Source organism: Sciurus carolinensis, chromosome 6 (genome assembly GCF_902686445.1).
Source record: "Sciurus carolinensis chromosome 6, mSciCar1.2, whole genome shotgun sequence".
Classification (NCBI taxonomy): Eukaryota; Metazoa; Chordata; class Mammalia; order Rodentia; family Sciuridae; genus Sciurus; species Sciurus carolinensis.
This window is the reverse complement of record NC_062218.1, coordinates 143,570,128-143,714,306: the sequence shown is the minus strand read 5'-3', so window position 1 is coordinate 143,714,306 and position 144,179 is coordinate 143,570,128. Positions and strand designations below refer to the sequence as shown.

Genomic DNA, 144,179 nt, shown 5'->3' with positions numbered 1-144,179 from the left:
TCCAGCCCTGGAATGAATCCCACTTGATCATGGTGAATGATCTTTTTAATGTGCTGTTGGATTTGAATTGCTTCTTCACTACAGACTTGCACATGCTGACCCTCTTACTCTATTCAGGTCTCTGCTCAAACATCACCCCTCAAAGAGCCCTCCCCTGACCTCTCCACTAACAAGGCCGTCCTCTCTCACTCTCCATCTCGTTACATTGTACTGTTTTTCTTTATAGTACCTGTCACTTCCTACTTGACATTTTGTGTCTACTTCTCCTCTGCCTTCTTCACTGAAATGTATGCACCATAGGGGCAGGAAATTTGTCTCTCTTGTTCACTGCTGTATCCCTAGGACCTAGAACAGTGCCTGACTTTGGAGGTACTGGATAAATACCTTTTTAATCAATCAATCAATAAATAAGGATAAATGAATAGGGATACAGATGTAGATGATATAGAGATAGAAAGATATGACATGTAGATATAGAGAGATGGAGAGAAATATGGAATTGCCAAAAAGCCACACTGACTTTACCTATGACTCCTTCCCTGGATGACAAGAAAAGTATTAAAACCTCCATGTGCATAATGAAGCTTGTCTCACTACAGAAAACTCAGTCTTTTTGCATAAGGCTTGCCTCCCTATTGAGATGGAAACTTCTACCAGGTAAGAAGTAACATTTTCACAAAATGCTAGGAATGAGGCATATGAAGTCTAAGTTCCCAGTGGGGAAACTGAGCCAAGAGAGGGGATGAGGTCATGCCCACCATAACAACTGGTACCTGCAAAGGACTTTTTATTTTACGAAACATCTGTACATCCTTTTTTCTCATTTAATCTTCATGATAATTCTGCTAGGCAAGTGATGGTGATATTCATATTATTATAATTATATTTAGATATAATTATTAGTCTACTGAACTTGTACACTTAAAAAGAGTCAAGATTTTAAAATTTTGGTTATGTGTATTTTATCACAATTCAAAATTTTTAGTTAACACAAAGGAAGTCAGAAAACAATAAAAATAAGTTTTTAAAGTGCTTAAAGAAAAAATACTTTTCAACTTTGAAATCTATCATTACCATAAAAACTATATTTCAAAGATGAAAGCAAAATACTTTTTCATACAACAAATATATATATATATGCATATATATATAATTATTAGTCATAACTCCATTTTACACATGAACCAAGTAAAGCTCAGAGAGGTTGTGACTTGTAAAAGTCACACAGCTGGCAACTGTGTGATTCAATATCAGAATCTCCCAGTCCTGCCCTGCATCTCCTTCACAAAGGAAAGGAGCCTTCACTGCATAAACAACTCCACAACATGCCAAGAACCAACGGGGAGCCAGAACAGTGCCCTGGGTTCTCCAAGGAGCCTTCCAATATGCTAATGCAGCACAGCTGGTCATGAAATTTGGCCACAGAGGCCTGCTTCCTCTACAATACCATGCCCAGGGGTGTCTGATTCAATGGACAACAGTTCAGCACAGGCAGTGTGTCACTGACTCATTTCGTGACAATTAATTTGCTTGGTGACCAAGAGTGCTCAATGGTTACATTAGCATGCAAAATAGAATTAAACATTTATGCATCCTTTATCTCTTCATTTCTGGAGGGATAAGTACTGTCAGTGTGCAAAAGATATTTTCATTGACATTATTTATCTGCTTCACTTGACTCGAAATTGCACTTGAGAAACAAGAACACACCACAGTATTTTTATACAGTTGTGGTAAATAAAAGGGACTCAATATTAAAGGGAAATAAGTAGCCTGAGATTCTAGTGCCACATAAATGCCGTGTAATAAGACATGAAGAATCAGACCTGAATGTGGAAGCACTCAATAGAGACTTCTTAGAAGAACCCATCCAAGCTTCCCGAGTGTCTATTTAATATACCACATTGTGCTGGGCACGACGGGGTTTCACCCCTCCGCCAGCTTTGTTTTAATGTCCAAATTACTGTGGCGAGATAGAATCTGGGACCTGATTATCAGAGCTCCAGTCATAGCATGGAGCCAATTTAGATCATGCTTCTGCCTTTTTCATATGGGTTGCCTGGTCTGAATTCGGTGTCAGGCTTCTTAGGTAGTGTGAGACCGCTGGAATCGGAGACCTGCATTTGAATCTTGGCTCCTTCGCTTACCTTACCTTAGAAAAATTACCTAACCTTAATGATCCTCTTTACTCAAACAAACAAAAGGACAATAATATCACCTCCCTTATAGGACTACTGTGTGAGCTGAATGAAATAATATATGCAAATCACTGAGCACAGTATATGAGGGCATTAAGAGCTAAATAAATGGTATGTATATATAGGCTATATGGATGCCTAGCACTGTACTAATAACAGTACACTTTGTAAATATTTATCAGCAATTATCTGAGGGCCATGAGAATAAGTGATCTGGGTTTTTTTGTTTGTTTGTTTTTTTGTTTTTTTTGCTATATTTTATTCATTACTAGCTTGTATTTATTGAGCACATATGATGTGCTAGACCCCATTCCAAGTGTTGCACATGTACCAACTCATGGAATCGTCATACAGTCCTTGGACTCCACTGGTAGGGAGCAGGACTGTGTGCCAGGGTCCTATAGGGGCTCAGACCCTGGGAAACAGATTTGGGATCTTGGCAGGGGTAAGAAGATGCAAGGCACATTTGAGATAGTAAACATGCTTTATTCAGCTGTGGCAGCAGCCCTCCACCCTGAGTCTTTCTCTAGGACTGTTTTATATGCAGGCCAGACAAAGAAGCCCCAGTGACAGCAGGTTACATAAGTAAGGATGTGCACAAGCAGATATTTATGACCTTGAGTACATACGCTGAATCAGGGCGTTCATGACCTTGACTATATACTAAGTCATAGCCTTGGGACTGGGGTTGTGGTTCAGTGGTAGAGCACTCACCTAGCATGTGTGAGGCACTGGGTTCGATTCTCAGCACCACATATAAATAAAAATAAAGGTCCCTCAACGACTAAAATAAAATATTTTTTTTAAAAAGTAGCCTACCAGAAACCTCCACAAGAGAGCCTGACTATGTCCCTCTTATGCCTGCTCTACAGCCCGTAGTCTAGGTCCCACATACCTGTCCTTTTGACAACCATATTCACCAAGGATAGGTGTTGTCATTGCTTTGCAATCAGAAAAGCAAAGTGCTATTTTAAAAACAATTTAAGATTTTAAATGCATACCCATTGAATATGTCAGTTCCCAACCAAATCTCTGAGAACCCAAATACTGAGCCCCTGACATGTCCTTTAATTCTTACAGAGGGCAGAAGGGTATGGCATTGGCCAAGATGCTATGGGAAACAAATGTCTTCTCCTGGGGACCTATAGAGGTGTAAAGTGATTATCGACCGTCATTTCTACTTACCATTTGCCCAGTCACTGTGCCGAAAGCTTTACCTATAGCAAACCCACGAGAAAGGCACAATTCACATCCCCGTTGTGTAAAGAAAGAAACCAAAGCCTTCCAGGGTTAATGATTGGCTTGGGTTTCCAAGTAGGAAAACCTGTGTAGGCTGAGTACCCTGTGGCTGCTGCAGGCCATGATTCCATCTTCCTTTTCCCCACTGGCCTGGAAAGCAGGATGTTGGAAATATTCCTGGTCCAGCGAATACCAACTTCTTAATACACTCCCCTCACTAAATACCAGACACTAAACTTTAAATGCAGATACTTACAGAGCTAGTGAGTTCTAAAGAATTCCACTCTCCGAATTTATGGATCCTTTCTTCCACCTTCCACCAGCACCTCTTTTCCACCTTCAGCATTTGGAGATGGGCCTGAGATGGAGAGGAACCGATCTCCCTGCTCTCCTTGCTAATTCTCAATTTCAAGATTTTCTATTACACCTGATTTATGGCCTGACAGGGCTCATTCTAGTCCACAACCTTGAGCTGGGGAAATGCACAGGGGAAAATCGTCTAACAATGAGCTTGTCTTAATGCACTGCAGGGAATTTTTTAAGTGAAAAGGCTCAAGGAGCGGGGACATCTCAAACAGCCAATTATGAATAACCGTCATTGATGGCCAAGCGCAGTAGATCTTCCAGCTCATTCGGTTTTCATCTAATTAAATCTCTCATTTCCACAGGCAGCATGCCGTACAAGCTTGTGTTTGCTTTTGTGGGCTGGAGATAATCAATAGGCAAAATGTGGATGCATTTCAGCATTTATTAGCAGCTCAATTGGAAGTTGTTTTATGTTAATAACATCTTTGCTTTTGTTGTGTTCAGAGTAAATCGACAGCTTTGAAGAATAATAGACGATAGAAAACTAGTTTATATTATCCCATTAGGAGTAAAGATATCAGAGAATGGAAAGGGAGCTCAGAGAGAAATTGAAAAACACTTTAAAACTGCATTTTCTTTGTTACAAAAAAGGGAAAAACAAACCAAATGCCTTCCATTCACTCTAAAGATTGTCAAAACTCTTTGATTTTCACTAGATAGATATACCTTCCCTCCCAAATGACAATAAACTCCCTTTTTCCATCACTTTTGTTTGCAGTTCATATTTAGTTATTCTTCATTAATTTCTACTAAGCAACAACATGGATTAGAAAGGAGAGAAGCAGGAGCAAAGTGCTCACCAGAAGGGAACCCAATGCCTCAACATCCACCTCCTCCAAGAGTGAGCAGGCTGGTAGGAATAGGAACCTCTAGGAACAAACATGGAGCCAGGCACAGTGCAGCACACCTGTAATCCCAGCAATTCGGGAGGCTGAGACAAGAGGATCGCAAGTTCAAGACTAGCCTCAACAACTTAGCCAGACCTTAAGCAATTTAGGGAGAACACGTCTCAAAAAATTAAAAAGCACTGGGAATGTAGCTCAGTGGTAAAGCATCCCTGGGTTCCATCCCTGAACCAAAAAACAAACAAACAAACAAGGTAGGTCCACCATGATAAATTATCCATAGAGGGCTTGCTGCACCCTGGCAACAGGAGGATTCAAACTGAGCAGGAGGCCTCTTCTTAAATCCAGACTAGTGCACTAACCCTGATGGGACCTCCGTGAGGCTTCTGAAGCAGCCAAACTCATAAAACAGAATGCTGAGTAGAGACTAGGGAAGGGGAGGGGACGTCAGTGTTTAATGGGTCCAGAGTGTCTGCAGGAAAGAAGACAAAGTTCTGGAGATGGATGATAATCATGATTATGCAACCAATACAAATGAGCTATACACTCAGAAAGAGTCAAAATGTTAAGTCTACTATTACATATATGTTACCATACTTTAAAAATCCAAAGACTTGAATCCCTAAGTTCATTTGTCCTCCGATAGTTCACATCTGAGCATCCTGCATAACCATTCTCCTAGTGCTCAAGCCAGGTATCTGTGCCCTGATTCTTCCCTTCTCCCCAGCACCCCAAGTTCATTCTACTGCCTAAATGAACACCCAGTCTGTCTACTTCTGGTCATCTCCTGCTAGTGACCTTCATCTCTTACCTGAATTCTTAAATGAACTCCTCCCTGGTTTTCCTGCATCTGCTCAGGTCCTGCTCCCCAGAGGCTCCTTCCCCACCAGGCTGAACTTTTACAGATATAAACCAGGTGCTGCCAATTCCTGGCCTTGAAGTTTCCCATTGCACTTGGAATGAAATCCATACACCCTAGACTTTCTTTAGTTTCTGAAATGAACTAAATTGCATGCTCATTCAGGTCTTTTGCCCATAGCCCAACCTTGGCCTGAAACATTCTCCCCTCAACAGTACCCAGCTAAGCCCTCCTTTGACTTCAGGCCTCAGTAGAAAAGGCACTTTCTCAAAGTGTCCTTCAGGGATGCCACATTGCTCTCTCTGCTATCCTTCCAAGCTCTTCTTTTTTTCCTATAATACTTTTATGCTTTCATGTTAATATATTCCTTCCTACCCAACAGACTATCAGATCCTGAGGTCAGCAACCCTGTCTGCCTTGATTAACGTTCCCATCATACGACATCTGGTACATAGTAGATACTTAATAAACATCTGTTGCATGGATGAATAAAGAAAAGAATGCATATTCTGGGCTGGGGTTGTGGCTCAGTGGTAGAGAGCTTGCCTAGCATGTGTGAGGCACTGGGTGTGATTCTCAGCACCACATATAAATAAATGAATAAAATAAAGGTCTATCAACATCTAACAAAAAAAATTTTTTTTTAAAAAGAATGCCTCTTCTTTTAGGCCACCCCAAAAGAAAATCAGAAAACCTGCCTTTAGCAGCCTCTACCTTTTCCTTTCTTCAGTACCCACAGACCTCTGTAAGTCATCTGAAACTGCTCCGGGGACACTGTTCCACATCCTGCTCATAACCTCCTGATGTTGGAGACACACACTCAAAGGCCTTCTTGCAAAGGGCCTAGCCTTTCTTGAGGTGGGGGTCAGAGCGATACTCGTCAAATACAAGGTAATTGCTTGAGTTGTTTCCTGCCACAATATAAATCCATCAACAAGTGCCACACAGCTCTCCATTCCCTTGATTTTCAATGGCATGCTGGCTTCTGTATTAGTGAACAAATTCCTCGAAACCACATGAGATCAGCAATAGAGATGGAATATACAATGAGGTCTGTGGTCACCAAGCACCGAAGCAGACCCTCCGCCTTGCTCAGCAGAAGCAGCAGCGAGGAAGCCACCGGCTGCCTGGCAGTTGCTCTCCTTTCGCAGGCGATCTTCCCCTAGGTAACGCTCCAGCAAGCAGTACTCGGGTAATGACCGACGCTACAGCGGTTATTATTGTTATTATGGACTCTATTTTATTTTCATTTAATTAGTAATTATTTTAAATGACATGGCTGAAGAGCTGCTACAATGAGTATTTCCTGGCAGTCAGTGGCTCGTTTTCCATCAGTGCAGAAATATGGGCCATTCTGAGTTCAGCCATGAGAGGCTGTGGCGATGAACACCTCCCAGTGCCATATGGTGCATTCTAAACCTCGTGTCTTTTCACAACAATAGTTTCACTTCTGTTACCATTAAAGAGAAATATGTAAAAGCTCTCTTCCCTCCAGACAGAGCCCCCACACTGGCAGGCCCTTACAGCGACTGAGAGGAGGAAGTCCAGCAATCCTGCAATGTGGATCATCAGATCCTCATTGGTTCCTTGCAGTGACCCATCTCAAGGATGCTCAGGTTCCCAGGTAACACTTACTTGGCTATAAAAGGCACATCTCCTCTTTGGGGGCTGATACTTAACAAATCTGGTAACAAATGGGGTGAAGTCTCAAAACAGGCGCAGGAATGAAGGTAGGCCCAAGACGCAAACTGAGTAATTTACTCTGTTTTTGCATTTTAAACAGTTAGGGGTAGTCTTGTTTTATACATAAGTATGCTCTATTCAGATCGTTGAACCCAGAGTGAAAATAACATGAGCCTGGAGCACCTTCGGTGTCATAAAGTTGTGATGGGCTGACAGATCTGGCTCCATGAGAATGTTATAGGCCAGACTCTAAGGGAAATGACTAAACAGACTCCATTTTGCTCTGAGACTCCATGTTATGTAGGAAATAAGCTTCTCCTATGGGAACACCTCGCCTCTGTGCCCATCGTCAGTTACTTGGTGTGACATGTTTAATAATATACAATGGCAACTCCTATGTAGTAAAGAATTGCTCTCTTTTGATTCCTATTGCTCCTAAACAATGTACCATGTGAACAGTGATTGTATGGATGTTAGTAACCATTCTTTAGTTTGTACCTAGGTAAGGGTCATTTTGACCCACTTCCCCCTCTGTTGATGATCTCATGATGTTAATGTGTAATTTCAACAGACACTTATGATTAATGTGATTTTTGGTATAAGAACCCGTACAACCCTGTGATCAGGGCTGTTCTCCCAATAGCCATTTTTGGGGGCATTGTGTGAGACAGTCAGCCGGACGGCTTAATAAAGACTCTCAAATTTGGACTTCTCAGTGGTGATCGGTCTGTTCTTAAGTTGCGCCCCATAACAAAGTAAGGAAGTGCTCAAACAATCATGGAGGGATGTTAAGAGGACACAGGAATCTGGGCATGGTTGGCACACACTGGCTTGTAATCCCAGTGACTCAGGAGCCTGAGGCAGGAGAATTACAAATGCGAGGCTAGTCTCAGCAACTTGCCAGACCCTCAGCAATTTAGCAAGACCTCGTCTGAAAATACAAAATAAAAAGAGCGAGGAGGTAGTTTAGTGGTAAAGTGACCTGGGTTCAATCCCTGGTACCAAAAAAAAAAAAAAAAAAAAAAAAAAAAAAAGACAAGAATCACCTTGAAGTGCCTCCCACTGGGAAAACTGGGAAATTTTGATCATTAAAATAAATAATGACAGTAGCACATTAAAATCTATTGAATACAATAAGCACTCATAAGCACTCATGAATTCATACTGTTAGAAATAAATGGCAAAGAGAAAGTGCTTTATAGTACAAAGACAACGACTAGATGCAGAAGAAATGACCTTGACACTACACTAAAAAAAAAATCAGCATTCAGCAACCACAATAGTAGTTAATTCAGTAGAGAAACATCAGTAGACGCTGAGACTCCAGCGAGCGAAAGATTGGTGAGGAAAGAGAGATGTACTGTCTCAAAGATATTTATTTTTACAAAGAGAATAAAGAGTAACTTCACAGTAGAGACACCTGCCAGCTGCCAGCCTCGTAAGTGATCAAAGATAAAATACTAGGAGCTCAATGAAATAAGCCAGTCACAAAAGGGCAAATTTGGTTGATCGCATTTACATGAGATAGCTGGAGGAGTCAAATTCATAGACAGGATGAGAAAGGTAGCTTCCAGGGACTCCAGGGAGGGGGATTGGAGAGTTATTATTTAATGGGTACAGAGTCTTAGAAGGGAAAAGCTAAATTCTAAAGGCAAGTGGTAGTAATAGTTGTATAACAAAGTAAACATATTTAATATGGGAGAATCATACTTTTTTTTTTCCTCCCTCATGGAGCTGGGGATCAAACCCACAGACTTGTGCTTGTGAGGTAAGCACGCTACCATTGAGCTATCCCCCCAGCCCTGAATCATACATTTTAAAAAGGCTAATAGTCATTTTTTTCTATATTTTCACAAAATTTTTAAAAGAAAAGTCAGGCTTTAGAGTTAAACCTGTATTCCTATTCCAACTCTGCCACTTAGCTGTGTGAGCCCAGGCAAATCACTTCATTTCTTTGAACCCCAAGTTTCTCACGGAGACAACAACCAAGACTTCAACAGGATGCCGGGAGGAGCGAGATCATACGTTTAGCACAGTGTCTGGCACATAGTAGAGAGTTGATAATATTGACAACATTATAAATGCCCAGAACCATAAAACAGGGTGCTAAGCATTCAGAGGACTAGGCTAGTGTGGTACGGCTGTCGTGTGTGGTGATGCTGGACGCTGCTAGAATGAAAAGCAGGTCTTTATGTGCCAGGGTGCAGAGTGTCCACTTTGTCCCGAAGCCTGTGGAAGGCCACTGGCATGACATAAACGGTGCAGTGAAATATTAGAGAGCAGAGAGGGAAGTAAAAACTAGCCTAAGGTTTTAGGGGTACAGACCAGCGTCCATCTCACTCAGTCCCGGACTTCTCTGTTCCATGAACACAGTTAACATAGCTTAACAGGGAGACGACTCACCAAGGGAAATGTCACATCTGACACTCTTGTTTCACACCAACCGCCTCTCACAAGGAACTCGGACACAGAGAAGCACCTAGCTGCACAGAAGTGCCCTGAGCCACCAGCTGGACCGCCACCAAGCCCACCGTCTCCTAACCTCCCACGTAAATCCCCGTCGAAGGCGGAGGACTTTCCCTCGCCTCTGTGACTTGGCCCAGGCTCCCTGCTGTGTTCTCCGTCTGTCCTCTGCCCGGGGCCAGGCCTTCTCTGGACCTTAACATCTGTGATGAGCAAGGCTGGGTCAGAAGACAGTTTTGTCCAAGTTACGATCTGTACATCCAAGGGTGGAGGGTCTCACGGTCCCATCCTATTTCAACGTTCTAATGCGGCCACATTTTCACCAACACCCGCTCAAGGTCCTTTAATCAATTGCTGTCCACCAATTTTTCTCTCCACCTGTTTAAACCTATAAGGTTTAATGTGAAAACTCGGAGTAATGAGAAGAGCCCAAAGCCCTTGCTTCTTCTGGGTTAGCTGCCTTCTACCTTTGGTTCACTATCCTTAAAATGAGACTTATTTTTTTTATTTGTTCTAATTGGCTATACATGACAGTAGAATGCATTTTGACACATTGTACACAAATGGGGCATAACTTCTCATTCCTCTGGCTGTACATGGTGCTGAGTCACATCAGTAGTGTAATTGTACATGTATATAGAGTAATAATGTCTGTCTCATTCTACAGTCCTTCCCATCCCACCACCCCTACCCTTCCCTCCCCTCACTCCCCTACAGACAATCCAGAGTTCCTTCATTATTCCCTACTCTGCTCCCCACTGCCCAACTATGGATCAGCATCTGCTTATCAGAGAAAACATTTGGACTTTGGTTTTTTTAAGACTGGCTTATTTCACTTAGCATGGTATTCCCTAGTTCCATCCATTTACCTGCAAATGCCATAATTTCATTCTTCTTTAAGATTGAGTAATATTCCATTGTGTATTCTTTATCCATTCTTTATCCATTCATCTGTTGAAGGGAATCTAGACTGGTTCCATAGTTTAGCTATAAACATTGATGTGGCTGCGAATGCTGATTTTAAGCCCTTTGGATATAAACCGAGGAGTGGGACAGCTGGGTCAAATGGTGGTTCCTTTCCAAGTTTTCTAAGGAATCACCGAACTGCTTTCCTGAGTGGTTGCACCAATCTGCAGTCCCACCAGCAATGTATGAGTGTATCTTTTTCCCCACATCCTCACCAACACTTATTATTGCTTATATTTTATAATTGCCATTCTGACAGGAGTGAGATGAAATCTTAGAGTACTTTTGATTTGCATTTCTCTAATTGCTAGAGATGATGAACATTTTTTTTTATATGTTTGTATATCAATTACATTTCTTCTTCTGTGAAGTACCTGTTTGGTTCCTTAGCCCATTTATTGATTAGGTTATTTTGATTTTTGGTGTTAAGTGTTTTGTGTTCTTTATATGTCCTGGAGATTAGCACTCTTTCTGAGGTGCATGTGGTAAGATTTTCTCCCATTCCATAGGTTCTCTTTTCATGTTACTGATTGTTTCCTTTACTGTGAAGAAGCTTCTTAGTTTGAATCCACCCCACTTATTGATTCTTAATTTTACTTCTTGTGCTTTAGGAGACTTTCTAAGGAAGTCCTAAGCCAACATGATGAAGATTTGGGCCTACTTGTATTAGGCACAGGGTCTCTGTTCTAGTGCCTAAGTCATTGATCCACTTCAGATGATTTTTGTGCAGGGCGAGAGATGGGGGTTTAATTTCATTTTGTTACATGTGGCTTTCCAGTTTTCCCAGCACCATTTGTTGACTAGGTTATCTTTTCTCCAGTGAATGTTTTTGGCACCTTTGTCTAGTATGAGACAATCATATTTATGTGGGTTTATCTCTATGTTTTCTATTTTGTACCATTGGTCTACATGTCTATTTTGGTGCCAATACCTTGCCATTTTTATTACTATTGCTCTGTAGTATAGTTTAAGGTCTGGTATTGTGATACCTCCTGCTTCACTATTCTTGCTAAGGATTGCTTTGGCTATTTTAGTTCTCTTATTTTTCCAAATGAATTTCATGATTGCCGTTTCTAGTTCTATGAAGAATGTCATTGGGATTTAAATAGGAATTGCATTGAATCTGTATAACACTTGTGGTAGTATGGCCATTTTGGCAATATTGATTCTGCCTGTCCAAAAGCATGGTAGATCTTTCCATCTTCTAAGGTCTTCTTAAATTTCTTTCTTTGGTGTTCTGTAGTTTTCATCATAGAGGTCTCTCTTCTCTTTTGTTAGTTTGAATCCCAAGTATTTTATTTTATTTTATTTTATTTTATTTTTGAGGCTACTGTGAGTGGGGTAGTTTTCCTAATTTCCTGGATTCATCACTGATGTACAGGAATGCATTTGATTTATGGGTATTGACTTTATATCCTGCTGCTTTGCTGAATTCATTTGTGAATTCTATAAGTTTTCTGGTGGAATTTTTGGATCTTCTAGATATAGAACATGTCATCAGCAAATAGTGATAGTTTGAGTTCTTTTCCTATTTGTATCCTTAATTTCTCTCATCTGTCTGATTGCTCTGGCTAGAGTTTACAGGACTGTGTTCAACAGAAGTGGTGAAAGAAGGCATCTCTATTTCTTTCAGTTTTTAGAGGGAATGCTTTCAATTTTCTCCATTTAGAATGATGTTGGCCGTGGGTTTAGCATAGATAGCCTTTACAATGTTGAGGTATGTTCCTTCTATCCCTATTTTTTCTAGTGTTTTGGACATGAAGCATTTCATCAAATGCTTTTTCTGCATCTATTGAGATAATCATATGATTCTTGCCATTAAGCTTGTTGATATGATGTATGTCATTTATTGATTTCTGTATGTTGAACCAAACTTGCATCCCTGGGATGAGCCCCATTTGATCACAGCGTACTATCTTTTAAATATGTTTTTGTATTTAATTTGCCAGAATTTTATTGAGAATGTTTGCATCTATGTTCATCAGGGATATTGGTCTGAAGTTCTCTTTCCTTGATGTGTCTTTGTCTGGTTTTGGTATCAGGGTGATAGTAGCCTCTTAGAATGAGTTTGGAAGGGTTACCTCCTTTTCTATTTCATGAAATAATTTGAGGACTGTTGGTGTTAATTCTTGTTTGAAGGTCTTGTAGAATTCTGCTGAGAATCCAACTGGTCCTGGGCTTTTCTTGGTGGGTAGGCTTTTGATGGTGTCTTCTATTTCATTGCTTGAAATTGAACTTTTTAAATTGTGTATATCCTCCTGCTTCTGTTTGGGAGGATCATATGTCTCTAAAAATTTGTCAATGTCTTCAAGATTTTCTATTTTATTTGAGTATAAATTTTCAAAATAGTTTCTAATTATCTTCTCTATTTCAGTAGTGTTCATCATGGTATTCCTTTTTCATCATGAATTTTAGTAATTTGAGTTTTCTCTCTCTCTTCAATTTTATTTATTTTTTCAAATAACCAATTTTTTGTTTTGTCAATTTTTTCAATTGTTTCTTTTGTTTTAATTTCATTGATTTCACCTCTGATTTTAATTATTTCCTGTCTTCTGCTTTTGGTGTTGATTCATTCTTTTTCTAGGGCATTGAGATGTAATGTCAGGTCATTTATTTGTTGACTTTTTATTCTTTTAATGACTGAGCTTAATGCAGTGAACTTTCCTCTTAGCACTCCGCATTCATAGTTTCCCAGAGAGCTTGATATGTTGTATCAGTGTTCTCATTTACCTCTAAGTATTTTTTTATTTCCTCCCTCATTTCTTCTGCTATCGATTCATCATTCAATAGCATATTATTTAGTCTCCAGGTGTTCAAGTAGCTTCTATTTTTATTTTTTCATTGATTTCTAGTTTCATTCCTTTATGATCTGATAGAATGCAGGGTAGTATTTCTGTTTTTTTGTATTTGCTGAGAGTTGCTTTGTGGCATAACATATGGTCTATTTTAGAGAAGGACCCATGTGCTGCTGAGGAAAAAGTATATTCATTTGATGATGGATGCTCCATTGTTTGATGCATATATATTTACAATTGCTATGTCTTGTTGGTGTATGATTTCACTATGAAATAACCTTATTTATCCCTTCTGACTAACTTTGACTTGAGATCCACTTTGTCTGATATTATAATGGAAACCCCTGCCTGTTTACACAGTCCATGTGAGTGATGTGTTTTTCCCCATCCTTTCACCTTCAGTCTGTGGGTGTCTTTTCCTAGGTGGTGAGTCTCTTGAAGACAGAATATTGCTGGGTATTTTTTAATCCAACTGCCAGTCTGTGTCTTTTGATTGATGAGTTTAGGCCATTAACATTCAGAGTTATTATTGAGATATGATTTGTATTCCCAGTCATTTTGGTTTATTTTTTATTTTTAACTTGACTTAGTTCCTCCTTAGATTGGTCTTTCCTTTAGTAATTCCTCCCTTTGCTGGTTTTCATTTTTTTTCCCCTTTTCCTCCTCATGGAATATTTTGTTGAGAATGTTCTGTAGTGCAGGCTTTCTAGTTGTGAATTCTTTTAAATTTTTGTTTATCATGGAAGGTTTTTATTTCATCTTCAAATCTGAAGCTTAATTTTGCTGGATATAAAATTCTCAGTTTGCATTCATTTTCTTTCAGAGCTGGATATATGTTATTCCAGGACCTCCTGGAGTTGAGGGTCTGGATTGAGAAATCAGTTGAAATATGAATTGGCTTCCCCCTACATGTAATTTGATTTTTTTTTTCTCTTTCTGCCTTTAAAATTCTATCCTTATTGTGTATGTTAGTCATTCTCATTATAATGTGCCTTGGTGTGGGTTTGCTGTAATTTTGTACCTTTGGATCCTGTAAACCTCTTATTGTTGATTTTCCATTTCATTCTTTAGATTTGGGAAGTTTTCTGATATTATGTCATTGAAAAGACTGTGCATTCCTTTGGTTTGTATCTCCATGCCTTCCTCTATTCCAATAAATCTTAAATTTGTTCTTTTCATGTTATTCCATATTTCTTGAAAGTTCTGTTCATGGTTTCTTACCATCTTCTCTGTGTGATCAACTTTATTTTCAAGAGTATATATTTTGTCTTCATTGTCTGAGGTTCTGTCTTCTAAGTGGTCTAGTCTGGTGATATTTTCTATTGAATTTTAAATTTGGTTTATTGTTTACTTCATTTGGATTTCTGCTTGATTCCTTTTTATGGTCTCTGCCTCTTTATTAAAATGATCTTTCACTTCCTGTATTCTCTCTCCAATACCATTCTTTATTTCAAAGATCAATCTATGTATTTTCTAAACTCCTTCTCTGACATTTCTTCTATGGTGTTGTCTATGGATTCTATTGTTGAAACATCTTGGTTTATTTGAGGTGCTTTGTTCACTTGTTTTTTCATGTTGTTTTTGTGTCTTTCCATCTAGCAGTATGAATCTGAGGCAGTACAGTTTCTACCCTATAGTCTAATAGTGTCCCTGAAGGCGTCCAGTACCTCACTTTTAAGGGGGAGACCAATATTAACAGCACCTAATGCAAACAATGTACAACCTTAAACCAAATGGCTCCTATTAAGGTGTCTACAGTTTTGTCACAATAAATAGAAATGATGTGTTCAATTATTGTCTACAACATAAACAGTAAGTTTACTAAAAGGGTTTTCCATTTCAAATGATGGACAATGAGGGAACAGAAGTAGTGTAAGATGTGATGTTCATGAGGGAAAAGGAGAGAAGATAGAGGTAAAACTTTACAGTAAGAGCAAAGAAGCAATTAATAGAGGTTGGCTGTTAGTATGAGAGAAGTGAGAAAGAGAATCTAGGGAGACAGGTAGGTGAGAGAAAAAATATGTACAGATGTTTTTAAATAAAAATATTAAAAATACAAGAATATACAACAAAACTGTGATGTACTATTCATACATCCCATTCCTCCATAAATTGATGCATGAAAAATAATAGGATTTAAAGATGCTACCAAAGATGTGAGAGAGGGCAGAGAGAAAAAGAAGGAAAATCTCAATGGAAAATTGAATGATTGCTTCTGTTGGCTTTCAAAAACTTTCTCAGTTTCCCATCTCCACCAATAGGTGGGGTTTTCTGAAGTTTGATGTTAGCTCCAGTCTGGTAGGTGCTAGACCAGTTGGGTAGGCAAGTCAATAACAAGATGTCCTCACCATCTTGCAGTCTTCCCATCCCATTGTAGCCAGTGCCTTCCATCCCCATGCACTTCAGAACTCAGTGAGCTGGAGAGAGTCCCGTTTTCTCCAGTTTTAACCTGTGGCCTCCCCCCAGGGAATTGCCCCTAGTCTCAGGCTTTCCAAAGACTTGCCAGATCCAGTCTGGCCCACACAAACCCAGCTGCAATCTGATGGACCTGGGCTTCAGATTCCCCAGGCTCTGCCTTGCTGCATTTCCAAGATCTCAATCCTCTCTCAACTTGCAGACAGATCACCAGGGGGATATGCTCACACAAAGAGTGACCCTACAGAGGCGGCCAGATGGCAGCCACTAGCACACCCAGCAAAAGGGCCTCAGGTGCAACCAGACCTGCAGGTACCCCAATGTTTCCCCAGGTGTCCTCAGACTGGGTTGAGGGGACCATGCCCCAAGATGGCGGCAGTGGTGGCAGCCAAGATGGTGGTAGCCCCATGAAACCAAACTTGTGGGTGCTGTGACAATGGACTTCCAGGCAACAGTGGGTAGCCAGCAGTGGGCAATCCACTGGTGGTCAGCAGGTTATCAGTGGATGATTGGTGGGTGGAAGTCCAGCAGCAGGCCATGCGTAGGTGAAAGGCAAGAGGTGGGCAAACAGGCAAATGGTGGATGATAGATGGCGGTCAGGGAGTAATCTGCATTCAAAAGATGGGCTATGCTGGCAGATGGTGGGTGACTGCTGGGGACAAATGGGGGGTAAACAACAGGAGATCAATGGGCAGCCACGGCTGCCTTGCAGAGAAATAGTATTTCCTCTGCTCGAATTCCAAGTCACTGAGCGACAAGGAATACAGCTTTCCTGTAGCCCGCCATTTTGGATCTCAAAATGAGACTTATTTTTAATTTTATAATTTTTTTTTCCAATTACCTAGATGATATATATTCCACCTAGAAAATGTTTAAAAAAAAAAAAAACACACAAAGTAAAATTAAGAGTTGCCCATAATCCTATTATCTATATATAGCTTGTTATACTCTTAAAATACCCATCTTTTCCTTCATGACTTCTGCCTTTGCAGTATAAAATGGCTTTCTCCATCCCGGGGCCAATAGATTTCAGAAATATTTATTCTTTTTTATTAAACATCTCATATCTGCAACCTAGATTCTTTTAAACTGGCCTTGATTTTTTAAAGTTTACAGTCATCCAGGAGTGGAGGCTGAGGCAGGAGGATCACAAGTTTGAAGCCAGACTGGGTAACTTATTGAGACCCTGTCTCAAAAAAAATTTTTTTAAAGGATGGTTGTAAGTTCAGTGGTAGGATGCTTGCCTAGCATGTACCAAGCCCTAAGGTCAATCCCCAGCACTACCCCACGCCCCAAAGAAAGTTCAGAGTGTGTTAACTTTTGCTAAATCATGTGACTGCTTTAGCTGTAAGAACATTGTAGGGATTGAAAACTTGATTTAGGCCTAATAGCCTAAATTCCTCTGTATGTAAAATGCAGGAAATTATAACTGGACCCCAAATTTTCCTGTCATGTTTCTTGTGTGTGGTACCAAGGATTGAACCCAGGAGTGCTCTCTCTCTAAGTTACACCCCCCCATCCCTTTTTGCCCAGGCTGGCCTCAGACTCGCAATCTTCCTGCTTCAGCCTCCCGAGTAGCTGGGATTACAGATGTGCACCACACCTGTACATTTTTTTTTTTGTTATAAAGATATGTCTCATACACAGAAGGCTGCACAGTGTGATGAATAATCTCAAAATGTCCACATAACTACTGTTCACATTCTAGAAAGGAAGGAGATCAGGAGGGAGGGAAGGCGGTGGGGGTTTCCGTGGGGGCTTTGGTGGGTCCTCTCTCAAGGATGCATTCCCTCTACCTCTTGGCAATCTATACTGTTAAGCTCTTCTCTTCTTTCTTTGCTTTATGCTTTTATGTCCTACACATTCATCACCTATATTTTCTGCTTGCTTCTAAGTTTTTTTTTATCGTTTTTTTCATTCATATCTATGATTCATTTAGAATTTATCTTATGAGAGGAATTGAAAAAATTTTTTATTCCAAATGGTTCACCAATTATTTCAGCATTATTCAGAATGTTCTTAAAAGTTAAGGTTCTTAATATATGATTCACATAGAGAAAAATTTGTCCTTTGTAAGAGTATTGAATTTTTGATCTACATAGTTTACAGTCACAAGCACAATCAAGATATAGACATAATATTTCCATCATCCCAAAAGTTCCCTGTGTCCTTCCAGAGTTGATTCCCAGTCCACCCCTGCCCCCCTTTCCCTGCCAACCTCTGATCAGCTCTCTGCCCTATAGTTTTGCCTTTTCCCAAATATTAGCATAGATGATCCTCTTGAGTCCGGCTTCTTTCATGTAGCATGATGCTTCTGAGATTCATGCATGTTGCTGAGTGCATCAGTAGTTCACCCTTTTTGTTGCTGACTAGTATTCCCTTGCATGGATGTACCACAATTTAGATTCAATCTTTAAGTGCTAAGCCTGATGCTATCTGTAGGTTTTTAGTAGGTGCCCTTTATAAGAGTGAGAAGTTATAGTTGGCTGAGTTTTTACTATAAAAGGATGCTCACTTGTATCAAATGCTTTTCATGCATCTTCTAAGCTTTGCATCCTTATCAATCTGCCCTGGAAGACTTTGCCATCCAAGAGACCTGAGGCCTTAGTTTACTGTCCAGAGAAAACTGTCCCAAGAGTGAGGTTTTGTGCCTCTTCTGTACCCACTGACCTCTCCGAGTTCTGTGGGAGAGTGAGTTTGCAACCTTACCCCCAGTGGCTTAAGGATTTTGATTCCTCTGAGGGAAGAATCCAGGAAAATATATGGCATTTTGTGTTCCCAACAAGCATTAAGTGCCACCTACCTGCTAGCACCAGGGATGTGGTTGGAGTGAGCACCCTGTGGAAATCTTGGGGAGAGTTTGCAGCTGAATGCTACCTCAGCTACTCCACACTGACACACTGACCCGCACGTGGATTTGGGCAGCTTTGGACACTCAGGCTGGTTTCTTCTCACCCATGTGCGTCACGGTAGCCCCTCTTCTCGTGCTCTGCCAGGCTAGAAGTTTGCATAGCCCCTCTGTCCCTGGAGGAGCTTGTCTCTTTTGAACTAGGTTATGTGGCTGCCTCACAAACTCATCTATCTCGTGAGCTCAACAAAAGTAATGATTTTATTGTTTGTCGTTTTCTTGTAGATGGGGTGGGAGTGGTGTGTCCCACAACTGTCTATATCCTAAGCAGAAGTGTAAGTACATTTAAATTCTGCCTTTATCTTATACCACTTGTATACATGTAAGCCTTTCTTGGGGCTATTTTTATTCTTACCCCCAAATTATGCTACTTTATAATAAATCTTCCCTTCTAGTAGTGTAAGTCACCCCTCAACCTTCCAAAATTCCTTCATCCTTCTGGGATGACCTTAGAATTATGCTGTCTAGCCGGGTATGGTGGCACACACCTGTAATTCCGGCAGACTGGGAAAACTGATGCAGGAGGATCACAAGTTTGAGACCAGCCTCAGCAACTTAGTGAGTCCCTATCTCAAAATTTAAAAAACTAAAAAGGGCTGGGGATGTGACTCCGTGGTTAAGCACTCCTGGGTTCAATCCCTGGTACCAAAAAAATAAAAATAAAAATAAATATAAATATATATATACATACATATATGTATATACATATACATATATACAGAGGTTTTTATTACAATTGAAATGACGTCATTACTGAGTTATGTCACCCATAAATGCTATATGCCCTACCATTTATTCAAGCTTTCCTTCAAGTCCCCCAATAAGATTTTACAGTTTTATTTATATGGACCTTCCCTAATGTTAGTTTACTCCTAGATATTTTCGTCTTATATTTTTAATGCCTTCTTAAAATTGTGCTTTCTGATGGTTGTTTATTTTAAAAGATAAGCATTGATTTCTGCACAGATTTTATACTAATTGTCCTACTGAATTCTCCTTCTAATAATTTTTCTGTTGATTTTCTTGGGTTGCTAGGTAGATAATTATATGCAAGTAAAAACTTGTCTCTTCTTCTTCCAAATTTTTTTTTCTTATTTCATTTGCTTTACTCCTTTGACTGAACTTTCAGAAAACATGAAATGATCATGGATAGTGGGCACACTGTGCCTGACTTCACCATAAATGTGATGAGACTTGCAGCAGATAGGATACATCAGCTTATTCACCAAGCCCCTTCTAGACCGTACCTAAGAAAGAAAAGTACAGATCTTGACATGTGGTTTACCCAGCCACAGGACACGTAGTTCTCTGCTGGACGTGAACCATCTCACACTTAGCTCAAGCCAGGTTACTCTGAGATCATGGAAAGAGATGAAAGCAAATCTACACAATTTTGCTTAAGTGCAGACAAAAATAAGGTCACTGTGCTATCCATAAAATACCAAACATTCCTTTATCGTGGTTAAAATGAGGGACTATTACTTCTCTACCAATTAATACTTTTTTTTCTCACTCTAGTCTGCTCTCAATTTGAGATGTAATAGATTTGCCCCCCTTTTGACAGCATTCAATCTAGAATGAACTCCTGCTTCCTTAGACCCTCCACAAATCACCCAATTGAAGCCCAAATCTTGGTTCTGATGCGAGACACCCCAACATCCTCATGGTGTATATTCTCCCTCACCACAAAAACAATAAACCAAACTTGTTCAACTACATAGTATTCATGCAGGAGGATATCCCTGGCTGGAGGATACTGGCATGCTAATAAGACTAAAAAACTGGGGCCAAGATGGTGGACTAGAGGGCGGCTGCATTTCACGCTGCTCCAGGACGCAAGATTCAAAAGAGGAGATAGTGAGAGACTTGGGACCAACTCAAAGCTGCCGGGTGAGTCTCTCCTGTTGGGGAGGCGTCCCGGATGGGGCAGTAGCCCCGGAACGCAGGGAATTTGTGAAGTGGAGTTGCTCGGTGAGACGCCCCTCCCCCCACTGGAGCGGTAAACATGGACAACTGGGATCATCGTAGAGGAGGCGGCTCAGCATAGCGCTTGGACTCGAGCAGCCGCTGGGGCTCCGGGCGGCTGCCTGGGGAGGAGCTGCATGGCGAGCTGTTTGGACCCAGAGTGACCGCTTCTGAACACCGGGGGGTTGCCCGGAGGAGGAGGAGAGGCCCAGCGGGTTGCTTGGGTCTAGGAGTGACTGCATCAGAGCCACGGGCGGTTGCCAGAGGAGGAGCTGTGTGGTGAGCTGTTTGAACTCAGAGTGGGCGCTCCTGAGCGCCGGGGGACTGCCCAGAGGAAGAGGAGGAGCACGGCGGGACGCTTGGTCTGGGAGTGACTGCATCAGAACCACAGGCGGTTGCCAGAGGAGGAGCTGCGTGGTGAACTGTTTGAACTCAGAGCGAGCGTCCTGAGTGCCGGGAGGTTGCCCGGAGGAGGAGGAGGAGCATGGCTTGTTGCTTGACCTGGGAGTGGCTGCATCAGAGCTGCGGGCGGTTGCCGAAGGAGGAGCTGTGTGACGAGCTGTTTGAACTCGGAGCAGCTGCTCCAGAACACTGGTGGCCTGCCTGGAGGAGGAGAGCGGTGGGACGCTTAGTCTGGGAGTGACTGCATCAGAACCACAGGCGGTTGCCAGAGGAGGAGGCGAGTGGTGAGCTGATTGGACTAAAAGCAACCGCTCCTGAACACCGGTGGCCTGCCTGGAGGAGGAGCGTGGTGAGTCACCTGGTCTCGGAGCCACCGCTCCTGAACACCCGGGGGGCTACCCCAAGGAGGAGGAGGAGGAACAGGGCGGGTCACTTGGACTTGGAGTGACTGCCTAGGGCTACGGGTGGTTGGCTGGAGGAGGAGACCCGAAGTGAGTTGTTTGGACTCCTAGTGACTGCGTGGGAAACCGGGCGGCTGTCCGGAGGAGGAGGTGTGTGGCGGGTCTCTGGGTCTCGGAGCTATTGTACGGGGCTCCAGGTGGTGGCTCAGAGGAGGGGCCGCATAGCCAGGCGATTGGTGCAGAGCAGGGTCCCAGGAGCTAGGTGGCTTCTTGCTGGAAGAGCCGCACAGAGACACGCCTAGGGGCGGAGCGAAGTTTCCAGGGCGGCGGGCAGATTCTCTGGGAGAGGCAGCTTAAGGAGACTCGCCTGCGAAGGGTGAGGCTCCCAGGCCCAGGACGTAGGTCCGGGCCCCTGGGATCGTTGCAGAAGAAGACAGCCCAGCCCAGGTGGTAGTTGTAGATTGAGGGGAACCTCTAGGAGGGTAACTGACTAGCGAGACGTCCCCACCGAGTGACTCTTCCCGGCCGGGGGAGGTTTTCCCACAGGGACGGTAATGCCAGAGACATAGGCACAAACAGGCCTTGCCTCAGCCCACAGTCTACTTCCCCATTGGATGACCATTGGTCAACAAGTGGAGGCACCTCTGCCCACTAGCAGGGAATATACGCCACCTGAGGGTTACCACACCTAGAGAGGCAGCTTCTTCGTGGAGCTCTGCATTATCAACCTCCTCCAAGACTTCAGGCTACTGAAGGATAAGAGGGGATATACTAGCAATCTTCAGGGACATTATAAGTTGATAGAGGAAATCTGCAATATCTTAATGACCCACTGATCCCTGAACAATATGAGAAAACAAGGGAAGAAAATGCCCCAAACAAATCTAGATGTTACATCAATAAAATCCAACGACAGCATGGCAGAAGAAATGACAGAAAGGGAGTTCAGAATGTACATAATTAAAATGATTAGGGAAGCAAACGATGAGATGAAAGAGCAAATGCAGGCATTGAACGATCGCACCAATCGACAGTTATCAGAGCAAATTCAGGAAGCAAAAGATCATTTCAATAAAGAGTTAGAGATATTGAAAAAAAAACCAAACAGAAATCCTTGAAATGAAGGAAACAATAAACCAAATTAAGAACTCCATAGAAAGCATAACCAATAGGATAGAACAGCTGGAAGACAGAACTTCAGATATTGAAGACAAAATATTTAACCTCGAAAACAAAGTTGAACAAACAGAGAAGATGGTGAGAAATCATGAACAGAATCTCCAAGAACTATGGGATATCATGAAAAGGCCAAATTTGAGAATTATTGGGATTGAGGAAGGCTTAGAGAAACAAATCAAAGGAATGAACAATCTATTTGAAGAAATAATATCAGAAAATTTCCCAAATCTGAAGAATGAAAAGGAAAATCAAGTCCAAGAGGCTTATAGGACTCCAAATACACAAAATTACAACAGACCCACACCAAGGCACATTATAATGAAAATACCTAACATACAAAATAAAGACAGAATTTTAAAGGCTGTGAGAGAAAAGAACCAAATTACATTCAGGGGGAAGCCAATATGGATATCAGCAGATTTTTCAATCCAGACCCTAAAAGCTAGAAGGGCCTGGAACAACATTTTTCAAGCTCTGAAAGAAAATGGATGCCAACCAAGAATCTTATACCCAGCAAAACTTACCTTCAAATTTGACGATGAAATAAGATCATTCCATGATAAACAAAAGCTAAAAGAATTTACAAAAAGAAAGCCAGCATTACAGAACATTCTCAGCAAAATATTTCATGAGGAAGAGATAAAAAACAAAGAAGCAAATCAGCAAAGGGAGGAATTATCCTAAAGGAACTGTCAAATAAAGGAGGAACCAATATGTGTCAAAAATTTTAAATATGAACCAAATGACTGGGAATACAAATCATATCTCAATAAAACCCTGAATGTTAATGGCCTGAATTCATCAATCAAAAGACATAGACTGGCAGATTGGATTAAAAAGAAAGATCCAACAATATGTTGCCTGCAAGAGACTCACCTCATAGAAAGAGATACCCATAGACTAAAGGTGAAAGGATGGGGAAAAACATACCATGCACATGGGCTCAGCAAAAAAGCTGGAGTATCCATCCTCATTTCAGATAATGTGGACTTCAAGCCAATGTTAGTTAGAAGGGATAAAGAAGGACATTTCATACTGCTTAAGGGAAGCATAAATCAGCAAGATATAACAATCATAAACATCTATGCCCCAAACAGTGGCTCATCCATGTATGTCAAACAAATCCTTCTCAATTTTAGAAACCAAATAGACCATAACACAATAATACTAGGTGATTTTAACACGCCTCTCTCACCACTGGACAGATCTTCCAAACAAAAATTGAACAAAGAAACCATAGATCTCAATAACACAATCAATAATTTAGACTTAACAGACATTTATAGAATATACCATCCAACCAAGAGCGAATACACTTTCTTCTCAGCAGCACATGGATCCTTCTCTAAAATAGACCATATATTATGCCACAAAGCTAATGTCAGCAAATACAAGAAGATAGAGACACTACCTTGTATTCTATCAGATCATAATGGATTGAAGTTACAAATTAATGAAAGAGTAAAAAACAGAAACTACTCCAACACCTGGAGATTAAACAATATGCTACTATATGATGAATGGATAACAGAAGATATTAGGAAGGAAATTAAAAAATTCTTAGAGGTAAACGAGAACAAAGAAACAACATATCAAAATCTCTGGGACACTATGAAAGCGGTACTTAGAGGAAGATTCATTTCATGGAGCGCATTTAATAAAAGAAGTAAAACTCAAAAAATAAATGACCTAACACTACAGCTCAAAGCCCTAGAAAAAGAAGAACAGACCAACACCAAAAGTAGTAGAAGACAGGAAATAGTTAAACTGAGAGCTGAAATCAACGAAATTGAAACGAAAGAAACAATACAAAAAATTGACAAAATAAATAGTTGGTTCTTCGAAAAAATAAACAAAATTGATAAACCTTTAGCCACACTAACAAAGAGAAGACGAGAGAAAACCCAGATCACTAAAATTCGGAATGAACAAGGAAATATCACAACAGACACGACTGAAATACAAAACATAATTAGAAGCTATTTTGAAAATCTATACTCCAACAAAATAGAAAATTTCGAAGACATCAACAGGTTTCTAGAGACATATGAATTGCCTAAACTGAACGAGGAGGACATACACAATTTAAATAGACCAATTTCAAGTAATGAAATAGAAGAAGTCATCAAAAGCCTTCCAACAAAGAAAAGTCCAGGACCAGATGGGTTCTCAGCCGAGTTCTACAAAACTTTTAAAGAAGAACTCATTCCAATACTTCTCAAAGTATTCCAGAAAATAGAAGAGGAGGGAACTCTCCCAAACTCATTCTATGAAGCCAATATTACCCTGATTCCTAAACCAGACAGAGACACATCGAGGAAAGAAAATTTCAGACCAATATCCTTAATGAACATCGACGCAAAAATTCTAAACAAAATTTTAGCAAATCGCATACAAAAACATATTAAAAAGATAGTGCACCATGATCAAGTGGGTTTCATCCCAGGGATGCAAGGTTGGTTCAACAACAGAAAATCAGTAAATGTCATTCACCATATCAATAGACTTAAAGTCAAGAATCACATGATTATTTCGATAGATGCAGAAAAAGCATTTGATAAAATACAGCACCCCTTCATGCTCAAAACACTAGAAAAAATAGGGATAGTGGGAACATTCCTTAACATTGTAAAGGCCATCTACGCTAAACCCATTGCTAATATCATTCTAAATGGTGAAAAACTGAAAGCATTCCCTCTAAAAACTGGAACAAGGCAGGGATGCCCTCTTTCACCACTTCTATTCAATATCGTCCTTGAAACTCTAGCCAGAGCAATTAGACAGACCAAAAAAATTAAAGGGATACGAATAGGAAAAGAAGAACTCAAACTATCCCTATTTGCTGATGATATGATGGTATACTTAGAGGAACCAGGAAATTCCACCAGAAAACTTTTAGATCTCATAAGTGAATTCAGTAAAGTAGCGGGATATAAGATCAATGCACATAAATCGAAGGCATTTTTATATATAAGCGATGAATCTTCAGAAAGAGAAATTAGGAAAACTACCCCATTCACAATAGCTTCGAAAAAAATAAAGTATTTGGGAATCAATCTCACAAAAGAGGTGAAAGACCTCTACAATGAGAACTACAGAACACTAAAGAAAGAAATTCAAGAAAACCTTAGAAGATGGAAAGATCTCCCATGTTCTTGGATAGGAAGAATTAATATTGTCAAAATGGCCATACTACCTAAAGTGCTATACAGATTCAATGCAATTCCAATTAAAATCCCAATGATGTACCTTACAGAAATAGAGCAAGCAATTATGAAATTCATCTGGAAGAATAAAAAACCCAGAATAGCTAAAGCAATCCTTGGCAGAAAGAGTGAAGCAGGGGGTATCGCAATACCAGATCTTCAACTCTACTACAAAGCAATAGTAACAAAAACGGCATGGTATTGGTACCAAAATAGAAAGGTGGATCAATGGTACAGAATAGAGGACACGGACACAAACCCAAATAAATACAATTTTCTCATACTAGACAAAGGGGCCAAAAATATGCAATGGAGAAAAGATAGCCTCTTCAACAAATGGTGCTGGGAGAATTGGAAATCCATATGCAACAGAATGAAACTAAACCCATATCTCTCACCATGCACGAAACTAAACTCAAAATGGATTAAGGATCTCGGAATCAGACCAGAGACCTTGCATCTTATAGAAGAAAAAGTAGGTCCAGAGCTTCAACATGTCGGCTTAGGACCAGACTTCCTCAACAGGACTCCCATAGCACAAGAAATAAAAGCAAGAATTAATAACTGGGATAGATTCAAACTAAAAAGCTTTCTCTCAGCAAAGGAAACTATCAGCAATGCAAAGAAAGAGCCTACAGAGTGGGAGAAAATCTTTGCCAATCATACTTCAGATAGAGCGCTAATCTCCAGAATCTATAAAGAACTCAAAAAACTCTACACCAAGAATGTAAATAATCCAATTGACAAATGGGCTAAGGAAATGAATAGACATTTCACAGAAGAAGATATACAAGCAATCAACAAACATATGGAAAAATGTTCAACATCTCTAGTAATAAGAGAAATGCAAATCAAAACCACCCTAAGATTCCATCTCACCCCAATTAGAATGGCAATTATCAAGAATACAACCAACAACAGGTGTTGGCGAGGATGTGGGGAGAAAGGTACACTCTTACATTGCTGGTGGGGCTGCAAATTAGTGCAGCCACTCTGGAAAGCAGTGTGGAGATTCCTTAGAAAACTTGGAATGGAAACACCATTTGACCCAGCTATCCCACTCCTTGGCCTATACCCAAAGGACTTAAAATCAGCATATTACAGAGATACAGCCACATCAATGTTCATAGCTGCTCAGTTCACAATATCCAGATTGTGGAACCAACCTAGATGTCCTTCAATTGATGAATGGATAAAGAAAATGTGGTATATATATACAATGGAATATTACTCAGCCATAAAGAACGATAAAATTATGGCATTTGCAGGCAAATGGAGGAAACTGGAGAATATCATGCTAAGTGAGATAAGCCAATCTCAAAAAACCAAAGGAAGAATGATATCACTAATAAGTGGATGATGACACATAATGGGGGGTGGGAAGGGTTAGTGTTGGGGTTGGAGTTGGGTTTAGGGAGGGGGGCAGGAATGGAAGAAGGAAGGACTGTATAGATGGAGGGGAAGGGTGGGAGGGGAGGGGGGGAAGGGAAAAATGGCAGAATGAATCAAACAACATTACCCTATGTAAATTTATGATTACACAAATGGTATGCCTTTACGCCATGTACAGACAGAGAAACAACATGGATCCCATTTGTTTACAATAAAAAGAAAAAAAAAAAAAAAAAAAAGACTAAAAAACTAAAATGTATGTTACCAGACACCCTTACAGCTAAGGTTCAGTCACAGGTGAACTGTGACTGAAAAATTCAAACATGGGAAGAGAACAACATGAGGTCATCACAGACTAGGAGACAATGAATTCCAGTAAGACAATGCCTGGGTCCCTTTGGTGCAGCTATGGTGGAATCCTGGTATCAAGTCCATAGCATCCCAGGTGATCTTTTCACTAGAACTGTCCTGTTGTGAGGAGGGAGGGTTTTTTCCTGGCTAAGTCTTCAAGTTCTTGGACCCACTTACCAATTCTTTGAGCTATTTTATTCTTCTTTATCAATTCCCTTTAGCTTAGATTACTCTTATAAGATGTTGGAATGGAATGCTATAGCATTCCTAAAGCAAAGGTGGACAGTGTAACACCACGTCCCTGAATGCCCCTTTCTGTTCCCCAAAACCAAGCCAAGTTAAGAGAACAATGAGAGCAAGCCTGTGCTGAAGTCCAGATACATATAATGTTAAAAGGACAATGGCTTTCTCTTTTCTTATATTGGGAACTAGGGCAAGTTCATGTTATCTGTAGGAAGGTAGTTTCTTAGTCCTTGGAAGTTGATCAAAAAAGCAAACTGATGGGTAAGAAGGGGGTACCATGTACCTAGTGATCCCACCCTATCTTCCATTACTTTAACAATGCGATCCTCAGTGGGCTTTTACACTCATCACAGACTGAATCATCAGCTCAATTTATCTTTAGTTTTCTTGGGTATGGAAATACATACATACACATACATATGTGTATACACATATATGTATGTGTGCGTATATAGATAGATATCCTATATTTGCATATCTAAGTAGATTCTAAGTGTTTGAATGTAGACATTGATATTATGGGTTGGGATTAATGGGAGAGTTGATAAAGTCTATAAGAAGAAACTCTGGGGCTGCCGATCAAGCTAAGCCAAAGAAACCTTGGGAGAGAATAAAAATATAAAAATAAAATAAAAAGCAAACTGAGCAAGCTAATGCTGATGTCACTGCTTCTGTGGCCTAAGGTATAAAACTCCTGCGTGGGGACGGTTGTGAAACTGAGGGCACTGTGGAAAGGACATGTGATACTCTTCCAGTCAGCCGCCAGTGGACAGAACACCATGGGGGGGAGGCAGCACTGCCTGGCAAAGCTCTGCGGGGGCCGAGATGCTGCCGGCCTCAGTCTCTTCCTGAGCAGTAGCTCATCTCTTGTAAGCATTCCCCAATAAACCGTGACTCCCGTGGTGACTCTGGGCACTTTCTTTGGCTTGTCTGCAACCCACCCCACTGCCCTGGCATAACTGGGCAGTGGACGATACAGACACTTGGCTGCCTTGGTGTGTCTTTGAGGCACCACTATCGTAGACAGCAGGATGCCAAAATGACAGCAAGAGCGTGGCTTCCAACTACCCGACATATTCCAGTTCATCTTTTGGCCAATTCTAATCCAAAACCAAATAGGAAAGGGGATTCTGGGAATGTATCCAGGTCAACCAAGTTAACAATGATCCAGCACATTCCAACGTAAGATTCTTAATCTTCTCTGTAGCCTTTTTCCCTGCACCTAATTTTTTTCATTTGTATTTCTTGATTGGCTTCACAGGATCTGTCCATTTCAATTTTTCCCCAAAGAACAAGAGTAAGGAGTGTTCTATTATCCAGTTGCTCAAATAATGTTTAAGCATTATTAAAACAACACATTTCTAATTTTAGGACAATATGAATTTTAAAAGTTGACTACCTAATTTGGAAGACACTTGTGTGATAAGCTTAGAATCAATTTTATAAACTGTTACAGTCATTTAAAAAGGATAGACAATTTCTATAGGGTACAAACTTTGAAATATTTATCAGTTATTACTGTTTAACAAAACACTTCATATCTCTGCAGCTTAAACCATAAGATGTTGTTATTGTTCTTGAGTCTATAGGTCAGTGTGGGGGTGGCTTTCCAGTCTCATTTGGGATTTTCAAGTTTCTGTAGTCAATTCTGGTCCCATAGGCTGGGTTCTCTCCCATTGAGAAGCTGGCTGGCTGTCAGCCAGGGCCCACTGCTCCCTTCCATGTGATCTCCCGGCCTCTAGCAGTGCAGCTTGGGATACTTAGACAGCAGCAGCAGTGGCTCAAGAAGGAAAGAGGAAGCAAGCAAGGTCTCTTAAGCCAAGGCTTACAACTGGAAACAGCCACTCTTAACACAAAGCCAAAGTCGTCCCGAAGCCAGCCCAGATTCAAAGACTCTAGTCTTAATGAGAGCAGCTGCAAAGTCAGCACAAAAAGCAAGGATATAGGTAGGGGGAAAGTGAAGAACTATGGCTAGTCACACTTAAATTATTAAAATCACAATTTTTTTTTTTTTAAACTGTAGGGTCCACTATGGGCACCTGGAATTTATAGATGATCTTTAGGAGGTTTAGAGGTTTCCTCAAATAGACTCCAGAATATGTTCCTCCACATTTCACATTAAACAACACTTTCAATTCATTTATGTTTTTCTTTAAATTCTCCATGTTGCCATCCCTTGCTTTCCAAAGTGGAATAACAATGATTCATTCATTCAAGTCTCTAATGGAAAAACATTAAAAAAAAAATTTAGTGGACAAGTAAAATTCATCTACCGATATTTCCTCTTTTACTCAAAGTATTTATAATAGATAAATCCTAAAATTATACTTTTTTCCCTCTGCAGGACTGGAGATTGATTTCAGGACCTCCCACACTAACACTGAACTATATGCCAAGTGCTTGCTTCTTTTCATTTTTTGAGACAAGTTCTATGTTACCTAGACTAGCCTAGAAATTGCAATTCTCCTGCCTCAGTAGCTGAGATTACAGGTGTGCACCATTGCACCTGACTGTAAGTTATACATTAAGAGAATTCACACTAGGTTGGTTTAATTTAAGAATAAAGCATAGACCTTTCAAATAGAAATCTGATCCTGGACAGTTATACCAGGAACAGAGGCTTAAGAGGTGCCAGTTCTCTTAAGGTCAGGTCACCTGTGCTCTTTCTCTTGCTTTGGAATCTGTCTGGATGCTCACATGCTCCAAAAACATTTCATTTTAAAACCACACATGTGATTGAGCCCCCTGTAAACAACTAAAACTGTTACTGCAAACTGTTAAAACAAAATGCATGGGAAAAAATCTAATTACTCTTCATCACTTTCAGAGAAACACGTTCATTTTATTTGCAATGTTTGTGGTACATTTCACCTGACTTTCTCTGGGACTTAGCTAGAGCCTTATAAAGTTTGCTGAATCCAAGTCAGCTGCAAAGATAGTATGTATACCATACTGTATCCTACACAGATATCGTGGAGGGATGAAGTGATCCTAATGTTCATACTCTTAACAGCAAAACCCTTTGAGTCAATAGAACTCTTCACTGATCCACACATTTGCTGTTTTTACCCTTGCCTCTCATTGCCTCTCTACAAGGAAATAAACTTAAAAATAAAACAAAACAAAAAACTTGTTTTCCAGATCTCTGGTGGAATCTGCTTCTCTAGTCTCTGATCCCTTTGTGTCTGTATGCAGCAGAGCAAACACTTGCTCTGACTGATTTGGAATCTCTTTCCCATTGCAGTACGAGCTCCATTGGGCAGTGGTCATATTTACTCTGTTCACTGGCTATACCTCAGCACAAGGCATATAATGATATTTCAATGAATTATGCCAAGTTGGGAAAAAAAAAAAAGAGCTGACAACTCAAATATATATATATATATGCCAGAGGTCAGAAAAATGGTTGGTTACCTTTGGGGAGCAGAGAGTGGGTAGTGCCTAGAAGGGAGCATGAAGTGTACCAGGGTTGCTGTGAATGCTCTATTTCTGACCTAATGGGGGTTACCTGGGCACCTTCCTTCACCAGCTGATCAGTGATTGAGCTGCATGCTCGTGGGATTCGTGTGCTTCTGAATATAATCCACTCCAATGACAAAAGTTTAAGTCTGTCAAAATTCTTTGAAAAAGAAAGAAAATTACAAGGATTCAGGGACCGGCATTAATCAGGAATACTGGGCATCAGTTCTGAAAACTAAAATCAAGCTTCAACTGGGGACCACAGTGCTCTTTTATGTTAGAAAGTACATTCTCAGCTGTGGAGACTCACAAGATGTTCTCCACATCACAGTCACAATGGGAAAAATCCATGAGACCATATATATAAGATGCGTAAAATGGTACCACATACACAGTAAATGCTACATATTGGCTATTAATACTTTATCACACACCATGATAGTTCCAAATGAAGGCTTAACCTTAGATCACAAGCACATTTTCATTTTCTTAGATCACAAGAAAAGCAAGTGAAATCAGGACAAGTTTCTCATGACATTCTATTCAGGGTGAGGGGTCTGGGGGTGAAGCTCAGGGGTACAGCATATGCTTATCATGCAATCCCCAGCACCCAAAAAAAAAAAAACCTCAATTTTTCCCTTACCCTTTTCAAAATAGCTTTCATAGCCTGACTGAGGCAGTGTGCTTATTTACATAATTTACAGTCATGGCATGGCATTCATGTCACCACTAGGTTTATCTGAGTCGCATCTGAGGAACTCTGAACTCTAAAGCTAAGAATCACGGAGCACCTGTGCTAAAATAGAACACGGAGATCCTCTGGCCTGGTGATTCTCCAACAAGCAAATCACGGAAGCAGGGGTTCCCTGGTCTCCCACACCAGAAATTCAGACTTACTTATTTTGAGTAGAACCCAGGAATTTGCCTTTTTTAACAAATTCTTCAAGTGATTCCTCAGAGAACACCAAGCTCATTTTATAGATGAGTAAAATAGAGGCCAGAAGGGAAAGGATGTGTCAAGAGTCTTCTTTGTAGGTAAGGAACACACAATGACCGGAATGAATATTGGCCTTTACATACCAGTGTTATTTCCATGACTCTATACAGCTTAGGATTCAAAAGGAATCTGTCCCAAACTTTGATTTCTTCCATTGAGCCCTGATGCCTTTTTACCCATGAAGTACTTTTAACTGGAGAGAGTCAAAAACCCAGTTTTTGTTAGGAATGCAGAGCCAGGTTCTTTGGAAACCTAATTTAAGTCACAGCACCAATATTTACATACTGTGTGACTCTGTGATCGTTATTTGAATTTTGTATGATTTGGTTTTTTCCTTTGTAAAGTGGCAAAACAATTTTTAGGTTCGCAGGATGTTGTGAAGAGTTACATACAATACTAGCACAGAGCTTGGCAAATAACAGGGTCCCAGTAATTAGTGGTTATTACTGATGCCATATAAAAACATGGCACTAAACCACATTCTTCATTCTCTACAGTAGTGTTCTCAGAGTGGAACTAGCCCCTCCACAAGACCTAATGAATCAGAATCAATGGGGTAGGGCTAGGGCCCAGATGTTTACATTAACAAGCATGCACCTCTGATCCTTCCTTTGCCTACAAAAGTGTGAGACACATTATCCACATAGCTATGGACAAAGAGTGATTCCTGTCAATGAAAACATGTGTATTAAAGGAAACCAGGTAGTGCTGAACACTTTAACCTGACAGGATCGATTTTCTGCTAACAAGAGGTGAGGTAGTGCCACCTACTGTCTTGTTTTAGAATGCAATGCTAAGGTTGACTCAAGTCCTCTCTCAGCAATTGAATTCACCTTGAAAAAATGAATAGGTCTTGAACAAGATATCCAAAGCACTGTTGGTAGGAGAGGAAAACAGGCTTTAGCTTGACCAGAGGAAAAGCCAGAAATTTGAAGGGCTTACCAAGTTTTTGATTAGAATACTTAACTCCTCTAATTTCAAGTTACTGCTGAAACAGTAAAGGAATATATAATCCTTCACACACTGGCCTGTGCCAAGGGTGAAAGGAAAATCAGAACTGCTGAAAATGCCCTAAAATACTGCAATGAAGCAACATGCAGCCACACTTACTTCCCACTGCACCCTCCCCTGGTCCCAAGAGAAAATCAAGTGAAATCAGGACAAGCTTCTCCTGACATTCTATTCAAGCCCTGTACCAAAGCTGCCATCTGCAGGACACCAGTTGAAAAGCTAATATTTCCTTCAAAGGACACTCCAAAACCCTTCTGAAATATAGTGTGTTACTGAGGTTTAAGCTGATTTCCCCTTCCAGCTTGCAAATGCATATGAACATACCCAGAGGCTCAAGAGAGATGGCAAAACCTTATAAATATTCATATGAAACTTGCAGTGATACACCATGTTTCAATAATTCAATGACAAATCATAAAAAGCAGTTGTATTTTTTTATTTTTAAAAAATAAATGGCAAAATATATACACTGTGGAGTCCGAATTCCCCCATCACAGAGTATGAATGATGGTCCGGTTGCGAAGCTCCTGGATGTACTCCTTGGCATGGGCGACTGCTGTCTTCGGTGCCTCGGGTGGAGGGGGTGGTCCTTCCACCAGCTTCACAAAATAATGGCAATAAACCTTCTCCATGATCCCACAGCGACCTCTGCCGTGGTAACGGATGCGTTTCAGGCACTGGCCTCGCCCTGAGGTGGACTGAGCTGCAAGGGAGGAAAGAGAGAGTTACAGGAAATGGCTGCTACCCACAAGACCACAGCTTGAGCAGTGGAGGACTCCTGTCCTTTCCTACCTAGATCCTAGCATTCATTACATGAGCTCACCGGCTGGCTGAAGCAGGTTCATCTCAAAACAAGTATTTCCTGAGCACAAAGGGTCAAGCGCTATCCTAGGAGCTGAACACACAGGAGTGAACAGGACTGGCAAGGCTGCTAATTCCACACAGTTTACACTCTGGAGGGAGAAAACACAGTAATACTGGTTGATGGCAAGTGCTATGAATTAATTAAATCAGAGATGTGACAGAGATTAATGTGGTAACTTCATACCAAGGATGTCAAGAGGCATCCCTGAGGAAGATCTAAGGTGAGAATGAGTCATCCGAGCAAATGTCTAGAGAGAAGGTATTCCAGGCAGAGGGAACATTGGGAGGGAATGTACGTGGTTTGTTTTAGGAAGAAAAAAAGAGCAGCATGCTAAAGTATGCTTAGCCAGGGAAAGTGTGGTACAAAAAAGAGAAAGGAATCAGAGATGATGATGGGAGACAGATTACATAGGGCCCTGGAGGCTAAGGTAAAGAATTCTAATTTTATTCTTCTACCTGTTATGACCAGCCATGGGAACCAGGGGTTCCCAAATCTGCCTCTAAGACCAGCTACACCAGACTAACCTAGGGGCACATTTAAAATATGATACTGATACCCCACCTCTGGGGATTCTAATTTAGTATATTTAGGGTGAGCCCTCAAAATTAAATCCTTAGCAAATACTCGCATCTGAAATTCTGATTCACAGTCAGTTTTAGGAACTTGGACAGCACATCTTCACCCTCAGCTCCCTTCTGTCATGTGGTCTATCAAAATCTATCCTTATCAAAGTCTAAATTTGGAAGAAATCATTTAAATAGTACATAAAAACTGATCACTTGTTCACTCATAGTAGTAGCCACCTTCTACTATCTTCTAAATGTATTTAGTCCTTACTTTTTGAGTTAATAAACCTTTTAAGAAAGTAAATTCTGCAGAATTTATATCAACCCCATCCATTTCAACACTTGGTATTCCTACATTTGTATTATAACGTAACTTTATAAATACAGGGACAGTATCTAAGTAATATGGGACAACCCCTAATCACAATATCCTGTCGTGGAGGGCGTTCCAGCAGTATTCTCCTAGCCCTTGCTAAGGATGAAAGTGATTAAGAAAGCTGCCTGAGGTCTCGGTGAAGTAAGTAAAGTGCCACTGCCTTTACGCCAAGTCCAAGTCCAAGTCTACTCAGCACTCAAGGCACTGGTAAGAATTTCCAAGAAGAAAGCAGCTTACACACTTTGAGGGCACCACTGAGTTCCCTGGATTAACCTGCCTGGAGAAAACCTACAAATAAGAATGGTGAGACAGAAGTGAGTAGGAAACTTCTAAAAAGCATTTCACAAACAAGATGGCTGCTTCTATCCAAAACTGCTATTGCACCCAATTTGAGCACCAATCTCCAAACACCCTGAAGACAAGGAACACAATACCAGTGAAAGAAGCATTAAAACTAGCTAACTGCACACAGTATATAATCAATCAAAACACAATGATCAACCCTAATGGGGTCTGTTTAAATTCCCATTTTCCTTCCATCTCCCCAGAAGCACAAAATTCAGAGATCTGCCCAAGAACAGAAGCACAATACCTGCTAAACGCCAGTCATGATTCCATCACAAAGCCATGAAAGGTCATCTACCCTTCTTTCAGTACATAATGCCATCATATCTTTGTGTCAAAACAAAAGCATTCATTGTTCTGAAATGCCAATGCTCTTTATTATACAGGAACAGAAATGCCTCAGACAGCCACTGCTACGGCTTAGATCTGGAATGTCCCCCAAAGGCCAAGTTTAAGAATTCTGGTGCTGTTGGGAGGTGACAGAAACTTTAGGGAGGTTTTCTGGTCACTGGGGGAATGCCCTTTAAGGTGCTATAGGAACCTCTCTTTCTCTCTTCTCACCTCCCAGCCATGAGGTAAATGGCTTCACTGCACACTCCTACCATGATGTGCTACCTTGCAAGTGGCCCAAAAGCAACAGAGCCAGTCAGTCATGGCCTAAAACCTCCAAAACTGTGGGCCAAAATAAAACTTTTCTCCTTTAAAACTGACTGGTCTCAGGTATTTCTTACAAAAATGAAACCTGGGGCTCGGGAGATGGCTCAGTTGGTAGAGTGCTTGCCTCGTAAGCACAAAGCCCTGGGTCCAATTCCCAGCACCGCAAAAAAAAAAAAAAAAAAAAAAATGAAAAACTGACTAACATAGTGCCACCCAGAGTTCCCAGTGAAATCAGGACTTAGTAGAGCTTTCAAACAGGTTTCTGGTCTCCTGTCCTCCAATCTCTCCTTCATAATCCTGTATGTTAGGGGTTTCGAACTGCCTTATTATGGAACCACTGCAACTAAAATGATATAATATGCGGGCACCCAATATATAAAGCACTGTCATGTGAATCTGTTCTCACTGAAACACAGGCAGAAAAGACCCACAATGCTGCCACTCCCTCACTGGACAAATATTTCTTGAGTACCTACCAGGTACCAGGCTCTGTAATGGGTTCCAAGGGTGTAACAAGACCAAGATATCCCAGAGGCCCCTCAGAGCACAATTTCAAAACTACCGCTTATAGTTAATAATCTCAGAGAATTTCCTTAATAACATAAATCTCTTGCTCCAAAACTTTCTGTGGTTCCTCTTCAAAACAGCTTGAAGCAAATGCCACCACCTGCCATGTTCAGCCCCCTAGGACCTAGGCCTAACCTACTCTTCCAATTCTATCTACTGCACCTCTTTCACTTTATTCTGCTCATTGTATCACACGATTTCTGCTCACTCCAGTCTATGTGCCTTTGCTTAAGTGGTTACCCACTTTAAAAAATATCTGCTCTTCTCCTAGACCCTACTCCAGATTCCCAAAAACCCACCCACAAAGCCAAACTTTTTCTGGAAAATCTCCATGACTACTCTAATCCATACTGATAGTATATATCTGTATTACTCTTTTTGCTCCCAAATCATACACTACCTTTTATAAATGCTTATGTTTCATCTGTAGAAATCACTTGCTCAACCACTTACATTCCTTTTGTACTACCCCCAAAACATCCACAAAGAACAAAAATTATTGTGAAAACCATCCTCTGCTAATTAATAACATTCTTAATTAGATGTATCTTTGGAAATTTACTACAATTCTGAAACAAGTTTCAAAGTTTCCAAATACATACAATGTTAATGATATACATGGCTTTGCTCCAACTTAGAACAATTTATGTATTCTTCCAAAGGATTTTTACTGTCAAAGAACAAAATTACATGTGCTAGATGCTTTAAACTGATATATAAGGTATATCATTGCCAATTATGTAGGTGGTATGCACAGTTTAGATATTCAAATAATTTTTAAATGAAAGAAAACATGAAAAGTCACAAAAATGGGAATGGCCTAGGCTCTTCTAAAGATAATGCCCAATGGATATCATATATTTAAAATATTGTCAATGTTTTCAATTATTATTATTTAGGTAACTGCAATTCTTCACATTTTAACATCAGAAGTCCTCCCAACTCCCACTTCATCACTTTAATCCTAGAAGATTGATGTACAAAGTCAGCTGATCACTTTCCCTATAGTGAATCATTTTAAATGCCATGAATCACTACACAGTGACTTTAGCTCATGTCCACTTGTTAAGATCTGTTCACAATGTCATTAGTCATCATTATAAGTTTGAAAATGAAATGAACTTTCTAAATCTGTTGTTATACAACACCAGATATTAGCTTTAGACCAATGACAGGCATTTGAAGGAATTACCTTATAATGAGAACACAAGCTACAAAAAAAATTTTCCTTTAAATAAGTACACTTATTTCAGGGCCCTGAAAGAGCCATTAATGAACCAAAATGGTCATCAATAAGTAATTAGTCTTTCAAAATTCTAAGAGAAGTCTATGAAATGCAATAACTAGGCCTTTCCAAGAACGAAAGGAGATTATCAGTTTCCCACATTTTATAAGAATCACTAGGGTACCTATTAAAGTTTCCCAGGTCTGTCCCCTAGGGTTTCTGCTTCAGTAGGTCTGTGGTAAGGTTTGAGTACATAAAAACCTCATAGGATTCTTATTAAGAAATTTGGCAAATATAGGGATGAAATGTCCAACATGGCATGATAATAAGATATTTCATCTGCCTGAGGATACTCATCTCTTGATTATGAATTTAGGCATCAAAATATTTAATAAATTTTTAAAAATTTAAGACAAGTCCAAACTTTTCAATCCTATTTAAGAAAAATGATTTGTACACAAAACTCTATAGACTGTAGATAGGGCAGAGATTTTTCATCAGAATTAAAGGCCCATCTGCATAGGACTGGTTAAGTATATTTTTGCTTAATGGCAACACTGAACTTTGCTCCTTCATGTAGGATGTCAGGACTAAGCTCCTCAGCCCCCCCCACCTCAGGACTAAGCTCCTCAGCCTCCCCCCCACACACCATAATTATTGAGCCTCTCTCTCTTTAGTATAATTATTGAAAAGGATTTAAAGACAGTTTGTGAAAAAGATTTAAAGACAAACCCAATTTCATTTGTATCTGAATCTATTATGAAGTCTAACTGCTTAGGATCTCATATCCCTATGAAATTGAATAAAATTAATTAAATTTGACTTGATATTCAGAATCCTAGAGCAGGAAAGGTCAGCAACAGGCTTTAAGCAAATGGGCTGGCTCCCTATCCATTTCATCCGTCTAGTGATTCTGGGTTCTTCCCTGTATTCATGCATGCTGCTCCCAGAAGAGAATGCTCATGATTTTGAACTACTGTGGCCCTCCATCTTCTGAGTTGCCAATTTGATTTCCCTCTACATTTGTGCATGTACCAGAATAAAATTAGTTATAAAGAAGTCAGCTTTAAAGGAAGATATTTCAATTGAAAACCATAAATAATCTGAATTTAAGGAGGAGGTATGGTTGTTGGTATAAATTCCAGGCAAGCTGAGATGAGGTTTTTTTGTTGTTGTCGTTTGTTATTTCGTGGTGCTGGGGATTGAACCCAGGGCTGTGTATGTGCAATGTAAGCATTCTACCAACTGAGCTATATTCCCAGTCTGAGATGAAATTTTTTAACTTAAGCAGAATAAATATCGTCAGTAGGGCAGAGATTAGGTGACAAAGCAGTTAGATATCAAAGACGGTCATTAGAGAATAAGGCATCAGCACTGAAAGATATTTTTTAATGCTAAGAATATTAAAAATCTTACCTATATATAAATTGGATCTGAATTCCACATTGTGGTCTCTCACTGCCATATCTTGTGCTTCTAAAAGAACCTTAAACAAGGAAAAAAAAGGCATCTTCATATGGTTAATCCTGAACTAGAACACGACTAAATTTCTCAACGCTTGTTATCTCTGTACTACAACTGCTAAGTATGGGTCTCCATTTTATAGTCAATTTTAAAAGAGAAAAACAAATGACAAAAGTACTAAGGATAAGAAATACAGTGAGCTTTCCCTCCTCAGACACAACAGTTAGTGCCCGAATGCCATCTATTCTGCTGGATTTTAAGTGGCAGATGTAAGCTGTAAAGGAACACGGCAGTGCTTATAAGCAGGGCCCCTGGCAAGGAACATGATGCCTTTCAGTCAGGAACTCGTCAAAAAGTTCAAGAAATTCAAGAGCTACATCTTACTGAAAATTCTAAACTCTGGATCCAAAGTAACTATTACCATCAGTTCACAAAATCATACTTGAGAAATGCCTTTAAGAAGCTAATTTTTCTAAAAAAGAAGCCAAAATTATACATTGATACTCCAGAGATATTTTCAATTAAGTTAACTTCCTTGAATGAAGGAACTTTGGATGATGTAGAGGAAAATGGGGCAGGAGGGTGTAGGAAGGAAAGATAATAGACTTAGATAGTATTACCCTATGTATATGTATGATTACATGAATGGTGAATCTACATTGTGTACAACCACAGAAATGAAGTCGTATCCCATTTTTGTACAATAAAAAAAAAGAAAAAAAAGTTAACTTCCTTGAGAACACATTTTTTAAAAATAGGACAACTTGTCAGAAATAATAGAAACCAGATCTTTTACTCCTTTAAAGAATGAAGTTCAATGCTGAGTATACAATAGACACCTAGTGCATGCATTTTGAACTGGTTTAAGCAAGACCAAGCTTTACATGGGAACCTTTGAAGCCAGAATCTACCAATCTTAACTATTCAACTACAAACTGAAAAGTAAGAACTGACTTCAAGTGAGAATTAACTGAAGAAAGAATAATGCTGAAATCCCTGTAATAGTGAACACAGTTTTTTGAAAAAGGGATATCCATAGGCCTAGAACGAGTAAGCAAAATTACCACTAGCACACTTGTACCTAATGAATCAGCTACTCTAGGAGTTGGAATGATCTTTAGAAACCACCACATCCAATTCCACCTAGTGTACAGATGCAAAACAGAACTGGACAGGTTAAATGTCTTGTCCAAGGTCACAAGAAAAATATCAGAGAAAGGACGAGATTCCAATTCATGGTTCCATTCCACTGTTCCTTCCATTCAGCTAGTTACAAAATCATAAGCTGTCTTTTAGAATTGATCTCCCCCCCCAAACAATCTTCTAAAAATTACACCAAGCCCCAAATCATTAAAAATAAGATTAATCACTTCATAGATTAAAAAATAAAAAAATGTGTAGTGCAAATAAAAGTATCTCAGGGGGAAAAATGCTTAAAGCATACTGCATTCCTGAGAAATAAAATTAATAAAACTGAGTACTTTAAATCTAAATCTATATTATATACAGTGTATACTTACACCAGAAGATTCAGGAAATTCAGGGCTTGGGCTAAGTGTACTAACACCTAAAAGATAGCTGCATGTCCTTATCTCCTCCACTCCCAGCCAGACAAGCTTACCTCTTTAATTATTTGGGCCCCTTTTTTATCACTAAATTCCAACTGAGCCAAAGCCTGGTCAATGGACATTCCTCGTATCTAGAATTAAAGGGTGACAGACCAGAGAGAATAAATAAATTAGTTTACACAACCAATGTTCCCTTTTCAGTGAAAAGCAAAAGGCTTACAATAATCTAAATAACTTCTAGAAACAGTGACTTAAACCTACATAACAAGAAAACAAGTGTGAAGAGGGATACCACCCATCTTTAAATCAAAATTGAATTTAAACACCATAAAGCCTAGAATGTAATAGTTTTAAGTACATTAAAAGAGAACAGCATGACAAGAGAGATCACAGACTGGCAACAAATGCGATTAGCATTAAATGCATCTCTTTCACCTGCAGGATAAATGACAACTATTTGCTGCTTTTCTCTCATTTATAAATTTCATGTCTTGGGGAAAAACTTAAAAATCAACAGTATTAAAGTAAGTCTAATCAACTTTTAAAGAGAAGTAAGCTAGCTTCCTGGATGCTCTTGGTTACAGCTCAGACTCCTGTTGCCTCTACTGTGAATATCTATCCAATGTGATTTAGTTTCTCAGAAGAAAGATTAAAACAAGCAAAAATCATACTTCTCTGAACAATCATTTTTTACATTATCTTCTGATTATCCGAACATGTAGCTATATTCCTCACTGGGAAAATCAGGACAGATATGTATGTACTGTTCAAATAATGGGGGTGGAGGGGATTCATGGTTTTTTTCTTAAGCATCATATAGTAATAGTTATTTTAGCTTACCAATTTTGCCAAATACCACATCTTGTCTTTGCTGTATTTTATTTGTCTTCGACAGTGGTAGACTTCCTTACAAATAGGGGGGAAAAAAAAACTGTATTAAGTTTATCAAAATGACAATGACATACACTGTTCAAGTTTCTGCTTTTTATACCCAATAAAAATGCTGCTGTAAAAAATAAAACATATTAAAGATTTGGAGATTCTTTCTCCCTACACAAAGTTGGATTTTTCTTAATTCACACTATGTTAAAAGATTACTAAATAACACTGGGGAGATAGCTCAGTTGGTAGCATGGTTGCCTCACAAGCATAAGGCCCTGGGTTCAATCCCCAGCACCGCAAAAAAAAAAAAAAAAGATTCCTAAAGAAGCCAGGCATGATGGTACACACCTATAATCCTAGCAACTCAAGAGACTGAGGCAGGAGGATGGCAAGTTCAAAGCCAGCCTCAGCAACTTAGCAAAGCCTAAGCAACTCAATGAGACCTTGTCTCTAAATAAAAAAAAAAATAAAAAGGGCTGGGGATGTGGCCCAGTGGTTAAGCACCCTGGGTTCAATCTCCAGCATCCCAAATTTTTTTTTAAAAAATTACTAAAGAATAAATAGAAACTATAAAAAATGGTTAGTGTGTGCTAACATTTGCAACATCTCTGTTCAGAAGAACAGTAAAAGGTTTGGATGAAAGTATCTTGAAAACATTTTGCTGGTCAGCTTTTATTATCTTTATTTCAAGTAATGGACATATTCTGTTTCTTTCCTTTTAATTAATCACCTGTTAAACAATTTATAGTTCATAAAGCACTTTTCAGACCCAGTATTTCATTTAGTCTAACTCTATGACGTGGGAAAGGAAACATTTTATAATCCTTTCATAAACTGAAAATTTGAGAACTCAAATGACTTGCCCAAGACCACAAAATTTGTAAGAGAAAAACTGGAAGTCAAAGAACAAGGCAGTAACTCAAGGTCTAGCATGTATACCTTCCAAAGTTTCCTCTCTGACTCTAAAATCCACTTTCTTTCCTTTTTATCGCTACTTGCATTTTTTTTTTTTTTAATCAGAAAACATTCAAGGCACAAGAGAGTAAGGAGATCTCAAAACTTTCTAACATTCTGACTCCTGTTGGAAATTTTCAAATACCTTAGGAAACAGCAGTTTTCTAAAGTGGTCATCTTTTAATATTGTGGTGGGTTTAGATATTAGGTATCCCCTAAAAGCTCATGTGTGAGACAATGCAAAAAGGTTTAAAGGAGAAATGACTGGGTTAGGAGAGCCTGAACCCAATCAGTGAATTAATCCCCTCGTGGGATTAGCTGAGTGGTAACTGGAGGAGGGTAGGGTGTGGCTGGCAAGTGCATCATTGGGGGGAGTACCTTTGGGGTATACATTTTGTTAATCTAGCAAGTGAAGTCTCTTTCTCTGCTTTCTGATCATCATGTGAGCTACTTCCTACTTCCCTCTACCACACTATTCCACCATGATGTTCAGCCTCACCACAAGCCCTGAGAAATGGAGCTGGCTGTCTATGGATTGAGACCTCTAAAACTTGAGCCCCAAAATAAACTTTTCCTCCTCTAAAATTGTTCTTGTCAGGTCTTTTAGTCAAAGAAGCAAAAAAGCTAACTAAAACAAATACATTGCAAATTTCATTTCAGTTGCAATAGAAGCTGACAAGCTGAAAACTATACCAGTAGCCTAATTACATTTTCAGCAATAAAGTATCCTAGAGAGCAAGCAAGGGAAGAAGTGTCGTGACTGATACTAATGTGCAAAAATTAATCCACTTGATAAAATCTTTTCTATAAAAGCTTTTCAATTATGGATTCCTAAGATGGGATATCTTTAAACCTGAATTGTATGTGATTATCCTTAAATTGTAAAAATATAATAATAATACACACACGTGTGTTTAAAACTAATCTAAATATGTCTTATTTTCAACTACATATTTTTTAAATCAATTATCAATAATTAGTTTAAAACTAATCTAAATATGTAGATAGTAATCCTGGCAAGAGCACAGGAAAAAAAAAAAGGAATGGACTGCTTACAATAAAGGGGAAAGTTACTCAAGCATCCTCTTCTAAACTAAAGGCTCTACATGTACTTTGTAAAGGTGAAATGATTAACACTCCCCACTCCTTTTTTTGGTGCTGGTGAGATTGGACCCAAGATCTCAGACATGCTAAACATTCAACCTCTCAACTACACCCCCAGCCTGAAGAACTTCCTAAATATAAACAAAGCAAATTCACAATATATAAATCTATAAGCAAACAAAGAAAGTGGCAAGGTTGAAGATCAGAAGACACAGTTATATGTCGCTGCTGTTAACTGTGTATAACAGCATATACACTATATACTAGATAAATATAGTATACATATATACTAGATAAAGTTGGGTGAGGACAAAATGCACAAAATAGTTATTCAAATTGAGTAAAAGAAATTCTAAACTATAAACTATCTAAACCAATAACTTTTTTAAAAATAAATTTATTTATTTGTTTGTTTGTGTGTGTGTGTATGTGTGTGTCTTGCCAAGAATGAAACTCAGGACTTCATGTATGCTAGGTATTCTACTACTGAGCTATACTGTACCCACGACCCCCAAATCAATTTATTGTTTAAATGCATATAACTCAAATGAAGAAAAGCATCACATAGTCCTTACTAAAAAGCTTTATGGGATCCGTACAGGTGGCTTATTATCAGTATACCGATTAATCCGTACATTAAAAGCATGACTCTTATAGAAATGGTTATACAGTTTTGATATACTCTCACTATAATTTATTTCACATGGATCTTTTCAAAGATTCTGCAAAAGAAAACTCAAACACAAGTAATGAACAAAGCCCTTTTAATTTCTCTCTTATTTTCTTTACCATAATGAAGTCACATCTAAGTCTAAATAGGAATCTGTTTAGAAATTGGTACTAGCCACATTAGGAATAGTCATCTTAAAAATATTGAGTGGCCTAAAACATGTCTACACAGGTGACATTCATTTAATTAACTGCTAGAGTTTATTTACTACCTCTACTTATCAGTTAATAACTAAGTATTCCAAAGCGGAATATCAGAATTAAGTAGAATAGTAAATATTATCTCTTTTAAACTGGAGATAAAATTAATTTTTAAAATGTTTACAGCAAGGTGCAATGGCACGTGTTTGTAATCCCAGCTACTCAAGAGGCTGAGGCAGGAGGATCACAAACTCAAATCCATCCTAAGCAATTCAGCATGACCCTATCTCAAAATAAAATAAAAGGAGCTGGGGATGCAGTTCGGTGGTAGAAGACTTGCCTAGCACACAAGGGACCCTGGGTCAAATCCCCATAACAGAAAAAAATTTTGAAGTTTTCAACTAGCAGATAAGCAAGTCAAGGGAACACTGTACATAATGATACAGTATTATAAAATATGTAGCTGGGTGAGTAAATTACTCCTTGTAAGTAAGCTAGGTATTAACAAAAGATATTAATATGTTCAGTCATAACAAACATAATTTATGAACAAGTTTAACTGGTGCACCAATATCAATTTACCAAACTTTATTTTCCTAAAGTCATAATTTGTCTCCAAAAGGATTATGAAATCAAATCAAATATGTTTGACACTTAAATAAAGAATGTGTGGTATACGTGTGCATGTGAGCGTGTGTGGCAAAAAAGTTAACTGAAATAGTTTAAAAAAATACAACTGACTAGACTGACATTGTTCTTCACTTCCTCGAGTTAAATAGGTTAAATACTATCAATTATCTGAATTTTGACATTTGGGATACATGCCAAAGCATTATTTTTTAGTATCTAAAATGATTGGCACTGCACAATACAAAATTTTGCTCAGATTCCAAACCTGACAGAGACTATCATGACATATTTCCAATTAATGTCTAAGTTCAAAGAACTCAAGGTAAGAAGTAAAGAAAGTACATTAATCATACAAAATAATATTTTATGTACAGTCTGTGCAAATATGTAACTTTTTCTAAATTTTGGCTAATTATAAAATGGAATCAATATTTTATAGCTCAGGTTCTGTGACAAATCCAACCGTCAAATTCTGCTGCCATGATAAAATATGAAAGTTTAAAAGTTATTTGTTTAAACTCTTAACATCTCTTTTTCTTATTTCTTAACCAAGTGGGAGCTCTTTAAAAAATCAATAAAGTAACTCCACCAGATTAAAATACATAAAGCTGTACTAATTCAGACCAACATTTAGCAACTCAATCGTTCTTTATTAAACATATGCTTTCAAAAGTTGGGTGCACTAGCACACACCTGTAATTCCAGCAACTCAGGAGCTGTTGGATCACAATTTCCAGGCCAGCCTGGGCAACTTAGTGAGATCCTGTCTCAAAATAAAAAATGAAAGGCCTGGGGATGTAGCCCAGTGATCCCTAGGTTCAATTTCCATTACCAATAAATGAATAAAATTATACATATGTTATCAAATTCATATAAAAACTAAGCAAATGACATGGTTGTTATCATAACTCAGATATCTACTAAACTGAATAATCTATAATTAACAGCAATTCCATTTCTGAAGTACTTATCATACTTTAAGGATTTAAAGGTTCTCATCCTGTTTATGGTATTACTTTCTTAAACTTTTTAGCAGATGTGTATGTACACCACAGTAAATTCACATTAAACTAGAAGTTGGTGTTTTATCTCAAACTAGAATAATCTCTAGCAGTTTGGAGAGGGTAAAATTATTCTGAACAGCTAAAGATAAGATAAATCTCTGGTAGGAATCCAGTGATTAATTCAACATTAAGTTCAAAGGTTTGTGTACTACAAAAAGGAAAAAAAACATGTCTATTCAAATATAAAACACTGGAAAGCCATATATATTTAAACATTGGCCACTGGTTTAAGTCATTCTTGCCAACTCCTCATGCTCCATTAAGAATTCATCAGCAAGCCTCCTGGAGTACGTCTTAAAACTTTCTGCTTGGTTTTAGAGCTAAGGGTCTATCAAGAGGTTTATTAAAGGAAAACAAGTAAAGCAGTGACAACCTTTCTAAACTAAGAGAGATAAATCTGGTATATTAAAATATCATGCAAACGGTTGTATAATTTTTTCTTGTCAGGGAATAATAAATCATTGCTAGTTACATAAGACTGAAAGCATTTTATCAAAATTAAGATATTAGTTCTACCCACAAACTTACTGCTGGTCTCCGGGGTTCTCCAGGCAGCTGTGGAGGATAAACTATTTTATTCTTCTTCTCCCATTTTCTAGAAATGTCAAGTGAAGCACTTGTGTGGACATATGGCTGGGGTAACACACTGTGAGATGAAAACAGCCTGTAAAATAAGAGAAACCTAGAACCTTTCTGCAGAGTTCATGCATCTTCTGAACCACATTAGCTCCATTTTGTTGAAAACAATTTAAGAATCACAAATGGAAACATTCTAGAAGTATTCACTAATAGAGACCACTTTTACAAAAAACATCATAAAGGGCTGGTTTGTGGGAGGCTACTTTTCTCTTTCCCTATTCCTTTAAATTTTTACTTCTATTTTTTTTTCCTTGTTCATAACCAACAGATCCTGTGTCATCATTACATTTGCTCTATTCACCCTGTGAAATTGCAAACACTTTTCTATCCTCCTACCTCTTCATTCCTCTTAATCAACTCTATCCTTAACACCTCTTAACACTAATTGGTTTATATAATGCCAGTCCCCACCACGGATGCTACAGCAATAATTAATATGGCAGAAATCATATATAACACCTACTGTTTGATTTTATGCCAGACATAATTTATGATTATTTATTGTTTTTACTGATGGAAATTGCTGATTCTACCATTTCTGCTTATTGTGCCAATTAACACTGTAGACATCAAAACAGGAGCAAAGTACCTAGGCTACTTCTATATATTGTTTGCACAGGTTGTTGCTATTATTGGGCTCAACCCTAATTCAAGAGGTACTAGAAACCTATAGAGATACTATAAGCTTGTAGAATAGAAATTCCACTGCTTCAGATCCATCCAGATAGATGAGTTGACACACAAACAATGTACAAAAGCAAGGGAACAGACCATCACAACACAGAATACTTCAACAACAGACTCCACTGACACCATAGTGGAGGAAATGTCAGAGATGGAATTTAGAAAGTTTATGGTTAAAGTGATCTATGAGGTAAAAGATGTAAGGAGTGAAACCGGAGAGAAAATACAAGATGTGAAAGGGTCAGGAGATAAGAGATTCTGAAGAAGAATCTATTGGAAATCCTTGAAATGAAGGAATCAATAAACCAAATTAAAAATTCAATAAATCAAATTAAAAACCAAATTTAAAAAGCATCACCAATAGACTAGACCATTTGGAAGACAGAGTTTCTGGCAATGAAGACGAAACATGTAATCTTAAAAATAAAGTTTGAACATGGAGAAAAGAGGTTAAAAGACCATGAACAAGAATTTTCAAGAAATGTGGGATAATAAGAAAAGGCCAAATTTGAGATTTATTGGGATAGATGAAGGCTCTGAAATACAAACTAAAGGAATGCACAATCTTATCAATGAAATAATATCAGAAAATTCCCCACACTGTAAGAATGAAATGGAAAGCCAAATACAGGAAGCATACAGGACTCCAAATATACAAAATTACAACAGAGTCATTCCAAGACACATTACTATGAAAATGCCTAACATACAGAATCAGGATAGAATTTTAAAAGAAATTAGAAAAAAATTACTGGTCAAATTTAGAAGGAAACCAATTCAGATCTCAGCTGATTTTTCACCCAGGACCCTAAAAGCTAAGAGGTCTTGGAATAATACATACCAAGGTCTAAAAAAAAATGGATGCTAGCCAAGAATACTATATCCAGCAAAATTAAGTTTCAAATTTGAAGATGAAGTAAAAACCTTCCATGACAAAGAACAGTTAAAAGAATTCACAACTAGAAAGCCAGCACTACAAAACACACAGTGAAATATTTCATTAAGAAGAAATGGATGACTATACAATATGTAAATCAGAAAAATGAGAAATTATACTCCATTTATGTATGATTTATCAAAATGCATAAATGCATTCTACTGTCATGTATAACTAGTTAGAACAAATAAAAAATAAACTTTTAAATGAAAAAAAGAGAAGAATGGAGAATAAAATGAAAACCAGCAGAGGGTGAAACTACACTAGAAGAACAGTCAATCAAAGGAGATTCTAATTCAACCAGAAAACTAGAAATAAATCAAAATGAGAGGAAATAAAAAGTATTTCTAAGTAATAACCTTGAATGTAAATGGTCTAAACTCATCAATCAAACGACACAGGATTGCAGATTGGATTAAAAATAAGACCCAACAATATGCTGTTGTCTCCAAGCGACTTGCCTCAGAGGCAAAGACATCTGCAGACTAAAGGTGAAAGGATGAGAAAAAACATATCACCAGTATGGACTGTGTAAATAAGCAGGGGTTTCCATCCTCATATCATATAAAGTGAACTTCAAGCCAAAGTTAATCAGAATGGACAAAGAAGGTCATTTCACAGTGTTTACAAGAAGAAATAACAGTCATAAATATTTTATGCCCCAAATAATGGAGCATCTACATACATCAAACAAATCCTCCTCAATATCAAAAATCAAATAGATCACAACACAATAATACTGGGTAACGTTAACACTCCTCAACACTAGATAATGCATCCAAACAAAAACTAAAGAAGCTACAGAACTAAAAAATACAATAATCTAAAATTAACAGACATATATAGAATAAGTCATCTATCAATGACTGAATACACCTTCTTCTGAGCAGCACTTGGAACATTTTCTAAAATAGGCCATATTTTAGGCCACAAGCAATTCTCAGCAAATGCAAAAAGCGAGAGAGAGAAAGAGAGAGAGAGAAAGAGAATACCCTGCATTCTGTCAGAAATCAATGATAAGACAAAAAAGTAGAAACTAAGACCTGGAGACTAAATAATTCACTATTGAGTGATGAATGGATAGCAGAATAAATTAGGGGTGAAATAAAAAAATACTTAGAAGGAAATGAGAATAGTAATACACATTCCAAAATCTATGGGACACTATGAAGACAATTCTAAGAGGAAAGATCATAGCATTAAGCTCATTCACTAAAAGAATAGAAAGGTACCAAATAAATATCTAACATTACATCTTAAGAACCTAGAAAAAGAACAAATCAACACCAAAATCAATAGAAGACAGAAAATAATTAAAATCAGAGCCAAACTCAATGAAATGTAATTATAATGAAATATTATATATACATCACTTAAAGATAAGAACCATATGATTATCTCAATAGATGCAGAAAAAGAATTTGAGAAAATTCAATATCCATTCATGTTTAGAATAGTAGAAAAAAATAAGATTAGAAGGAACATACCTCAACGTTGTAAAAGCTACATAAAACAAACCCAATGCCACATCATTCTAAATGGACAAAAACTGAAAGCATTGCCTCTAAAAACAGGAATAAGACAGGGATGCCCACTTTCACCACTTCTATTCAACATAGTCCTTGAAACCCTAGCCAGCGCAATTAGGCAAAAGAAAGAAATTAAAGGGATATGAATAGGAAAAGGAAGAGCTCAATCTATCTCTGTTTGTCCATGACATGATACTATATTTAGAAGACCTGAAAACTCCACCAATAAACTTCCAGAACTCATAAATTAATTCAGCAAAGTAGCAGGATACAAAATTAACACCCATAAATCAATTGCATTCATTTACTCCAATGATGATTAGCTGAAAGAGAAATTAGAAAAAATATTTCATTCACAATAGCCTCAAAAAAACAAACTTAGGAACAGATCTAACAAAGAAGTACAGAACACTAGAACCCCTTAGAAGATGGAAAGATCTCCCACATTCTTTGATAGGCAGAATTAATATTGTCAAAAGGACCACACTACCAAAAGTGCTGTACAAATTCAATGTGATTCCCATCAAAATTCCAATGATATTCTTCATAGAAATAGAATAAGTCCTCATGAAATTCACTTGGAAAAATAAGAGACCCAAAAGAGCCAAAGCAATCCTCTGTGAGAAAAATAAAGCAGGAGGCATCACAAAACCAGGTCTTAAATTACACTACAGAGTTAGAGTAACAAAACAGCATGGTATTGGCACCAAAACAGGCAAGAGGACCAATGGAACAAAATACAAGATATAGAGACAAACCCACATAAATACAGTTACCTAATAATAGACGAAGGCACCAAAAACATACACTGCAGAAAAGATAGCCTCTTCAACAAATGGTGGTGGGAAAACTGGAAATCCACATGTAATAGAATCAAAGTGAACCCATCTCTAATCCTGCACAAAAATCAACTCTAAATGGATCAAAGACCTAGGAATTAGACCAGAAACCCTGCACATACTATAAGAAAATGCAGGCCCAACACTTGAACATATTGGCTCAGGAACTGACTTCCTTAGCAAGACTCCTAAAGCACAAGAAATAAATTAAAAAATCAATAAATGGGATGACATAAAACTAAAAAGCTTCTTTACAGCAAAGAAAATGAAGAACGAGCTTACAGAAAATTTTTCTGCTTACCCTCAGGGCATTAATTTCTAGGAACCCAAGAAACCTAAAGTTAAAAAAAAAAAAAAAAAAAAAAACCCAATCAATAATTGCGCAGAGGAACTGAAGAGACCCTTCTCAAAAGAAGAAATACGAAAAACAACGATGCAAATCAGCAACAGGAGGCGCTAGCCTAAAGGAATAGCCAAATAAAGGAGAAACCAAATCATGTCAAAAAACAAATATGAGTCAAATGACTGGGAATACAAATCATATCACAACAATAACCCTGAATGTTAATGGCCTGAACTCATTAATCAAAAGACATAGACTGGCAGATTGGATTAAAAAGAAAGATCCAACAATATGCTGCCTGCAAGAGACTCATCTCATAGAAAGAGACACCCATAGACTAAAGGTGAAAGGATGGGGAAAAACATACCATGCACACGGACACAGCAAAAAAGCTGGAGTATCCATCCTCATTTCAGATAATGTGGACTTCAAGCCAAAACTAGTCAGAAGGGATAAAGAAGGACATTACATGCTGCTTAAGGGAAGCATAAATCAGCAAGACATAACAATCATAAATATCTATGCCCCGAACATTGGCTCATCCACGTACGTCAAACAAATCCTTCTCAATTCCAGAAATCAAATAGACCACAACACAATAATACTAGGCGATTTTAACACACCTCTCTCACCACTGGATAGATCGTCCAAACAAAAATTGAATAAAGAAACCATAGATCTCAATAACACAATCAACAATTTAGACTTAACGGACATATATAGAATATACCATCCAACAAAGAACGAATACACTTTCTTCTCAGCAGCACATGGATCCTTCTCTAAAACAGACCATATTTTATGCCACAAAGCTACTGTTAGCAAATACAAGAAGATAGAGATACTACCTTGTACTCTATCAGATCATAATGGATTGAAATTAGAAATAAATGACAGAATAAAAAACAGAAACTTCTCTAATACCTGGAGATTAAATAATATACTATTATATGATGAATGGATAACAGAAGACATCAGGAGGGAAATAAAAAAATTCTTAGAAGTAAACGAGAACAAAGACACATCATATCAAAATCTCTGGGACACTATGAAAGCAGTACTTAGAGGAAGATTTATTTCATGGGGCACAGTCAAAAGAAGAAGTAGAAATCAACAAATAAACGACTTAACACTACAGCTCAAAGCCCTAGAAAAAGAAGAGCAGACCAATACCAAAAGTAGAAGACAGGAAATAGTTAAAATCAGAGCCGAAATCAATGAAATTGAAACAAAAAAAAACAATTGGAAAAATTAAAATAAATAGTTGGTTCTTTGAAAAAATAAACAAAATTGATAAACCCTTAGCCACACTAACAAAGAGAAAGAGGGAGAAAACTCAAATTACTAAAATTCGAAATGAACAAGGAAACATCACAACAGACACGACTGAAATACAAAACATAATTAGAAGCTATTTCGAAAATCTATACTCCAACAAAACAGAAAACCTCGAAGACATCAACAAATTTCTAGAGACATATGAATTACCTAAACTGAACCAGGAGGACATACACAACTTAAATAAACCAATTTCAAGCAATGAAATAGAAGAGGTCATCAAAAGCCTACCAACAAAGAAAAGTCCGGGACCAGATGGGTTCTCAGCTGAGTTCTACAAAACCTTTAAAGAAGAGCTCATTCCAATACTCCTCAAAGTATTCCATGAAATAGAAGAGGAGGGAACCCTCCCAAACTCATTCTATGAAGCCAATATCACCCTGATATCTAAACCAGACAGAGACACATCGAGGAAAGAAAATTTCAGACCAATATCCTTAATGAACATCGACGCAAAAATTCTCAACAAATTTTTAGCAAATCACATACAAATATATATTAAAAAGATAGTGCACCACGATCAAGTGGGTTTTATCCCAGGGATGCAAGGTTGGTTCAACATTCGGAAATCAATAAATGTCATTCACCATATCAACAGACTTAAAGTTAAGAATCACATGATTATTTCAATAGATGCAGAAAAAGCATTCGATAAAATACAGCATCCCTTCATGCTCAAAACACTACAAAAAACTGGGGTAGTGGGAACATTCCTTAACATTATAAAGGTCATCTACGCTAAACCGATAGCCAATATCATTCTAAATGGTGAAAAACTGAAAGCGTTCCCCCTAAAAACTGGAACAAGGCAGGGATGCCCTCTTTCACCACTTCTATTCAACATCGTCCTTGAGACTCTAGCCAGAGCAATTAGACAAACCAAAGAAATTAAAGGGATACGAATTGGAAAAGAAGAACTCAAACTATCCCTGTTCGCTGATGACATGATTATATATTTAGAGGAACCTGGAAATACCACCAGAAAACTTTTAGAACTCATAAGTGAATTCAGTAAAGTAGCAGGTTACAAGATCAATGCTCATAAATCCAATGCATTTTTATACATAAGTGATGAATCTTCAGAAAGAGAAATTAGGAAAACTACCCCATTCACAATAGCATCAAAAAAAATAAAATACTTGGGAATCAATCTCACAAAAGAGGTGAAAGACCTCTACAATGAGAACTACAGAACACTAAAGAAAGAAATTAAAGAAAACCTTAGAAGATGGAAAGATCTCCCATGTTCCTGGATAGGCAGAATTAATATTGTCAAAATGGCTATACTACCTAAAGTGCTATACAGATTCAATGCAATTCCAATTAAAATCCCAATGATGTACCTTGCAGAAATAGAGCAAGCAATTATGAAATTCATCTGGAAGAATAAAAAATCTAGAATAGCTAAAGCAATCCTCAGTAGCATGAGCGAAGCAGGGGGTATTGCAATACCAGATCTTCAACTCTACTACAAAGCAATAGTAACAAAAACGGCATGGTATTGGTACCAAAATAGACAGGTAGATCAATGGTACAGAATAGAGGACATGGACACAAACCCAAATAAATACAATTTTCTCATACTAGACAAAGGGTCCAAAAATATGCAATGGAGAAAAGATAGCCTCTTCAACAAATGGTGCTGGGAGAATTGGAAATCCATATGCAACAGAATGAAATTAAACCCCTATCTCTCACCCTACACAAAACTCAACTCAAAATGGATCAAGGACCTCGGAATCAGACCAGAGACCCTGCATCTTATAGAAGAAAAAGTAGGTCCAAATCTTCAACTTGTTGGCTTAGGATCAGACTTCCTTAACAGGACTCCCATAGCACAAGAAATAAAAGCAAGAATCAACAACTGGGATAGATTCAAACTAAAAAGCTTTCTCTCAGCAAAGGAAACTATCAGCAATGTGAAGAGAGAGCCTATAGAGTGGGAGAATATCTTTGCCAACCATACTTCAGATAGAACGCTAATTTCCAGAATCTATAAAAAACTCAAAAAACTCTACACCAAGAATACAAATAACCCAATTAACAAATGGGCTAAGGAAATGAACAGACATTTCACAGAAGTACAAGCAATCAACAGATACTAAAAAAAGTTCAACATCCCTAATAATAAGGGAAATGCAAATCAAAACTACCCTAAGATTTCATTCACCCCAATTAGAATGGCGATTATCAAGAACACAAGCAACAATAGGTGTTGGCGAGGATGTGGTGAAAAAGGAACACTCATACATTGCTGGTGGGGTTGCAAATTAGTGCAGCCACTCTGGAAAGCAGTATGGAGATTCCTCAGAAAGCTTGGAATGGAAACACCATTTGACCCAGCTATCCCACTCCTTGGCCTATACCCAAAGGACTTAAAATCAGCATACTACAGAGATACAGCCACATCAATGTTCATTGCTGCTCAATTCACCATAGCCAGATTGTGGAACCAACCTAGATGCCCTTCAGTTGATGAATGGATAAAGAAACTGTGGCATATATATACAATGGAATATTACTCCACAATGAAGAATGATAAAATTATGGCATTTGCAGGCAAATGGATGAAATTGGAGAATATCATGCTAAGTGAGATAAGCCAATCTCAAAAAACTAAAGGACGAATGATCTCACTGATAAGCGGATGAGGACATATAATGGGGGGTGGGAGGGGTTAGCATTAGGTTTAGGGTTAGGTTTAGGGTTAGGGATAAGGAGTGTGGTAAGAATGAAGGAAAGGACTGTATAGAGGGAAAAGAGGGGTGGGAGGGGTAGGGGGGAAGGGTAAAATAATGAATCAAACATCATTGCCCTATGTAAACGTATGATTACACAAATGGTATGCCTTGACTACATGTACAAATAGAGAAACAACATGTATCCCATTTGTATACAATAATAATAAAAAAAAAGAAGAAATACGAATGGTCAACAAATATATTTAAAAAAATGTTCAACATCTCTAGCAATTAAAGAAACAAATTAAAATTATACTGAGATTTCATCTCACTCTAGTAAGAATGGCAACTATCAAGAATACAAGTACCAATAAATGTTGGCAAGGATGTGGGGAAAAGGGTACACTCATAGATTGTTGGTGGGACTGCAAATTGGTGCAACCACTATGGAAGGTAGTATGGAGATTCCTCAGAAGACTTGGAATGGAACCACCATTTGACCCAGTTATCCCACCCCTCAACATATATCAAAAGATTTAAAATCAGCATTCTACAATGACACAGCCACATCATTGTTTATAGCACTACAATTTGCAACAGCTAAGCTATAGAGCCAACCTAGGTATGCTTCAACAGATGAATGGATAAAGAAATTGTGGTGCATATACACAATGGAATATTACTCAGTCATAAAGAAAAATGACTTCATGACATTTGCCAGTTAAGTGGATAGATCTGGAAACTATCATGCTAAGTGAAATAAGCCAATCCCAAAAAATCAAAGGTTGAATGTTTTCACTGATATGTGGAAGCTAAACCACAATAAATGGGAAGAAGGGAAGAAAAGAAATTCAGTAGATTAGGTGAAGCAAGGGGGGATAGGAATAAGAAAGACAGTAGAATGAATCTGGTATAATTTTCCTAGGTACATATATGAAAATATCTAAGTGAATCCCACCATCACATACATCTACAAGAATGGGGTCCTAGTTAGAATAAGATATAATCCATGCTTGTATAATTTTATCAAGATGGATTCTACTGTCATGTACAACTAAAAAGAAGCAATAATTCATGTAAATCAAGTAATTAAAAGGTATTAACCCAAGATCTTTTGCCCAGATTGGCCAATAAATGCTGACTCTCTACTATAAGTCAGCTCAGGCCCAAATAAGATTGAAAAAGGCATAATGAATCCATAACTGGACCTGTGAAGTTGTCCAGCTTTGCTGAATATGCAAGACAAATACACAAAACAATTAAAGTCCCATATAAAACCATACATAACTATAACACAGGCAACAGAGGTAGAGGATTTCAGAGGTGGCTTCAGGTTAATCTTGAACAAGATTGCAACTAGCAGAGAACCTGGACATCTATTCCCACCAATGGCAAAGACATGTTATCACCTATGCAGAACCACAATGTTGAGAAATAATAGAAGTCTGAATAAGAGAATCTTGTTAGGTACTAGAACATATCAGAAAGGTAACTAAGGGTAAGATCTCAAACTAATATGCGGGGACTGGATAATAAGGTTCACTCAAATTTACTCTTCTTGACTTCCCCCACTCCAAATGCCGACAATCCCTCTCGCATCTTCCAGCATCTTCTACCCTTCCAAATCACTACATGAAATTATTCTTGAATGGTATCCCATCTTCAACTTCCCAAACAGCATCCTGCCAGAGCCACCAAGTCTTACAGATGTTTCCCATGAAATTTCTCAAATGCTTTATCTCTTCTCCAATCCAACAGCCACCATCCTGGTTCAGGACATGTACTCTTTCAGAACTATAGCAATAGCCACTAGCTTGCTTCCTCTTCCATCAGCTAACCTAGTTCCATCCCATCTTCCTCTGCCTGAGTACAAAATGAGTTACCCTTCTACAAAACACAGCTGTTCATGTCATTCTCCAGCTTAAACACCTTTGTTGAGAAAAAGCAAATGCTTAACTATGAAATATTTTAACTCTAACATTTTTAGTGCCATTGAGAACTGGGAGTCTTGGTGTAGGAGTAAGTAGATGCACAAACACATATAAGAAAATAAGAGGTTCAAAATCCAGTAAGTGTTAGATCTCTCTACTGAAGAGGTCTAAAAACAATGACCAACCTAGGAAAAATTAGCACCCCTATCTAGTGTCCAGATTATGATTCTGAAATCTCATTTCCTATTGAAAAGAACTAAACTTCTGGGAGAAATAGCTGATTGAAGATCTTGAACAGAAAATGTACAAGATGAACAAGGAACAACTCATCATACCAGAAAGCAGGGGAGCAATCAGACTCCCAGAAGCATGTCAAAGCACTCGGGAGCTAATCTGTGGATGTATCCACAGGCCAAAGATGGGTCATTCTAAGCATTAATAAGAATAATAACTGCAGCAAGTTGAAATACAGCAAATGTGCTTACAGTCATGAGACCATATTAGATCTTAAAAAAAAAAGTTCTGGAGGCTAAGACAGGAGGATCGCAAGTTCAAAGCCAGCCTCAACAACAGCAAGGCCCTAAGCCTCTCAGTGAGACCCCGTTTCTAAATAAAACAGAAAAATAGGGCTGGGGATGTGGCTCAGTGGTTGAGTGCCTCTGAGTTCAATCCCAGTACCTCCCTCCAAACAAGAAAGACACAGAATCAAGCATTCATCCTTTTCTCTATACAAACTCTATCACTAAGTGGCCAAGCAATAGATGTAGGAAAATTTGATTTCTCTGGAATTAATAATGAAGAAATAGAAGAATTATAATAACATTATTTTATTATCCTTAGTAAATTAATGGATAATGAAGACATAAGTGCCTCCTACAGAAGAACACACCAGGAACCATCCATAAAGTAGTCTTTCCCACAAAAGATAAATCTGAATTGATCCAAGACTACAGATTCAAAACAGGAAATACAGAGAAAAGGGAACATATTAAATAATATGGTATAGAGGCGCACAGCAAAACCCAGGCTATAGAAAATTCTTTAAAAGACAAACCACCCATTGTCTTCAACAAATAAATTACAAGAGAAAAATGCAGAATAAAGAATCTGCAAATTAAAAGACTTAAGAAAAATGTCAATTTTAATGTGTGAACTATCACAATTTTAAAAGTATGACAGTTAAAAAGCCAACAGAAATTTAAACATCAACAAAATATTTTATACTTTGAAAGAAACACATAGTTAAATATTTATGAATAAAATCATATAGTATGGGGAACTGGTTTAAAAATATGATCTGGGAGAGTAAAGGCTACAGACAAGGTTGGCCCTAAGTAATTGCTGAAGTTGGATGTTGGGTACATGGAAGTTCATCATGCTGTATCTTTTGTGTATGTCTGAGTGTATCCAAATAAAAAGTTAACACGAACTTTGCTAGTTCCATACTATCTGAAATACAGAGTCCAAACCCTTAGCAAAACACAGAAGACCTTTCATAATCAGTCCAAATCTGCCCTTCCCACCTTGTTCACTTTATGGCTCACCACAGGGATGTTCACTAAATAAGCCCCATACTTTCAGATCTTCACACCTTGACTCACTCATGCTGCTGTCTCCTCTCTCATTACCTCCAGAATGAAATGCTTATCCTATGTTAAATTCCAGTTCAAAAGCCACGCAACATGAAGCTCACTCCATGTCTTATTTCCCTCATTGTTTGAATACTTTGTTGTTGCCAGCCATGCTACAATGACTTGGCCACAGTTTAGCACAGCCACCTGGATCATACACTGTCATGTATCATGTACTGGAATCATATGCTACAACGAGAGTGCAGATGTTGAGCAACTTGGCAAGTCTACCACTCTTGTATTCTAGTACCAAGAACAACGTTGGCACACAGATGCTGAGTAGAGATTAACCCCCGTGTGTACTGGCAGGTTCTTACTCTCTGTATATATAACTTGGATGATACATGTGGCAAAATTGTTTGGGTTTTTTTGTTTGTTTGTTTAATCCTCAAACCATTCACACTTAAAAATCAAACAAACCTACTCTCTTCCTGGCATTTCTTCTACTTTACTTCAAGTTCACTATTTCATATCCTAATGTCAAAATCAGTGCCATCAAAATACCTACTAAAATGTGTACCTTTACCACCCACATTTTGGTTCCAATGTTTTAACTAAAAAGTACAAAACAAGGATATATGATTCTACAGTGCAGAATTTCCTAATGAATCTATAAGCCAGGTGACGAGGGCAGAGGCTAGCTAGACCAGGGCCTGAATCCTAACTCTAATTTACTAGGTATTTAACCTTGGGGAAGACGCATCAATTTCTAGAGTTCAATTTTCCCACCAGTAAATGGGAAATTACCTCAAATGATATAACAAGTAAAATACTTAATCTGATACTTAAAATGACTCGAATTTTAAATATAATTACTTATGAGTAATAAAGCCTACCTCCTTGTGCAGTTGGTGGATTAGTAATATACTGCATCCTATGGTGCTAGCATGATAAACATTGATAGCTAGTTTATTTTAAAATTAGACACTGTGAATAGCTCTCTCCTGTCTCCCCCAAAATAAAGCCTCTGAAGTGTGAGCTTTACATTACACAATTTCAAACTTTCTTAAGTTTGTAATCATGAGAACTTATGTTTTTATGTAGTTGCAATTAGAGAGTATACAATGTCATCTTTTGAGGCCTGGTTTCTTTGTTTTTAAAAAGAGGAACTGGACTATGTCATTTCTAGTTATCTCCTAACTTTAATTACCTTCTGTCTCATTACTGACAGCTAGAAATACGAACCTTGGCTTTGATTTCAATCATTCAGTGACACCACTACTGTGTTAACCAATCGGAGACTTTTTGAGGACAAGGTCCTTGTGTTCTGAATCCCACCCAGACAGCGCAGTGCCTTGCACTCCTCAAATCTTCAATACATATCTGGTGAATTAAGTATAATGCTTAATAAATTAAATGTTATAAATTAAAAATAAGAAATTTTCTGAACACCTATAATACTTTCGAGGTTCAAATGTTCATAAACTGAACTACCAAGTAAATGCTAATACACTGTCATCAAATTAAAATATTATTCCAAACATTAATTTACAAGTACTATGTATTAAATCAAAAGTTCCTATGTGCCCTCTCCTGGCCAATTGTAAGAATTACACTGAATTAAAGCATATAAAATGAAGTAACCTTAATCTTAAAAATACAAACCAAGAACTGGGATTGTAGGTCAGTGGTAGAGCACATGCCTAGCATGTGTAAGGCCCTGGGTTCAGTTCTCAACACTGCACACAAAAAATAAATAAAAGTTCATCAACAAATCATAAAAATATTTTTAAAAACTACAAACCAATTTAAAACTGAAGTTCTGTTGGGCAGACATGGTGGCACATGTCTGTAATACCAGCTACTAGGGAGTCTGAGGCAGGAAGATCATAAGTTCAAGGCCAACCTGGGTCACTTAGCCATCTGTCTCAAAATAAAAAATAAAAAGGGCCGGGGATGTACTTCAGTGGTAGAGCACCCCTAGGTTCAATCCCCAGTATGGAAAAAAAAAAAAAAAAAAAAAAAATCAAAAGCTCTTATAAGACTTTTTATGTGTGAGAGTCTGAGAAGAGTCAGTAGAGAAAACAAACTCAAGAATAGGAAGTTGGTGGAATTAAATGAGGCACGGGTTACTGCTAGGATTGTTTTCCGGCAAAACTTCTAACCAAGTTTTAAGTCTGTCCATAGCTCTAATTTACTACTAGTATTCCAAAAAATCAAAACAAGTGAAAAATTCAAAAATAAAGAAAAGAGAGAAAGAAAGAGGCACTGAAAGGCAACTTTACAAAACACCTACCATCAACTTGGGTCATTTTAAAATTCAAATACCATTATCACTGCTTAGCAGCTACTAAGCAATGTTTTCATTTACCAGGAAACTCAGGTCCTTGAGTTTCACACCATCTTCATAAATTGGGATTAAAAAAAAAAATTAGGTGTGAACCAGGTCTCCAGAATGACCACAACACAACACACACACACAGCTGCCAACAGCAGAATCAAGACTGTCAGAGTTCATGCCCAAGACAGTGGTATATGGGAACTCACTTTCCCTACTCTCATTATTCAGGGGTTTTCTACCTACCCACACAAATTTAAATGATAATTTTTAAAAGATACTTTTTAAAAAATGATCAGGAAAGGATAAGAAGCAGATAAGCCAAATTTTAAGATTAATAGTTAATTCAGATAGGACAGTGTGTCTGAGGACTTTCTAAAGTCACAATTTGAGAAAGAGAAGTAATACCTCCTATTTACTGCTGAAAGTTCATTTTGAAATTCAGTACAAGGTATTCCCAAGCCCCAAGTGAAGACAGTGTGGGCCTCAGGCTCAATCTTAAGAATACTGCGCTATTACACTCATCAAAGTAAAAAGTTCTTTGTTCTGAATTTATTTATCAGAACAATAAGTGAACAGTACACTTGAGACTGAATACATCCTCCCTCTTGTCTCAATTAAAATCTGAAATAAAGAGACTGAAGCAATATGTATATTCTCATAGCTCAATATAATTTTACTTTGGGAAAGTCAAGGACAAACAAGGAAATAAGTGCTTAGCAAACTTCCATAAAAATGAAATTCCAGCAACTTTGACTCATAAAACAGAGTTTCTCAAACTCTGCAGTACTGCCATTTTGGGTAACATAGGATACTGAGCACCTACACCTATTAGAGACCAATAATAGTATTGTCTGTCTAAGTTGTGACAACCAAAAATGTGTTCAGACATTGTCAAATGTTCCCTGGGTGAGGAGGGGCAAAATTACCCCCAAATGAAAGTCCCTATTAGCAATAGTAACACTGAAACAAATAAAGTAGTGCTGTGTTGCAAAATGAGAAACACAACCTCTCTGTTCCAAATGGTTGGTGTCATCATGTGGTATACATATGAATGGTTAATAAGCCATATTACCTCGATGTGTAGGCCAGGGATAGATAAAAGCTTAAACATTATAATTGTGTTCATAAATCCAAAGGATCCTTAAGGCTGCCCAGCAATCCTACCATATTTTATTTCCCTAGACCATTTATTTTCCTAGTTCCTATAGTCTAGGAAAGTAAATTCCACTAAAACTGCTTCATCAGGTCCCTGAAGATATCTGTGTTGCAAAATCTAATGGTTAATTCTCAGTCCTCATCTGAGAGTGATCTAAATATCACGGGTCATTCTCCCTTCCTTGAAACATTAACTTCAGAGGGTTTCAGGACACCTTAGGTTTCTGCTCACTTCTCCTTTGTTTTTCCTCATCTCTCTGACCTATAAACATTAACGTCTTAGGCAGGAATCAGTCCTTGGATTCTTCTGCTTCCCATCTACCATCACTCCCAATTTCAAAGCTTTAAGTACTGATGACACCCAAATTCACAGCCCTTCCAGAACTCCAAACTCCTGTACCCAACTGCCAACTCACATCTCCACTCAGAAGCTAACTGGACATCTCAGCACTAACAAACCCCAAACCGAGCCCCTGATATTCTCCGCAAAACCTGCTCCTCTGGAAGTCTTCCTAAGTCAGTTAATGATAACTCCATCCGTCCAGTTGCTCAGGTCATAAAGTCTGGGGTCACCACACTTTCTCATCCAACCCACCAGCAAGTACCATCAGCTCTGCTAACATACTGCCAGAGCGCAAGCCACCTTCACAGCCACTACTGCCAGAAACCACCTCTCCACCTGAACAGCCAATGATCTCTCCTTCTATCCTTGCTCCCCATCCCCACCCCAACCTTAACACAGCAGCAGAAAGAACAGATCGTATTACTCCTATACCGAATGGTTTCTCATCGCACTCAGAATAACCAAACTATTCTCAATGACTCCCAAGGCTCCCCAGGATACCCTACTCTCCCTACTATCCCAGACTCACCTCCTACAACTATCCCCAGCCTTGACTCCCTGTTTCTGACCACACCAGACATGGATCCTCCAGCTGTTGTACCTATGGTCTCCTCTGTCTAGAATGCTTTTTGCTCAGATGTTGGCACAGCTTCCTCCCTCATACCCTTCAGATCTGTTCTCAAACATTATCTTCTTAGTGAGGCTTCTCTATCCAAAACTGCATACTCCCATCCCCACATTTCCAGCCTCAGCTTGCATGTTCTTCTAAGCAGTATCACTAATATACACTATATTCTACCTATCACTTGCACCCCTCACAAGACTTATGCCCTGTAAGATGCTCTAGGGATTACTGTCTATTTTCACTGCAAAGTCTCCTGTGCTAGGACATCATTTCTGGCAGACAGCAGACACCAATACATATATGCAGGATGAATGAAAGAAGACAGGCGGCAGCAGGTTAAGTAAGAAGGCTAGGTATTGAGTAACTACAAAAATTTTATACATGCTAGAAAAAGTGAGGAAAACTGAAGGGTATATGACCCATATGATGCTAGAGCACCCCTCAACTCTACAAAATTGTTGCCATGCCTTGCAATGTATAAAAGAATCTAGAAACCTTGATTTTTATGAAGATTCTAACACTGTGCAGGGCAAACTATACACATCTGTAGGTGTGATGCATCACACAGATCTTCAGAACAACTTCTTGAGCAAACTAGCAAAGCCCCAAAGCAACAGTTTAAAGAAGGTCCCATTCTTTGCTGCCCCTATGTTACTTCCCTTTTCCATGATATAGCTTATATTCTAGGATTTTGGTCCACCTCTGAGGAATGAGAAAAAATCATAAAAATCACTATCAACAGAACATAAAAATGGAAATACATATGTAGCAAAATGAAATTACACTTCTATCCTTCACCCTGCACAAAAATTAACTCAAAGTGGATTAAAGACTTAGACCCTAAAACAGAGACCCTGCGCTTAATAGAAGAAAAAGTGGGACCAAATCTCCACCATGTCGTCTTAGGAACTGAATTCCTTAACCAGACTCCAAAAGTGCAAGAAGTAAAATCAAGTATCAATAAATGGGATGGACTCAATCTAGTTTTTGTGAATTGAGCTGCTATAAACATGGATTATAGTAATTAGCATTACTATAGTATGCTAATTTTAAGTCCTTTGGGTATAAACCAAGGAGTGGGATAACTGGGTCAAAAGGTGGGTTCATTCCAAGTTTTCTGAGGAATCTCCACACTGCTTTCCAGAGTGGCTGCACCAATTTGCAACTCCACCAGCAATGTGTTGAGTGTGCCTTTTCCCCACATCCACGCCAACATCTATTACTGTTTGTGTTCTTGATAACAGCCATTCTATTTGGAGTAAGATGAAATCTTAGAGTTGTTTTAATTTGCATTTTTCTAATTACTAGAGATGTTGAACACTTTTTCATATATTTATTAATCACCTGTATATCTTCTTCTGAAGTGTCTGTCCAGTTCTTTGGTCCATTTATTGATTGGGCTCTTTGTATTTCTGGTATAAAGTTTTGTTAAGTTCTTTATAAATTTTGGAGATTAGATGCCCTTCAACAGATGAATGGCTAAAGAAACTGTGGTATATATATACAATGGAATATTATTCAGCCATAAAGAATAATAATATTATGGCATTTGCAGATAAATGGATGGAACTGGAGAATATCATGCTAAGTGAAATAAGCCAATCCCAAAAACCAAAGGTCACATGTTTTCACTGATATGTGGATAATGATAATATAATGGGTGTGGGGGGGTGGGGAGTGAGAGAAGAATGGAGGAACTTTAAATTACATTTAAATCACATAGAGGGAAATGAGAGGGAGGGGGGTATGAAACATGGTGGAATGAGACAGACATCATTACCCTATATATATGTAAGATTACACAAATGGTATGAATCTACATTGTGTATAACCATAGAAATGAAGTGATATATCCCATTTGTGTATATGAATTAAAATGCAATCTGTAAAAATAAAAAAATTTTTAAATAAATAAATTAATTAATTTAAAAAAAAAAAGCTTCTCAGTAAAGAAAACCAGTAACATGAAGAGAGAGACTACAGAATGGGAGAAAATCTTCACCACACACACTTCAGATAGAGCACTAATCCCTAGGATATACAAAGAACTCAAAAAACTTAACACCAAAAAACCAAAAACCCAATCAATAAATGGACTAAAGAACTGGACAGATACTTCACAGAAAAAAGAAATACAACCAATCAACAAACATGAAAAACTGTTCATCATCTCTAGTAATTACAGAAATGCAAATCAAAACTACTGTAAGATTTCATTTCACTCCAGTAAGACAGCAATTATCAAAAATACAAGCAATAATAAGTGTTGGCAAGGATGTAGGGAAAAAGGTACACTCATACATTGCTGGTGGGATTGCAGATTGGTGCAACCACTATGGAAAGCAGTATAGAATTTCCCCAGAAAACTTGGAATGGAACCACCATTTGACCCAATTATCCCACTCCTAGGTTTATACCCAAAGGACTTAAAGTCAGCATACTACAGTGATGCAGCCACATCAATGTTTATAGCAGCTCAATTCACAATAGCTGAACTATGGAACCAACCTTGATGACCTTGAATGGATAAAGAAAATGTGGTACATATATACAATGGAATATTAGTCTTAAGGAAGAATGAAATTATGGCATTTGTAGGTGAATGGATAGAGCTGGAGAATATCATGCTCAGTGAAATAAGCCAAACTAAATGTATGATTACACAAATGGTATGCCTCTACTTCATGTACAAACAGAGAAACAAGTTGTACCCCATTTGTTTACAATAAAAAAAAAATTTTTTTAATTTAAAAAAAAACCAAAGGCTGAATATTTTCTCTGGTAAGCGGATGCTAATCCACAATGGGGGTGGAGGGGGGTACTTTGGATTGTGCAGAAGGGATTGAGGGGAGGGGTGGGGTGAGGGATGTGAAGGATGGTCACTACCAATGTGACTGCAACATGTTCAGCCAGAGGAAGGAGAAGCTGTGCTTCATTGTGTACAATGTGCCTAAATGCATTCTACTGTCATGTATAACTAATCAGAACAAATTTTTTAAAATAATAATTTAATTAAAAAAATAGTCTGAGACTAAATCAACAAGTACATACATATATTCTTTGTTTCAGTTCTAGGGATTGAAGCCAGGTATGTTCTATCACTGAGTTATACTCCCAGGCCTTTTCATTGTTTTGAGATAGAGACTTGCTAAATTGCCCAGGCTGGACTTGAACTTGAGATCCTCCTGCCTCAGCTTCCTGAGTAGCTGGGACTATGGGCATGTGCCATCGTGCCTGGCCATACAAATATTCTTGATCAACTTCCTATTTCATAGACCCAAAAAAGAAGCAAATAAAAGTCTTTGTTGTCAATAATCATTTGAAAATAAGGCATTATCCCTTTTAGATCACTGTTATATTATTCAGAGGATTAAGTCATTTTCTAATCAGGAACTTGTAGCATGGGTAAACAGAACCTCTAAAGGCCTCAATTAGTTCTAAAGAATAATTGAAATAGTGAAAAGCATTTGGAAAAATCACGCAAGCTATGCTATTACATAAAGCTGAAAATTTGTACTATGCTGAATTTGTGATTAATATTCCTTTTGGGCATTGGAAAAGAAAAACATGAATCCCAATTCCTGGTAATCTTCCAGACTAAAACTTGGATCTCTTCAGGATGGATTACATTTTATCAACTTGTATACACACTTGTATTTCTTATTATACTACAGGTACTATTCAAGGCGATGGGAAGGCAGAGAGATAAACCATACTTACAGCCCGCAAGTGATTTAAGATTCAGTTAGGGAGACAGAGAATTAACCATAAATAAGCATTAGGCAGTAAGATGCCAGAAAAGGACCAATATAAGGACTGAAATTAGGATGAATTTAGGAGATGGAACTCAGGCTGAGTGTTGAACAAAGCACAGACTTCCACAGAGACCAAGTGAAAGTGCCTCTAGGCTGTAGCAGCTGCAGAAGTAAAAGTGTCACTGCAGGGCATCTTTCTGGGAAAAAAATTAAAAGGCCTAAAGACGATATATGGGACCTCTTTTGAAGAAAATGCAGGGGGCCGAATGATGGCCCCAAAGACATGTGAACATCTTGATCCCTGGGATTGAAATGGCAAAAGATGTAACCCCATTAGGGCTCTTAAGAGCAAGGAGCTCATCCTGGGTTGTTATTCTGCCCTAAACACAACCACATGAGCTTTATGAGAGAAGCAAAGGAACTTGTGAGACAGACACACACAGAGAGAAAAAAGCAACATAAAGACAACAGAGAAAGATGGGACACAAGCCAAAGAAGGTCAACAGCCATCAGAAGCTTACAAAGCAAGGATTCTTTGCTTTGGATTCTCTCCTCAACTCTTTGGAGTGAGCAAAGCCATTAGGTGACACCTTGAGGTAAGATTTCTGCCCTGAGAAAATTGATTTTCACTGTTGTAAGTCATGTAGTTTGTGGTAATTTGTTACAGCAGCCCTAGAAAACTAATACAGAAACCTTTTAGATATGTGAGTTAGACTTCAACCAGATACAAACCCTAACTGAAAGAACTGGCTTGAGAGTGATTTGAGAGGAGCAAAATGTCCCATAAATAAAAGAAACTTATCAAGAGACCATAAAAACCATGGAAATAAAAATGTCCATCTATAAGATCTTGTCTTTTAGAGCATGAGCAGTTTAGCACTAGACCACTGAGTCACATCCCCAGCCCTATTTTGTATTTTATTTAGCAACACGGTCTCTCTGAGTTGTTTTGAGCCTTGCTTTTTCTGAGGCTGGCTTTGAACTCACCAAACTCCTGCCTTAGCCTCCTGAGCCTCCAGGATTATAGTATGTATGTGCCACCGTGGCCAGCAGGGATCATTTTCAAGTTATAAATAATGGTCAATTTTTCTTTTTTCAAAAATAAATATTAAGGGGTCAGGGTTGTGGCTCAGTGGTAGAGCACTTGCCTGGTACGTGTGAGGCACTGGGTTCTATCCTCAGCACCACATAAAAACAAATAAATAAAATAAAGGCATAAAAAAAGATGTAACTCAGAGCCAGGAAGAAAATATCTCTTAAATGAGTTGATTAATTAAATAAAATAAATGTTAACATATACTTGACTTGTTTGAATGCTTTTACCCAAAAGAGTAAAATAAAAGATCATTAAATTATACCACTCATTTTGATCAAGGTTTGTGATGCTTGGGAATTGTCTACACTTTTAGAAAACATACCCAAAGTGTTTAAAAGTGAAGCATTACAAGTGTACAACTAACTTTCAAATAGTTCAGAAGAAATAAAGCAGAGTCAGGGGCATGGGTTTTTACAGAAAAAAGTTAAATCCATGTTAACAACTGGTGGATCTCTCTGAAGGATACTAATAACATTCCTTCAACTTCTGTAGGACTGATTTTTTTCCAAATAAGTTGAGGGAAATGCTATTTCACTCAATGCAAATGTCATGCCCAAAATGCTTTTCAATGCTCTTTGCACTGCTCACCATTACTATGTGCCCGCTGCATGGCAAGCATCACAGTGCCCCACCTAACAAAGATGCTGATGTTCAGATATGACGTCCCAGTGCAGATTCCTGTGTGGAGGATTAGGAAATTATAAGCAAAACTAGAAATGCAATTTTTAGGAAAGATGTTTTGTCAATTTCCTTACACTTTCAAAGAGGTCTATGACTCTTATCTAAGCATCGTTGTCCTAAAGGACACAACTCATCAGCCACAAGGTAAGGTTTAATTAAGAGGACACAAAATCTTTGTAACTTGTCAAAAATTGTTGGTCATGGCAATCAGAATACTAAAAGCATGGGTAAATGAAAATTAAAGGTAAATTTCTACCATCTACTTTGGAAAAGTCTTCGAAGAGTAACGACTAAATAGAAAAGTAGACTAATACATGTTCCAATTTCCTATCTTCATGCTAACAGTTCTATAAAAGTAGGGCTAATAAAGACGTGCAATCTCTTGTAGGGGTAGAGTGGCTACTGATGGCTTCCAGCCTAAAATATGGTTCCTTTAAAGAACTTCATAGTGGTATCATCGCCACACCACACCTCCACAGGGCCAGACACTAGAGTAGACATCTTTACATATTAGCCTCTTCATTCTCACAATACTCTCTAAGGTAGATATTATTCTCATTTTTTTGAAATGAGGAAATTGAGCCTCAGAGAAGTTAAACAAATTACCCAAGACCATAACATATGTCCTTGGCATAGACATGAAATCCAGACCTACCTATCCTGCAGCCCAATGGTTATTCAAATATATCATACTGCTGTCATCATTCTTCCAAACTTAAATCATGTCAGTTCCAACCTGGCTTTCTTTGTGGAATGTTTAACCTATGTACAGCTTAGCTGCTAGAGCCCTCGCACTTTTACACCAACCCTTCCATTTTAAAACCACCAAAATATACTACATCATTCTTTAAACTTTAAAATCACTCCTTGCAAAAAGACCCACCTGACAAACTCTTTTGAGCCCATCACTTTGACATCCCTATGATTACGACAAAGTACAACTTAAGGCCAGAAAATTTTGTTTAGATACTAACTTTGCCTAAATTAACTGAATCATGTTCAGTAAGTCACAAAACTTATCAAATGCACCATCAGTAAAATATTAGACTTGGAATTGAAAGACTGAAAACTGTCAGTCTGCCACTAAACACAGACTATAGAAAAGTTTTTATTGGTCAACAGCATTATTTTCTTAACCAAATTGTGTTGATAAGCTTTCCATCACTATGACAAAACATCTGAGAAAAACAACATAAAGGTGGAAATATTTATTTTGGTTCACAGTCTCAAAGGTTTCAGCCATGGTGGGCTGGCTACTTTTGGGGGAGGCCGAGGAAAGGCAGAACACCATGGCAGAAGGGTATGGTGGAGGAAAGTTGCTCACCTTACAACAGCCAGGAATCGGAGAGACAGACAGACAGAGGCACCAGAGACAAGATATACCCTTTCAAAACAAGCCCAGTGACCTTCTTCTCCCAATAATGCCTTCAAAATATAAACCCCTTAACAGATTACTCCATTGATGAGGTCAGAGTATCATGATCCAATACTCATGATCCCCACCTCTGAAAATTCTTCAACTGGGGACCAAGCCTTCAATACATGAGTCTCTGGGGGACACTTCCTATCTAAATCATAATACCAATTCAATGTCTTTAGACAAGGAATGCACTCTATTGACACTGGCCCTACTAGTCTCTCTGATTTTACACAGAACTTCTAGTTCATTCATTTCTATGATCTATCTAGCATCTACAAGCCATTAAGTTTCTAATCACTGATTCAAATGACCTCTTAAGACTACATGGCTATGCCAAATGAGGTGGTGCATCCCTATAATCCCAGCAACTCAGGAGGCTGAAGCAGGAGGATAGCGAGTTTGAGGCCAGAGTCAGCAACTTAGCAAGGTCCTAAACAACTTGGTGAAACCCAGTCTCTAAAAAATATCAGAGCTGGGGATAGAGCTCAGTGGTGAAGTGTCCCTGGGTTAAATCCCTGCAGAAGAGACAAGCAGTAAAGGACTGGCTTCTTCCCAGCTCCTAATTCAATTACACTCCCTCATTTATAAAGAATATTTTTGTCCTGAGGTCACAGAATGCTCTACAGAGTACAGTACATAGCTTCAAAACTTCCTATAACAGAGTGGCCTTGAGCAAGTTATGTCACTTTGGAAAGCTTCAATTTCCTTCTCCAAAAAACAGGTAAAGCTGTACCTACTATATACACAGAATGTTAGGAAGGAAGTGATAACACATACAACATGCTACAGCACCATCAGGGTCAGGCACCGTGTAAACCAAGATTGTCTACAACAGAGTTCCTGCCCACAGAAGCAAGTCACCAGAGAAGCAAAGAGAAAGGCTGGGCTGTCCCATAGTAAGTGGGGAGAATTGGATGTGTTCAGAAAAATCGAGTTACTTAAGAAAATGGAATTGAAATTCCATTTCTCATAAGTGAATTTGATAACTTTAAGTTTTATATATATGTGTATGTATACACATATGTGCTAAAAGAATACCAAAAATAATCATTTTATGAATAGCCATATTTGAGATTGATGTGAATATTTTATATTACTCATTTGGTTGATACCATTTTTTATTTCTCAGTGTGGTTTTCCTGAGTTTCAGTTCTACTAATGAAGCATTTGATGTTTTGTTTGAAACAATACAGCATTGAAAAACCAATGCATTCACTTATTAATATTCTTCACCTTTCAATTTCAAAGACTGTTATTTGGTTTTCTGCTTCTGATTTGGTGTCTGATAATCTGAAAACTGTTTCACAGTAGGAAGAAATGCTCAAAAGAGAAGCAGAAAATCAATATTGGTCAGACAGTGTTTGATGCAGCTTCAAGAGGTCTACAGGACACAGCCCTTGAAAATTTCTCTTTGATACACGAAGCTGTAATTGTGAATTGACTGTTTCCCTATTGATTCTTTTATGGACCAAGTATAAACTTGGTAATTTTCTCTTGTCTTCAGAGAACCATTTGGATTTGATTTCTGAATTTAGAATAAATGTTAAAATTTAAAAAAAGAAGGAAAAAAACCATTCAGAACAGCCCTGGGGTAATGAGTAATTCTGGCCCCCGCGGGGCTATGCAGCACTACGGTGGTAAAACCGAGCGACAGAGCGGACTTGGGCTGCCTAGTGCACCACTCTGGCCCGACAGCCTAAAGCACAGCCTGACTGACTAGCAAAGAGGCCGTGAGCCCCAGTGAAACGCCAAGGCGACAGACTTACCCCAAGGCCAGCCTCCCCCGGCTCCTCAGGTTCTGTATCCATGATGCGCCTGCAACATTAATACAAGCTGTCAACTCCGACTCCCCTACTGACCCTTTTTCTGCCCCTGAACTACTAAGCAATCCTTACCGAAGTCGGCCAGGATCCCCGCCGCCATCTTTCCCTGCCCCGGAGGAAGCCTCCGAGTTCAAAGGCCGGCGGGGCAAGGCGCATGCGCAGCACTCCGGAAGTCCTCCTGTGCCGGAAACAGTGTTGCCGTGGAGACCGCGAGGGCGCCGCGCGTGCTAACGGTATAGCCAGCGCGTCTGACTTGAAACTGAATGACTTAATAATTAAGACCGAAAGCTAGCCGGGCGCGGTGGCGCACACCTATAACCCCAACAACGCGGGAGCCGAGCCGGGAGGATATAAAGCTCCAATCCAGCCTCAAAAACAGCGTGACCCTCAGCAACTTAGCCCCTGCCTCAAAATAAAAAGGATTGGGGATGTAGCAGTGATAAAGCGTCCCTGGGTTTAATCGCCAGTCCCCCCCCCCCAAAAAAAAAAAAACGAAAACTAGTGAACTTACAGAAATTCACCAGGATTCAGAAAAATCGTGAAGCTTTCATCTCACAAGTGGTCTGAAAGGAGTGAGCGAACAGAGTCCCCTAAATTGGCCTGAGTTTTCTTGTCAGAAATAACTACCCTGTGGCCCAAGTTTGGAAAGGCCATTGGAAGTCGTGGGAAAGCTCTTTTAAAGAACAGTTTAAACACGACGTTTGATCTGACCCGTACTAATCAGCTTGCCCTCCCAGGGATGAGTCAGTATGCCGGGGCACTGACCGCCATATGTGCCTGGCAGGCGTTTCGCTACATCTCATGTACTTTTCTCAGTCCTCCAACAAGGCAAGGATTAAATCTTCAAATGGGAAACATACTTAGGATAGGGCAAAGTCTCAGCTAAGCACAGGCAAAGCCAGTGATCAGTGTGGGGTTTTGTGCCTCCAAAGTTAGTGCCCCTAAACACATCCCAATACGTTTGACCTCTGGATTGAGGATGGGCGTTTCAGGATCCTAGATACCCAGTGCAAAAAAGCAACACAGTTCTGGAACAGAATCTGAACGTTTTGGCATGTTTGAGTTGGAAGGAGACTCCCATTCTTTTACCCCCACAGAATTTAACCAACATACAATTCCCTTCACGGAGCTGGCGCTCAATCAAGCAAACCAAAAGGGGCACTCCATTTCTCTCTAATCTTTGAATACCAAAATCCAGAGTCAAGATTCCGGTCCAGATGCAAAAACTACTCCTTCCCTTTCTGATTTCTGATCCATAGTTTTATTTTTTCGTTGACTACCTTCTTGTAGATGTCTTTAAAACATCTCTAGCACTACCCAAGTACCCTCGCACGGGTTAGTGATTACACAGGTCCAAAAAATAAAGCGGCAATGTGCGAAGGTGGTTCCACCAGTCTAACCTGTGGGAAGTGGAAATAGCTAACTAACCTCAGGGCTGAGCTTAAGCAGGACCAAACCCTCCTGCCGGGTTGAGGATTACCTCTTGCCTAGCTCAGTGAGCGCGGCGCGGCCCCGCCCTTCACAGCCGGGAGGAGGCGGGAAAGGAGCGCGCGATGCCGTATGGACCTCGGCGTGCGCCGTAGCGGCGGCCAGAGGAGGCGGGGCTCGAAGTCAACCCCGCCCCCTTCCCGGCTACGGCGTGGAGCTGCGAGCGATCCATCCCTGTGGCTGCTTCCTTCAGCCTCGGCTGCGGGTGATTATGGGGCAGGAACCGCGGACGCTGCCGCCCTCTCCCAATTGGTACTGCACCCGCTGCAGCGATGCAGTGCCCGGGGGCCTCTTCGGTTTCGCGGCCCGGACCTCCGTCTTCCTTGTGCGCGTGGGCCCGGGAGCGGGCGCGACCCCGGGGACTCCCGCGTTTAGAGGTAACTCCCCCCGATTCTGGGCCAGAGCCCTCCTGCCGTCCCCCGGGACTCCGGCTGATAGTCTCCAGTCACCCCTTTACCTGTAGTTCCCCAAAGTCTGTGACTGCGGCAGAGAGAAGGGGTCTGCCCAAAGTCACTGAGATGTGTCGCGATAAGTCTCCAAGAATGATCCACACCACGCTGTGGCCGAGCGGTCCCGCCTCCTGGCGCTTGCACGTGGAACCGCTTGCTTACTGAAAAGTTAGCGGTGTCCAGACCCAGGCATTTAAAATGTCTATGGCTTCCCTCCCCCACCCAAGTGCGCGCTGGTCCCCTGGGAGCCTTCCAGGGGTTGGGGACCGCTTGCAGCTGCAGACCCTGCGCAGAAACCTGCAGGATTATGTGACACTCTTGTTTCCGTATGATAGATGGGTTGAGCCAGATGCTTTCAGCTCCAAACTAGATTTTGATTATGCCTTAGAATATGACGTGCCATTTATTTATTCCATTCCAAACTATCTGTAGCCAGACTTAAGTTGAAGGACTTTCATATTTCTTAATTTGAGTTGCACCCCAGCCTAGATACTAAGCACAGCAAGGGATATCAACATTATTTTACAGTTGAGAATATTAAGGTTCAAAGGGAGAGAATGACTTGTCTGAAAAAACCAGTACAAGCACCTAGAATGATTACTATAAGTGTGTGAATATTTTTAGTATAATTGGTTAAGCAACTCCAAAGCATTTGCTCACTTATCATCCAACAACAGAATGATTCTGACTGGAATTTTGGATAGCAGTTTAATTAACCTAAAGTCTAATTTTACCTGAAGTCATAGGAGAGTTGGTGGGACACACTGAAAGAGTCTCTGGCTTCACGTTTTCTCATCACCCTGGTCAGTACAACCTCTGTGCCACCAGCTCCGATGATGGGACTGTGAAAATCTGGGATGTAGAGACAAAAACAGTTGTGACAGAACATGCACTCCATCAGGTACCATGGCTTGCTGTTTCCTCATGATGTTTTTTGTTTTTTGTTTTTTGTGGTGCTGGGGATTGAACCCAGGGCCTTTTTTTTTTTTAATAAATCAGAAGTTAGCAAAGTACTGTGCTGCCTGTTTTTGCAAACAACTTTTAGAGTACAGTTACATTTAAGTCCTGTCTCTGGCTGTTTTCATACAGCAAAATTCCATTAAAACAGAAACAACATGGCCCATGAAGTCTAAAATATTCAGTAGTTGGTTATTTGCTTAAATAGACTCCTGGTATAAACTATAAACAAGTGACTAAAACTCATTTCTAAATCAGAGGATTACATGCTATACTTGCTTTTTAAGACAACAAAGGAAAGGGAAAAAAACCACTTAAACTTTGTAAGAACTTTGTATTGAAGGAAAGTAAAAAAAATGATTCTTTGATCCCCAGTAGTCTAAATTTTCCTATTGTTAATATAGTGTTGCTAACAAGTAGCTTTGGGACCGAGGTTGTGGCTCAGTGGTAGAGCACTTGTCTAGCATGTGCGAGGCTCTTGGTTCAATTCTCAGCACCACATATAAATAAATGAATAAAATAAACAAGTAGTATTAATAAGTATTCATTAAGTCCCTATATTGTGCTTAATTAGTGTTGTGCTTATTTGTGAAACAAGTTAAAAATTAAGTAAAAATTGAGCATTGACAAATGAGAAATAAATATATTTTTTTGTTTTGAAGCATACTATATCAGCATTGCATTGGTCTCCTCGAGTAAAGGACTTAATAGTATCTGGAGATGAAAAAGGAGTAGTTTTCTGTTATTGGTTTAACAGAAATGACAGCCAGCACCTCTTTGTAGAACCCAGGACAATTTTCTGTCTTACCTGTTCACCTCATCATGAAGATTTAGTTGCCATAGGGTAAGTACTGTGCCGTCTATATTGATGGTTCACTTTGGTTTTGCTCATATTTTTCATTTGCATTACTTTCTTGGATGCATTTACTCCTGAAATACAGATGTTAACTTCTCCCCTGGAGCCCTTGGGATCATTTGTTCCTTTGTTGTCTAGGTCTTTATTACCTCTCTCCCTCCCTCTTTTTACCTTTCCTTCCTTTCCACTTTACTATACTTTCCTTGTTCTTCATATCTGATTTTTCCCATTAACCTTCAGATGCTGGAAATATCCTTTTACTCTTTTCTCTCTTTATACTGTCTTTTAGGACTCCCAGAGGATAAAGCAACTGCTGTCTCTGGTTTCAGTCTTTCCCTCTAAGTTTGGAAAGTGATGTGGCAATGGGATCTGTCTCTGTATTAATCACCAAGTTTGTTCCACATGAGCTGCCTGAGTGGGCATCCCTTTCCCTCTCCAGTTCATGTACTTCTCACCCAAACGTGTTTAATCCCTCCAGGTCAAAGACTTGACAAGTAATTTTACTAGGATGTTAGAGATGAAAGTCCGAGGGAAGTGGATTTGAGAGACTGGTTTTGAGGTAGGATAAATTAGTGGAAATACAGAAACAAATCGTTCACAAAATTTCTTGTAAAAGTGTGCACAGATAGGAAGGCAGAGAAAAGTTATGGGGCAAAGGGAGTATTAAATGAAAGATACAAGGACATATTGCTGTATTGATGTAGTGAGGTGGTGTCGGGGGCAGCTTGTTGCAAGAGTAAACCTATAAATACAGAAAGTTGTGGAAAAATTGAGGAGACTGGATCCAGATGATAAGTAGAAGAAAAAAAAAACTGAGAATATGAAAATAAGTTGGGTGTGGTTAATGAACGCCTTTAATTCTAGAGATCTGGGAGGCTGAAGCAGAAGGCTATCAAGATGGAGCCAACCTCAGCAACTTAGTGAGGCCCTATCTCAAAGTACAAAGGACTGAATAGGTAACAGTGGTAGAGCACCTGTTGGTTCAGTGTTTGGTACTGAGAAAGAGAGTGAATATGCAAATAATTACAGGTAGGTTTGGAAATGGAGAACGTTCCATTCTGTGCCTTCAGATTATCTCCGTGAAGCAAAAGTCAAAGAAATAAAGTCAGGAGGAAGGCATGAACGCTTTCAAAAAAATAGGAAAATTAACTTAGTGAAGGGAATTATAGGTCCAGTGTTCACTATTGAGTGGCCAACCTGAGGATCATGGTCATGAATTTAAATTACTCAAACTGATTAAAAAAGGAGATCATTGGATTCAACAAGGTTTGGGGATTTGTGGACTAAATAACCCTGAGGGAGAGAAGATAAGGGAGATCATGGTGTTTTGAAGAGTCACTATAGGAGTTGGGGCTGTGGCTTAGTGGTAGAACACTCGCCTGGCATGTGTGAGGCACTGGGTTTGATGCTCAGCACCACATATAAATAAATAAAAATAAAAGGTCCATCAACAACTAAAAAAATTTTTTTTTTAAAGTTTAAAAAACATAGTCAAATCTGTTCTGCATGAAGGGAAGGGTGGGAAGATGGGTGTGGGCAAGTGGTATTGAAAAAATAGGGGGGTCTATAGATGGGCAGTCTGAGAAAGTGGGAGCATTGTTGTAATGAGGGTACTAGGGAGTGAGCAGGAAGTATAGTGGCAAGGGGTCAGAGAAACTTAAACCTTGAAAAAAGCAGGAATTCATAACAAGAAATGTCTTTAAGGAGGAGAGAACTGCATCTTCAGGCACAGAAAGTTGGATCAGAAGCATTTGTTTGTAGAGGATCTTTAAGCTTTAAGACATTATTATTCCCAGAAAGCTTAACTCAGATTTCAAAACAGCTGGCTCTCTTGACATTTAGGTGGTATAACTTAAAGATTTTTCGAAAGTCTGGGTAGTCAAAGATCGACATATTCTTTCTGGCGTTTTTTATTTGTTTTTTAGTCTGTTATGTTGCTTATCCCTGTAGAATTCTGTCGTGTAGGTACAGCCACTTTGGAGAGCAGTTTTGCACTGTCTGGTAAAGCGAGAGTGCACATATCTTATACCTTGGCAGTTCTATTTCCAGTCATCATGTGTGCAGTTGTCATAGTACATTAGCAGCAGCTTTTGTATTTGTAATCACAAAAAAAAGAAGCCCTTCAAAAGGACACTGAATAAGTAAACTGTGATATATTCATATGATACAGGATTCATACAGTAGTGTAAATGACTGACCTGGAACTGGAATTACATGTATTAACATGGATGATTTAGAAACAGAATGAGTGGGGGAGAGCAAGCTACAAAAAAATAAACTGCATGATACCATTTCTGTGAGTTTTTTAAATATACAGATTGCTTCTGTTTCTTATTTAAGAATATATACCAAAAAAAGGGCCAGGTGTGTGACGCACACCTATAATCCCAGTGGCTCAGGAGGCTGAGACAAGAGGATTACAAGTTCAAAACCAGCCTCAGCAACAGCAAGGTGCTAAGCAACTCAGTGAGACCCTGTTTCTAAATAAAATACAAAAAAGGGCTGGGGATTTGGTTCAGTGGTTGAGTGCTCTTGAGTTCAATCCCTGTTACCCCATCACCACCATCAAATATATATACATACACACACAAAAAAGGCTAGCAACACAAAATTTAGAAATAGTAATTTATCTCTGGGAAAGGGAATGAGAGGTTTGATCTAGGTGGGAACACAGAGTATTTCAACTGTTTTGGTAATTATTTTTTTCTTAAGCTAGGTGGTAGATACTCTTATGTATCTGAAATAATTTGTATTTTTAAAGCTTTTAGAATGACTCAGTTTTTTTCTAGACTCATAAAATGGCAGCTGTGGAATATACAGATCTAGAATATTGAGTACTCCAGCTTTTCAGTTTCCAGTTAAAAAAGTAATACCGCTTGTAAAAAGGAAACTGATTTCAGTGTTCTAGAACAAATTCATCTCTAGTTAGAGGAGTTGCCGGACTTTTATCAGAATTGAAATGCCTGTCAGTCCCTTAGAATAAAAGTACACGCCCTGTTTGAGCTTTCTGCCAGACAACATATATAGTACTAAGGGTCTGATCGTGGAGAAGGGTTTTAACAAAACTAGGAAATGTGAAATGAACACTTGAGAAAAAGGACAGAAGTATTTCTTGTCCTTTCTCCTTCTCCCCTACCCCAAATGCACCTACCTAACTTTTAGAAGTTCACAGCGATAAATCGTAAACCAGAATGTTTACTGGAGAGACTATTCTGTTTTCATTTTTCACTAATATTTCTAACTCTTGTCTTTTAGCTATAAGGATGGCATAGTGGTTATAATTGACATCAGTAAGAAAGGAGAAGTTATTCACAGGCTTCGAGGCCACGATGATGAAATCCACTCCATAGTCTGGTGTCCCCTGCCTGGTGAAGATTGTTTATCCATAAACCAAGAGGAAAATTCAGGTAGGGATGACTGAAGGGAGAATTCAGTATTCTTTAGACCTAAAGAACAAAATAGGTAGAATTGCACTGTCTGAATTTCATTTAAAACCTTAGACATCACACTCCAGACCTATGAAAGTGATGGCTAAGTTTTGGGAGCCCTTGGAAACTAATTTTTCTTTCACAAGTACATGTTTAATGCAAATTAAAAACAAAATTACCCTCTTTGTTCTAGAAGAACCTGAAATTCCCAACGGGAAAGTTATAGCTCAAACTCCAGTAACAAAAGGCTGTTACTTAGCGACTGGAAGCAAAGATCAGACCATTCGAATCTGGAGCTGCTCTCGTGGCCGAGGTAAGGTTGATGTGTGATGTTTCTTTTGTGGTATAAGCTATGTTGATCCAGTGAAATTAGCTGCTCTTTTATTCTGTCTTCTTGTTCTGAGAGTGCATCATCTGTCAGAAACCAGTTATTTACTTTCCTGTGTAGAAAATCACTGCCCTGATTTAACCTGGGCTAGAACTCTGCTCTGAACAACTGGCTTGTGTGTTAGAGTTTATGATGCATTCCAGGAGAAGGCAGGGACCCCTGCTTTATTAGAAGGGTCACTATTTGCATGGAGAGCAAGACATTTAAGAACATGAATACTGGAACTTGACAAGACCTGAATCAAAGGAATGGAAAAGACCTCTAATGCACAAATGCAGAGTAAATAATATGCTCTGTGTATGTAGCTTGGTGGTAGAGAGCTTACCTAGCATGCTCACAGCCCTGGGTTTGATCCTCAGTACCACCCAAAAAATAAATACATATGTGTATATTTGTAGCATAGAAATGTGTGTTTACAAACACTCACTTTGACCAAAGCAAGTTAAATATCCACATGCAGGCATCTGACTGGGAATCCCTCCAGCAGGGTACCATCTAAATTTATAGCTGTGTAATTCAGTGGCCTTCAGTTCTGGTCCTGCAGCAGAAGCAACCAGAGAGTTTTGGAAAAAATACAGACTCCTAGACCCTCCATCAAAACTACTGAATCAGAATCTAGGTGCTGGATACAATCTGATGCTTGTATCTTTTAAAACTGCACTTGTGATTCTAACACACAGTACAAACTAGGACCTCCAACTTGGTGCTGATGGAGATGTTCCCCTGCCAGAATGTGGTGTCTGTTGAAGGGATTTATGACCATCAGGAGGAGGGCTCCTGCCCTTGTCCTTCCAGCTGTGGAGAATTTGGGTTGCATTACCACTTTGAGTTCTCCAGTCTAATTTCCCAGACCAAAAAAAATATATATATATATATTCTTAATGTGTTTGGGTTGCGGAAATCAGCCCGAAGAGCTTGCTTGGCCTAAAGATAGATAGGCTGGTATTAACCACTATGTATAATGTTTCAATGGGAAAATGATGTATTCATTGTCATTAACTTGTTAACAAGCCTATAAAACAAGACCATTTATTGTCTTTAAGTTCTTAGTTTCAGTGTCTTCAGTGCTCACTGACTGTTTCACCTTCAGGAGTGATGATTTTGAAACTACCTTTTCTGAAGAGACGAGGAGGGGGTGTAGACCCAACTGTCAGAGAGCGCCTGTGGTTGACACTCTACTGGCCCAGGGATCAGCCAACACAGCTGGTGTCCAGTTGTTTTGGGTAAGTCTGCTTTGGTTATATCTTCTCTGATAAATTTTTTTTTTTTTTTTTTTCCCCCTATGTGGGCTCAAGATTCCTAGGCTTCTCTTTAGAGACACAGAAAGTGGGCCATGCACCACACACACACACACACACAGCTGGGCTAGTTGAAATGTAAAAAGCATGAGACTTGTTCTATCTAACAAAATCGTAAAAACAAATCTTGGAACAAGCCTGGGGTTAAGAGTATCCAACTCTGAAGTCATGCATCTGAATTTCAGAATCAACCTGCTGCTTACCTGCCTTTTCTGCTCATAAGCAAGACCCTGCACTTCAGTCACTTATGCGTGCACAAAGCAGAGATGATGATGCTATTTGCTCTCCCTTAGGATGGCTATGACCACTCAGTAACCAAAATGACCAAGCACTTTCCATGGGAAAATACAAACTGTTTTTCCTCTGCTTTCATACCCACAACCATCAATCCAGAAGACTTCTGAGACTCCAAAAGGTGTGAGGATTTCTCCTGCCCAGCAAGCGATTAATTCTACAACTAAGCATCTTCCAATTCAGTTCTGACAGAATGTCATATCCCCCAGTTGAGGGTTTGATCTCCAGCTCTCCCCCATACACTTTATATGCTAATTTCAAGCCCCCAGGTTGTTTCTCACGGGCTTCTGGCCCACACACTGTAAATCAGGACCCCCCAGTCCTATCCTCTGGTTCAGTTAATTTGCACATACTGCTCATAGAACTAAGGGGGACACGTTATGCTTTCCAGTTTATTAGAAGGATTTTAAAGGATATGGATGAAGAAATTTGTAGGGTAGAACATGGGAGAAGGGAGAAGTTTACATGCCCTTTAGGCATGCCACCCTCTAGAACCTTTCATATGTTCAGCTATCTGGAAGCTCTCAGAGCCCTGTCTTTTGGGGGTTTTATAGAGGCTTCATTATATAGGCATGATAAATTAAATCTTAACTATTAGTGATCAACTTAAACTTCATTCCCTTCCCTCTCCTGGAGGTTGAGGTGGGACTCAAAGTTCCAACCCTCTAATCCCACCTTGGTCTTTCTGGTGACCAATCCCTATCATGAAGCTACCCTGAAGGCTGCCAGTCATCAATCGATTTTTTTTTTTATCATACAAAAAAGTATATATCCCTTTGGAGATCCTGAGGTTTTTATTATATATCAGGAAAGAACAAAGACCAAATATGTATTTTACAAACTAGTTTGGAACCTGAAAGCATCTAACTCAACCCATCCATCATACGGAAAGGAGAGCGTCACATAATTCTGCAGGATCTTGTGTAAGACCTGCAGCTGCAGGTAGCCCTCAGCTTCTGGAAGGTTCTCAAGACCAGCACTCACTTGGGTGGGGGAGGGAAGCCGTAGACATTTTAAATGCCTAGTTGCTGAAGATGATAAATGAATTTAATAGACAAGTTCTTGCTTTTAAATGAGGTAATACAGGTAAAACACATATAGTCCTCCCAAAATATTGACCATGATCCTACTTTCCACCAACACCCAAAAAAAAAGAGATTGTTTCTTGAACTTTGGAGCTGTGTAAATTATAATGGTATTTTATAATTAAAGCTGGTAGAGAACTCTCTTCAAAAGTTAGTTTAGTACATTTACATATTTCAAAGAAAAATGAAGGCATGCATAAGAAAATGCCCCACCTGTCTTCCATTTTACTTGATTCTCTTTCTGTAGGCATTTATGATTTTCTGTGTTTCCTCCAAAGAGATATTTTGTGTGTATTGCAGAAAGTGTAGCTTTCTCCTTAAAAGTGTGAATCAAGATCACAAATGATGTTAAAAGAAAAGTAAAAATAGTTTTATTTAGGTGCAACGAAGTTTTGCAAATTGGAAAAAGCATGGGTTTGGACTTTCTAACAAGAAGTGGGTTCCTGCCACTTGGCATTGCCTGGGAGATTGAGGCAGGTCTAGCAGTTGGAAACTGACGCAGCCAGGTGGTCACAAGTGTTACCAGTCCTTTGAAGAGTTCAGGTCAAGAGACAAACTGACACTCAAGTATTTTCCCTCTGGCAGATTTAGGTTGTGACATATCTGCACGGCAGCAAATCTCTAAGGCTCAGAAAAGGATGTTGACTCTCTTTTGACCCTTTTGCAGCCATGTTGACTTTTATTTCATCAAAGGAACAACAATAATTATTTTACATCTATGGACCCAGACTGACTCAAAAATCCTTGCTTAGATTGCTTGTGTTCTTTACAGAGGTGAGCTGCTACTGTGGGATCTCACTCAGTCTTGGAGACGGAAATATACCCTCTTCAGCACTTCATCAGAAGGGCAGAATCATTCCAGAATCGTGTTTAATTTATGTTCTTTGCAAACTGAGGATGACAAACAACTGCTTCTTTCCACATCAATGGATAGAGATGTAAGAACTACTTAGATTTCATCAGCTTTGTAGAACAGGGTTCGGCAATCTGAGTGGGATTAGAGGGCGTCTATCCTTATACCACCTCCCTACTAGTTTCAGAGGTGCTGTTACCAGTTGGCACTGTATATATCAGCAGTGCACAGGGAGGGAAATTTTGTGAAACCACCAAGATGCTTTTCTGCTAAAGCACCCATGATAAAGATGAGCAGAAGTGTCCTGGGAAGGGCACATGAGATCATCATGCTTTGACTTGTTGCCGTTATAGTTTAAGAAGCAGAATCATCTGCTCTTGGTGAAATCTCTGAGGGAGAATTGACTGTATTTAGAGCCCATGACCTTGCTGTTTTGCATCTAAGCTTGGCTTCTCTCAAGTCTCTCTGTTCAAGTGATAATTAAAAACTTTCTACTCCTCGGGTGTAGGCCATTTTGCTTCTTAGATAGCAGCTCTGATTTTTCCCTGTGCTGAGGCCATGTTCATCCTTATTTAGTTTGCTGAATGAGGAAGTTACTAGGACTAGAATAGAATTGAAGGACCATTAACCTCTGGGAAATGGGAGATCTGGGTTCTGATTTATTTTATGACCCTGAATTCACTGGACATCTCTGAGAATAAATATATTCCAAGATCCTGTTGAGCTGTGTAATTCATTGCTGATTTTTTTCCCTAAGAGATGCTTTTTACAATTTCTACTGAATGAGTTAAATTATACATTGTCCTTGCCCACTATGAGCTTATCCAACAATTGGAATATTAGAAGCTTTTTCCTGTTTTTCTGCTTTTTTGAAATATTTACGCCCTAACCCTTAATCTTTCCAGGTAAAATGTTGGAACCTGACCACCCTAGAGTGCTGCTGGACCCTCCCTTCCCTTGGTGGGTTTGCCTATAGTCTGGCTTTCTCTCCCGTGGATGTGGGCTGTTTGGCTATAGGCGTTGGGGATGGCATGATTCGTGTATGGAATACACTCTCCATAAAGAACAACTATGATGTGAAAAACTTTTGGCAGGGTGTCAAGTCCAAGGTTACAGCGGTAAGGATACTTGCTTCGAACTTTTTTTTTTTTTTTTTTTTTTTTTTTTTAAGAAAATATCCACTCATTTAAGTGAACTGTATTGAAAATCAAAAGTTGTTTAAGGGTATTTTGATGAAGTTTGAAACTAGGAAAGTAGACTCCTCCAAACAAATTCATCATCCCCGGATTTAGAGCTTTGAAATTATTAAGGCTTTGAGTAACTCATCGCATTTTGTAACAGTAAGAAATTAATTGTAAATAACCTAAGTGTATTCATGGAAAATTATTATAGTATAACTACATATTGGAATGGTATCAAACTATTAATAGTAATGAGGTTTTTTTTTGTTTTTTTTTAGCTGTGGAAAGAATGTTAATCATTTGTAAAAATACAAATTATAAAATGGAATGCAGGGTAGAAAACATGTTTAATCTTTTTATTTTTCTCTAAAATGATATGTGTTGACCATTCAGTCTAAGACCAACAAATACTGTTGATTTAAAAAGAAAACTAGGGGTTGGGGATATAGCTCAGTTAGTAGAGTGCTTGCCTTGCAAGCACAAGGCCCTGGGTTCAATCCTCAGCACTGAAAAAAAAAAAAGAAAGAAAAAGAAAACTAAACAATACAGAAGTATAGAAAGTAGACTTTCTTTTCTACCATACTCTCTACTCCATGCCCCCATTACCATAACCCAGATAGTCTTGACAATTTGTGGTATCTTTTTCCAAATTTATTAATTAAATAATTATTTTCCAAATTGTTTTAGAACCTTTTTTTTTTTCTTTTCTTTTGGTAGTGCCAGGGATAGGACCCTATGGATGCTAAGCAAGCATTCTATCACTAAGCTGAATCTGTAGCCACTATTCTAGAATCTTTTATCCCTAGTCTGCAATATGTCATGTACATCATTTAATGTTTGAACCCATTTTTTTCTATCATAAGTATCTAGGTTTATTCATAAAAATGTCTGAAAAGAGAGATGACAAGATTGGCAATTACTTTTTTTTTTTAGTTGTAGATGGACATAATGCCTTTATTTATTTATGTGGTGCTGAGAATTGAACCCAGTGCCTTGCACATGCTAGGCAAGCGCCCTACCACTGAGCCACAACCCCAGCCCAGCAATTACTTTTGGTTTTGGTTTTGGTTTTGCATTGTGAAATTACAAATGACTTTCACTTTGCTATTAATTCATCTCATTTTTTTTTTTTCTTTTAAACAATGAAAATTAAAAGAAATCAAGAGCAAAAAAAAGTCTCCCACTTGAATGTTTGGAAGCTTGAATGATGTCCCCTTCCTCATATATTTTCATTTGGAAACTCTTTTCTTGTAGCTCTGTTGGCACCCAAACAAGGAAGGCTGCTTAGCTTTTGGAACTGATGATGGAAAAGTGGGATTGTATGACACCTATTCCAGCAAGTAAGCAATGCATGATTCTTGTTCAGCCAGTTCACCGATGTGTCCATGATGGATTTAATTTTGAGTTTATTCACCTGATACACAAAAACTTCTGGACTTGAAAACTAGGTTCAAAACTCAGAATCTTATTTTTTAAAGTTTTTTCAGGTGATATTGATTCAGCCCATCTGATTTTTGGGAACCACTAACAAAACCATTTGCTTTTGTTTTTACAAAAGTTTTCATGCGTGACAATTGAAAGACAAGTAGAACATCTGTGTAACTTCTCTCAGTATTTGGCCATACCTTTTATCTATGTGTCTCTATATTTCATCTAAAACATGAAACAAAGTTTCAGGCATAAAATATGATACTCAGGCTTCATAAGAACCAAAGTTACAGGGTCATGACACTCCTCTGCAGATTTGGTTTTTTTGGTTTGGTTGGTTTTTTTTTTTTTTTTTTTTTTTTTTTGTACCAGAGATTGAACCCCGGGGTGCTTAATCACAGAGGCACAACCCAGCCCCTTTTTTATATTTTATTTAGAAACACGGTCTCACTGAGTTGCTTTAGAGCCTCACTAAGTTTCTGAGGCTGGCTTTGAACGATCCCCTTGTCTCAGCCTCCTGAGCCACTAGGAGTTATAGGTGTGCACCACTGCACCCAGCTGTTCTGCAGTTCTAAAAAACTCTATCCTAATCATGCATGAGAAAATGAATAACAATTTCATAATATGATCTCACATCTTGTACATACACAAAACATTTTCTCAGTTGAGCCAGCTGTTTTTCCTAGCTTTTTTTTTCAAGTTTGTTTTCCAGTAAAGGTTCATGTACTACATTTTGTTATGTTTCCTTGGTCTCTCTTACTCTAGAATACAGGTCTTTCCTCTTCATAGCATTGTCTTTTTTTTTTTTTTTTTTCTTTTTCATTTGAAGATTCTAGATAAGTTCCATATCTTGTACTTGTCTAGTTATTCTCTTGTGGTGATTTCTAACTCATTTATTTCTGTCATCCCTATTATATTTGCTATCAACTGCAAATTATGGTTAAGTTCCCTTATTCCTTACAGTAGTCATTAGTCATAGGTGACTAGTCAGCCCTGGAAAAGTGCAAAGTCCAAGTTGAGTTGTGCTGTAAGTGTAAAATGTACTGAAGTCTTAGTATTAGAAAAGAATATGAAATATCTCAAAAATTATCTTAATTGTTTTAAATTACACTTTTAGCCGGGCATGGTGGCACACACCTGTAATCCCAAAGACTCAGGAAGCCCAGGCAAGAGGATTGCAAGTTCAGCAACATAATGAGGCCTTAAGCAACTCTGAGACTCTGTCTCAAAATAAAAAACAGACTGGGGATGTGACTCAGTGGTTAAGTGCCCCTGGATTCAATCTCTAGTACCAAAAAAGAAAAAAAGTGAACATTTCAGGAGGAGATATGAGAAAAAGGATACCAAACTTGCCAGATGTATGAAATTAACATTTTTATCTGGGTCAGTTACGTTTAGGGCTTAATCATTCTTGGTTGTGATGGTATGTTATGTGTTATGTTATTTAAGTGTTTGCTTTTTATAATCAACTATTTGGAGAAGGATACTGCTAAATTATTTTTCTATAATACAGCAACTAAACTAATAGTAAGGGATCTTTGAGAAAAAGATGGTCTATTTTCCACTGTGCCTTTTACTTTAAATCTTTATTTGTTCTCCACCTCCCCTTAACTTCCAAAGACCTCCGCAAATTTCTAGCACTTATCATAAGAAGACTGTGTACACATTAGCTTGGGGCCCACCAGTACCCCCGATGTCACTTGGTAAGTGTCTGAGCCATTCTTTAACAAATATATTCTTTTTTTTTTTTTTTTTTTTTTTTCCAATTTAATTCTAGGATCTGAAATTTAAAAAAAAAAATCTTCAATGTTCTAGTGCAGCGACTACTTACATTGTCTGCTATGTCCTGGGGGTCCATGAAAGCAGTAGTGGCAAGTGACAAATTAGAACTGCTAGAAGAAAACATTTACCTATGAGCATCCCCACACTGCCTCCTGCAACTCTTAAGCATTGTTCTTTGAACTTTTTCATTATACGTAGATATCTCATGCTGAGTTGTGGCCTTTGATTACTACCTTTTACCCCTTTCCCTCTTCTAGCCCCTCAGCTTTTTCTTGTCCCTTAAGTAATGAGTCTTTCATAATATCTTTTTGGGTGTATTGAACAAGTCTCTGATATACTTTCCTTAACTATCATGAAACATGTGTAAATGTCCATAGTAGTCACCCTGCCGGTGGAGAGGACAAATAGTATAAATCATCAGAACTCAAGCAGCCTTGGAATTATATTTTATTCATCCAACAAGAGAATTACTATAATACTAAGAAAATCACTGCTTTGAAGATACCTCCTTATAGGTAGCTAGTCATGGGAAATCCTGTAGCTACATAAATTTAAATGCCCAAAGAATAAAGCACTTATTTCTGGAAGAAAAAGTAAATTCTCTAAAGCTTTGATTTGAGATCTGATGTTTGATTTCTGATCCCAACTTTTGTGCCACTATTATTTTGAATGTTAGAAGAATGTTAAAAGTGAATATGTTACATCATAGAATTTTAACATAGAATTAGTATAACTTTTTTACTTCTCCCAAGAACTGTTCAGGTGGAAAGAACAGTGACTTTATTCCCTTGTGTTAGAATGCTTCAAATGCATAATTCTTTTTAATTCTTAATTCTCATAGTATGTTGTGGTCAGCCTGTAGTAACAAATAGTTAAATTGATGAAGTTCAAGACTGATAAGTTCTCTTATCTCATGTAGGAGGAGAAGGAGACAGACCTTCCCTCACTTTATACAGCTGTGGAGGGGAAGGAATTGTCCTACAGCATAACCCCTGGAAGCTGAGTGGGGAGGCCTTTGACATCAACAAACTCATCAGGGACACCAATTCAATCAAAGTGAGTTATCATGATCTATAGTCTCCTGTTGGATTCCTCTGGGTTTCCCATTTTGCACACTAAATGAGATTCTTGGAGATAGGTGGTATATCAAGTCAGGCATTGTATATATTGTGAATCAGGCTTCGAGCGAATTTGTGGTTTCTAATACATGTCTTTAGGAGTCTTTTCCTTGAATAGGAACTAAACCAAAAAAAATGTGTCTCAATTGCACTTTATAAGTGATTTATAATTTTCGGATCTTAACTATAAAACATTCTGTTTATGCCAACCACTTCAACCAAGTGCTGTGGTAAAAATGACCCTATGGTTTCTAAATGTAGCAACAAATTTCGTTTTGCTCAAGACTGAATTGGCATTTTGTTTTTAAAGGAAATAATTTCAGGTTTACAAAAATTGCGAAAACATACAAATAATTCTCTCATATCTTTTACCTAGTTTCCAACATTAATCACTTTTGCTTTAACATTCTATTAGTGTACATATATGTCAGAAGTGTCTTTTAAAGTCAAATCATAAATGTCGAGATTTCCCTACCCTTTCAAATGAGTATTTTTTTAATCACTGCTCAATATTTTCATATGGCTAGAATAAAAATAGTACCTAATCATGTTAATTATGTTTATTAAGTATATTCCTTCATTGTCTTAAGTGTTCCCTATACATTAACAGTCTTCAAGAATGAAAAGAACCAATTAGAACGAATAAAAATTTTTTTAAAAAATAATGAAAGAAATTTCTGTTCTGACAAGCTTTTAGTTTAGTGGCATTTGATTATATGTATCAGAAGTTTATACAAGGAGTCTGGGCTGGAAATAGAAATTTTGAATCCCTTCACATAAACGATAGATGAAGAACCTCTAGGTGTGTAAGGTAGGCTTAAAAAGAAAAACAAAACAGTAAGAAAAGAAGAGGAACCAAGCAGTTTTAGAGACTACAACATTATAAAGGTAGTAATTCTGGAAACAAACTGAAGGATAAGAAGAAAATAAGGAAAGTGTGTACATCTTTTGTTGAAGACCAAGAAACCAGTGGGCACATCTCATTCTTTACTGTGGGACAAAAGTTTTTTCAGTTGATTTTATTTCAAAAGGTTAAACATTGTAGATGTTTGGTTGTTAATAGGTTATCTGTCCTATTTAGGAAGTCATAATAAGAATTCTTATTCTTAGTAATTCTTGAACCAATTAAGGAGACTGTTTAGGAGAATGACTGTTGTGTAATTAGAACATGTCTTAACTCTAGGGACTTTTTTTCCCTCATCCTGTCATCACTGATTTATAAGATGTGTGGAAAAAAGAACAATGTTTATAGTCAGGATTGGTTTGTTTTGCTTCTAGTACAAATTGCCTGTACACACAGAAATCAGCTGGAAAGCAGATGGCAAAATCATGGCTCTTGGCAATGAAGATGGGTATGTATTTGTTTTCTTAAAAAAGAAATAACTGCAGTTGCACATATTTTGAATCACAAGCTGGCTAATGCCATCTGTAACATTAATTAGGGAAGCACAGTTGTATTTCATATTCTGATTTATCAGTGATATCCTTAACTGATCCAGGAGCTCTTTGCATCTTTGAAAACAACGGTTATTTAGATTAATTTCAGTTCAAAGATAGCATTTGGCTACAGCATGTTTAGGCTATTTTATGCCTCACAAAATGGTCAACTGCATTCAACTGCCTGTGTTGCACTCCATTTTTAAGAAGTAATACTGGGCAGAACTTTTCAGATCTCAGTCTGTCTTTCCATTGTTAATTAGTGATGTAGTCCAAATTCAGATAATAGTTCATTAATTCTTTTAGCTTCCCACTGCCATGTATTATTTATTAATGCCCAACAAATATAACTTTCCAGACATTGTTAGAATTTTTAAATGTTGAATATGCTTATTTCATAAAACAACCTTTTATATCTGGTTCTTCATAAGAGAATAGCCTTTGCAATGATAGTGTTATCCTATTCCATTTCACCTTTCTGAACTGATGGAGTAAGGGAGCTGACTGTTCCCACTGCACTGTAATTTGATTATCTCTCTTGTCTTTGTGTGTTTCTTATTCCAGATCAATAGAAATATTTCAGGTTCCCAACCTGAGACTAATCTGCACCATCCAACAACATCACAAGCTTGTGAATGCCATTTCCTGGCATCATGATCATGGCAGCCAGCCAGAGCTGAGCTATCTAATGGCCTCTGGCTCCAACAATGCAGTCATTTATGTGCACAATCTGAAAACTGTCCTAGGTAACTTTGGTTTCTTCCATACTGGGGGTTATTATTGCTTGTTCAGCTATTTTCCATTCTGTTCTTTACATGTTTTTACTTTATTTTTGGCTTTTCTTTTTTTTTTTTTTTTCCCAAAAGCAATACATTCACCTTACTTTAAAACTTTCAAACATAACAAAAACATTAACTTAGAGAATGAAGAATATATATATGTGTATATGTATACACACACACAAACACACATACATGCTTATATACATGTACACATTATATAGATATATAATGTGTGCATATGTTAGCTAATGTAGATTAGCTAACTTCTTCCATAGCTAGTGTGTGTGTGTGTGTGTGTGTATAAAACTAATTTTTCTTCTATAAATTTAGTGCATGAAAATTTGCTATTAGCAAATATATATTCATTCCATGATATGGATATACCATAATTTATCCATTCCACACATGATGAACATTTAAATTATTTATATTTTTTCAGAAGTAATATTACTAAAGAGCTTTGAACATAATATCCTCATGAACATGAATAATTTTCTTACAGAAAATTTCTAGAAGCAGATATGAAGAGATGTGGACGTTAAAAGTACAGTTTTTTTTTTTAAATAATTAATGCTCAGTGGCTATCCAAAAAAGCTGCCAGTTTATACTCCCATCCAGCAGTACTGCCGTTTTACATACACACTCAACACACAACCCATTCCCATGTTTGATTACATCTAGACCTCCTATTCCTGTGAGATAGGTATTATTGTCCTCACTTCACTCATCCAGAGAGGTTAGCTGACTTCTTCCATAGCAGTATATGACAGTCGAGGCCCAAGCTCACAGCCTCATCCCAGAGTCTGCATGTGTTCTAGAAAATACTGTTCCTGCCTGGGAGTTTAATTTTTTCATGAATGATTTATCCCTGAAGGAACCGTAAACTACTTTGAACCCCTTTCAACACCTAGGAGAACCAGAGTTCAGAAGGGCCTTTGTTTTCTCTTTTCTTTTTTCTTTTTAATTCCTTTTTAGTACTGGCAATTAAATAAAACTCAGGGGCATCCTCACTGACCTACATCTTCAGCCTTTTTGAGACAGGGTCTTGCTAAATTGGCCAGGCTGACCCTGAATTTGGGATCCTCCTGGCACAGGTTCTTAAGTCACTGGGATTACAGACGTGAACCACCACACCTAGTGGACCTTTCTTTTTTAATGTGTTGGAAATGGGATTCCATTTTCCCCCAATATGTATAAGTTACCTGTCTCTAAACTGTTCATAGTGTTGCAGAGTGATTGCTTTCAGCAGTAGTGAAAACAGTTGAGATTTTTAATTTCTCTAGAAATAATTTTCAGTGGTTTTCTGAAACCAATTCAGGAGAGCAGTGTGGAAAAAGTATTAAAGTATAGACACATTATGGTTGTAACAATAAATAGTAGATACACTATAACTAATGAGCAAAGTTAAAAAGCTAATCCTGGTCCTTGTGATTGTTATTAATGGGATTCTAAAATTATCCACTTTGGCAAAGGACATTAATTTATTTTTCATAGCAGCACAGATCTTCATCTATTATAATATTACCATCCTAGTTTTTCATTTCATATTCTTATCTTCTTTTTTGAAATAATTCAGTTTTTAAAGGAAGTTGCAATAAGATTGCAAAGAACTCCCATCTGCCCTTTCTCAGATCTAATTAGATTTAACATTTTTGCTGCATTTGATGAGTGCAGATCATGTTTTACACATGCTTCTGCAATTTGGTTTTAGCTGGTATTTCCTTATAATTAACTCCAGATTATACATTTTTACCCAGAATACCATACCCAGTAAGTATATAACCTTCATAGGATTACATCTAAAAGGCATTGTTTTCATTGCGATGGCTTCTGGAAGGAAATAGTAATAGCTAACAGTTTATGTTAAGCTTGTATTTACCCAGACACTGTTAATGGGCCCATATACTTGACCACTAATAGTATCATCTGCTAAAAATGACCTCGATCTGACAAAATCTTGACTCTTGCATTAATGAGTTAATACCCTCTGTTTTCATTTTTTATTTTTTATTTTTTTGTTATTGCTAGTAATGGTAGGAGTAACATTTTCTCCTTACCTTTTAGAAAGCAATCCTGAGGCTCCAGTGACCATTACAGAGCCCTACCGGACCCTCTCTGGACATACGGCCAAGATCACCAGTCTGGCCTGGAGCCCACATCATGATGGAAGGCTGGTGTCTGCTTCCTATGATGGTACAGCACAGGTACTGTTGTGTCCTGGACCCTGGGGGCTCTCACTGTGTACCCTAATTTAAACTCTATCCTCTTCCCGCCCCCCCCCTGCCCCCCCAGCTGGGAGTATTTTTTTTTTCTGCACTGTCATCTTCTACAAAAAGATTCTCTGAACTCTTAGAAGGCATTTTAGTTTTATCTGGACCCTTAGCAAACTTACCATGAGTGTGGTAGGATAAATTGATGTGAAAAGTTCTCTTTCTTTAAACAGAAATGAAATAAAGATGAGCAGCCGTGCTGGAGCTATGTTGAAGGAGTGTCGGGTGTCAGAACCAGAACTGACCATAGCAGCTAGGGAACTGCATCTATGGGTGGTGTCTGTCTCAGTATTGAATGGTAACTCAACTGTTTGCACAAAGCTGAGAGCCATGAAGACAGGCCTACTTTCTGAGAATTGGACACCAAGATAATTAAAGAAATAACAAGGCAACTGATTATTTTTCCAGGGACTTGGGAACAAAAGAATTGCCTATATGAAATTATAACCCCAATTTCTAAATTAGTTATGGATTATTTTTTTCATGATGCCAGAACCCCCAGGCCAAATAGTAGCAGACGGTTCTGGTTTGGGACAGTGCGATCCATGGGGCACCAATAAAAACCTATTCAGAATCTCCTCTTAGGAATACCTACACACTCCAGAGCGCATAACCCCCCCCCCCCCATGGGAAACAGTACTATGAAATTGTACTCCTAAGAGAGAAATTACAAATCACATAAGGAAATAAAGAGCCCACAATTTTTTAATTGAATAAATTATGCCCCCCAAACAATAACCAGAAAATTTATTGTCATGTGTCTTGGTTTCAGGTATGGGATACTCTCCGGGAAGAGCCTCTTTGTAATTTCCGAGGGCATCGAGGCCGACTGCTTTGTGTGGCATGGTCCCCATTGGATCCAGATTGCATCTACTCAGGGGCAGATGACTTCTGTGTGTACAAATGGCTGACTTCCATGCAAGCTCATTCCCGGCCTCCCCAAGGTCAGTCAGAACATGAAACCCATACGTGTTTGCTTAATTCCCTCTCTCTCTCAATTGAGTTTATAAAAGCCTAGCAAAGAAGACATTCATGCAGAGCAGCAGCACAGGATGGTAGGGGTCTGCAGCCCACAAAAGGCTGGCAGGCTTGTGGGGCTGAGGACACCCCCAGTCAGTAGCAAGGGGCTAGATCTTGGTTGCTAAATGTCGTTCTTCACTAAAAAGGGTCTAGGACTTCTTTGAGAAATGGAAGAACCTATATCATTTTATGCCAGAAAGGAAGGATGAACTCAAAGAATTAAGGAGACACATCAGAAGGACACAGAAACCAGCTTAACCAAATCTGAGAGGATTTGTACTTGAAAATAAGTAAAAGTATTCCACTCTGGCTACAAAAGATTAACTAATACCAGACTTGTGTACCTGCCATAAACAACTAGAAAAATTAGAATATATTAAGCAACTAGAAATTTACCCAAAAGAAATGAAATTATATGTACACATAAAGATTCATTAAAGAATGCTCATATTAGCTTTATCTTGTGGTTGCCAAAAACTAAAAACAGCTCAATGCTGATCAATAGATAAATGAATAAATGTATAGTATCCCTGCAGTGGAATTTCACTTGACCATAAAAAAGAAAGTAACAGGCTGGAGATGTAGCCTAGTGACAGGACATGTGCTTAGCATGAAACCCAGAGTTCACTCCCCAACACCAATCAATGAAAAGGTACTGATAAACACAACAAAATCAGTGAATCTCAAAAAAATTATGTTGGGCTAGGATGTGGCTCAGTGCTTAAGCGCCCCTGGGTTCAATCCCTGGTACCAAAAAAAGAAATAGAAAAAAAAATTATGCCAAGCACAAGAAGTTGAGCACAAAAGACTACATATACTGTATAATTCTGTTTATATGAAACTCTAGATCAACAAAACTAAACAAGAGTAACAGCAGGTCAATGGTAGCTGGAAGGAGGGGGGGGTGCATTTCATGGTGGTAGGCTGCACAACTCTGATCTGTCAAAATTCATCAAAATATTAAAAGGTGGGTATTTTACTGTATTAAGTCATTCCACAATAAAGGTGATTTTTAAAACTAAAAAAGTGAATAACAGTAATGAATTATGATCTGAAATAGAAATTCATACTGATACAAGTGATGCCTAAATAAGTGGGAGGCATGCTTCCTTAGGCTGGAATGCCACCTAATGACTGTAAAGGGAATGATGGACTCTGGAAAAGAAACCCATTCCAAACCATCCCCAAGGAATGCCTGCACACCCCAGAGCACAGCAACCTCCCACAGGAGATTGCACTTCCAAAGTTGAACTCCTCAGAGAAAAGGTACAGACTGACATTCAGCAATCACAGTAAGAATTTTTAGTCAAGAAACCTCAGTGGACTAGGGCTGTAGCTCAGTGGTAGTATTTGGCCTTAGATTTGATCCCCAACACTGGGGAAAGAAAAAAAATCTGTGGATCCTGAAACTAGTGAATGCAAATAATAATAAACAGGAGCAATATTTTTTCAGCGGGTAACCTGCAGAACACTCTTTTAATCTAAAGTAATTAAACCAAACAGTAGAACAAATAAAAATTATGTGCTACCTCGTAGGTTGCCCTGAGATGAACACAGCATTACTTCTGTGTATTCCAGCTGAAAATGCATAACCTGAATCTACTAAAAAACACCAGGCAGTCCCAAATTGAGGGAAAATTAACAAAATAACTCTCCTGTAGTCTTCCAACTTTCAAGTTGTGAAAGTCAAAGGACAACTGAACAACTAACTGTTCATGGCTAAAGGAATGAAAGTCCAAAGCAGTGGGTGATCCTGGTTCAGTTGCTTTTGCTATAAAGACATCATTGGTACAATTAGCAAAATTTGATTAACGAATGTGTGGAGTAGATGGTAATAGTGTATCAGTGCTGATTTCCTGACCTCAGTGGCTGTGGTGTGGTGATTTTGGAGAATGTCCTTCTTGGTTGGGCACACATTGACTTATGCAGGGGTAATCAGGCATTATATTTGTGATTTAATGAAAGGTTAATGTGAGCATATAACTAAAAATTCATTGGGAAGGAAAGGAAAGTAAGGCTGTCAGAACAAAGCGTGAATAATGATGTATTGGAGATTACCACCCAGGGCACTTTTAATCAAGAATGTGTATTTTAGCCTATACTTTTTTATTGTGATTTTTGCAGGCAAAAAAAGTATTGAATTAGAGAAGAAGCGGCTTTCTCAACCTAAGCCAAAGGCCAAAAAGAAGAAAAAGCCCACCTTACGAGTGCCTGTAAAACAAGACTCATTTGACGGGAACGAAGAAGAGAGCGTAAAAGAAAACTCGGGACCTGTTGAAAATGGGGTGTCAGACCAGGATGGGGAGGAGGAAGCACAGGAGCCAGAGTCACCCTGTGGCCTCGCTTCAGTGGGTATGTGCAGAATACTGGGTACCACTAACTCTATTAAAGTTTTGTCATGTCTAGGAAACTCAGCTGGATTCTTACTCAGTCTGAAATTTTTCTGTCTTTGACTTGCCTGATTTTCAACTCCTTGCTTGGGTGGTATCTGTGGAAACTATTAGTTTTCTTTAAAGTTTTTAAAGTCTCTAAAATAAACTCCTTTAATGAAGGGTTAAAGGAGATAGAGCCCTGTAGAGAAAACTCTTCATCAGCTAGGCAGGACAAGGCCATGGAATGAGTGAAGCTTGGGTAGTACATATACAGAAACTTACAAGGAAAAAGTTTTAACAGTATGACGTCATTGGCCATATCTATTCAAAGAAACCACTGTCCCTTACAAATGTCTGACTGTACAAGCCACCACCTTTCTGGTGGGAAGTTCCCACCCCTCCTACCTGGAGTTCATTCCTAGCTTTCCGCCATAACAGAGGAAAATTGAAGAACATTAAGATATAGTGGCAGTTCTCAGATTTCTCACACACATAAAAAATTCCACCACTAATTTTCAATGTATTCTAGTTCATATTTAAAGAGAAATAATTATTGGGCTGGGGATATAGCTCAGTTGGTTGAGTGCTTGCCTTGCAAGCACAGGCCCTGGGTTCAAATCCCCAGTACCACCAAAAAAAAAAAAAAGAGAGAGAGAGAAATAATTGTTAAGGATAAGTAAATTGTGTGGATAAGTAAATTATTAGCACTTTCATCCTTTTATATATTACCTTAATTATCTGGTGCCTGTTACAACTTAAAGATATGATTTAGGTTAAAAGAGTATAAATGGAAGTGATGATTTATGATTAATTTTAAAACAGTATTTATGATGTGACAAAATTAATGTGACCAAAAAATGTAGAGGCATCCCTGACCCTCTCTATCCCAAAAGATGGCCACTGGACCCATAGTTTGGGTTAATAAAAAGCTAAAAGCATAATTTATATTTTAGGCTCACCAGAATGCCTTCATATCACATAATGACTATACAAAAATGCCCTTCACCCCTGTATATCAACAGGTTTTTTTGGTTTTGTTCATTTGTTTTGGTACCAGAGATTGAGCCCTGGGACCCCAACCACTGAGCACATCCCAGCTCTTTTACTTTTTATTTTGAAACAGGATCTTGCTAAGTTGCTAAGACCTTGCTAAATTGCTGAGGCTGGCTTTGAACTTGAGATCCTCCTGTCTTCAGCCTCCTGTGCCACTGGGATTACAGGCCTCTGCCACCATGCCCAGCAAGCTCTTTTTTTTTTTTTTTTTTTTTTTTTTTTTAAGGAAAAAAGTGTGTATTCAGGATTATGGGTTGTGATTCTGTAGCATGTATATTCAATTACTATTCTCTATTAAATTATTCCTTGTTTGTATAGTAAATATGTTATTACTATTCAGTGACCTAAATATATGAAAAGCAACTTGTCCAGAGTGGAGTTTGAGGATAACGTAGTTAAGGAGGCTAGAGGTTAATAACTTTTTCTTAGTCAGAAGTTCTGTATAATAAACTTAAAGGTTTCTGAAATAGCCAGTTGGTGAGGCTGAGGAGAGACTACCCATGCATCCCTTCCAAAGCATGTTTTGGTAATAGGTAAAATTACATTGCTAGGCCTGATAAAACTCTTAATTTTTTAAAAAATAAACTGAATTCTACATTATTCTTATCCCAGACATTTTTCCTGTTTTTCCCCTGTGTTGTAGTTTCTAGAGAACCAGTTGTTAATACTCCAGTTTCCTCAGGCTTTGAAAAATCAAAAGTCAACATTAATAACAAAGTCACTTTACTGAAAAAGGAGTCACCTAAAGAAAAGCCAGGTCAGTATCTAATAATTGAAATATTTTGTTAGACCATCCTAAAATATTACATGCAACAGAGGACTCAGAAGTATTTGGTGGTGGTTTGTTTGTTGAGGTTTTAAATATTTGTGGGTGTTCTGATTGTTTCCATTGGGTTTGTTCTTTTTGAACATTATTTTAGCACTTGATGAAACTTTTTGTAGTTGATGCATTGCTTCATAAATGTTACCAAGGGCATTTTATATATAACGTGCACATTTCACCAGCGATCTTTATAGGAGTAAGAACTTGTATCTATCTAGTAGGTTACATTCCTATAATAGGCAGTCATTCTGTTGTGTTTCTGATCTGCTCTTGAGGTGATCTGTACTTTGATTACATTTCAGAAGCCTTAATCAAAAAGAGAAAAGCTCGTTCCATGCTTCCTCTGAGCACAAGCCTGGACCACAGGTCCAAAGAGGAGCTTCATCACGACTGCTTAGTGCTAGCAACTGCAAAGCACTGCAAAGGTACTGGGGTACATTCCCTCAACCCATCCGTAGTCTTCTGGGAACTGGCATGTATGGGGCGCTTACTTGTTAAACGGATGAGCACACAGATTCTAAAGTTGTGTCTGTGCTTCTGCATTCTCTGGCATCCTTCACGTCCACCTTCTCCCCCACAGCCTGCTGTCAGACTCCCTATTCTTTCCATCAGCACCGTTCATTCACTTTTAGATGTGGTGCTCTGCTTTTATTCTCTTCTAGCTGCTGCCAGCCATCTCTGCTGCCAGCCATCTCTGTGCCCAAACTGCAGTTTTGGCTTAAGTTTCTCAGCATAAGTCTGCTCCTTCCACCATTTCCCCTATTAAACAGTGTCTTCAGGTACTGTTTTTCCTTATTGGAAATACACCCATAATGTGGCAGTTCCTTTAAAATATTTGTTCATGGAGGCTTTTTTTTTTTATTTTTGATTTTTAAAGACCTCATTTAATGCCCATTATTTTGGTATCTGAGCAAGTTTGTTTATTTATTGATTGATTGATTGATTTTCAATTTGTTGAGCTGAAAGGGATGCACGTGATAAAATGAGACTCAAACAGTATAAAAAGAAAGTAAATCTTCCTATCCTGAAACCCAGTTCTCTTCTTCTCCCTAGAGACCACACTATCATCAGTTCCTTGTGTCTTGCCAGAGACATGTTTTAATTATACGTAGCCTTTGGATCTTCGCAAAGCCTTCGTATAATTCAATTAATGATACGGTTTTACATTGTTTCCTTTATTGAAAATCAGTTAGAAAATGAATAGTGAATAGTTTTGGGGGGTCTTTTTGTTTGTTTTGGTACTAGGGATTGAACCCAGGAGTACTCTGCCACTAAGCTACACCCTCAACCCTTTCAATTTTTTATTTTGAGACAGGGTTTGACTAAGTTGCCAAGGCTGGCCTTGAACTTGCAATCCTCTTACCTCAACCTTCTGAGTATTATAGGTGTGCACCACTATGCCCAGCTGGGATCCAGTGAATACTAAGGACATTCTTTGCCTTTTAGTTTTGTTTTGCATGTTTTTTATTTATATGTAGCATTTAAATACATATTGAATATTAGGTTTGCTTTTAACATTTTTTCACCAAAAATCTTTTTTTGAGCAAACTACAAACTACATTATCTCTGGATTTTGCCCAAGTTGAGCTAAAAAATTCTACATTTATTTTCTTGTTTTGCTACCTTCATGATAAGCAAGGGTGCCTTTTGGTTACAAGGGCACAGATCTGATTTGCTCACTATCTAAAGAGGGTATCTCAACAAACATTCAGAAGTTATTGAACAGAAAACAGTAAACTGTGTGATGATTTCATCTGATTTTCTTTATCTGTTTTTCTGTATTGTTTTGTTTTGTCCTTTTTAATTAACAGAGCTCAGTGAGGATGTGTCTGCTGATCTTGAGGAAAGATTTCACCTGGGGCTTTTCACAGATAGGGCTACCTTGTACAGAATGATTGAAACTGAAGGTGAGGCAAACCCAGTGAACATAATCCCATCTGTCTTCATGCTTCCCTGATAACATTTCTATGCACCTCTTTTGTGACTGCCGTTCTGTGTTATTGTCGTGGTTTTATACATTTGCAAATATGCTCCTGACTTGGATATTCGTATACATCCTTTGCATGATCATAACACTCTGAACACACATGTTCATTCTGGGTGAGAGGGTGCAAGTGAAATGGTTGGGTGGGCAAATGGCCACATGGGCTCCAGGCCCCATTAAAATCATTCTGGTAGGTGACTTATCCGTAAGTGAGTGAGTGTATAATTTCCTCTTTCACTCTGCCTTTTTCTAGAAGTCAGTGGAGACAGATTTTCTGAAACATATTTCAAATACTCTCTCTCTTTCATACAGGAAAGGGTCACTTGGAAAATGGCCACCCAGAGTTATTTCACCAACTCATGCTTTGGAAAGGAGATCTAAAGGGTGTTCTCCAAACAGCAGCAGAAAGAGGGGAGCTGACAGACAATCTAGTGGCTATGGCACCAGTAGGTATGTTCTTTCTGAAAAAAGTACCATCATCTCTGGAATATATATCCCTCTAAAGATGGCTCACCAGTTTAAAGCTTAAAATCACTTATAAATGCAATTAAATACAATAGGCTACTACCTCAACTCGTATCCTACGGAAAGACCGGAAATTGCCACATGTTAATGGCAAAAGCATAATTGGTGACACATTAGTCCATTCTGTATTACTGTAACAAAATACTTGAAGATGGGTACTTTCCAAAGAAAAGGAGCTTATTTAGCTCCTTGTCAGTCACCCCAAAAGCTCTCCTCCTCGCCCCCACTCAAAAGCATACTGCCAGTGACTGCTCAGCTCTGGTGAGAACTTTCTGGTCAAAAGCATCATAGTGGTAGCACTGTAAGCAGAACAGATCATTTGGCAAATAGTAAGCCAAAGACCAGAGGAAGGCCAAGAGGCTTCTTGAATTTCTGTTGTTGTCTTTGGATTTTTCTGATTTTGGTTTTTGTTTGTTGTGTGTGTGTGTGTGTGTGTGTGTGTGCGTGCACGAGCACACACAACACACACACATGCTGAAGATTAAACCCAGGGCTTTACTCATATTAAATATACACCAGCCCACGACTTGCTCTTTGTATAAGAACCCACCATCATAGGAACCAGTCCATTCTATAAGATCAGCATCACTTCCACGTGTGGTGCCCTCTTGACCTAATTACCTTCCACGAGGCCCCACCTCTTAAAGTTTCTAATACCTCTTAACACTGCCACTAGAAACCAAGCCTCCAGCAATGAACACGGGACAAAACATATCCCAACCATAGCCCGTGAAAACTTCCTGAAGGACAATTTGACTATAAATTAAAACACATAGAACCTTTGGCTCAGCAATTCTAATTGTAGGAATTTAAGTATATTCAGATACACAAATGACTTTCATCAAAGTGATATTTATAATAGCACCAAGATTGCAAGAACCTCTATTTCCATCAGTAAGAGACTGATTAAAGCAGGTATGTCCCTGTAGGTACCGAAAAAATGAGGCAGCTCTGCATTCTTACATGGAATAGACATCCAAAATACAGAGAAGAAAAGAATCAGGGTATAGGTGCACAACAGAATATTACAATATTCGTTTGTATTTACACAATAATGTAGTTATATATTCAGACTATTTCCAAAGGCTTCAAAAGAAACTGGTAATGGGTGTTGCCTTGAGGGAAAGGAATTTGGGCAAAGTGTGATAGGTACCAAGATAAAAAGGAAACCTTTTATGCCATCCTTGTTTTGTTTTGTTTTACACTTTCTATCCATTTATGCTATATGTAGAGCAAGAAGTACACAGATCTTGAGTGTACAATAAATTTCACAAACTGAATGCACTCTTGTAAGCAACACCCATATCAAGAAATATACCATTACAGACAGACATGGTAACTCATACCTGTAATTCCAGCGACTGGAGGCTGAGGAAGGAGGATCACATGGCCAGCCTCAACAACTTAGGGAGACCCTGTCTTAAAATAAGAAAAGTGTTGGGGATATAGCTCAGAGTTGAGCACCCCTAGGTTCAATCCTCAGTACCAAAAAAAAAAAAAAATAGAAAGAAACATACCACTACACAAACTCTGAAAGTTCCCCATGCTTCTTTCCCTTTACCCCAACAGGACTTTCCCGAACTTAATACTTTTTGTGTCTTTTGAATGATATAAGAAAGGAAACAATTTGTTTCGAACATGGAAGTGAAAAGAGGTAAAAGAAGCAACTGATTTGTAATGGCAGTTGGATTAACAGCTAAATGTTCTACTTAATGCATTATCTATGGAAACAATTTTCAGCCCTGCTCCCTCCTCCCTCTCCATGAACCTTTTTTTTTTTCTAAACCACCATCTTTCGTTCTTTTCAGCTGGTTACCATGTGTGGCTATGGGCTGTGGAAGCCTTTGCCAAACAGTTGTGTTTCCAGGATCAGTACGTCAAGGCTGCCTCTCATCTACTTTCTATTCATAAAGTGTATGAAGCTGTGGAGCTGCTCAAGTCAAACCATTTTTACAGGTCTGTATGGTCCTAGAATTTATCCAGTAGTTGTACATAATAAACAGTAATCTAAACTTCTTTATTGTTAAATACCAAAAGAGGAAGAAACAGCACAAAATAGATTAATACAACTCCCTTTTTAAGCCCACCTGTGAAAGGAAACAGGATCTTGTCAGCCACCCCAAAAGCTCTCCTCCTCGCCCCCCCTTTTTTTTAAGAAAAATATAACATTCCAGATTTAGTTGAAATGCCTTTCCCCTATTCTCTCCTCCTTTCCTCTTCTCTAGAAGTAACTGTACTCCTGAGGTTGGTATGAATCTTTTCCATGCCCAAGTTTTTATTCTGTTACTCTAATATATATGTAAGTATCAAAAACAATCTGAAAAAAAAAAAATAGTTCTTGTAGATCTCATACAATTGGGTCTTATTTTTTTTCCAGTCTGACAATCACTGCCATTTAGTTGAAGTGTTAGACCATTTATATTCAATATAAATATTGATGTCATTGATTTAAATTTACCACCTTGCTTTTGTTTTCTGTTTATCCCATTTTTTTTCCTTCTTCTCCAACTTTCTTTTGGATGAACTGAGTGGGGTTTTTTTGTTGTTTTTTTTGTTTTGTTTTGTTTTGTTTCTTTTTGCAGTGCTGGGGTTTGAACCCAGGGCCTTGTGCTAGCAAGGCAAGCACTCTACCAACTGAGCTATATCCCCAGCCCTTGAACTGAGTGTTTTTAATTTCTAATTTAAAACTTAATGCTGCTGGGCGTGGTGGCACATGCCTGTAATCCCAGCGGTTTGAGAGACTGAGGCAGGAGGATGGCAAGTTCAAAGCCAGCCTCAGCAAAAGTGAGGCACTAAGCAACTCAGTGAGACCCCATCTCTAAATAACATACAAAAATAGGGCTCAGGATGTGACTCATTAGTTGAGTGCCTCTGAGTTCAATCTCCAGTACCCAAAAAACAAGAAGAAAAAACTGTAATACTGACTTATTAGCTGTATATTCTTTATTTTTTAATGGTTACTTTGGAGTTTCTGATGAGCATTTTTAATTTATCACAGTTTATTTTCAAGTAATTATACTATTTAATGTATACCATTATATTTCCTTCTTCCCATCCTTTCTGCTGTTTTCACATGACATTTAATATGTTGTACATGTAAAAACCCCACATTACACTATGAATATTTTGCTTTAAACAGTTCTTTTTTAAAATACGTTTATTTAATAATGCATGTTTATTATTTCCTACCATTTCATTCTTCTATGTAGGTCCAGGTTCCCATTTGCTATCAATTCTTTCACCTGAAGAACTTCAACAATTTTCTTATAGAATGTTCTGCTAGCAACAAATTCCCTTAAGTCTTCATTGTCTATAAAAGTATACTTTCTGGGCTGGGGATATAGCTCAGTTGGTAGAGTGCCTGCCTTGCATGCACAAGGCCCTGGATTCAATCCTCAGCACCACCAAAAAAGAAAAGTATACTTTCATCTTTAAAGGATCTTTTTGCTGAGTATAGAATTCTAGATTTTAAAACAATCTTATTGTATATATTTTTTATTTATTTATTTATTTTTGTCTTTCCGTGCCCCAGCAATTCTGTTTTCTCTTTATTGCATTGTTTTTTACTTGACTGCCATCTTTGTAGGAACTGCGGGGGTTTTTCTCTCATTTTAGGACTTTCCTCCCTCAGTAATTTCCAGCAATTTGATATGATGTGCTTTTTTCTTTTGGGGTGCTGGGGATCGAACCCAGGTCCTTGTGCTTACAAGGCAAGCACTCTACCGACTGAGCTATTTCCCCAGCCCCCAATATGATGTGCTTTGATGAGGTTTTCTTTTTGCTTATCCTGGTTGAGTTTTGTTATCTTCCTTTAGAGAGTGTTGAAGTTTGTTTTGGCAAGGTGACCCTTGATTTTTCCATGACATGTTCTAAACTTTTTTAGGCAAAATTAAAGAAATCCATAGCCCAGAAGTAGTTTAACACTTCTCCCTTCTGAAATCTTTACTGAATTGCCTGTGTATTCACCAGGTCACAACTCTGAGGTCTCCAAACTCTGAAAGAGCTCTGGGATTGCTGAGCTATGGTTCCTTAATTGTTCTTTGTTCAGCCTTAAGGAATTTCCTGCACATCCATGCCTTTGTATTTAGCTAGAGACAAAACAGAATCCCCATGCAGAGTTCTGGCAATCTCTCTCTGGACCACTTCTTCCTTTCTAGTATCCTGCCCCTCAAATTCCCGTTCTATTTCCCCGCAACTCTTAATCTGTTGAGTCTCCACTGAGATTCTGCTTAGCAAGTGCTTTAGATGGGGGCCAATGTCACCATAGGGCTCATGTTGTGTCCTTTCTCTCGGAGATGACAGTTCTGCACTGCCTTTTGTCCAACATCTGAAAACAGTTGCTTCATACATGTTCTACCCACTGTTGAAGTTTTATGGCAAGGGGACAAGTCTAGTCCCATTGCTTCATTACAGCTATAAATGGAAGTCCCAAAATGCTTCTTAAATATTGTTCTCTGTTTATATCACTTTAATCTAAAACGATTTTATTCCAGCTACAACTTTATTTTGCTACAACTTGGAAGTTGTATTCCATTTGAAAAATATTAGTTCATTGAGTTATATAGATCTTCTAAATGTTGGCACAAAGATCACATTCCTTTGTGAGTACCATCAGTCTCATCAGAAAAGTCTTTATCTTTTGGGAAGCTGTCAGGCTCCAAGTATTTTCCAAAATTTGGATTTTCACTAGGAAGTTTAAATTTTATCATTGGCATATACTGTTGGTTGCTTTCCCAACAGTGATAGGCTCGCTTTATTTATTTTTAAGAAAGCATCTGTCAGATACTCAAAGCTAAATAACCTTTATCTGTTAGGTTTTTGTTGTTTTTGAAAGAAATGAGGTACTATGAAGAAAGCAGCTAGTTCAACTTGAAATTCAGGTTTTTCCTAGAGAGCCATTCTTTGGAATACAGCAAAGAACACAAAATGTTCTTCCCATTTTGTCATGTGAATTTTAAAATGTTAACTTGAGAGATCCAGTAAAATTAGTAATATTTAATTAGGATCACTTTCTTGATTCCTGCTCACATGACACCAGTTTATCCACCATTGCTTTTCACAGTCAGTACAAATGTCAGCACGGTTTTTAAGAGGTACATAATCCCCTTGCTTAATGTGAAAATAGTTCTGACCTCATGAACCTTCAAAAGGGCCTTAAACCCCTAAAGAATCCATAGACCATTCTTTAAGAACTTCTGACTTCATGAAGGATTGAACAAAGTATGTGTTTTTAACTTGCCAGTGGAATGGAGGATTTCAGTTCTTTATAGTAAGCTGGAACAATACAGACAACACAAGAGGGACAGTGTGTTCGTGCAGTCCCTCCTCAGACCTCCTACAAAGGAACCTTTTCATGCTGGCTGAAGTTATCTCTTATTGGCTTTAGGGAAGCTATTGCAGTTGCCAAGGCCCGGTTGCGACCAGAGGACCCAGTCCTAAAGGACCTGTACCTCACCTGGGGAACCATCCTAGAAAGAGATGGCCATTATGCCGTAGCAGCCAAATGGTAAGCCCAAGGGAGACGGGTGTACCCAACTGAACAGCCTCTACCGGGAAGAGCAGGACAAGAATTAAAGTACCAAGATTAGAAGTAGAAGCAAAGTAGCTAGAAAATTTTACAGGATATGTGTATTAAACCCAGCTTCATATGACTTAGAAGGCGTGGACCTGCCTGTTTGGTATTACATAAATCACCATAATGTCAGGAAACCTCAATAGCAAACCCAGAGATTCTACCATTTTCTAGTGTTGCTTTATACCTTCCAATAAGGAGAATGAGAAGGAATAACCCTTTTCGGGTTCAGTTTGTCTCTCGTCTGGTTCCCTATGTCCTTAACTCAAGCTATTTCTGTCACACACTGTGCTGAGTTATGCTGGCTTGAGCCTTCACAGAAACAGCCAGACCCAGTGACACCTGACAGAGCCACAGGGAAGTACGCGCCGCAAAGCAGACAGAGGAAGTAATGCTGCCCTCTGGGAGTCAGGGATGGATGAGCTGATGATGATGATGCCCTGTTTTGGGTTTGCCTTTATATTGCAGCTATTTAGGAGCCACTTCCCCTTATGATGCCGCCAAAGTTTTGGCCAAAAAGGGGGATGCAGCATCACTTAGAACAGCTGCGGAGCTGGCTGCAATCGTAGGAGAGAATGAGTTGTCTGCTTCTCTGGCTCTCAGATGTGCCCAAGAGCTGCTTCTAGCCAAGAACTGGGTGGGAGCCCAGGAAGCCTTGCAGCTGCATGAAAGCCTACAGGTCAGTACTATTATCTCCTTCCTGGGATTAAAGAAGGATGGGTCCCAAATCCTTTTCTAGTCAAATCCAATTAAATAACCCCAATTGCACAGACTCTAATTCTATGCTTAGAACTGCCTAGCGAGCCAGACCCATCTTATCCCATTGAAGTACCATACTCAGAGTAAGAGACAATATGGACATTCACAGTAATTTCCTTTGCTCATCAGTTTGTACAAAACATCTGTGAATAGCCATTAGGCCTCAGCCTCTGGGTTATGGTCCGGTGTTTCTGCATTGATGTCATCAGCAGTCTTCCTGGAAGGGAGAGCATGGTTGGCCTCCAACAGAAATCACAGTGCTCTGCCTCTGATACCTCTCTTCAGCTGCAGGCTATAAAAAAAATTATAAAAATATGTGAGGAAATAGAATTGTTTTATTTCTTAAATGTTTATTTGTTCCCGTCTGGCTAAAAATGAATAACTTGGCTGAAGATGTAGTTCAGTGGTGGAGCACTTGCCTAGTGCACCTGAAGGCCTGGGTTTGATCCTCAGCAACAACAAAAAAAAAATGAGTAACTTACCAACACCGTTTTTGACAATTCAAAATTGAGATGACATTTAAAACACCTTTTACCTAATTTCCAGAGGAGGTACACATTTGGTTCCTTTTAGATACCTACTCATCAGATACTAATGAGTTCATTAAATTCCTCTTCCCTAGCATAGTAACTAGGCCCGAGACAGTTCCTAGCTGAGTATGTAAAGCCCAAATGCTACACAGGGAAGAGCTTAAGAGTAATTTTTTTTTTTATTAAAATCTTTTTTATTTTTTACAGACTACATTTTGATTCATTGTACACAAATGGGGTACAACTTTTCATTTCTATGGCTGTACATTATAGACTCACACCATTCATGTAATCATACATATACATAGGGTAATACTGTCTGTTTCATTCTACTATCTTTCTGTCCTCCACCTCCTTTTACCCCATTTTCCTCTACACCTTCCAAAGTTCCTTCATTCTTCTCTTCCCCCCCATCACTTGACCTCATTATATATTATCATGCACTTATCAGAGAACACATTTGAACTTTTTTTGAACTTGGCCTATTTCACTTACATTTTCCAACTTCATCCATTTACCAGCAAATGCCGTAATTTTATTCTTCTTTATGGCCAAGTAATATTCCATTGTGTATATATACCACAGTTTCTTTATCCATTCATCAATTGAAAGGCATCTAGGTTGGTTCCACAATCTAGCTATTGTGAATTGAGCTGCTATGAACATTGATATGGCTATATCATTGTAGTATGCTGATTTTAAGTCCTTTGGGTATAAACCAAGGAGTGGGATAGCTGGGTCAAATGCTGGGTCCATTCCAAGCTTTCTGAGGAATCTCCATACTGCTTTCCAGAGTGGCTGCGCCAATTTAAAACTCCAACAGCAATGTACGAGTGTGCCTTTTTCCCCACATCCTCGCCAACACCTGTTGTTGCTTGTGTTCTTGATAATAGCCATTCTAATTGGAGTTAGATGAAATCTTAGGGTGGTTTTAATTTGCATTTCTCTAACTACTAGGGATGATGAGCACATTTTCATATATTTGTTGATCACCTGTATATCTTCTTCTGTGAAGTGTCTGCCCAGTTCCTTAGCCCATTTATTGATTGGGTTCTTTGTATTTTGGGTATAAAGTTTTTTTTTAGTTCTTTATAAACTTTGGAGATGAGTGCTCTGTCTGAAGTGTGTGTGGAAAAGAATTTTCTCCCACTCTGTAGGCTCTCTTTTCACATTATTGATTGCTTCCTGTGCTGAGAAAAAACTTTTTATTTTGAATCTATCCCATTTATTGATTCTTGCTTTTATTTCTTGCGCTATGGGGGTCTTATTAAGGAAGTCTGGTCCTAAGCCAACCATGATGGAGATTCGGGCGTACTTTTTCTTCAATTTGGTGAAGGGTCTCAGATCTAATTCCTAGATCCTTAGTCTATTTTGAGTTGAGTTTTGTACAGGGTGAGAGATAGGGGTTTAATTTCATTTAACTGCATATGGATTTCCAGTTTTGCCAGGACCATTTGTTGAAGAGCCAATCTTTTCTCCATTGTAAGTTTTTGGCACCTTTGTGTAATATGAGATAACTGTACTTATGTGGGTATGTCTCCATGTCTTCTATCCAGTACCTTTGGTCTACCTGTCTATTTTGGTGCCGATACCATGCCATTTTTGTTACTATTGCTCTATAGGAGAGTTTAAGGTCTGGTATTGTGATACCTCCTGCATCACTCTTCTTGCCCAGGATTGCATTGGCTATTCTGAGTCTTTTGTTATTCCAGATGAATTTCATGATTGCTTTTTCTATTTCTATAACAAATGTCATAAGGATTTTAATTGGAATTGCATTAAATCTGTATAGCGCCTTTGGAAGTATGGCCATTTCGGTAATATTAATTCTGCCTATCCAAGAACATGGAAGATCTTTCCATCTTCTAAGGTCTTCTTCAATTTCTTTATTTAATGTTTTGTAATTTTCATTGTAGAGATCTTTCACCTCTGGTTAGATTGATTCCCTTGATTCCCAAGTTTTTTGTTTGTTTGTTTGTTTGTTTGTTTGTTTGTTTGTTTTGAGGCTATTGTGAACAGAGTTGTTTTCCTCATTTCCCTTTCAGATGTTTCATCGCTTATGTATAAAAATGCTTTAGATTTATGCGTGTTGATTTTATATCCTGCTATTTTGCTGAATTCATTTATGAGGTCTAGAAGCTTTCTGGAGGAGTTTTTTTTTGGATCCTCTAAATAAGGAATCATGTCATCAACAAATAGTGACAGCTTGGGTTCCTCTTTTCCTATTCGTATCCCTTTAATTTCTTTATTCTGTCTAATTGCTCTGGCTAGAGTTTCCAGGAGGATGTTGAATAGAAGATGTGAAAGAGGGCATCCCAGTCTTGTTCCATTTTTAAAGGGAATGCTTTCAGTTTTTCTCCATGAAGAATGATGTTGACTGTGGGCTTAGCATAGATAGCCTTTACAATGTTGAGGAATGTTCCTACTATCTCTATTTTTTCTAGTGTTTTGAGCATGAAGGGGTGTTGTATTTTGTCAAGCACTTTTTCTGCATCAATTGAAATAACCATATGATTCTTATCCTTAAGTCTATTGACATGATGGATTACATTTACTGATTTACAGATATTGAACCAACCTTGCATTCCTGGGATGAACTCCACATGATTGTGGTGTACTGTCTTCTTTATGTTTTTGGATACAGTTTGCCAGGATTTTGTTAAGAATTTTTGCATCTATATTCATCAAGGATATTGGTCTAAAATTTTCTTTCCTTGATGTGTCTGTCTGATTTGGTTATGAGGGTGATATTAGCTTCATAGAAGGAGTTTGGTAGGGTGCCCTCCTTTTCTATTTCCTGGAATACTTTGAGAAGTATGGGAATGAGTTCTTTGAAGGTCTTGTAGAACTCAGCTGAGAATCTGTCTGGTCCTGGGCTTTTCTTGGTTGGTAGACTTTTGATGACTTCTTCTATTTCATTACTTCATATTGATCTTTTTAAATTGTATATGTCCTCCTGGTTCAGTTTGGGAGGATCATATGTCTCTAGAAATTTGTCGATGTCTTTGGTATTCTCTATTTTGTTGAAATATAGATTTTCAAAGTAGTTTCTCATTATGTTATGTATTTCAGTAGTGTCTGTCATGATATTTCCTTTTTCATCACAAATTTTAGTAATTTGAGTTTTCTCTCTCCTTCTCTTTGTTAGTGTGGCTAAGAGTTTGTCTATTTTGTTTACTTTTTCAAAGAACCGACTTTTTGTTTTGTCAATTTTTTGAATTGTTTCTTTTGTTTCAATTTCATTGATTTCAGCTCTGATTTTAATTTTTTTTGAGGCTATTGTGAACGGAGTGTGCAACACTTTTGGTGTTGTTCTCTTCTTTTTCTAGGGCTTTGAGTTGTAATGTTAGATCATTTAGTTGTTGACTTTTTATTCTTTTGTTGAATGCGCTCCATGCAATGTATTTTCTTCTTAGTACTGCTTTCATAGTGTCCGAGAGATTTTGATATGTTGTATTGTTGTTCTCATTTAACTCTGAGAATGTTTTTATCTCCTCCCTGATGTTTTCTATTATCCATACTTCATTCAATAGCATATTATGTAGTCTCCAGGTGTTGGAGTAATTTGTTTTTTATTTTGTCATTGATTTCTAATTTCATTCCATTATGATCTGATAGAACACAAGGCAGTATCTCTTTTTTTTTGCATTTACTAAGGGTTGCTTTGTGGTATAACATATGGTCTATTTTCAAGAAAGTTCCGTTTGCTGCTGAGAAGAAAGTGAATTTGCTTGCTAATGGATGAAATATTCTGTATATGTCTGTTAAGTCTAAGTTATCGATTGTGTTATTGAGTTCTATGGTTTCTTTTGTTCAGTTTTTGTTTGGAAGATCTATCCAGTGGTGACAGCGGTGTGTTAAAGTCACCCAGAATTATTGTGTTGTGGTCTATTTGATTCCTGGAATTGAGAAGGGTTTGTTTGATGTACATGGATGGATGCACCATTGTTTGGGGCATAAATATTTATGATAGTTATATCTTCCTGATTTATAGTTCCCTTAAGCAGTATGAAATGTCCTTCTTTATCCCTTCTAACTTTGGTTTGAAGTCTACTTTATCTGAAATAAGGATGGAAACCCCTGTTTATTTACTAAGTTCTTACGTGTGGTAGGTTTTTTTCCTGTCCTTTCACCTTTAGTCTGTGAATGTCTTTTTCTATAAGATGAGTCTCTTGAAGGCAGCATATTATTGGGTCTTTCTTTTTAATCCAATCTGCCAGTCTATGTCTTTTGATTTATGAGTTTAGGTGATTAACGTTTAGGGTTTTTATTCAGATATGATTTGTATTCTCAGTCATTTGGGCTTATTTTTGGTTTTTAATTTGACTTAGTTTCTCCTTTAAATAGTTTTTCCTTTAAGGTAGTTCCTCCCTTTGCTGACCTACATTGTTATTTTTCATTTCCTCCTCATGGAATATTTGGTTGAGAATATTCTGTAGCGTAGGCTTTCTATTTGTAAATTCTCTTAACTTTTGTTTCTCGTGGAAGGATTTTATTTCATCTTCAAATCTGAAGGTTAGTTTTGCTGGGTATAGGATTCTTGGTTGGCAACCATGTTCTTTCAGAGCTTGAAATATGTTGTTCCAGGCCCTTCTAGCTTTTAGAGTCTGGATTGAGAAGTCTGCTACTATCCGTATTGGTTTCCCCCATATGTAATCTGATGCTTTTCTCTCGCAGCTTTCAAAATCCTATCTTTATTTTGTATGTTAGGCATTTTCATTATAATGTCCCTTGGTGTGGATCTGTTGTGATTTTGTGCATTTGGTGTTCTGTAAGCCTCTTGTATTTGATTTTCCATTTCATTCTTCAGGTTTGGGAAGTTTTCTGCTAGTATTTCAATGTATAGGTTGTTCATTCCTTTGGTTTGTATCTCTGTGCCTTCCTCAATCCTGATAATTCTTAAATTTGGTCTTTTCATGATGTCCCATAATTCTTGGAGGTTCTGTTCATGATTTCTTACCATCTTCTGTTTGGGCAACTTTATTTTCAAGATTAACTATTTTGTCTTCATTTTCTGAGGTTCTGTCTTCCAAGTGGTCTAGTCTGTTGGTGATACTTTCCATTGAGTTTTTTATTTGGTTTATTGTTTCCTTCATTTCAAGGATTTCTGTTCGTTTGGGTTTTGTTTGTTTTGTTTTGTTTTGTTTTTTGTTTTTGAGAATCTCTCTCTCTGTTGAAATGATCTTTTGCTTCCTGCAGTTGCTCTTTCAACTGCCATCATTCATTGCCTGCATTTGCTCTCTTATCTCATCCTTTGCTTCACGAATCATTTTAATTATGTATAATCTTAACTCCTTTTCTGACATTTTGTCTACCATACTGTCACTGGATTCTTTTAATACAGAATCTAGGTTTGTTTGGATCATTTTCTTCCCTTATTTTTTCATGTTGTTCATGTATCTTCCCCTTTAGCAGTGCAGATCTGGGGTATTGCAGTTTCCCCTCTATAGGCTTATAGTGACCCTATAGGTTCCAAATCCTTTTCTTTAAGGGGGAGATCAGTATTAGCAGTTCCCAGTTCAGACAATATGCAAGCCTAAACCAAATAGCCCCTGTGAGGACGTTAACAATATTGTCATAATAAATAGAATGAGTTTAATTATTATCTTCAGTATAACAAATAGATTTGCAATAAGGTCTGCAGTTTCTAATGAAGGACAAAGAGGATGGGGAGGGATGTAGGATGTAGCTGTTAATAGGATAAGAAAAGAATATATAGAAGTTCTAGGTCATAGAAAGAGTGAGAGTGTAACCAAAAGAAGTTGGTGGTTAGCATGCAAAAAGGTAGAAAGAAGACTGAGGGAACAGGTAAACAAAAGGAAAAGAGAGCAAGAAAAGTAAAGAAATTAAAACTTAAAATTTTTCAGTAACGAGGAAAAAAAAATCTACACTCTAACAGTCATATCGTTTTCAAACCTCCCAGCTTTCAGTATCCTGATGTCTGAGAGGTACCTGACAGTGAGCTTCCAGTCTCCAGTAGGCATCTCAGGATGGGATTTGCCCCACCTAAAGATGGGAGATAACGGCTTCCAGGATTATCCAGGATGGCAGCTCTGGCATCCAAATGTGTCGGCAAATGGGAACTGCAGTTTGGGGTGTAGGCGGGGTGCGGTTGGTCGATCTGGTTGCGGGATCCTGGAGGCGAGGTGCAGTCAGTCAATGTGAGGGCCCGGGAGGCAGGGAGTGATCGGTCAGGCTGAGGAATCCTGGAGACTGGGCTCAGTCATTCTGGCCAGGGGTCCCATAGGTCCTGGCTGTTGTCAAAAAATGTCAGCAGATAACCAAATCTGCAGGTGTTGTGCCAGTGAACTTCTAGGCAATAGTAGGCAGCTGGCGCTCCACTGGCGGTCTGCGGTCAGTCTGCTGGTTGCTGTCAGATGATCAGCGGTAAACCTCGGGCAGTGGGTGATGGATAAGTGAAAGGCAGGCGATGGATAGGCAAGAGGCAGGCAAATGGCAGATGATAGGCACCAGTCAGTGAGCAATCTGTACTCAAAAAGTAGTTGATATGCTGGCAGACTGCAGGTGCTCACAGTAGACAAATGGGGCAAACAGCAGGGGCTTAATAAGCAACAAAAACTGCCTCACTGAGAAACAGATATCCTCTGCTTGAAACTTGAGTTATGGAGCAACAAGGAACACAGCCCCCCTCCAGTATGCCATCTTGGATCTCTCCAGTACTTTATTTTTATTTATTTACTTATTTATTTATTTTGTAGTTATAGATGAACAGCATTCCCTTATTGTATTTGTTTATTTGTATGCAGTGCTAAGGATTAAACCCAGTACCTCACAGTGGCCTACAGCTCCAGCCCCTGAGAGTACATTTTGACTGTATGGTCTGCTTTTGTTCCCCTTCAGATGATTCCCTTATAAGCCATCTGGTCCCTGCTGCATGTCTCTCTTTCATATCTCCCAATACTTTGAGCCTTTATGCTTTGCTTCTGTATTCCTCAAATTGGACCACAAGTTTAAGCGTTGCTGGCTTTACCTGTGGCTTAAATTAGTAAGTGAAGCTGTAGTTGAGGGTGTTGTGTTATAAAAATGGTTTCTTGGGCTCCAAGGACCAAAGGGTAGGATTCCCCCAAACAGCCCCTGGAAATTATCTGTTAGATCCTGCCCCTTTTTTCCCATTCATACATGACTTGAATTGAACAGGCAGCTCACTATGATTGGCCTTGGTTGCTGCACATGCAAAGGGGAATGCTTTGAAGAACTGGGAAAGCCCTCTAGGGAATCAAGCACTTCTGTATAACACTTCCTCCTCTTTGTTGTTGGTTCCCAGAGTCAGAGACTGGTCTTTTGCCTGCTTGAGCTACTATGCAGGCATCTGGAGGAAAAGCAGCTCCCGGAAGGCAGAAGCTCCTCTACTTACCACGCTTGGACCACAGGCATTGAAGGGCCCTTTGTGCAGAGAGTGACAGCAGTGTGGAAGAGCATCTTCAGCCTTGACACCACAGAGCAGTATCAGGCAGTCTTTCAGAAGCTGCAAGATGTCCAGTATCCATCTGCTACGAATAACACTCCCTCCAAGCAGGTACCTGGGTATCTACACCAGCACTTTATATTAATCACTCGGTGACAAGACTTCCTTAATTCATGTCAATATATATAATAAGGAAACAAGTAAAATACAGTTCGCACTTCAGAAAAAAATCAAGGCAGGCCCAGACACCCTGGAAAGAACCCCTCAGATTACTTAAAGCCTGTTAGCTTTGAAGTTAATCTTAGGTCACTCTTTTTTTTTTTTTTTAATCTGAAAAGTATCGAAAAACAGAGTAGTGTAAATATACATCAACCAGAATGAACAACATTTTGTTTTTTGCTTCATTAGGTTTTTTGGGTTTGTTTTATATATTCATTTGGGATTTTTTATTTGGTTCAAAAAACAGGATAAAATTGAAATTGCTTTTGTTCCTTTTCTTAGCCCATCCCTATTTCCTGGCTCATCAAAGGCAGCTTTTCTGTCATACCGTCTATTTCATACTCGTCTATTTCAGTGGCCACTGTAAAATTATCCATGATGATACAAAAAGATCAAGTTTATTTATTTTGACTGCTATGTCCATTTGTGAACATGCCTCAATTTATCTATTTTTTATTTTTTAAATTAAAGGATCCTTTTATATTTTTGAAGAACAAGGCCTTGGAAAATAGTCTGGGTTTTTTGTTGTTGTTATTTTATCTTTTACAGTTCTGGGGACTGAGCCCAGGGGTACTCTACCACTGAGCTACAACCCGTGCCTCCCTCCCCCCCCTTTTATTTTTTAGACAAATTCTCACTCCGTTTCCCAGGCTGGCCTCAAACCTGTAATCCTCCTGCCTCAGCCTCCCAGGTAGCTGGGATTACAGGCATGTTTCACCATGGCTTCCTCAGTTTTTTTCTAAAGTTAAATATACATGTGCCCTGTGACCCAGCAATTCCATTGCCTAGATATTTCACTATATGAAATGAAATCACATGTCTACACAAGTGCTTGCATACAAGCATTTGTAGCAGCTTAGTCCACAATAGCCCAAAACTAGAAACAACCCAAATATTCATCCACTGGTAAATTCATATGCAAAGAGTGGTGCATTTGAGCAGATGCAGTGGCATGCACCTGTAATCCCGGCAGCTTCAGAGACCGAACCAGAAGGATCTTGAGTTCAAAGCCAGCCTCAACAACTTAGCAAGGTCCTAAGCAACTCAGTGAGACCCTGCAGAAACAGGCTAGAGATGTAGCTCAGTGCATAACCCCCACTGGGTTCAGTCCTGGTACCAAAACAACAAAACAAAAAAAACTGATGCATTCATATAATTAAATACTGTATTGATTAACAAAAGGAACACTTTTTTTTTTTTTTTGCTATATTGGGTCAATTTTTATTTAATCATTCAAAAATTACTTTGAAGGACTGGGGATATAGCTCAGTTGGTAGAGTGCTTGCCTCGCAAGCATAAGGCCCTGGGTTCAATCCCCAGCACCAAAAAAAAAAAAAAAAATTACTTTGAATTAAGGGAGATTTCTAGTAGACTATACAAAATATAGCAATACCTAACAATAGCAAAATCTTTTTGGAAAAATAAATTCCTTTGAAACACATTTCTGCTACACAAATAATGTCAGTGAATCTTGAAAACATGCTATGTAAAAGAAAAGACTACAAGATTTCTGTGGTCCCATTATCTGAATTCTAGAAGCAATGAAATGTAAGTGGTAGGAAACATATCAGTGTTTGCCAGGGATGGGTGAGGAGCACAGGAGAATCATTTTGGTTGATGAAAATGTTCTATCTTGATTTTGGTGGTAGTAACAGAACTATGTATATATTTGCCAAAACTCATCAAACTACATACCTAAAACCAGTTGATTTGTATCTTAAGTACACTCCCGGTTTTGATTTTTATTATAACTTTTTATTTAAATTAAATGCAAATTTAATTTAAGGCATTTTCTCAGGGTGACACTTTAATACCAGGCATTGTGTATAACTGTGCAACTAGATGTGAAAGTTTCTGATGGGGAAGCAAAGATGGGTTGTGAAAATTGGACCTTTCAGAATTGTGAATTCAGTGTGCCTGTCTAAGTGCAGTGCCTGCCATAGAAGGGGGTTTAACTGACACTCTGGCCCCTCTCTCCAGCTCCTGCTTCACATTTGCCATGACTTGACCTTGGCAGTCCTGAGCCAACAGGTGGCCTCCTGGGATCAGGCCGTGCAGGCACTCCTTCGGGCTGTGGTCCGGAGCTGCGACTCTGGGAACTTCACCATTATGCAAGAGGTCTACTCTGTCTTTCTCCCTGATGGTAAGTGACCCCACCTCTGCCTCTGGACAACGTACACACCATTGTGTGGCCCAGGAATACCAGGGCCATTAAAAGATGAAGACTGGCCAAATGGTGTCATTTTGGTAGCACGTTTGAGTTCTCCTGTTCAGGCTCCTCAGAGGTTAGCAGAATGTCTACACTAGTTTCCTTTACCTGGCCCCGCTCCCCTTAACTGCCTTCTCCACTTTCTACACAGTTTTAAGAGAAACAGAAATGGTAATGGAGTCACAAGCTAATAAGCTTAGAAAAGCACAGTAAAAGACGTTCCTTGAGCTGCACAGTTCATTACTGAACTAAATCATTGTGATTTTTCAAAGGCACAGTGTGATCTTACCTCAGTCAGTGTGCCCCAGAGCTTCTGCAGGACAGATGGCATACTGACCCACTCCAGTACTTAGCTTCTGGGAGAGGTGTGTGATTCCCTGCTGTCCTTTTTCTTAGGCTATTCCTCTTGGGTGATAGGTAACAGACCATGAGGGCAAGAAGCCATGTTTCTGGCAAATAAAGAAATGTATAACTCAGTCCTCTTCTTCTCCTAGGCTGTGACTACCTAAGAGACAAACTGGGTGACCATCAATCCCCAGCCATACCAGCTTTCAAAAGTTTGGAGGCCTTTTTTATTTATGGGCGTCTGTATGAAATCTGGTGGTCTCTCTCCAGGCCTTGCCCTGGGTCCAGTGACTGGGTAGGGGCTGGTCACAGCCCCAGGATACTCTCTGTTGAGCAGTTGGACAGTGCCGGGGCTGAAGAGACTAGTCCTGAAGCTGCTTCTCAGCCAGAGCCAAGCAGACCTGCAGAACCACAATTGAGACTCACAGAAGAAAGTAAGCGAGTGCTGAGTGCTTGTAAGGAGCTCTTTTCAGAAAAGCACGCCAGTCTCCAGAACTCACAGAGAACTGTTGCTGAAGTTCAAGAAACTTTGGCAGAAATGATCCGTCAACATCAGAAGAATCAGCTCTGTAAATCCACAGCCAATGGTCCCGATAAGAATGAACCTGAACAGGAAGAAGAGTACCTTGCTAGTCCTCAGAGCCAACGGTAAGTGTTGAGTGGAGCACAACACAGAATGGAAATTGTCCTCCCGGACTCTTGTGTAATTAGATCCAAAGAAGTACATGATGCTAAAGATTAAGTAATTTGGAAGCAGCATAATGTAGTATTTAAGGCACAGACTTTGGGATGAGATGTGAGTTCTAGATCTAGCCCCACTGAATAACCTCAGGCAAGTCTCTTTAATATCTCAGCTTTAGTTTCCTCACCAAAGATGATACCAGAGCCAGGCAGATGGCACACTCCTGTAATCCCAGCTACACAGGAAGCTGAGGCAAGAAGATCCCAAGTTCAAGGCCAGCGTGGGCAACTGAGAAAGACCCTTTTTCAGAATAAAATTTTAAAAAGGGTTGGGGATATATCTTGGAGGCAGAAGGCACTGGCTTCAGTACCACCAAAAAAAAAAATGAGGCTACTAACTCCTATCCCCCCAAAATCAGTCATATAAAATGTGGAGTTACATTACTGCATCATTAACAAAAACCATTTCTATTATTCTGTACTATTAAAAATACACACATACACAAAGGGTAATCTACAAAACTGCACAGTTGACTGACAAAATCCAAACGGTGGGATGCCATCACTTCCTAATCATTTCCAGTGAAAACAGTGCCAGTGGAGGACAGCAGCCAGTCACTGATCACTGCAGAGCTTTGCTGGAAGATTTGCAGTGACTAACAATTTCTGCTTGGTTGTTATGCTAAGTGCTTTTTATCTTCATTGTATTCCCTAGCACAAAGCCCAGAAAATACTAGAATGATCAGTAAACACAGCTGTTATTACTAACATTAAAAATTAAAACTAAAACTGTAAAGCCCTAAATCCTTTCAGAGTACTCCCATGATAACATGAGTTAGGGGCTCAGGTTGTGTAGAACACTGTCTAGCATGTACAAGGCCCAGGTTCCATCCCAAGCACCGCAAAAAAGAAAAGTCATGAGTTAGAAATTTGAGTTACTTCTCTGGACAGCTTTACGTTTACTTCTATAACAAGAAAAATACTAAAAACTTGAGTCTGACCTATTGGTTCTTATTGTTGAATCATAGGACTGAGAAGCTTAAAGGCACACTCTGCCCAGAAAAAATTTGCATCCATATATTTCCATGGTTAGGAGCCCTGACTCGGTCTAACCATTCCCTAGAGAGATCCTAGCCTACCTTTGACTGCAGTCAAATGCAGAAAGGTCCTAAATTATCACTGGTGCTGAGTGTCTGAAGGATTTGGAAAATGGTGGAAAACAGTAGTACATTTTGAAAAATTTATGTCTGGGCTTGAGATGTAGCGCAATGGTAGAGCACTTGCCAGGAATGCATGTGACACTGTCTTTGATCCCAACACCACAAAAGGAAAGTATGTCACCTCGAATTAAATCGCCCTCTCTTGATCTCTGTGTTTGTGAGACAAGTTACCCAGGCATGCCAGGCAGGGTGACACTGGTCCCAGCGACTCGGGAGCTGAGGCAGGAGGATTGCAGGATTAAAGCCAGCCTGGGCAACTTAGGGAGACCCTGTCTCAAAATAAAAGGTCTGGGGACGTACCTCAGTGGTAGAGTACCCCAGATGCATCCCCAGGGTCAGCAGGGGAAAGCGGGGACAGGTTTACCCAGGCATCCAGATAACCCAATTCAAAAATAGGCAAATGAACAGGCATCATTCCTCCTAAGATACACAAATGGCCAGTAAGCACATGGAAATATACTCAACATCAGTGATCACGACTACCTACAATAGAATAAAAGGCACATCACACCCATATGATGGCTACTATCAAAAAAAATGTAGCAACTGGTGATGAGGATATAAACTGGAACCTTTGTGTACTGTTGTAGGAATATAAAATGAGACAACCACTATGGAAAAGAATATGGCAGTTCATCCAATTAAAAACAATTACGGGGGGGGGATAACAGAATGAATCAACCACCATTACCCTATGTAAATATATGATTACACAAATGGTACGCCTCTACTTCATGTACAAACAGAGAAACAAGTTGTACCCCATTTGTTTACAATAAAATATATGTGTGTGTGTGTGTGTGTGTGTGTGTGTGTGTGTGTGTGTGTGTGAAAATAAACAATTACCAGTGCTGGGGTTGTGGGTCATGGTAGAGCACTTACCTGGCATGTGTGAGGCCCTGGGTTTGATACTCAGAACTACATATAAATAAATAAAATAAAAGATTCAGAGACTGGGGATATGGCTCAGTTGGTAGAGTGCTTGCCTAGCATGCACAAGGCCCTGGCTTCAATTCCCAGCACCAAAAAAAATAAAAAATAAATAAAAAAGATTAATTGATAACTACAAAAATATTTTTAATAAACCAGAATTATCATATGATCTAGGAATTCTACTTCTGAATATATGATGAAAGAATGAAAAAACAGGTCTCAGGTATGTACAGCCATGTTTATAACAGACCCATTCACAAGAGGTAAAACAAGAAAGCACCTAAGTATCCACTGAGAGACAGATAAGCAAGGAGGGAAATTCTGACATTCTGCCACGTGGATGACTCTTGAGGACATTATGCTAAGTGAAATAGACCACTCACAAAAAGAGAGAGACTGTATGATTCCAGTTATATGACGAAGTTGAGTGGTAACCACTTCTTAGTTGAGTGGTTCTATGTGTAGAACTTCAATTTTACAAGATTTTTTTTTTTTTAAATTCTGGGTGTAGATGGTAATGATGATTTCACAACATTAGGAAAACATTTAGTACTACAGAACTGTGTACTTTAAAATGGTTAAGTCAGTGAATTTTTTATTGATATGTGTATTTTACCATAATAAGAATAATTAGGGGGAAAAGTTCCTGAAGGCAAGACACATGACTTGTGCTTTTTTATTATTACTAGTAAAGAAGACAAAAATGAGACAGTCTCTCTGCCTGAATTAACCAAAAGGCTTACTGAGGCAAATGAAAGAATGGCAAACTTTCCTGAGAGTATTAAGGTAAGATTTATAGCGGTTCATTTGATAAAACACTACTTTTGTGTTACTACTTGACTCTACCAGATTCTGAAAAGTCATCTTCTTCTCTGTTCAGTTTCTGAAGTCTAAATATTTGTATGTGCTTAGAAGTTTAGGATCCAGTTGCCTTTGGTTAGCCAAAATGGTCTGTGGAAGTGAAACTAGATTATTGATCTAACTCAGTCCAAAGAGAAATCGGTTTATACTTAGAAGGTAAGAAGTAAAATTTAAATGGTACCATGTGTTTGATAGTTTACAGCTATATAAGAAAATTTGGCTGTGGCTCTCGTAGAAGAGCAGCAGCATTTTCCTGAGTTGATTTTAGTAGGCCACTAGAAAAATTGTCACTTGAAAAGAACATCTACTAGCCACCCCAGTTTTTTTTTTTTTTTTTTTTTTTTGCGGTGCTGGGGATCGAACCCAGGGCCTTGTGCTTGTGAGGCAAGCACTCTACCAACTGAGCTATCTCCCCAGCCCGCCACCCCAATTTTACATGTCATTCCTCCTCATAGTAACTGAACATCACTTTCGAGAGAAATGGGGCTCAGCCCAGCCTGAGAAGGATCAGTAGATGAGTCCGAATTATGAGTGTTGTCCGTTGCTCTTCTGCAGACGTGTCTTTATTCATCCTTCTATCTTTCAGGCCTGGCCCTTCCCAGATGTGCTGGAGTGCTGTCTCGTCCTGCTTCATATCGGGTCCCAGTGTCCTGGCTGTGTGACCCAAGAAATGCAGCAACAGGCCCAAGAGCTCCTTCAGAAATACAGCAACACTAAAGCTTACAGAAGACACTGCCAGACCTTCTGCACGTGAACCTTGCAGAAACTGTGCCACAGAATTATTGACATCTTTCACCTCTGCAGTTACACCTTGCCAGGCACTCACCCTGATCCCTCCACATGTTTGCAGTGATCCAAACTAATACCACGAGTTAAGTTTGAATCGCTGTCTCCCTCAGACACAGTGGAGTCTGCCTTGGAACTAAGATCATGAAAAGCCAGCAGTAGTTGCTCAGAACTAATACCTGCAGAGTGACTGTGTCATCTCCAAAGCCTTACGCAGGTTTCCCCCAAAGAGGAGAAACTTTTGTAACCACCCAAAGTGTTATGTTCTTGAACACAGCTACCTTTATAAATACTTCACCTGATCCTAAGCATCTCATTTTTGTTGGAGGTAGAACTGCCTATTCTACCTATTGGTATAATTTTGTTTTTAATTATTTTCATTTACCTTGGCTCTCCTACATCTACTTTCAAAGACTAAAGTGTGAATGTGACATAGGCCTTCCTCATCATGTTGACTCTTTACCCTTCATCTCTACTTTAGGTTGAAGGTTTGATTTTATTGTTTTATGGAATTGCTTATTTGAATATATCACTTATGAAAGCTTTACAAGAACAAACAACTTACTCAAATGTGTGTTATCCCTTCAGTTTTATAACAAATGATTGGTGGTGACCAAGTAGCTCAGGAAGAAATTATTTTAGTGGCTCTTAAATCTTTTGAGGTCACAGAACCCTTTTGAGAATTAAAGCCCACAAATACACTTTGGAGAAAAATGCATATTCCTAATTTTACGTATATAAGTGTTGGATCACTGAACTCCTGCTCTACCATAAAGGAACCCTAAATACTATTTAATTAAAAATTCTGGGGCTGGGAAGATAGCTCAGTCGGTAGAGTGCTTGCCTTGTAAGCATAAGGCCCTTGGTTCGATCCCCAGCACCCAAAAAAAAAAAAAAAATTCTTATTCTTTTCTTGAACATTTGAACAACAGTTCATATCCAGTTACTAAGACGGGAAAATTAAAAGACAATCTCAGGTCAGGGAAGGGAGTACTCCTTACCAATGATTTAACTGTTTTAAGATTCATTGTGAAAGCTTTTTGCTTGAGAATCTAGTTTTTCAATTAATTCCTAAGGTTGGAGTTGTGAGCAGTAAGAATGAAACTCATTAACAGAACTCTCAAGGAAGGAAAAGGCTTGAGAGACAGTTTTGTTTAAAAGATATTTGTATGTGCCTAGCTTTAGTGCTTAAAAAATTCCACAAAGGAGATACAGTAAAGTTTAAATCCTCATAGTTCTTTGCGTGGTAACACCTTTAACAAGAGGATGCAGTGGTCCTAGGGTTAGAGAATCTTCTTGAATGAAAAGATAAATGGGCATGGCTAAGTGCAGACTGGATGGCAATTCCACAGTCTGCTAAAATGAAAGAAAAATGTATTCCCTTCCACTTGAGTAAAGAACAGCTATTAAACTAGAAATTCTAAACTCCCTGTGATTTACCAAAACTATCATCTCTGGGAGGAGGAACTCTGCATACTCTTCAAATACTGCTTGGTAAGACCCAAGAATTGCTACTTGAAAACTACAATAAAAGCAGGCTGTCTCTCCTAAAGATGGCCCACATTCTCCTTTGGATGTGCTTCTGCTTTCCTCTCTGAAAAAAAATCTTTTTTTTTTTTTTTTTTAAACCACCCAATAGCAAAGTTTAACAAAATAACAACTCAACTTCCTCTTAAACTCCTTTCCTAGTCTAATACTATATAGGGTGCTTAAGCTATTATAATTCAAATAAATAATTACATCTCCCTAATAATCAGAACCACAAGAGCCAGAGCACCAAGGAGATGACTCAGGTTCTTGAGTGGCAAGGATGTATCACCAAGCAATCTTTTTGGTTGTCTCTAATCTCCCCTACCCCCATGATAGCCTGGATCAACATCAGGGTACCACCACCTAGTTACCTGGATGACTGCACTGGCCTCCCAGTGTCTCTCTGAAGGCACTCTTATTACTAAGTCTCTAGCAGTGACTAACCTAAATTGCAAATCCAATTTTGTCAGTTCCCTTCTTAACAACCTTCCCCATGGCTCTTAGAGAAAGCTCGATCTTCAGTGTAGTTCACACAGCCCAGCCTGTTCCGTTCTACCTTGGCCTGTCATCCTGCTCCTAGATTCCAGCCACAATAATCTTTAGCTACTGGAACACACCAACTTTTCTGCCACCTCGGGATTTATCTGTTGTTCTTCTGGATGACTTAACTCTTAGATCTCAGCCTAAATACCCTTTCTATGAAAATACTCCCTGAACATCTACCGCACTGACATCAGTGACTCATACCTTAAACTGTATTTGTGTGAGTTATCTGCAGTCTGACAACACAAGGTAGATTGTAAACTCCAGTGAGGGTAGAGATTGTCTTCTATGTTTTGACCCTAGCAAGTGTCTAGTATTTAGTAGGTGCTCAATGAAAATTCACTGACTGAATAAACAAGAAAATTAACTCATTGATAGCTTTGACTTACAAAGAGCTCTAAACTGACCTCATTCATTCCAGCTTTGGCTTGTGGTTGACAGCCCACCATACCAGTTTAACAACACAAATTCAAGAACATCAGGCAGTATCTATAGGACTGAACTACACCCAAAGTTGACCCCTCCACGCCATCCTTTTCTGAGGGTAACCACTTCCACACAATGCAAAGCTGTGGCCATTTCTAACAAATTTGTGCTCTTTTGTTAAAACCACTTTAATAATCTCTTCTCCCATGCAGTGACCAGACCCCTACTCAACAACCCTTCATCTCAGCATTTCTCCCAATGTGTAATTCTGTTCTCAGTTGTAGAAAAGATAAGTCCCTATTTTAATCAAATTTGGAAGGACATCTGTAAAAGACTTGAGTCACCAGCATGCCAGGGTACCTTGACTATGAACCGATGATTACAGCTTTCCAGATCTTAGGTAATAGCTTCTTACATGTGACCTCGCTCCCAGCCAAAATTCTAGATCTGCTGGGCACAGTGGTACATGCCTATAGTCCCCGCTATTCAGGAGGCCTGAGCCCAGGTGTTCAAGCTTGGCCTGAGCAACAGCAAAACCTGAACTTAATACAAACTTTTAAAATTCTGTATCTGTTCTGGACTTGTAATTCCACATTTTTGTGCAATAGAAAAGGCTGAAGATAAAGCCATGAGCCAAGTCTAGAATACCTTAAGTTCAATATGTCCTAAAGAATTCCATTAATTAGCAATAAGCTAATCCATCACAGATAATGAGTGGCCCCAGAGAATAAAGTTAAATTGGTTTCCTGGCGAAGCCCAACAGCAGGGGGTATGAAGCAGATAATTCTGTACACAGGTGCTCATTAGCAAGTTCCTACCAAGTGCAGTGCTTTGTATGTAACACAATAATAAAGGCAAGACCCTCCCATGTCATTCCATCTTTCAAAGACCAAACCTTCATACCGGTGGTTAAAAAAATCTTTATTTTACAAAATTAAAAACATAAATAATATTTACAAGCATCTTAAATACCAGCTTATAATACTTGACATTTTTTCATTTCAAATTGAGTTTTCCATAAGCTTTTAAAATGCAAGGCTATTCATCCACTTCAGCGAGTTACCGGTTTTTATTTCCGCCATTCCAGAGGTTTTTGGTTTTTTCAAAACTCCATTCTGTAGTCATTCAAAAAATCACAGTGTACTTTTTAAATGGTTAGTTTTAACAAAACAAAACAAAAGTCCTGAGCTTCCTATTCCCATTTGTGGGATATTACTCCAAGAGATCTCTCTAAGCCAAGTTCCTTGACTGCCCTGTTTATAACTACTGTAACCTTCTTAAAAAAATCACATTCCTGGTACTCACACTAATCCACCTAACTCCTCACGTTTGCTGAAAGGAAAAACAGGGAAAATGGAGAAGAGGTTGGAGAACACAGATGACCGTCTGAAATCACATTATTAAAAATATAATGTGCGTAAGACCCCAAAATCTGATGTTACTCATTTCCTTCAGGATCGAATTCATTATCTGAAAACTTAAAATGACCTCAGATGATGCATGAGTGAGAGCAAATCTCAGTGGCACAGTGGAACACAGACTTCAAGATACTTCAGTGGTCAACTTAATGTCCAACCTGGAGTTGATCGTGAATGAAGGGTGGTAGACAGATTATGTAAAATTGTCTTCGAATTTCAGCAATGGGCAATTCATTCCATATAACAGTACATAAAAGACTACCAAAGTATGAGGAAAGCAAATGTCCTCAAGAAGGGTCAAAAAAGGAAAGGCAAAGCCTCAAGATGTATAACCCACTTCCCAAGAACACCATTTGCCCTGGAAGCACTCAGCTCAGCTGAGAATCTTAGCAAGAATCTTCCATCAGAGATTAGCAACAAATTTAAAAGAAAAAAAAAATGACAACAGGTAAGAGTTATATACATTTTACTAGTTTGTTTCAGACTTGTCCTGGATATTTAAAAAGGTGTCAAATGAGCCCTGGATGCTGGTGGTAGGAGGCAGCTGGAGAGGAGAGGCGTGGGGATGAGGAACAGGGAAGACTCGTTTACAAATTCAGAGCAAACTCCCCTCTTCTGGATCTAAAATAAAGACATCTTCTGTCTTCATTAAAACAAGTCTTTCTGCTCAATGCAGATGGTGGGTACAGTTTGCTCAAGTGTTCTCTCTTGGGGAAGATGAGTACACAGTCAGCACAGGAAGCACCACTCTGAGATCGGGCCCACCCAGCAGAGCCTGGCTGCCGTCACTGCTGCATGTTGTTGATAATCGCCAGGATGCTCATCTTCTCCTGGGCAGAGTCCACATCCTCATTCTGTTTCTGGGCCACTCCCGTGCCTAGGCCATAGAGCCGGCCACAGTACTTTGCATCATCAATACTGTCCTCAAAAAACAACTGCAGAATAGGATAGAGAACTGCAGTGAGAATCAGGCCAGGAGTCGCGCCAAGTCTAAACACTAGCAGCACATCAACCCCTCAGCTCTCTAAAAATCAAACTAACTTCAGAAAAAAAGAAAAAAGAAAAAAAAAAAAAAAAAAGGGGCCTCCGGACCTTTCCCGCACATAGTCTTTTCATTCTTCTTTCTCTAAATATAGACTGTCTTCGAAGCAAACTCCGACCTCCCAGGAATGTGCTTACTGCCTGTGCTGTGCTGCTTAGTACCGCTGCCCCTTCTCTTTCACAGTGGCACTACTGGGGGCAAGATGATTCTTTATTGGGCAGGGGCAATCCAGTGCATCAGGATGTTTAGCAGTGTTCCTAGCCGGCAGCACACCATCCTCCCCCACCAAATGTCTACATTACCAAATGTACTGGGGGAGCAAAATCATCCCCAGTTGAGAACCACTGACCTAAAACACTTCTGTTATGGTTTGGATCTTAAATGTTTCCCCCAAAGGTCATACTGAAGCTTGGTCAGCAGCCTGTAGTACTACTGGGAGGTGATGGAACATTAAGAAAGAGGGGCCTAATGTGAGGAAGTAGGTCATTGGGGAAATGCCCTTCCCTTCTCTCTGCTTCTCAGCCGCCGTAAAATGAACAACCTCCCAATGATGCTGGTCTGCCATAGGTCCAAAAACAATAGTCAACCAACCATAAACTGAAACCTCCAAAAATATGAGCCAAAATAAACTGTTCATCCTTTAAGTTGATTGTATCAGGTATTTCATCACAGCAATGAAAAGCTAACTAACACAGAAAGCTGATAACTGTTCCTCACAATATGGATCAGAGTCTTTGGAACTGGTTTGCAGGAGGAAATTGGAAAACTAGAGGAAAAAGAGGCTAGAGAAAGTCTAGATTGCTAGAAGTGGAGATTAATGGGCAATTCTGGTGGGAGCCCAGAAGACCAAAATGCTGATGGGAATGCAGACAGTGAAGGCTGTGCTAATGAGGTTTCAGAGAAATGACTCTGTTGGGAAATGGATTCAAGTTCATTTGTATTACATTCTGGCTAAGAACTTGTCTCCATTTTGTCTGTGCCCTGAAACTTTATAAGAGGCTGAGTTTAATGATGAAAGACAAGTTTATATGACAGAGAAAACTTCGAGAAAGCACAGCATTAATACTGCTGGCTTTTTTTAGCCAGATCTACAGTGAGAACTGAGCAAAAATCAGAGAAGATCTGGAAAACTTGCAATCTGACCAGAAAAGAAGTCCATTTAAAGCTGGGCAAAGGAGAATGTGGTTACCAAAAAGATTAGTGCCATTAAAAGGAAGCAAAGTACTTAGCACTAGGACAATACGAAAGATGCCTTGAGGACATCTCAGGAATCAGCAAGATTCCACCTAAAGCAGACTCAAAGATTTGAGAATAGACCCCAGAGTTCCCTGCTAACAGAGGTGCCTATGAATTGTTTTTCTTATTTCCTTTGTTCAGCTATCAAAGCACTAAAGCTGTTGCAGCTGTGATTCAAATGAACCCAGGAAGAGCTCAGGCTAGCCATAAACCTTGGCAGAGTCCATGTGATGCTGACTTTGCATGCATAATGCAAGAGTTATGGTATCACAAAGGCTTCTCCCAAGATTCAAAGGAGGGGGCTGGGGAGATAGCTCAGTTGGTAAAGTGCTATCTCCTTACAAGCACAGGGCCCTGGGTTCGATCCTCAGCACCGCAAAAAAAAAAAAAGATTTCAAAGGAAAGCCTGGGAACCAAGCAGTGTATGGCAGGGTCAAATGCCTGCAAGCAGCCCCTGACACATGAAGGTGTGATACATGAATTTGTGATAGTAAAGCCAAAGATGCAATGGAGGTCCCAGGAAGTTAGATGCCCAAAACAGGAAATATCTACTCAGGGAGGCCACAAACTGTCTACCAAGGGAAACTACAGGCTGCAAGCAGAACCGGCCCAAAAGTGGTCACATGGTCTGTAGCCATGACAGCAGAGCTGCCCAGGTTCTTTGGAACTCATGTCATGCCACCCTGTGCACAGGATGCTGGACATAGAACTATAGGATTTAATGTTAGCCCTGCTCGTTCTCAATCTTGGTTTGGATTAGTCCTTCCCTTTCCTATGCCCCTATTTCTCCCTTCTGGAATGGGAATGTTTACCCTATGCCATTTTATCTTGGAAATATGTACTTTAGTTTTTTTTTATTTTTACAGGGGCTAAAAGCTGAGTTTTCTTTAAGTCTTGGGAGAGTTTGAACACTGACTTTGGAGCAATGCTCGAAATACAAGAATCTGAGAATTCTTGGAGATGGACTGAATGCATTTTGCATTGTAAGATGGACATGAGTCTGGTGGTTAAACTCAGAATGTTACAGCTTAGATCCTGAATGTCCTCCAAAGGCCATGTGCTGAAAGGCTTGGTCCCCAGCATGTGACATTTCTGGGAGGTGGTACACCTTTAGGAGGTGAAGCCTACTGGAAGTAAGTTAGACTTCTGGGGATGCTCTTGAAGGGGATACTGGGACTCTGGCCCCTCCTTCTCCCTGCTTCCCAGCCACCAGGAGGTGCACAGATCTCCTCCACCACCCTCTCCCAGAGTGTGCCTCACCACAAGCCCAAAACCAACAAAGTCAATAACAACGGGCTGAAACCTCTGAAACCGTGAGCCAAAATTGACTTCTCTACCTTTAAGTTGAATATCTCAGGTATTTTATTACAGTGAATAAAAGCTGACTAGCACAACCTCCCAGAACATAGTTAACAGCTGTGGTTTACGACTAGGAATAACAAAGAGGAAATGTATCAATTAATCTAATTCACTTCTCAAAGGTGTCAATAAAATTTTCATTTTTCAATTTTTCAAAGCAGTTTCTCACTCCTCTATCTCTTCAAATATATTTTAAAACTTACTCAAGTGGGTAAGAAATCAAAGGAAATATTCAGTGTTTATTAGGAGCTATAGTAAACTTGATATACTTAACAATTAACAGAATTCAGCAATAAATAAATGAGTGGTCTAACAAATGTATTCCTATTCTTGAAATAAGAAAAGCAAACAACTGAAAAGATTAGAGCAGCAAGGAACACCAAATATACTCTGGACTTGAGTATGCTTAAGAACACTTGAGTATTCTGAAGTGGTTCCCTCTCAAACTACATTTGATTATGTTGGCACACCATAATAAACAAAAACAACTGCTCTCAGAATGGCCACTGACTTCCAACAGAAACTACAAAGGTTTGACAAACAGCCCACAAAGATCTCCAACCTCCTCAGCCTTCAGCAAGTTAGCTGCCAATCCACTTCTAAACAGCAAATCCCTTCAGAGAGGCCCTTGTAGTCAAAAGAGTTTACCTCTTTCATCCTGAAGAATGCCATTCCCGTCAGCAGTGAGTCTGAGCCTGCCTGGTGCTGCCTTCCAATTCTCTGCAAATCCAACTGATCAGCAACTTCCTGAAGACCTCCCTGGAGATGTCCAGAAAACAATATTACAGACCCAAACCTGCCCTATTGCATTCAACCAAGTTCACTCTCGAGTTCACTTTATTATGGTGGCAAAAGTGAGGCCATTTACTTAATAGGCCTCCCAATACTCTTTTTGGTCCTTAACTCTTTCCTTGCCTCCAACTGATATACTGTGTTACATTCTGGTTTTGGGTCCTTTCTTTTCTACATTTTTAACATAGAAAAAGATTAAAGAAATGATAAATGCTGATCCAATTCTAGACAGCAAATCTCTTCTGCCAACTATTCATTAGGGTAGTGACTTCTTGAACTTTTAGGGTTAAGAACTCTCTGAGAGGAATTATTTTTAAAAGAAGGGATGTAGAAGATGATGAAACACAAACACAGGTCTTTTCAGACTTTCTGCCAAGCCTGTGGCACTTTATCATTAATTTCTAGATTATCTGGGGAAAGGGGAGTGAAGTTTCAGAGGTCAAAGGCCTTGACCCTTTTTGTGTGTCTTGTATATATATTCCTTGGTGTCCACTATCAGAAAAGTTAGTTGAGGGGAGGTCTGCAAACTCTCACTTTATGTTTTCTGTATTCCATAATGTTTCTTTACTCTTGAGGAGCTTGACTTTATGAGAAATTAGGGGGCTTGAGTCATTAAGTATTTTGTATTAAGGCAATAAGAATTCATATATGAATGGGGTATTTTACCAGTTAAGACTATTTAAGAGTTGAGCCGGGTGCACTGGCACACACCTGTATCCCAGCAGCTCGGGAGGCTGAGGCTGAGGATCGTGAGTTCAAAGCCAGTCTCAGCAACTTAGCAAGGCCCTAAGCAACACAGCAAGACCCTGTCTCTAAATAAAATATAAAAAAGGACTGGGGATGTGGGTTGGTGGTTAAGTGCCCCTGGTTCAATCTCTGGCACTAAAAAAACACAAAAAAAACAAAACTATTTAAGGGTTGACTATTTTTAAAAAAAAAAGAACAAACCCTTTTTTTACATACATGTTTTTTGTTTTTATCTTGGGGCAGGGGTTTGGTTTTGGTGATCAATCCTTGGGCCTCACACATGCTAGGCAAGTGCTCAATCATGGAACTACACCCAGATCCTTTTTTTCTTTTCTTTTCTTTTCTTTCTTTCTTTCTTTTTTTTTTTTTTTTTAAGTTTTGTATCATGGTTTTACTAAATTATCCAGGGTGGTCTTCAACTTGTGATCCTCCTGGATCCTAGTAGCTGGGATTACTGGCATGTGCCTTTTCTCCTGATTCTTTATGTTGTCTTAAAAACCTAACTTGTGGGGGCTGGGGAGATAGCTCAGTTGGTAGAGTGCTTGCCTCGCAAGCACAAGGCCCTGGGTTCGATCCCCAGCACCACAAAAAAAAAAAAAAAAAAAAAAAAAAAAAACCCCCAACTTGTGGACATTAAAAAAAAAGAACCTTCTGAGAATCTAGGACAGTACAGAGCCCATCTCAAATACACTGAACATACACCTCACATTGCCAGTTATTTCACTAGTTTTATGGGCCTCAGGTGAAGAACACTGCCTTGCTGCCTCAGGATGAGAGAAACAGAGAACTCCCTTCATGTGCAGGTCACCTGCATGGACAACTGCCACACAAAATCCTGTACCAATCAGTTCTGTGTGACACCCTATCTAGCAGAATGCTGGCACCTACCAGACACTCAAGGATGCATGCAGAACACACAGCAACAAAGCAAAATTTTCTGTTTTTCTCTTAGCTAATATTGATAAAAATATAGTATACCTTAAGATTTTTGCAACTCTTCATCAGGTATTTCACATCATAAATAGATGGGAAGAAAAGATTCAGAATATGAAAGAATTCATGTTCTTCTTCTGGCAAACGAGAATCTGTAAGCAACTTTACCATGTAGCCAAAATCATAGCCACTACAAGAGAGAATAAAGCAAGGAAATTAAAAAAAAAAAAAAAAAGCAGCAGTTACCAGATCCCAAAGGTCAACCTCTTAAAATGCTATCTTATGTTAGGAGCTTTCAATCTCCCAAAATAGTATGCCCTATTGTACTGTGAAGTTTCTACTAAGTTACATATAACAGGATACTGTGGAACATATACAACAGAACCCAAGGATTTATAAATGTGGATTTTTTTGGGGGGCAGGGGGTGGTACTGGGGATTAACTCAGTGGCACTTTACCACTAAACCACACCCCCAGCCCTATTTTATATTTTATTTAGAGACAGTCTCACTGAGTTGCTTAATACCTCACTTTTGCTGAGGCTGGCTTTGAACTTGCAATCTTCCTACCTCAGTCTCCAGAGCGACTGGAATTACAGGCAAGTGCCACTACACCCAGCATAAATGTAGATTTTATTCATCAAACATCTAAAAGTCCCAGGTGTGGTTATGCATGCCTGTAATCCAAAGGCTCAGGAGGCTGAAACAGGAGGTTCGCAAATTCAAAGCCAGCCTCAGCAACTTAGGGAGGCCCTAAGCTGCTAGGGAAACCCTGTCTGGAAATATGAAAAAGGGCAGGGGATGTGGCTCAGTGGTTGAGTGCCCTTGGGTTCAATCCCCAGTACCAAGAAATAAAAAAATAAATAAATAAATAAATAAATCCAAAAGTTCTGAAAAGGTAAAATATACTTCCTAACAGGAATTTGCATTTTCAATATTTGGAAAACTCCAAGACAATTGAAAAGACAACCAACTGTGTAATCCTTTTCAACCTCCATCTTTCCACTTGGAAACACACCCACTGATGGCCAAATGATGGGTCCAATACTGTGTAAAACAAACCAGTATGAGCACCAACGTGTTCAGTGTTTTCTGAAAAAGTGAAACATAAGTATCATTTGCCTTTTTTCTTTAGTAATGGGGACTGAAGCCAGGGGTACTCTACTACTGAGCTACATCCCTAGCCCTTTTTATTTTTATTATTGAAGCAGGGTCTAAGTTGCCCAGGTTAGCCGTGAATTTGCAATCCTCCTGCCTCAGCCTCCAGAGTAACTGGGATTACAGGAATGCACTACTGTACCCAGGTACAATTTTCAACTTCTAACTGCTGCTGATGAACAGAACAGAGCCAAGAGAACTGCAAAAATAACTAAGAATTCGATGCTGTGCTATAGTGTAGCCCAACACCAAGAAAGATACGCATTCTCTGAAACTGACCTGTGAAATGAAAGCCATTTGACATTGTCACAAAGAACCACTCCTGATGTCATAAGCAGCTCTGCAAAGTGCAGCGTGTCAATACCTTCCTCTTCATGCTTCTGAAATTGTAGTCCTGAGTTAGCAAGGAGGTCTATGGAATCCTGGGAGTACATGTCCTCTCTGAAAAACAAAGTGTTCTCCTAATTAGTTGGTGGATCATGAAACAAGCAGCAGGCAACAAGAGTACCACCAACTTATATTTATAGTACACGTATTCTTGAAATACTTTTCATAATTTAAAAATAGATCATTCGGGGCTGGGGTTGTGGCTCAGTGGTAGAGCGCTTGCCTGGCATGTGTGAGGCCCTGGGTTCAACCCTCAGCACCACATATGAATAAATTAATTAAATAAAGGTCCATTGACAACTAAAAAATCATTTTAAAAAAATAGATCATTCATTTCTTCTAGTACTCCAGCAAGCATGTAAAGCAGAAAATCTTATTTCTGTGACAGATAAAAAAATAGAATTTTGCCCCAGCTAAATGTCCTAATTACAAAAGATCCAAATTTCCTCTTTAAAAAAATACATATTAATGTTGATATAATTCTACCCTACAGAAATAACTTTTTTTAGTACTATTTTTCTCTAACTACACATATATAGCTACATTCCTATATCTATGTACCACAGATTACCTTTCCAAATCAATACTTAATAACATCCTTTTTAACCGTGGCATAATATTCCACTGTAAAGCTATATTCATCAATTTAAATACAGTAATATTTATAATACCACAAAATACAAAAATAAGGAAATATATTAAGCTAAATAACTCCTTTTTCACTAGATTTCACATTGTTTCCAGATATAATTGCATGAAATAATCATAAAGAAAACCACTTTAATCTTCAAAGATTCACTCACTTCCTAAAATTATCTGAACCTCAGAGATTTCCATAACATGAATAACAGTCAAAAAATTATTCTTAACTATCATGTGTACCTAATGACCACTTTAACAAAGCAGTATTAAAGAAATAGGACCTGATAAAAAATACACTTAACACTAGCTCATACAATCAGCAAAATGACAGCCTCAATATTTTTTTCCTTAAAAAATAGACGTTTCAAGCTTCCTCCATGTGGAGCATGAATCAGAACTTCATTCCTTTTCATAAAATAATTAACATTATTTCACATGGACATACCACTTTTTATTTATCCATTTGACAAGTCATAGACATTTGCATTATTTCCTTTTGAGGCTATTATGAAAAATGTACTATGAAAATTTACATACAAGTTTTTTGCATGAATAAGTTTGCACTTCTCTTGAGCATAAACCTAGCAGTGGAACTGCTGGGTCATGTGGCAACTCTTTAACTTTTTGAGAAACTGTCAAACAATTATCCAAAATATTCCAAAGATTTCTACATTTCCCAACAGCAATGTATAAGGATTCTAATATATCCACACTTTCTCCAACACTCAATTATGTTATGCTGAATTCTGTTAATTATTAAATATTATTCTAAGCCATTATATCTTTTTGACTATAGCCACTCCAGTAGGTGTGAAGTAGTGTGGTTTTGATTTGACTAATTATGTTGAACATCCTTTCATGGGCTGACTGGCCATTTAGAAACATAGGGGAAAACCCCTATTCGGATCATTTGCCATGTGCGTGTTTTTTTTGTTTTTGTTTTTGTTTGATACTGTTTTTGTTTGTTTGAGTGAGCCCAAGAGTGCTTAACTACTGAGCCACATCCCCAGCCCTTTTTATTTTTTGAGACAGGATCTCACTAAATTGCCTAGGGTCTTGCTAATTTGCCATCCTTCTGCCTCAACTGCCTCAATAGCTGGGGTTAAAGGCATGAACCACCATGCCTGGCAGCAATTTTTAATTGAGTTGTCTTCTTTTTTTTTTGGTGCTGGGGATTACATCTAGGGTTCATGCTACACAAGTTTCTACCACTGATCTACACTCTCAGACCAACGTTGTCTTTTATGTTAAGTTTTAAGAATACTTTAAGGGGGACTTTATTTTCTAAGATTCCCTATTCCATTCTCTGACTATTTTGTCCAACATCTAGCTGGGTTCAGTAGAAACAAAATTTAAAATTAGTAAAAATCAACAAGAAATCACAGTCTGCAGTGATAATAGCAGATCAACAAGTAACACTGAGAAATGTCTCAGAAACTTACGTAAGGTTGAATTTGAAATTGAACTGCCAAGTATTGATTCCAGAAGGATATTCTCCCTTCTCATTTGTGAATGTAAGGCCAAGCTGGATAATTTTTAAAAGGTCAACATTGCACCGCAGAAGTTGATACTGGTAATCTATCGAACTACGAAATTCACCAATTGGTCGTACCACAACACCGGGAAATTCTGTGTCCTAGAAAAGGAAAAAGCCTCTCATTAGGTTTCACAAATTAATAATTCAGAAATTAAAATTTACACAAATAAAATTTTGCTTCAATTTATAAAAGTTATATGATAAGCCCAACACTTGGGCACAATCTTTTAAAATAGTGATCTTTTGATATCTACTGAAGAAGCACTAGAACCATAAAGCTTTGCACAACTATTTAAAAATCCTAGGCAGCTGCATGCAGTGGCCCATGCCTGAATCCCAGTTATTCCAGAGGTTGAGGCACAAGGATTACAAATTCAAGGTGAGCCTTAACAACTTACTGAGGCCTGGTCTCAAAATAAAAAATAAAAGGGCTAGAGAAATAGCTCAATTATAGAGCACCCCTGGGTTCCGTTCCCAGTAGTGCAAAAAAAAAAAAATAAACAAACAAACAACTAAGGTAAGATGTAGAAGCAGTTGGACAACTGCAGACAGTTGATCAATTGAGAACATTCTAGATTGATAGTTACTATATAAATTAAAATAGACTACAGGGAAGTGAAATAGTCTTTCAGAAAAAAATAACAAAACACCACATTTTCTTTGAATAAAAAGACTAAACAGAGATCACAGAATTCTGAATACCAGGCTAAAGACTTGATGATATAGCTGGAGGCAGTGGCACACGCCTGTAATCCCAGTGGCTGGGGAGGCTGAGGCAGGAGGATCAAGAGTTTAAAGCCAGCCTTAGCAACAGTGAGATACTAAGCAACTCAGTGAGGTGAGACTCTGTCTCTAAATAAAATACAAAATAAGGCTGGAGATGTGGTTGAATGCCCCTGAGTGCAATCCCCAGTACCCAAAAAAAAAGATAACGACATAACCTCTAAAACACAAGTCACAAGTAACTAATATAAAAGAATAAACCAAGCTAGCTATGAAAACGGTAACAAGTAATGGGCCCTGGAGTAAAATAGCACATGCCTCTTACAAGAGACATTACCAAGATACCCTCTCCTCTCCAGCCACTGGATGGATATCAAGGAGGAATGCCAAATCTACATATTTTTTCCAGAGATGCCAGAAATCTGGAATTTAAGTGAGGGCTCATGATTTTTAAATGCTAGCAACAAATTTTTGAAGACACTATAGTCAACTTCACCCTATCAGTGGACCAGATACACCCTGTGGGCTGAATCAACTTCTGCTTTAAAGAGTTTTCAGAGTAACACTACAGAAAAATCTAAGATGCTAGAGATTACACCCTCCTCAGAGACACCTCATGCTTCATAAAAACAACACAGGGGCTGGGGAGATAGCTCAGCTGGTAGAGTGCTTGCCTTGCAAGCACAAGGCCCTGGGTTCGATCCCCAGCACTGCAAAAAAAAAAAAAAAAAACCAAACCTCCATGGAGTTTAACTTACCAAGACTTTACTGAAATATAATCTTTTTTTTTTTTTTCCCAAAATCTCACATTAAACATTCCTTAAGTCCAAACAAGAAAGTGAATCAAGTAGAATAGAGCTCCTTACCATTGCAATATAACTGTAACTGAGCACGATTTCTCGGATCTTCCTCATCTCTTCTTCTAGATTGCTGGCCCAGACTTCACAGATGACCTGGCTATTCTCTACAAGTGCTGCAGGCATCCTGAAGAAACCTGAGAAGTCACTTTTAGCTAACTATGTGAGAAGGTAATCCAGACAATGCTTGATCTGATCACCAATGTTTGATCTGATCTAGATTTAAAAATATATTTTGAAATCAATTAAGTTAGTACAGTAGTATGTCCACAAAACAAAAACATCAACATTTTGCCATGCCTTCATTAGTTTAAGCTAAAATGAGAACATCAGCATATTTACTTTTCATTTTATGTGACAAGAAAGCTTTCCTTTGGGGGCTGGGAGATAGCTCAGTTGGTAGAGTGCTTGCCTTGTAAGCACAAGGCCCTGGGTTCGATCCCCAGCACCCAAAAAAAAAAAAAAAAAAAGAAAGCTTTCCTTTGTCAAGACAGACAAACATGAGCACATGCACACACACAATTTCGTTAACCTGAAGAAACTAAAGTTATTGAAGGATATATACCCAAGCTGCCCTTCAGCAGAATTGAAAACACTTTAAACCAGTTTTCAGCACTCTGTAGACTATCTAAAGACTAAACTAGTCCCTTGGTCCACAAAATATGCCCTTTTCCATGACTTTGACATCACTTTGGAAAGAGAGCAAATCATGGAAATATTTCTTAAAGAATCACTTTAGACCTTTAAATGCACATGAGATCTCTGAAAGCCTAAAATAACGCAGACCTAAACTCTCACACTCAAGGGTCCACACTCTTGTCTTTACACCTGTGATGAATAAGGACATGGGACAACTCCTTGCATTCCCCTAGAAAGGAAATTATTTTTCCCCACAATCCAAGTCAAATACGACTGGAGACAATTAAATCTTTAGATTTATGCAACTAGATTATGAAGGGTAGGATTTAAACAGTAAAAACCAATTTTACTTGCTAATTTGAAACCTTAACAACCACAATGAAAATCAAAATTTAAGTTACTAATGTCTAGTTTTAAACACATAATATTGTCTAAAAAAAACTAGCAATTTAACAGTAAGAAGAAAGGCTGTCAGGTATAAATAATTTATGGTGTGCTTCCAGGATGAAACTGGGGAAGAGAAACATTCTAAAGACAAAATTAAATATCATGTGGCCTCAGGGTAATACTGTTATTACAACAAATGCAACAGGAGAGGCTTCAGTGATAGAGCTCATGTTTAACATGCTCAAGGTCCTGGATGGATCCCAACACCACAAAAAAACTCAAAAAGCATATTATGGCCAGGTACAGTGGACCATACCTGTAACTCCAGCAACTCAGAAAGCTGAGCCAGAGGATCACTAGTTCAAGATTGACAGACAGAAGACATACAGACATGAATGGTTGAAACATGGGATTAAGGGAATAATTCTGTAAAATGGGCCCACTGGGCTGACCCCCGACACACACACCTGTTTTCTTTTCCAAAAAGCAATTTATCTACACACCTATTTGGCTTAAATGGACTGAATATATCACATTCCTCAGCAAACTACCTGTCATCTGCAGGAGAATGCAGTCCCAAAATAATGTCAATAAGAAGAGTACAGGCTGGGGAGATAGCTCAGTTGGTAGAGTGCGTGCCTTGCATGCACAAGGCCCTGGGTTCAATCCCCAACACCACAAAAAAAAAAAAAAAAAAGAAGAGTACAAATTACTTTGAAGTGGGGGGAGGAACTTTTGTGATCCTTTCAGAGACCAGACCCCAGAATTCAGGGAAATAAGGATAATAACCCCTAACCATAAAATCTGTTAAGAACGGATTCCAATCACAATTGGTCAGAATAGGCCAAAGTGACCTACAGTGGTCATGGCAGTGGGGACTTGAAAGTCTGATGTCATTCTGCTCTTAAGAGGTGCGTTGGAGTTGTGGTTCAGTGGAAGAGCGCTTGCCGAGCATGTGCAAAGCACTGGGTTCTATCCTCAGCACCACATAAAAATAAATAAAATAAAGGTATTGTGTTTATCTACAACTAAAAAAAAATAAAAATTACAAAAAAAAAAAATTCAAGAGGCGGACCTGAGCAAGACTCTGGAAACTTCTCTAAGAGCTCAATAACTGGAACGCAGTCTTCTGAGAGGACACAATCTCTCCCTTGAGAGTATTCCCTTTCCCTTTTCCCATCCCTACAATAAACTTCTGCCTGTCACTCTGAACAACCTGTCTGAAATCTTTCTGACTTGATCACAAGAACCCGCAATTGAAAGAGGGCCTTCTTGCTGCCTCAGTATCCCAGAAGGCTCCAGCCCTATAACAAGATCATCCTGAGCAACATAACAAGACCTCATCTTAAGGGAAAAAAAAAAAAAAAAAGACCAACTTAGAAGCTTATTCTAAGGGCCTTTACTTTTAAGGCAAGTTCATCACATGGACCCAAGAACACAATATAATAGTGGGTTCTAGTGTATGTATTCAGGGCAATTTCCTAGAAACAACAAAATGAATGTGAATGGTTTCCAAAGGGCAGAGTAAGAAAAATCTTTGCTTTCTTAAGATTGGCAAATGGAACAATGAGAATCAGGAACAAAACAAAACTGTCACTCTCAAACAGCATGAAACAATGTACTGCTTTGTCAACAGTCCTTTAAGAACACTTATTCAAGGCACCCTACACTTATACATGTTTTTCTGAAATTATACTTATTAAACTTAAGTAGACTATATGGTACCTCCCCAACAAATACAGAGAGAAACTTCTTAGAATCCATTTATTCTCTTGTTTTTGTTCTATTAAAAGCTAATAAATTAACTGAGAAAAACAGCAGGAAAAACAGAAGTTCACACTGAACATGGAAGAATTCCACTATCAGACCATAATTAAGAACATGCTGGGAATCAGAATTTTAGATTTCTAACCATGCTTACGATTTTTCCCTGCAAAAGAAGTTAAAACTATTTTCTATCCCCATTTAAAGTTAAATCAGTGCCCTTCCTACTTCCCTCACAGAAAAATGTACTTCCTTTCTGGTGTCATTTCAAAAACAACTTCTTTAGGGGAAGTGCATATAAGTCTGGGACTTTTGAGAGAGGTTTCCACTTAAGCAAAAACCAAAAGTAACAAAAGAGAAATAGACAAAAATAAAGAAAGAAAGAAAGAAAAAAACTTGGCCTCCATTTACCAAATTGTTATAAAAATGCTCACCACTGTAAAATTAAAGCTGCCATTGTTATACATATCTGACAAATGGGGACCACACAAGAGAACATTGGCAAAGGCAAGACAAGAGGATCAGGAGGATCACAAATTTGAGACCAGCCTCAACAACTTAGTAAGGCTCTCCGCAATTTAGGGTGACAGGAAATCCTGTCTCAAAATAAAAAATAAGGATTGGGGATGTAGCTCAGTGGTAAAGTGCCCCTGGAAAATCTCCAATACCAAAAAAAATTTTTAAAAATCAAATCTGCAAGACAATCTTTAGCTAGAAAATCTGTGGGGAAATAGATAATAGCTTGCAAGTCCCTAAATGGGCCATTCCAAAACAAGAGAAATCACTCAATGGACATTTAACTTAGCAAGTCAGATTATTGTATGTAATGTCCAAAAAAGGAGAGGAGAAAATAGTGACTTAATACCAGCAACTGGCCTGCCACTTTCCACTCAGTGAACACCTGCTCCAAAATGAGCCTGAGACAGGAATCACAAACATGCTGTTCTCTTGGGTATATCTTCCTCCTTTTAAGCGTCTCAACGCCAGCATTTCACAGGCAGAGTGACTCCATGCCTTCCAAATATTTGTATAGCACAACCCCTTAAAGGAAACCTAAGTACTTCATCTGGGTTACAACCAAAGCAACAGTAACAACTTTCACAGCTGAAGGAAAATCTGACCGTGTTGGATATACTCAGAAATAAAATGGCAATCACAAACTTTGCACCTTCCTAAGGAATTCTTAAAGAAAATGCTGATTTTGATCATTTGCGAAGTTTGCCTCACAGGCTGACATCAAAACCTGACTCCCGAATGAGCTACATATGAAACTTTAAAAGAAAAATGTGGGGCTGGGGAGATAGCTCAAGCGGTAGAGTGCTCGCCTTGTAAGCACAAGGCCCTGGGTTCGATCCCCAGCACCCCCTGCCCCCCCCCAAAAAAAGAAAAGAAAAAATGTGTTCGCAGGCACACACACAACACACAATTACCAAGATCCCTGCCCTGTGCTGACCTGCAGTCATCTGTTCAGACCGCTCCTGATGATCTGTAAACTCCTAAACAGAGTTCCTTACTCATCCAGGAAAGCTCTGAAGAGCAACTAATGATAAAGCCAGCGGCAAGTTTCCTCTGCGAGCAGTCCAGAGTAGCAGGCTTGCTTGGGAAAAGTACATTTATACTTTCTGTTTTTTCTGGGTTTTAGCCTGTGTGCAAGGAAAAAAATAAACATCACTTCGCTAGACTGAACCTCCCTAGAGAGCACAGAACAAAGGCTTTGCCGCGCGTAGACAGTTGGAAAAGGAAGTAGATGCACGGTACAAGAAATGGCACCCAGGGTCCGCGCTAACCTCCGTCTCCGAAAAGTGTCCGAAGACACTGCCCAGAAAACCGCATTCGACCAGTTCTAAGACGACCGAGTGCCCCAGGACTGTGCACTCCAAAATGGCTCGGGTTCAGAAAGCCAAAAAACTGCAAAGAAAAGAGGTGAGGCTGCAAGAACTAAGGAGGCGGGCCGGCGAGTTAGAAGGGGGAGGCCCGCCAAGTTCCAAACTCAGGTCCTCTCCCGACTCCCGTAATCACTCCCTTCCCGTTCAGGGTCACCCTTCCACTTCGAACCCTCTCTCCCACTCACGCCGCCGCCCCGCTTCTAGCACCTCATTCCTTTATTTATTTTTTTTCTCCCTTGGTTAAGGCAAGGATATTAAAATTACAGGCCTTAGGCCAGACAAACCTAAGCTCACGTACTAGCGGTGTGGCTTTGAACAAAGTACTTAACTTCTTACACCTCAGTTTTCCCACCCTGTAAAATGGGTTGACAGGCAGCTCGGAAGACCGCAGTAGTGGCTAAGTAGAATGAAGGCTGTCGAGTGCTCCGTAAAGTCCTGGTACGCACCTTGAGAACAGGACTGTTGTGTCTTGCTATTACTACTACCGTTCGACGGGCTTCCTCCCCTTCTCAAGAACCTTGTCCGTCACACACGCCCCCACTCCGCTCCCACCCACAGGCCCCCGACCTCCTCCCACACTGCGTCATCTCACAGTCATCCGCCCGGTCGGGAGGGGTCCGACTTACCCTGACTAGCAGGGCCCGCTAAGCGCGGGCTGGCGGGCAAACCCCAGCAGCAGTAGCGCCAGCGGCAACCAAGCCCTTACCCGGAGTTCTCCTCCCTCTGCCCCGGATCTGTTCCTAGAACCGAGCGGGCCAGTGAGATAGGCGCTCTCGTGCCCAGAGCGGCCTTACGTACCGCCCACCCAACAACCCGGTTCTGCCACTCTATCCGCCCGATCCTCCCGACTCGCCTGCTCTCCTGCGTCACTCTAGGCGCGAGCGCGCGCCCGATCACGCCGGCTCCTCCCTCTTTGCGCGCCGCCGCGTTTCCGTGCGTGTTCTCAGTTGGTGAGCTAGCGAGTAGCACTGCGCAGGCGCAGGAGCAGTCGCGCGCGCGCGCGCGCGCGGTCAAAAAGGTGGGGTGGGGCGACCCTGGAAGACGCTTGCGGAGGACGGCTCGCTCTAGTCCGAGCGATTAGCAGCGCTGGCTCTACTCAATTTTGATCTCTATTTAGCTTGTCCTTCCACACGCCCAAGAAAAAGGCGTGGCCTCGAACGAGTCCCCCCCAGGGGGCGTGGCCCGGGAAGACCTAAAACCGCGGGACGGGTGTGGCCCGCCTAACCAAATCCCCCAAATTGCAATGCCCTATCCAGCTTTAAAGAACCGTTAAAATCCTTGGCAGGAGGGGATCTAGGGAAGTTTGTGGGGTGTAGCCTGATCCCGCCTTCTGTATTAATGCAGCCCCGGGGCCCCTGAGAAAACATCTACCTCACGGGATTCTTTATGGCATGCAGATGGGGGTGGGGCGGCACCCCCAAACCGAGTCTGCGTGACCGCAAGGCCCGCCCCCAGAGCCGCGAGGAGCGTTCCCATAGCAACCGGCTCGCCCCGGCCCGCCCGAGCACAAAGAGGACAAGGCCTCGCGGGCAGGCCTCGCCCGGGCTCCCT

General features: G+C 39.0%; 3 protein-coding genes across 8 annotated transcripts; 1 reads left to right on the top strand and 2 right to left on the bottom strand.

Annotated features, from left to right (window-relative positions):
• Positions 1 to 33,763: 33,763 nt before the first annotated feature.
• On the bottom strand, positions 33,764 to 72,374 carry Mrpl22 (mitochondrial ribosomal protein L22). 2 transcript variants are annotated; one of them, XM_047556882.1, is made up of 7 exons: positions 72,284 to 72,374; positions 72,155 to 72,203; positions 47,009 to 47,144; positions 41,817 to 41,882; positions 41,030 to 41,107; positions 39,361 to 39,430; positions 33,764 to 34,046 (listed from the first exon to the last, which is right to left on the bottom strand). In XM_047556882.1, exons 1-7 carry the CDS (start codon positions 72,309 to 72,311, stop codon positions 33,835 to 33,837), a joined length of 639 nt encoding a protein of 212 aa, XP_047412838.1. In that variant the 5' UTR covers positions 72,312 to 72,374; the 3' UTR covers positions 33,764 to 33,834. The 2 variants fall into 2 exon arrangements, with proteins under 2 accessions (XP_047412838.1, XP_047412839.1); XM_047556883.1 differs by having other exon boundaries at positions 47,009 to 47,126; positions 72,284 to 72,366.
• A 1,467-nt stretch (positions 72,375 to 73,841) lies between these two features.
• On the top strand, positions 73,842 to 123,168 carry Gemin5 (gem nuclear organelle associated protein 5). 3 transcript variants are annotated; one of them, XR_007109178.1, is made up of 28 exons: positions 73,842 to 74,076; positions 74,889 to 75,049; positions 75,768 to 75,949; positions 79,217 to 79,368; positions 79,583 to 79,702; positions 80,868 to 81,000; positions 83,227 to 83,392; positions 84,213 to 84,425; positions 85,743 to 85,828; positions 87,537 to 87,619; positions 88,618 to 88,754; positions 90,095 to 90,168; positions 90,818 to 90,999; positions 93,100 to 93,239; positions 94,078 to 94,249; positions 96,450 to 96,677; positions 98,394 to 98,507; positions 98,876 to 98,998; positions 100,385 to 100,480; positions 100,870 to 101,007; positions 102,891 to 103,038; positions 106,469 to 106,588; positions 107,123 to 107,333; positions 115,229 to 115,480; positions 117,569 to 117,731; positions 118,292 to 118,790; positions 121,671 to 121,762; positions 122,424 to 122,561. XR_007109178.1 is itself a non-coding variant. In XM_047556553.1 (28 exons), the coding sequence occupies exons 1-28, from the start codon at positions 73,911 to 73,913 to the stop codon at positions 122,589 to 122,591; spliced, it is 4,521 nt and encodes a 1,506-aa protein (XP_047412509.1). In that variant the 5' UTR covers positions 73,842 to 73,910; the 3' UTR covers positions 122,592 to 123,168. The 3 variants fall into 3 exon arrangements, 2 of the variants coding, with proteins under 2 accessions (XP_047412509.1, XP_047412508.1); XM_047556553.1 differs by having other exon boundaries at positions 79,586 to 79,702; positions 121,666 to 121,762; positions 122,424 to 123,168; XM_047556552.1 differs by having other exon boundaries at positions 121,666 to 121,762; positions 122,424 to 123,168.
• A 2,856-nt stretch (positions 123,169 to 126,024) lies between these two features.
• Positions 126,025 to 143,387, bottom strand: Cnot8 (CCR4-NOT transcription complex subunit 8). Of its 3 annotated transcripts, XM_047556835.1 has the most exons (8): positions 143,255 to 143,381; positions 142,196 to 142,385; positions 137,962 to 138,168; positions 136,278 to 136,471; positions 134,086 to 134,247; positions 132,695 to 132,839; positions 130,826 to 130,936; positions 126,025 to 127,475 (listed from the first exon to the last, which is right to left on the bottom strand). In XM_047556835.1, the coding sequence occupies exons 3-8, from the start codon at positions 138,076 to 138,078 to the stop codon at positions 127,326 to 127,328; spliced, it is 879 nt and encodes a 292-aa protein (XP_047412791.1). In that variant the 5' UTR covers positions 138,079 to 138,168; positions 142,196 to 142,385; positions 143,255 to 143,381; the 3' UTR covers positions 126,025 to 127,325. The 3 variants fall into 3 exon arrangements, with proteins under 3 accessions (XP_047412791.1, XP_047412790.1, XP_047412792.1); XM_047556834.1 differs by lacking the exon at positions 142,196 to 142,385 and having other exon boundaries at positions 143,255 to 143,387; XM_047556836.1 differs by lacking the exons at positions 142,196 to 142,385; positions 143,255 to 143,381 and adding an exon at positions 143,075 to 143,169.
• Between the last annotated feature and the right edge of the window lie 792 nt (positions 143,388 to 144,179).

Coding starts and splice junctions, on each gene's coding strand:
- Mrpl22 (XM_047556882.1), bottom strand. CDS start 72,311: ATGGCGGCGGGGATCCTGGCCGACTTCG. Junction 72,204..72,283: donor GGGGATCCTGGCCGACTTCG/GTAAGGATTGCT, acceptor TTAATGTTGCAG/GCGCATCATGGATACAGAAC. Junction 47,145..72,154: donor CGGGGGAGGCTGGCCTTGGG/GTAAGTCTGTCG, acceptor CTTATTTTACAG/GCTGTTTTCATCTCACAGTG.
- Gemin5 (XM_047556552.1), top strand. CDS start 73,911: ATGGGGCAGGAACCGCGGACGCTGCCGCCCTCTCCCAATTGGTACTGC. Junction 93,240..94,077: donor CCTATGATGGTACAGCACAG/GTACTGTTGTGT, acceptor TCTTGGTTTCAG/GTATGGGATACTCTCCGGGA. Junction 98,999..100,384: donor AACTGCAAAGCACTGCAAAG/GTACTGGGGTAC, acceptor TTTAATTAACAG/AGCTCAGTGAGGATGTGTCT.
- Cnot8 (XM_047556834.1), bottom strand. CDS start 138,078: ATGCCTGCAGCACTTGTAGAGAATAGCCAGGTCATCTGTGAAGTCTGG. Junction 130,937..132,694: donor AGAGTTGCAAAAATCTTAAG/GTATACTATATT, acceptor GGACATCTCCAG/GGAGGTCTTCAGGAAGTTGC. Junction 127,476..130,825: donor CATTCTTCAGGATGAAAGAG/GTAAACTCTTTT, acceptor CCTATTCTGCAG/TTGTTTTTTGAGGACAGTAT.